We start from the raw sequence: 144,179 nt of genomic DNA, 5'->3' as shown, positions 1-144,179 counted from the left end.
TATCTAAGCCTAGATATAGGGGTTTTATACATCCATGAGAGTGGGCTCTCAATTACAGATGAAATTATGCCCTAAAGTGCTATAAATAGTAGTGATTGAGGTAAGTGGCTGCCATTGATGTTGATTAAAGATTTTGTTATTATTAGTTAGAGCTAATAAGAGTTAATAAACCTAATGTGGTGATCAAACTTAATAGTTGAGAGCTATGGTTATTAATGTGTTGAAATTTGAGAGTTAGAAATGAGTAAGTTGTGACATTGATGATGATTTTGGAAACTAGATGATGTATTAGTAATTATTTAAGTTATTGAGAGGTAAATGAAATTAATGGGAGTTAAGAAAACTTATTGGATATGAGGTTGATCTTATAGTTGAGAAATTTAGTTCTTAAAGTATGAAATTAGATGGAAGTAGTAATTTTAATTATTATTAGTGATAGTATTAATATAATTATAAACTAACCTCACAAAGTACCGATGAGCTTAAATTTAGCTTAGAAAGCAAGTAATGATTGAGGGATAATATTTGACCTCTTAAAGGTTTGAGGTAACTAGGAAAACTCAGTTTGTATAGTAGGATTAATACTTATTGATTAAAATTGTTGTTTTGAAAACATGATTGATATTTTAAACTCTTTGATGCGAATTTGGCATTTTTAAAAGTTGTGTTGAATGATTGTAAATAATATGCATGTTCTACGTGTGTGAAATGATTTTGGAAACATGAAGAACCCTATGCATGATGCATATATGGGATTAATGATTATGTTTGATGGCATGCATTGTGAAAATTGATGAAAATGGGGTAATTGACAGGTGGAATGTGATGAGTATGTGAGTGAGAATTTTGTGAATTCATATGAGATGAATTGTTAACTAGATTGCATAATATGTGTAAGTTATGCATAGCATGATTATTGGTAGGAGTTTGCCTAGAGAGAGGAGTAGATTTATAAACCTACGTGGTATTGGTGGCTTACTATTAAAATCAAAAGCTTTCCTTAGCATCGACTGTTGGAATCAAGAGGTAGCTATTAGATCAAGTATTTTGATCATTACCAAACTAAGAGAAGAGGTATTTATTATGTGTGCAGATATAAAGAATCATGAATGAAGGTACAACCTTAAGAGCATGAAGAATCAAGAGAAGTTGAAGATATTTTAGGATAAGTTATTTTAATTCCCTAGATTCAATGTGAAAACTTTGAAAGCTTAATCACTTTTCATAATCATTGAAATGAATGCATCATGTGTCTTATTTATATGCATTAAGACTCATCTAAGTATATTAAAGTTTGCAAACAATGTCCTTCTTACGTGTTGAAATTCATTGTAGTGTGAGGTACATAATCACGCTTAATTCTGTAGGTTACTCGTGAGAATCTGTAGGTTAGGCACACTGACTACTAAATCACGCAAGAGTTAGGAAGTGATTCACATATGATTTGTCACTAGTATTGTGTGATGCCTTGAGCCTTGCTTCTGTATGCAAAATCACACATGAGATTCATTATTGTCCATGCAAGTTTTAGTAACTATGCTTCATTACATTGTGTCAAAGTGCTATTTCATGTGTAAGTCTAATAGTAGCCACACATGATTTGCCACTTATTACATAATTACATTTTGCTTTGTTGAGTCTTAAGTCATCTCAAGCCAAGTTCAATTTTTTCACTTGTATGATCATTGACTCATAAATTCATATCTCTTGATTATGCAAAATCAAGCTTGAGTCATGTGTAGTTCCCGCATGAAAATGCACCTAGACTAGTTTATGCATTATTACCTACTATTTCATGTGTGAGTGAATATGTGATCCATGCATGATTTGTCATTCTATATAGACTAAGTCTGGATGTGGTTATTTCACACATGCTAGCCTTTTGGTTCCACGCAAGTTTTGTATACCAGTATTGGCTTTGGCATTCTACTACAGCCATTTCGCACGTGAGAGTAAAGAGGTTTAAAACTTCATTGAGTTTTGTGAAAAACAGGAATTAGTCATGAATTCTCAGCTCTTAGAAGATCTCAACAAAATGGAGTTGTGGAGAGAAAGAATAGAACATTGGAAGAAATGGCAAGGACCATGTTGAATGAGAAGAACTCCTATAGTATTTTTAGGCAGATGCTATGAGCACAGTATGTTATATCACAAACAAAGCACACATTTGACCTATTCTGAACAAAACTCCATGTGAGCTCTACAAGGAAAGAAAGTATAACATCTCTCATATGCATGTTTTTTGCCATAAGTTTTATATACTCAATAATGGTAAGGATAATCTAGATAAGTTTGATTTTGAAAGTGATTAAGCTATATTTCTTAGTTATTCCAATAGAAGTAAAGCTTTTAAAGTCTATAACAAAAAACCTCATCTGTTGAAGAGTCAATTCATGTTAAATTTGATGAATCCTTATCAGATGAAAACAAAGAAGAAGAAACTATAAATCTTCCTCTTGATGATCTCTCACTAAAAAAAAGGAAAAAAATCAAACCAATAATGACACCATGACTAATAATCAAAATGGACAGATAAATGATCTTTCAAAAGGTTGGAGATATAGTAAATCACATCCTATTAATCAAGTCATTAGAGAAGTTGGTAATAAAAGTTAGAACAAGAGGTTCACTTAGAGAAGTTTGCCATTTTAGTGCATTTCTTCTAATATTGAACCTTCTAACATCAAAGAAGCCTTATCTGATGAATATTGACTCATAGCAATGTAAGAAGAGTTAACCAGTTTGAAGGAAATTAAATTTGGGACTTAGTGCCTAGACTAAGTAATCATCCTATAATTGGGACGAAATGGTTCTTTAGAAACAAACTTGATGAAATTGGTATGGTAGTGTGTAAGAAGAGATAGGCTAGTAGCTAAAGGTTATAATCAAGAAGAGGGTATTGATTATGATGAAACCTTGACTCGTGCTGCTAGACTTAAGGCTATTAGATTTTTACTTGCTTTTACTTGCATTAAAGATTTTAAGCTTTATCAAATGGATGTCAAACTCTTTCTTAAATGGACTAATCATGAAGTTTTTTGTAGAACAACCTTCAGGATTTGAGGATGCATCAATGCCAAATCATGTCTACAAATTGAAAAAAGTATTGTATAGAGTTAAACAAGCACCAAGAGTTTGGTATGGTAGGTTAAGTACTTTTCTGTTAAATAATAACTTCCAAAGAGGAATGGTGGATAAAAGTTTAATCTATGAAACTGAAGGTAGTGATATCCTTGTAGTTTAAATTTATATTTGATGATATTGTTTTTGGAACTACTAATGAGGTTCTTTATGAGAAATTTTGCTAAAATTATGCAAGGTGAATTTGAGATGTCTATGATGAGAGAGCTGAATTCTTTCTCAGATTGCAAATCAAGCAAGTAAGGGATGGGATCTTCATAAGCCAAACCAAGTATACTCATGAACTACTAAAGAAGTTTGGATTTGAAAATCCAAATCTAAGCAACATACCTATGAGTGCATCAATCAAGATAGATAAAGATGAAAAGGGAATAACAAAGATCAATCAAAATTCAAGTAGATGATTGGATCACTGCTCTACTTAATTACCAACAGACTTGATATCATATTTGGTGTTTGTATGTGTGTAAAATTTCAAGCTAATCCAAAAGAATCTCATTTAAAGGATATGAAAAGATCTTCAAATATTTGAATGGAAACTCTACAGTTAGGACTTTGGTTTCCTAAAGGAGGAAAGCTTGAATTGATCACTTATTCAGATGCTGATCATGGAGGATACAAAATAGATAGGAAAAGGCACAAGTGAAACTTGTCAATTCTATGGTGGCTTACTAATATCAGGTTCAGCAAGAAATAAAATAGCTTATCCTTATCATATTTTGAAGCTAAATACTTGATGGCTGGAAGTTGTTGTACATAAATTCTATGGTTAAAACAGCAATTGAAAGATTTGAGAGTTCATCTCAAAGAGATTCTAATTAGATATGACAATACTAGCACTATAAACTTGGCCAAGAATCTTATCCAACACTCAAGAACCAAGCATATTGATATAAGGCATTATTTCTTAGAGATCATGTGTAAAAGAGGGATATCATATTGGAATTTGTGCCCACTACTAAGCAATTAGTAGATATTTTTACCAAACCTCTGGCTGAAGAGTAATTCACATTCATTAGAAGGGAATTAGGAATGGTAAATCCTAATAAGTTGTAAGATTCTTAAACTTAATTGTATTACTTTTTAAATCTTTTACTAACTTAAGCTTTGAAGTTGTTTTAAGTTATTTTTGTAGGGCTTAATCTATGAATCTTAACTTCTTTCGAATGAATCAAATTGAATCTTATAGAAAGAGGTCAAAAGATCAGGTAGAATTTTACTTGAGAGAATAGTTATTTATTGTTTTAGAGCAATTCTTGCAAGTTCACATGTTATATCTTGTGTGAAAATGCTTTATTCTATGATATTTTCTATAATGGTTGCATTTTGACGCGTGAGACATGCTTGGTCACTTGTATGAAATAGCACTCAAGATACCATCATTACTGAATTATGCTAAGTCACATGTGAAAAAGATAGATCTGCTTGCATGAAAGCACAGTGTTTCATCCTTCCTAAGCTATACTAAATCACACGTGAAGAAGGAAGTCTCACTTACATGAAATCGTCTCCTAAGAACATTGTATTCTAACCTAGTCATTTCCCGCGTGAAGACCACTTGTGACCATGTGTGATTCTGCCTGTACTGAATGTGTAAAATATAAACGTTAACCATATGGCTAAATCACACGTAAAACTATTACAAAATTTTCAAATAGAATTGAAGGCAAACTTGATCAAGTAGTGGTGCATCTTTTAACATCCCAAAAATTTCAAGACTCAAATTTATTTTAAAAAATAAAATAAAATATCTATAATTAAATTAAAAATTTAAAATAATTTGATAGAGGTCCAGAGTTAGAATTTTTATCAGCAAAAGTTTAGTTTTTATGTGATTTTTAATTATGAAAAAATTACCAAAGTTGACTCGGGCTTTTTGTGCTATAATAAAAAAAATGTTGGGTCCTTTCTTGTAATTTTTTTTCAAACTTTTAGATCAGCATTTAAAGAGCAAATAGAACGCAGAAACGAAAAGAAAGAAATAAAGGAAAGAAACGAACCTGAGAGAGTAAGAAGAGAAGAAAAAGAGAGGGAGTTAGGCTTGGATCTAGGAGGCTTTGCGACTATATCGAGCTCGGCTACACGATAGGTAATCCCTACTTTAATCATCTTCCCTTTCTTTTGATTTTCTTCATTTTTTGGAAGAGGAAATTTTTGAATTTCGATCCCAAAGGCTTTATTTTTGTAAGCTTTTGTTTCTTTAGATCCTAGAGAGGATGTTTTGAGTTTGTATATAGTGATCTAATATTTTGAGTGGATAATTGGATGAAAAGAGGTGTTTTGGGCACAAATTAAACCCTGAGAGATTGGGGTTTTTGCTCCTCAATGGTTTAGCTTATTGATTTAGTTATAATTTTGCTATTTGAGCCCAATAAGATTTAAATTAAAGTATGATTTTCATTATAAGGGCTAATGGTGAAAGTTGGTAACACTAAGTGAAGGTTTTTATTGATTAAAAAATATATAAATTGGAAATTATCCTAGTGATGGCTAATAAATGGTTTTTGGTAGTTAGGTGATACTATGTGAATGGTTAGTAATATATGGACCATTAGGATGGATTATGACTCTTGACCCAAGTTGTGTGGTATGAGTTATAGTCTTCATTAATATTTGTCATGATAAGTGATGTGGATCACTTATATGTTGTAGGGATTGTTGGTGGAATTTATTCGAAAGTTAAAAGATAAGCCGAGTCCTATTTTGTATAAGAGGAACCCTTTTGGTATCAAAGGGTTGAGGTAACAGGGGAATTTATATTTTCTTATTACTTATTTTTAGCTATTTTTGAATAAATATTACTAGCTATCATGCTTACATGTTTGAAAAGATTAAATGTACTTTATAAGGGGTTATGGGGTACTACTTTTGATTATAATACAAATATGTTTTTCTAATTATTTAACAACAATGTTTTTATGGAAACGAGATTTGTTGCATGTATTGTAATCATAAGAATAGAAGTTACACTTAGGAAGTGTAACTAAGTAAGGTACCTTAGATAGGCTAAGGAACCGTTTAAGGGAGATTTATAAATGTTATACTACCTTAAAGTGTTGAAGTGGTCAATACTCGGGAAAGATAGACACGAATAAAAGGCATGATCTCGGTGAGAGTTCACCAATGAGAAGTGTGGACTTTTGATATTCTATGGCACACTGCCAGTACTCAGTGTTGCTTTACGTTTGTGAGCTCAGTGCACTAAAGTAGTTAGTTTATTGAGTGTTGACACCTCTCAGTGGGAGAGGGAATCCGACATATAAAGTGTGAGGTTAAGTGTCTAGGCCAAGTTAGCCTTTACATGGAGAGTAAGTCGGGCTGGCTTTGGGAAGGAGTTAGCTTTGATTGCTCAGGATTCATGTCGAAGGGGCATAGGCGATTCGGTGGATTAGATCATGCCTTAGATTATGTTTTGTGCCTATGGAGGTATAAGTAGGTATAAGGTTTACCTGTGAGTTAAAGAGTGCCAGGGGGCATTCTGTTAGTCATAAAAGGCCATACCGGCCTAGGTCATGCATTCATGCATTTTAAATGGCTAAATTATATACTATATTGAATTTATTATTCGTTTATTCGGTTATGGATTACTTTGTAATAATCAATGTAGATTTCTCTGTTACTGAGACTGTGGTTGTCTCACCCCTTTCTTTTCAATATTTCTAGGTCTAAGCGAAGGAACCAGTGGAGGATGGGGAAAGGAGCAGAGCTAGGGGTTGTTTGTGAATTGTAAAGAACTGCAACCCCTTTCTTTTGAGCAAATCTATTGTAATGTATTTAGAATTAAGGTGCCAGTAGGATATGATTATGTATATGTGTGAGTATGTGTGGATTGTATGGCTTGTGTATGAATTTTTGTTGCTTGTAAACTTATGGCTAGGAAACTTGGCTATGGTATGGGGTTTTAATGGATTTATTTAGTAGACTAAGTTTTCACTACAAGCAAATATTTATTTTGTATATATGTGATTCCACAAGCAAATGCAAAGTGGTTGCACTGTAAATTGTGTGCTGTGGGCAAACATATACCTTGAATAGAAGAGTGGGTACGTGGGCCCCATAAAGATCTCTGAGCCAAGTGAAAATGTTTAGCGTGTGTATTTATATGTGTATATGATATTTGGAATAGTTTTTGGCCACTCTTGTGTGATTTGTGCATTTTTGGGGTTTAGGATCCATTTTGGGAAATGGCATCCAAGTGGTCAAATTTTAGTATAAGGGTTTTTCTATCATTTAAATGTTCTATCAGGTATTTTTAATCCTATTTGACATGTCCAAAGTGTTCCCACAAGTTTATGACCATTAAGATGAGATTTGGACAATTTTGAAAATAGTTTTTTACCAAAAACCTGCACTTTTGCATCCCGGTGTCCAAATCTTAATCCAACCGTTGGATTTCTCTAAAATTTAGGTCACAAGTAAAACCTTTTATAAGCTTCATGTGGCCTTTGTAATCACATCAATCGAATATCAAACGAAGAAAGGCGTACTCTGAAATTTGGTCCGGAGGAGCTGTCATGACAGCAAAAGTGTTGCCGTGACAGTACCCATTCTAACTAACCTCACTCAACTTTCTATATACCTTCCCTTGTTGACCCCTTCTCTCAAGAGTAAGAAAGAAAACTTCTCTTTCAAAAAGACCAAAGTCATCCGTCCACCTTCACACCCAAAAACTCAGCCTCAAATTCAGCTCAACACACTAATTCCCAAATTGAATTAAAGCCATCAAACAGCCAAAAATCCTATCCCTCCCTTTGATAGCATGCTACTCCCTCATATTCCCTCCCTACTAAAATCCTTTGACATGGGTAAAACTACTAAAATGTCATCCTTTAAAGAGCTCTATGAAGATATTGTGATATGAGTATTACTAAATTGATTAGTAAACTTACTTAAAATGTTAGAGAGCCTACTACACCCTCATACATGCCAATGTCTATGACTTCACTTGCTATCTCCTCTACTTAATTAGTAATTAAACCTTTTAGAGGAAGAAATCCATCCCCAAACACAAACAAACCAAACCTTCTCTTCGCCAACTAGTTAAGGAACCAATCATTGAAGAACCTGAGGACTAAGGACCTAAAGATCAACCCCAGTCAAGTTAAGTCCCTCTAACCTCCTGAAAGACAAGTTGAAGATGTTGATCCAAAATCACCTCAACATTCTCCTTGTTATTGATAGCTTAGCTAATGCATTAGATCCCATTCCACCTGTGGATCTAAATGATTCTTCCACCTGGGCAATGGTTCTGTCAACTTTAGCCTTCAATCCATAATCTCTGTCTAATAAAGAAATTTTAGAAGCCCATCTCAAATATTGTGTTTCCTCTCTCTTAGGAAGGCCTGTATCTTTTTGATGATGTAAAAAGGATAGAAGATATAGTAGAGAGATAGGCTAGACTTAAGGGAGAGCTGTAGGAATTAGCCTTATAGGAAAGAAATCTTTTGTATAGCTCTTTTTCATTGATAATTTGTTTATGCTATGACTTGTTATACATTTGTTATCAATGAAATATTCATATTTTTCATTCATGTGTTCAATTTCCTAATTGCTACTACACCCTCATACATGCCAATGTCTATGACTTCACTTGCTATCCTCCTCTACTTAATTAGTAATTAAAACCTTTTAGAGGAAGAAATCCATCCCCAAACACAAACAACCAAACCTTCTCTTCGCCAACTAGTTAAGGAACCAATCATTGAAGAACCTGAGGACTAAGGACCTAAAGATCAACCCCCAGTCAAGTTAAGTCCCTCTAACCTCCTGAAAGACAAGTTGAAGATGTTGATCCAAAAATCACCTCAACATTCTCCTTGAGTTTTGATAGCTTAGCTAATGCATTAGATCCCATTCCACCTGTGGATCTAAAGGATTCTTCCACCTGGGCAATGGTTCTGTCAACTTTAGCCTTCAATCCATAATCTCTGTCTGATAGAGAAATTTTAGAAGCCCATCTCAAATATTGTGTTTCCTCTCTCTTAGGAAGGCCTGTATCTTTTTGATGATGTAAAAGGGATAGAAGATATAGTAGAGAGATAGGCTAGACTTAAGGGAGAGCTGTAGAAATCTTTTTGTATAGCTCTTTTTCATTGATAATTTGTTATGCTATGACTTGTTATACATTTGTTATCAATGAAATATTCATATTTTTATTCATGTGTTCAATTTCCTAATTGCAAGTTTAATATTCTATCTTTTAAATTTTAAGTCTTCCATAATCAGTTTAAGGGGGAGTTTTGTATTAAACAAAACTAAGAATCTTAATCTTAAGGTTTTGTCGTCACAAAAAAGGGGAGATTAATTGGATTAATGTATTTTTGATGATTACAAAACTAAGAGAAAAAGTATTTGTTATGTGTGCAGATATAAAGAATAATAAATGAAGACAAAACATCAAGAGCATAAAGAATCAAATGAAGTTGAAGATGTTTAGAATATTAGATTCATGTGAAAACTTTGAAAGCTTAATCACTTTTCATAATCATTGAAATGAATGTATCATGTGTCTCATTTATGCATTAAGACTCATCTAAGTGTATTAAAACTTGCAAACAATGTCCTTCGTGTTTGAAATTCATTATAAATGTGAGGTGTAAAATCATGCATGATTCTGCAGGTTACTCATGAGAATCTGCAGGTTAGGCACACTAACTACTGAATCACGTGAGAGTCAGGAAGTGATGCACACATAAGTTGTCACTTGTGTTATAAAGATACCTTAAGCCTTGCTTCTGTATGAAAAATCACGTGTAAGAGTCATTGTATCCACACAAGTTTTAGCACTATGCTTCATTACATGTGTCAAAGTGTTGTTTCACGTGTGAGTCTGATGGTAGCCGTACATATTGGTCAGTTGTTACACTATCACTTTGCTTTGTTAAGTCGTAAGTCATCTCAAGTAAAGTTCAATTTGTTTCACTTGTATGATCATTGATTCACAAATCTATATCTCTTGATCATGTAAAATCTTGCTTGAGTTATATGCAATTCCATTCGTGAAAATGCACCCAAACTAGTTTGTGCATTATTACCTACTGTTCACGTATGAGTAAAATGTGATCTATACATGATTTGGTCATTCCGTATAGACCAAGTGTGGATATGGTTATTTCACACATGCTAGCCTTTTAGTTTCCATGCAAGCTTTGTACACCAGTATTGGCCTTGGCATTCTGCCAGCCATTTCACATGTGAGAGCACAAAGTTTCCATGCATGATTTATCACACAAAACTAGAGTTGGTTTCTCATATGCAACACCAAGGGTGAGAGCTGAAAGTTCACTCACAAGTTTTAGCATATAGAAATAAATTCATAAGTATAAAACCACATATGAGAATTCATGGGGTTCACACTGATTTATCACATTTACATATCTAGAACAATCCAAGTGCAATTTTACATGTGATTTTTACTAGTCACTCACAAGAAATTGCACCAGCGAATAGAATCACTATTCTAACTGTCTATCAACTATTAAAACTATATATGTGTTTCATTTTAATCTAGAATGAGAACTAATGATCCTTGAGCAAACTGGTTTTCATTTGAGCATTTAAAAGACTTTAATTATGCTTTAACTCTTGCATTCATTCATTATTCTTGAATATAATTATAAAAAAGCTCTTATAAATTCATAAGCTTGCATTGTAATTTCATCTACTCTTTAAAAGAGTTTTCTGTGAAAGTTTAATTTTATAACTCAAAAATCTTGAAAAGATATTTTTTCAAGTGTTGGTATAACTTTTTAGGTTGTAGCATGGTTTGTTAAGTGATTCAAGACAAGTTAAGTCTTGAGAGTTATATTATCATGGCAAACACCGATTAAAATTTGTGTGAATTTAGTTAAAAAATCTCAAGTATGATCTTGAAGACTAGATGTAGGCCAAGTTTAAGGTAAAACCAGTATAAATCTTATGTGTCTCATCTTCTTCCTTCATACGAAAGTTCTTCTCTCTTTCAAGTTTTCAAAAGTTTTTTAATTGTCACCCCACCCAATCACCCCCTTCTTGGGTACTAGCCTATCCTAATAGTAGCCTTTTCACATGGTTGATTCGAGACTATCTAACTTATTTTATGAGGGACTCGAACCTAACTAGTCCTTAACAGCTTATAAGGAGGCTAGCTTAGGATACGACACCTCATGGTTGTTAGTATTAGGGGAAACTGTGGTATACAAGTGAGTGAGTTAACCCTAGCTCGGTAGCTCCTCACAAGTGAAAGGTTAGGTTAATCCGTGTTATGGACATAGCCACCAGTTTCATGTTAGAGATAATAGAAGGGTATAAGGTTAGCATTGACCATGTATTTAGATTTAACCACATGGTTGTTATATTGTGGTCAGATGTGTTTTTTTTTAGGGGGCGCATGGTTGTTATAATTGTCCCTAAGATATGCATTTTTGAAATACATAGGACAATATGCATTAGTACTCGGTCATTTGTATCTATAATTAATTGATATGCAACTGTACAGCTAGATTAACCTTTGTTACTGAGTGGTTATACTCACTCCTCTACTTAATATTTTATAGGGCACTAGCTCTAATCAAGACAAGGGAAAGGCATATGATGTTTAGGAATTAAATTTCTAATTGTAAGGCCTTAATTACTTTTGATTTGTGTAATATTATGATATTGCCAACTAGAATGTTCATATTTTGTTACACTTACACCATTGAATATTGAGTATTGAAATTTGTATTTTAGGCCCTAATACACGGGGTATCTTTTTTAGTTGAGATATTTTCACAAGGCTAAAATATTGGTGTAATTAAAGAGTAAGTATATTTGTGAATGATGGTGATTTAAATGTGAAATTACATGATTGTCTCCCCCTTTTATTTTGGTAATCAAGTGGTTGAGTGGTCAAAATATGATATGTGTGTTGTTTGATTGTTGTGGTATATTGCACGAGTATGTTATAGTCCATTGAATGTTTCTAAGGGTTAGTGTGGGCTTTGACACCTGGATTGAGTTTTAGACCCCTAGGTGTGTTTTGAAAGCATAAATGAGTAAGTTTGCATTTTAGTATCCACCTTTTAATTGAGAAATTATTTGAATGTGAAATTAGTACATTAGTTAGAGCTTGGAGAAAGCTTTCTATAGACACCTAGATCACCTCAATCGGATATCGACGAAGATTTGGTGCGCATTAAAAGTTCGACCAAAAATCTGCCATGCCAGCTTTTTGCTATCATGGGTTCTGTCTGTAATTTATACTCAGCGTAATTGAGCCAGAATCAATTTTTTGCTATTTTGACCTTAATTTGATGTTATCTTACCTTGTATGTTGTTCATGCTTCGACATATATGTTGTTTTGCTTTGATTTTGGTTTCCTTTAAATGATTTATAACATTTTAAGTTTTAAAAACTTGGGATCTCATTTATGAAAATTTTACAAACTTGATAATTCATTTGGGGTATTCATGTGATTACCGCTATAGTAAGGCTTAATTATGGAGTAGTAAGGACCTTACAACTATGTTAGATATATTGCTGTGATGTATTATTTCAAGTTATCTTAAGTTCTTTAGACTCAATTTTTAGGTTGTGGTTTGTGTTATTGGCACTTGGTTAGTGTGGATACTCTGATAGTTTTAAATGTGAAAATGATATAATTTTGTAATTGAGTGTCCAATATTGTGAATTGTTGTATTGTCAAAGGTAGAACTAGTGCCAATATCGTGTTTGCTGTTTGAGTTCTTATAAGTGCCTAGACCTCTCTTTTAGACGTCGGATGTTGCTTTGAGATGTGAGGGATGTTCACTCCTGAGAGTTTTTTTATATGATAATCCCATGTGTCAACTCTGGCTTACTTAAACACCTTCATTATCAACTTGAGGTAATAAAGGGTCTAAAGCCCAGAGGAATTATCAAGTTTTCAATATTTAAAATACTCAACACTTCCAAAGGACTCAAATTAGAGTTTTAAACGTTGCAAAAGTATGGGAAATGAAAAAATCAAAGCATTTGTATAAAATCACCAAAAAAGTGAAAACTGCAAAAAATGGCACATGCGCCGTGGCTAACTACCAATGTGTTGTGGATCGTAAGCCTTGCACTATGCACCATAGCGCATTGCATGATTTTGACAGCAAAATTTCTACTATCAAATGACAGCACAAGGATGAACTTCCAACATGTGCTAAATCTCTGTCTGACGTTCGATTAAGATGATTTTGGTGTCTATAAAGAAATTTCTCCTAGCTCTAGCTACATCACAAGTTCCACACTTAAATTCATTTGTTATAAAGAGTTGGACACCTAAATCTATTTTTACTCTTTTTTTGCAATAACTCCCAACACGAGTGTCCAAATTTACACATAAGTGTCAAAAGCCTACACCGACCATCTGACCACACTCAATAGACCATATAGGACTCATGTAATACACCGTAGCCGTACAAATATACACATACACCAATTCACCGCTCAACCTCAAACTTTACAAAAACACAATGGGAAGGAAAAATTGCACAATCATCAATTTCTTTCTAAATTATCTCAAAATATACTTTACATTACTTGCATAAGTATTTTGACTCTATACAAGGTTTACAACCACAACTTACTGACCCAGGGCACAAAATATATAAGATTTACATAATGGTAATGCAAGTAGCATAAAAATTAATGAATGAATCCTAGTTGGCAATTCAACAACATAAATACACATAAACAAAGCAAAGAGGCATACAATAGGATTTACATCGAATAATAAACCTCAATACGCTTTCCTTAATTTGGACCTGATAAGCTAGGTCCTAAAAATATTGAAGATTGAGGGGTGAGTATAACCACTCAATAACCAAATTTCATATAATTTCTATAGTTGCATATCAATTAAAAACATATGTAATTGGTAATAAACACACATATAATGCACGTATAACAAATATAGCAACGGCCACAATAATAACAACCATGTGACTATACATAAAACACATATCACATGTCATATCAATTATGCACAACATGGGGTCACAAAACTAACAACCATGCAACCTAATACACATCAAACCATAATAATAACAACCATGTGGTCGATTCTAAATGTATGATCAATGCCAACCTTATACCCTCCTATCTCCCAGATAAAACTAATGGCTATTAAATGGCTACATTCATGACATAGACTAACACAGCCTTTCACTTGTGAGGAGCTACTGGGTCAAGGTTAATTCACTCACTTATGTACTACGGTTTCCCACAATACTAACAACCATATGGTGTCGTACCCCTAATATAGCTTCTCATGAACTGGTGAAGACTAGTTAGGTTTAAGTCCCTCATAGAACAAGTGGACAGTCTTGAATCAATCATGAGATAATGGCTACCTCCTAACTTCAACAATTGATGCCAAGGAAACCTTCAAATTCCAACAATAAGCTACCAGTACCACGTGGATTTATTAATCTACTCCTTCCCTAAGCAAACTCTTGCCAATGATCATGCTATGCATAACTTGACACTTAATGTCATTTTAACACAATTATGTATATCTTGACACTCAATGTCATTTCAACACAATTTATACACATATTCTCACTTACTTAATTATCACACTTGACACATTCAATAGCACATTATTCTCAATTTCACAATAACATGTCATCAATCATAATCATTAACCTTAAATATGCAACATACATGAAGTTTTCCATTTTCAAAACCCTTTTTGTACAAACTCATCACATTTCCAAATTACATTAATAGTTTTCACATATCAAACAAGTTTCAAATCATTAATTTTAACAAATAACTAATTATAATACAACTATATAAATTAGGTTTTTCCCAGTTACTTTAAACCTTTCAGAAGTCAAAGGTTTATCCCTCATAATACTAACTTCTAAAACTTCTTTCCAAACTCAAATGGTGCCAAATGGACGGTCTACAATCAATTTCATAAGGATAACATTATTATCCCATCTTTGGTAATTACCAATATCAAACTCCACATATCCCTTTTCGTCAAAATTATAAACTCATATCCAATCATACCAATGGATTTACTAGGTTTTATTGACCTACATTATTACTAATGAGTCATTAAACTACCATTAATGAGCATCAAATACTCCCAACAACCTCATTTAATACTAAATTCGGATATTAATGGCTTCCAACTATTAACCACTCACAAAATCATAAGGTTTAAATACTTTAAACAACTCCTATTATATCTATTTTAACCATTGGGTTCAGACCATAGCTCATATGGATTGAAAATTACCATTAACAATTAAACCCTAACTTAGCTTTTCTCAAAAATGGAAGTAGAGTGAAGAAGGGAGCATATTACACTAACCTTAGATGTTAGAGGGTTTCAAATTATCACCAGTGGTCTTCAATGTCATGCCTTAACAGGGCAATGGGCATGCCTTTCATTTTCTATCTATCTTCTCTTCTGATTTTGCACACAGACATGAACTAATAAATGTAAATTTTTTGCCATATGTCACGGCGCACGTAGTATCCCCCCATGGCACGTGGCATAGAGAACTCCAGTTCATGCTGATTGCCTCTATGCACCGTAGCGAATGTTGCTCTCATGGCAGCATGTGGCATAAAGGACTTTTCTTCACTTTTTCTCTACTTTTGATGCTCGGGCGGCTCGACCATACTTTAGACCTGCATTTAGGGTTGAAATCAAAATCAAATATACTTATTATACCCCCTGGCCACATACCTCATCAATTCACTAATAACCCTCATTAAGCTTAATTAATTGGGTTTAGATTTCTAGCATGTTACACCATGCTGTCCTAGTACCTGTGTTATATGCTACTGTGTAAGGTACTTGTGCCGTGGCACGCAACACAAAGGAGGTCATGGCATGACAGGATATGTGTAAGCCACAACAGATGCTCCTACTATTGTAAAATTCCATTTTTATCTTTCTTTTAAATTAAATTTTCAAACAGATCAGTATCCTATGCTTCTAAGGCTTGCAACTCTAATTTTTGTTTGTTTAGGTGTATGTTTTGTAATGGTTTGAGTTGACATTTTTGGGTTTCAATAAATTTTTATTTGTACTATTTTATCACAGGTTTTGTGTTTATTTATAATAACCATAGTAGATCTTAAACTGGAGTCTTTTCTTTTCTACTATGGTTAGTTTTACCTAACTATACTCATTTTCTTTTTATCATGGTAAAGTGACCAGGATGATTAATTCAAAATTACTATGGTAATCAGTGATTTTATGGTTAAGTCTTTTGGTAAAGTAGTTGATTTTACAAAACACCACTTAAACTAGTTAAAAGAGAGGATTAAAAGGTAGGAATGAGTTTAGACAAGCTTACTATAGTGATTTGAACCTAAAAAATGTGCATAAATAATGTGGCACACTAAACCCTAGCAAGGGAGTAAATATTCACACCTCACCCAACTATTTTCCTCTTCCTTTCTTTTTGTTTTGATCAGGAAATTCGTGACAAAAAGCATGCTATATGCCCTGGTGAACTAGTCACAATGTGTGGATCATTACTTAAACCCAAAAATTTAGGCCAAAATTTGGCCCAATACCTATTTTTGGATCTTAAACAAATCTCCTACAAGATTATAGGCTTAATTTTAATCATAATTAAGTGCCTAAATATTTAACTAACCTCCAATAATTTCAATCACAAAATAATTCCTCTATTAAAAACCTCAATTCCATATTTACTCTTATTTAAATTCTCCAATTATCTTCAATGTCCACAATTATATTCTTAAATTAATATTAGGATGTTATAGGAGTAATGCTAGAAAAAATATAGTTAATATTTCATCAAATGTCTTATATTAAGGATCATTAATCTCTTCTAAATATTCCCTACGGTCCCTATCATAGGGCACTTGGATTCTTTGATCTTTTATATAATACTCTTCCAATTTATAAGCCGTTTTTAATATGTTTCATTGAAATAAAGAAAAACCTTAAAACTCATTAATTCTGTCTAAAAATTTAATAAATCCTCAACTTTGCCCTTATTAAATATATGTATACTTTAACAACCTCTTCCCCCTCCAATATTAAATGGAGGATAAAAGAAAATTTTTGTGATAAAAATTTAATGATATGACTAATAAATATGATCAAAATAATCTTTTTTCTCTGCCTTATAAATATAATGGGAGGGAATAAGGTGCATGGAGGATTTATTATCATTTTTCAATTCTACCCCTATTATAAAGTTTAATTTTATGCCTTATTGTATATGATGTACCTCCATCTTTTTATTTTTTTTGGTTAACATCTTTTTCTACTTTTAATTGGGGCAAAAATGAAAAAATTATCATTTTCAAATGTATTTAATGAGTTAATTGTCATTTTTTAATTTCAATAAAGTAATTAAAATTTTTTTTATAATAAAGATTAGAGAAAGGATGTTTTATAATAGATATAGGGTGAAGTGATAGAGATTATATGGAAGAGAAATTCTTAGGTAGATCAAGTACACTATGTCATTTATGGTCTGTCCAATAAAAATATAACATTTAGATATCACTAAATATAAATTAATATTGACATTAATAGTAGTAGAAAGAGAAAAAGATAAGAAATCAAATATACATTCCGTTAGAAGAATAAAATCAATTAAAATGAGGGTAAGACTTATGTACTTAATCTTATAAACTTAATATGCTTATATCAGATCAAATCATAACATATAGACCTTAATGTATTAATTTGATTAATAACAAGAATTTATTAAAGAAAAAATAATCTATAAAAGATACATATGTCATAATTTAATTGAATACAAGCACTTTAATATATAAGTATAAGTATACAATTTTTTCCTTAAAATAATGTCATATTAGATTCTATTTGAATCACTTGGAGCATTTTAATTAGATAGAGTGATAGACAACAAATAACATGATGTACTCAATTTATTTAAAAATTTCTTATAGTACAATATTTTTCCATTAATAGAATCAAGTGACAATACACATGCTCTTAAAACTCAATTAGTATTGGCTTAAAAAACAAAAATCCTAATAATTATTATTGAATTTTCATTGAATTGGTCCTTCATACTTTAAATATTTTGCTTTATATATTTAAAGTTGTTCATTAGGAACAACAAATTACCATGCATGCTAGACACGCTGAGTCTCAAGCGATGACAAAAGGTTCCTGGGCTCCCTTACCACAGTTTACCAGGATGTAAAAGATACGCAAGATTTGATAGAATAAGTGTTTGATCACAACTAAAAGGTTACAAAGCATAAATGGTTGCAAGTTTGGAATGAAAATAAAAATTAACTCATAAACCTAAGACTTATAGGTGCAAAGTGCAAGTTTTTGAGTGATGATCCCATCCTTCTGTAATTTGGTGCTCTATTTATAGTGACAGAGTGATGGTAATTTTTTTCTTAAAATTTAGAATGTTCTTATGAATAATCAGGGATTCTACAACATTCATGTCATGATCTTTTATCATTATGTTCCATTTTTGAATAACCAGCCTGTTTCTCCGAGATACTTGGGCATAATGATTCTGTTCCCGTGAGATCCAGGATCATTTGAGATTGTGACTTTATGTACTAACAGTCTATAGAGTTGGTTTGCAACTAGCAGGATTTCGACGTGCTTATCTGGGTAAGGCTTTCCACTGAGATTGGGGCTAGCCCTTTTGTTTAAATTGTTGATTGGGCTTGACTTTTCAGTTACTTAGCCCATATGACTTTATGGCCTACTCAAATGCTTTGACAAGTAACATTTCATATTTAGCCCAAACGATGCTCCCATGTGCTAGTGGCTGATAAACATAAGCCACGCAACACGTTTGAAAAAGATTGAAATGTTGCTTTATCTCTAAGCACCCCTTTATCAATATAAATTCTTGTTTCTTTTCCTGATTGTTCCCCTTATATAGACTTTTTATGAATACATTAATTCCTTGCTACAATTACTATTTGTTTTATCCTAAGGCCATTATAGGCCTTAGGTCTTTATACCTGCTTATTTTCTTGCTTCTAACCCTATGTATGTTCTATTATGATGGCCAATATTTCTTTAAGTATTTCTTGTTTATGGCCTATCTGTGTAGAACCTTGTCAAGACTAGATAACTAATACGCGTTTCCTATAAATGTTTTGCCAACTTTGAATGGTCCTTCCCAATTAGGTGAAAATTTACTAAACATTTGGTCCTTAGCACCAGGTGGTAAAATGAGTTTCCATATAAGCTCGCCCGTCCGAAATTGCTTCTTTTTTATTCTTTTATTATATAGTTTTGAAATCTCCATCTTTTGGGCAATCAGATGATTCAATGCTTGTAAACGTATCTCATCTAATTGAATTAATTCGTTCATTATGGATTCATTATATTCTTCTGAGGATCTTCCAAAGTTGTTCGCAACATGTAATGAAGGGACCACTATTTCCATAAGTAACAACACCTCGTGTCCATATGTCAATACATATGGGCTCGTGCTTGTGGCTTCCCTTTTTAATATTCTATAAGCCCATAATGCTTCATGAAGTCGTGCGTGCCATTCCCTAAGGTTTTCCTCAATTGTCTTCTTAAGAATTTCAAGGATTATTTTATTAAAAGCTTTAGCCTGTCTGTTTGCCTGAGGACAATATGGTGAGGATGTTAACAATCTGATCCTACTTTCCTCGACAAAGGTTTTGAAGTTGCTTCCAATGAACATAGTCCCTTGATTCATTGTAATCGTTTGAGGAATCATAAAATAGAATACAATTTACTCACGTATAAAATTAACAATGTCATCTTGCTTGACTTTCTTCATTAGGACAACCTCTACGCATTTTGTGAAATAGTTTATGGCTACTAAAATGAACGAGTGGCCCTTAGATGAGGCTAGATAAATTATTCCTATTATATCTATGGCCCACCCTCTAAAAGGCCATGGCTTAATGATAGGATGCATGTCTAACGCCAATATTTGCTGTGTTGGCCCGTGAGTCTGGCATTTCCTGCACCTTTTAGCGTATTCAATGCAGTCTTTTATGATTAAAGGCCAGTAATATCCGTGTTTGCACACCATCCATTGCATCTTTAGTCCTGATTGTTGGGCTTCGTGTAATGTCCACCTTGATATTATCAAAATTCTCCACACAATCATAATAAATAATCATAATTAGAAGCAAGGATTGCTCCTAAACTCATATTATATATATATAAGGATTAAAACTAATGATCTTTTAGAAATAATTTTAGAATACTTGAGATCTCATAAAAATCCTTTAAATTTATAGTTTGAGCTAAAATTTAATGATTTATAAAGGTATTGGAAGCATGGAAAAGTTTTGGGAAGCAAAACACTTAAAAAGAGGGCCAAAAATGTTATTTTTGAGTATTTTGGTACATGCGTCGTGATCCATGCAGCATGACATATGGCGCTAGAGAGGTAAATTTGACCTCTATACCGTGCACCACGGCTTACGTGCAATGCGCTGCAGCACACATGTCTATGACAGCAAAATGTTGCCATGACAGCTTTTCAGGACAAATTTCAAATGCGTGCCATTTTTGCATCTAATATCCGATTAGAGTGATTCAAGGCCCACACGAAGCTTATTCAATAAGCTAATTAATAATATAAGTTTTGTTATGATTTGACACCGTATCAAAATTTTAGACACTCGGATGCAAAAGTTAGTTTTTAAAGTTATTTTCAAGCATCCAAGTACCCAAAACTCATAACTTATGCCATTAACCCATTTTGAGGCTTAAACCAAGTCCAATGAACCAAAATACACATGATTAAGCATTTAAACATACAAAAATATATCAAACACAAAATTTGACCACTTAATGCTCATTTCACCTAATATGGCCAAAACACAAAATCAATACCACATACACCATTTGGCCTCTATTACCACATAATACACCACATATATATTATTATCATGTGTATACAATATTCCTTGTACTTGTATTAGTATTTTAGCCCATCACCACATATTTACATTATTTATGATATTGGGCTAAAATACAAAATAATATAGTATAATACAAGTGCAACCAATCAAAATGATATGTATTCCTAGTTGGCAACTCATGTTATCATCCATATAAGTTTACATACACAACTCAAAATAAAATCAGGCTTTACAATGGTAATGTAGCAAGTATGCTACCCTTGCCCGATTCCTTCCCTTACTTAGACTCAACCAACAAAACTTGTAAAATGATAATCATGGGGTGAGATAAAAATCTCAGTAACTAAGATAATCTAGATTATCAATGAACATGCCAAGTTATAAACAAGCTTTAAAATAAGCATAATAAATACACGATATAAAATCACCACAAGTTACATGCATGATCACTAATCATCCGGTCCTTCAATACTCTCGATCGAATTGGTAGGCTATTTCATGAAACCAAACTACATGTATGGTCTCCAAGCTCACCATCCATAGTAGGACTATCCAGTCAAGGTGTCTTAAACCACTTTTGGACTACAAGTTTCCTTTATTACAGTAATTGGGGTGTCGTTACTCTAACAGCACATCCTACGGATGCTAAGGAGTATAGTCTCTAACACCACACCCTTTTTTGAGCACCAAGGAGAAATATGAGCTACACCTGGTGTCCCGAGATGCCAATAGTGCCATATGAACTTAATCTCCATTAATTTTGCTAGGGTGACCTCCCACCCTCTAGTATGCCACATTTCATTACATATCTCTACTTGACCATGCATAAACCACTTTCTAGACAAATATAACAAATTTTACCACTTACTTTAAAAATATGAAATTTCACAAATCAATACTTCACTCATTTTCTAAAATAGTTAACTTTTACAAAATTTATACATATATACATAACAAATCATAGAAAAACAACTTGAGAATAACTTATACAAGGTAATAAATGATGCAAATTATCTAGCTACCTCAACCTTTTTGTTACTAAAAGGGTTATCCGTGATACTAAATCTCTTCTTGTGTCAAGGCAACTTTTTCCACACCACAATCTACAACAACAAGTACTATATATTAATTTTCAATTAACACAAATACTATTAATTATCAATAACAACACAATTCTCCTACTTCTTACTCATATTCTCAACAAAAGAGGCTTGTCAAGATTACAATTTGCTCACACAATCCCCTTAAGCCTCCCTTTCACTCTATCACAACATATCACAACTTGTCTCACTTTAAAACCATAATCAAGTTAGGGCTTGATCCAACTTTCACCAACAATAAAGTAGCTTCATATTACCACTTATCCAAAGTTAAGAAACTAAAATTAAATCTTTAGAGTCAATAAAAACCTTTAAAACATAGACTCATAGCTTAATCCATTCAAAGAAAATTCACCCACTTTCAAATTCCATGGAAAATAAGATGAAAAGGTAGAGGAGAAGGGTGGGAAGCTTCCTTAAGAGTTTAAAGTCCTAATTTAGATTTAAAATCCTCCTAAAATGGAGCCCTAGCAGTGCCCAAATTTTCCTCCTTCAAGTTCCAAGCTTTCTCCTACCCAAAATGACTTTTTTAGATCATTTTCACGTTTTATGCCTATGCTGTACCATACACTATAGGTCACGATGCAGAGAGCAAAAGCTCACTTTTGCTCTCCCTGATGTCGCCCGATTTAATCCAACTTCCATCCCAACTCAATTTAGAGCCAAATATGACACAAAAAGTCAATTAGCAACCCAAAAATATAATTAAATTAATTAATAATATTTTTAACTAATTTATCCCTTAATTAGTCAATTTATTCCAAATTTAAAGTTTTCAAATGTTACACTTTGCACACTCCTTCATGTATATGTCTTAAAACCTCTACGTACTAAGTGAATGCTAAACATTTAAGTAATAACCCATCGATGCCCTTCCTATACAACTCATCTCCAATCAGAGTGAAGTATTGGGCATGTATCCTTATTCTATAAAGGTATTGTTGGCTGGGATTTTATAAATAACTTTTGACATCATCATGCCAATCTTAAGCTAATTTTGGTGAGATCGCACCATACTATACTGTCAAACCTTGTTGAGATATGAAGGATGTTCTTCTCATTCCACCACGATTATTTTTCTAGTGAGTTTTAGAGAAAGATTTAGCCCTAATGTTATTTCTGCTAATTTATTAGCTTCCTAATTTTGAGCATGACGAATGTATATTAGGTTACTATATCAAAATCTTCCAAGATTTAAGAAACCCCTACATAATAAATCACTAGCTTCAAGCTTGAATACTTATATTCACTAGTTAATTGTTTAATAACCAATTGAGAGTTCCCTTCTATGACTACCTCACGGGCTTTCAATTCCTAAAGGATTTTAAGCCCTGTGAGTAGTGCTTCATATTCATCTTGATTGTTAGTACATTTAAAATCTAATTGAAGAGATAATATAGTTTTTACACTAGTAGGAGAAGTTATTACTACTCCAGCTTTAAATGCTTGTTCTGTGCTAGACCTATCGAACTTAAGCACCTAGGACCTGGATTTACTGAGAACATGGGTAATTCTTTTTTGTCTTTAGGAAGCCTGACTGAGGAATAATAAGCCAGGAAATCTACTAATGCTTGGCCTTTTACTGACTTTTAGGGCAGGAATAATAATGAAAATTTTACCAGGGCTAAGCTCTACTTCCCTATATGGCTTATCATGACTAGCTGATTAAGCATGTACTTAATTAAATCAGAATCTAAAAGCACATACATAACTGTGTTTATTATATAACACCTTAATTTGGTACAAGCATAGTACAGTGCTAGACATGCTATTTCTACAGGTGAGTATCAGGTCTCTGTGGGAGTCAAACACTTACTTAAATAATAAATCGCTTACTCACATCTCCCATCAACTATAACATCCTAAGTTTTCAATCTGGGAATTATCAGTGCTTTTAAGGATATTTTATTCAAATTAGATAAATTATTGCTTGATAGTATTTTTAGGAGACTAATATAGTTTTTGGATTCTTAAACAGCCTTAGAAGAAGGCTAGGTCAAAGTTTGAGTGGGCCATGGCACAGAGGAAGTTTAAATTATGGTGAGGCTCTTTGTGCCATGCGTCACAGTGGACGTGTCAATGTGCTATGGTGCACATGCAAAATTTATGGTTTATCAGTCACAAATCAGACCTGAAATCAGAAAGGAGAAAGAGAGAAATTGAAGGGAGCGACTGAGGAGGAGTTTGTGGCTACTAGGGCTCAACTTTAGGAGAGAGTTGGAGGCATTTAGAGCTTGAATCATGACAGGGTAAGCTTCCCTTTCTTCCTCCTCTCCTTTTATGCAAATTTTGATGCTTTTGGGTATGGTTAAGGCTTGATCTCAGTTTTTTAGTGTAATGGACAAACCCATTAACTTATTTAAGGTCTTGGAGAGTTAAATCAAGCCTTTAACCCTAGGTTTATGAGTTTTATAGTGATTTGGGATTTTTGGTTAAGGTTTGAACTAACCTTATGTTAGAAATTGAAGGTTTTAAGATAATGTGGGTAATTGAATGATGATTTTGATATATTGGAATGCTAAATAGGATTGTTAGAGTGGTTTAGAAGGATTGATATTGTTATATAAGGAATTTGAGAATTTTAGGTACTTAGAGCCTAGTGAATTCAAGGTTATTCAAAGTGATAATTGATAATTATCACTTAATTGTATAGATTGAATGTTGCTCGAGCTTTATCATGCGTATAGAACATGTGGAGCAAATGTTGAACCATAGTAACCCTTTTGTGATAAAAGGTTGAGGTAATAAAATAATTTATACTAATTGATTATATTGCTTAACTATTTGTAAGTAGATAAACATCTTTGTTTACATGTGTTTCAAAAGCTTGGCATATTGCGAAAGATGATTTTCCTTGTGCATTAGAAACTATTTTCAAATGATAAAGATTTTTTAAGGCCTTACATGAAAAAGATCATGATTTTTCATAAGAGTATGAAATGTATAAAAAGTATGAGCATGATCATGTTAAGGGGTGAGAGTTCACCCATAAGAAGGAGTAGTAGAAGTCCATATAGCATGTATCTCCTTAGCGTCTAGTAAGGCATAGTGTTGGAGATTTTCTTCTTAGTATTTATGCAGGATACGGTGTTGGAGAGTGACGCTCCTTAGCATCAGTAATGCAGTATTGGAGTAACGACACCTCGATTCTTGTGTGATAGGGGGAGGCCATAGTTCAAAAGTAAGATAAGACATATTTAGCTAAGTGATCCTACTATTAAAGGTGAGCTCGGGTCATTATGAATGTGCACTTGGCTTAAGAGCCTATAGTTTCAGTTATGGTGATATAGAGGCTTGTATGGTAGAACGATCATGCTAATGGTAAATGACTTTTGTTTATGAAAAGTTGAATAAGCTAAAGTGGAAATAAATATTTACTATGGATGCTATATGCTAAAAGTTTATTTTAGTGCTTAATAGCTTTACTCCCATATGGTTGTGTATGTGAATTAATAGTAATGAATTATTCCGTTATTGAGATGTTATTTCACCCCGTGGTTATATTTTACAGGTCAGGGCTCCAATAGGGGCAAGGGGAAGGAAGGGGCAACTAAAAAGTAAAGAGCATTGTTGTATAACTCTTCTCTTTCATTTTTTTATTGAATTCTTGTATTACTTATTTAAAGGCATTCTTCTTTTCCTGATCCAATAATAAGCTAATGAAAGTGATCCTTGGTACAGGGTCTAGTTTGTGCAATTATGTTATTTTCTAGGTTTTGTCTTTGTAAATGAACTTAGTCCTTAGAGTTTTAAGCCTGTAGCTTTCTAATCGCTCTTGCATGGTTTGCAACCATAGTTTTTGGATGGTCACGGCTACTATGGCCTTTTTGTGGTCTGACTTAATCATCCATCAATCCTACGGTGGGTTCACTCCTCTGTGACGTTAGAGGTATGGTAGCATATGTTGTTGATTTGTATAAAGGAACTTTGTTTGAGGTTTCTTGCTAAATTACCCTTCGAAATGTAAAAAGGTTTACATCAGCATCGTAATACCTTGTATTTATAAAGTCTATTATCGTTGTAAAGGGTTTATCTTTAGCCCAGATTACTTCAACTTCGTCCCTTTTCCACATAAGAAGCATTTGGTGTAGTGAGGAGGGGACACATTTGTTAGCATGAATCCATTCTCGACCTAACAAGGCCTAATATTGTGTTGTAGTGTTGATCATAAAGAAAGTCGTCAGAGAGGATTTAGATCCAATATCAACTTGCAATGGCAACACCTTGAGAACTTTCGAAGCAAACCAAGTGAATCCCACTACGAATACCTCCGTTGGCATCAAGTCTTGTTCTTCCCTTCCCATTTTGAGCATTACACAAGATAGAAGTATATTTACTACTAAGCTAATGTCCACTAGTACTTTAGTCGTAGGTTTCCCATCGAAATGCAACTTAATATATAAGGGCATTAAATGTTGAGTCATTTTAATGCTTGGTTTTTATAGGACAGACCGTTTTGGCTTTCTTTCTATGACCTGTAGGGTGACTTGGCACATGAGGTCTGCTTTAGCCTTCCTTGCTTGTATTTACATATTTTCTAGTTTAGGCTCCTTGACCTCCGTAGGTTCCATCAGGCAATATTGATATGAACTTGTATGTGTTGCCCCTAGGTTGTTTTGTTCAGATTGGTCATGAGTCTTATTAGTGGTAGACCTAAATTGGGAAGGAAGCATTCATGAAACCACACAACAGAGATTGAGAGGTATCTCCCCGATGTGAATGGTCCCGTTCTATTGGTTTTCGTTCACACTCTTCTCATCCTAATCTTTTATTGACCTTTTCTTGAACTTACTTGATTCCTATTCGTTAGTATTTTCCTGGGCTTTAGCCTTTTGTTGCTTAAAGTACCTTTATGCAGCCCATTTACACTGAAGAGGTCGTTTCTGAGTTTTGGTTAAGATACTTGGGAATTTTTGCTACCTTACAACTCTCAACTTTAAAGGTGGCATATTACCAGGCAGAGTAACAAACATGCCTGAACTTTTAACAACCTTTAGTATCGAAGGAAGTTTTGCAGTGTTCTCTAAAGTTGTCAAGGGTAGTCTGTTAGGGCCCACATCCTATCCTAAAGATGTCCTTATTAAAGGTTCCCCTGCTCTTAGTGGTGCTGAATATTTAACAAAATAATTGAACTTGCCAGATGGTTCTCCCAAATGGTCCCAAACCAGCTTAGACTTGTCCGGGCCTTTTATAAGTAACCCCTCTAGACCAATGTCCCATCCTGAAGGTTGATTGTTGTCCTGCTTTGTTGTTTGTTGGTTTTCAAAATTTGAATTGCACATAGGTTCTCCTAAGCAATCCCAAGCTGCATTAGATTTATCTGGGCTTTTCATATTTTGCCCCTTTAGACCAACGTCCCATCACGAGGGTTATCTTTGTCTTGCTTTGTTGTTTTGAAGTTTGACCATCTCGTAGTTTCTTTCAAGCAGTCCTATATTGTTTTTGTGCTTCCTTGTTTTGCATCCTCCCAGTCCAAACATTCCAAGTCTGTCCATCTCTTCATCTACCATTGTTTTTCCTGGTTTGCCATCTGTTAGAGTTTATTTCTACCATATTGACTGTGGCAAATGACGGAAATGGGTCCTCGTCCATAACCATGGACTCCTCTTTTGAAAACTTCAAGATACCTTTATTAATCCTATATAGGATGACATTCTTAAAGCCTTAACAAGCATTAGTATTGTGACTCCAAGAGTGATGGTCTTTGCAATATTCCTTCCCTCTCTGTTCTTCTTTTGAAGGAATCTTATGATCAGAGGGTAGTGAGATGAACTTCTCCTTGAGCAAGAAATCAAAGGTTTCCTCTATTTTGGAAGTCTCGAAGGTATATTGTACTGAGTTAGGCCTTTTAGGGGTCTCTCTAGCCTTTCTTATTAGGGCGGACACATGTAGTTGCCTGTATTTTTAATTATCCAATTGCTACGTCAAGGTCACCAAAGTACGTGCCTACCATAGTTCATCGATGATGGTCTTCCTCTTTCAGCAATTCCTCATACCTACAGAACTTGGCCGCGAGCTCGTAAAAGTCCCTAAATTCCATCCCTTGAAACTTTTTACGTAGCTCTATATTGAGGCCTGCTTGAGCTACTTTAACAAATTTAGCCTCTTGAAGCGATACATGGCACTTGCTCCTCAGCCTTTTGAACCTCACTAAATACTGATCCACTGCTTCCCTAGCCTGTTGGGTGAGCTTACAGAGTTCTGCTATATTGACCTCTAGTTCTGCCTTAAAAAATTGCATATGGAATTTCTGCTCCATTTCCATCCAACTAAGTATTGAATTAAGGGGTAGTGAGGTGTACCATGTCAATGCCCGGCTTTGTGAGAGTATTTAGGAATAATCTCAGCTTTAAGTTGGCAAAGTTGTCATAGTTGGCAATCTCTCCACATTGGATAGTAAATCTTCCAACATGCTCTAACGTGGACTACATACCATTTCCTAAGAATAAGGTGAAATCAAGAATTTTGTAGCCTCAAAGGTATGGGTTATCTCGGTCTATGTATTCAGGGTAAGGGTAGGATGGCCAATCGGCCTTAGTTTCGGTCTGTATATATCTTGAATGGCATCCCTCAAAGCTTCCATATTTACTAATTGATTCAGCTGTTTGTTCTAACATTCTGAGACTATTCCCATGCCCCCCAGGCTGCTCGTGCACGGGCTCCTATAAATAATACAAGGGATTACTTAAAGGGTTAGTGTTAGAAAAAATATGGGGATTAGGATAGCCCCTTACAGCCATGCGGCCCTGAGGGCTTGTGCTTGCATTCATTCTGCCTGTTGTCCCCCAGGAGGCCCCAAGTTTGAGCCTGCTTCTAAAGGAGTCCCTCTTAAAGATGTGGCTAAATTCCTCATTCCATCATGTAAAGCCTTCATCATGAGTTGCTGTCTCTTCCTTTCCCTGTGTTTTGACGTTTTCAAGGAGATGGCAAGGAACTTTTGATTTTCCTCTAGCTATCTATCCATGCGGTCTTGAATTCCTCGTAGCACTTTTGCTACTTGACCGTTAGATATAATCAATTGATTTACTTGTTCACTTCCTGGTTTTGGCCCGGGCTCGTGCTGCTGCTACTTGTTGACATTGGTACTACGTGCTCACAATGTTCAGTTGTCTTAGCTTTAGGTATCAATGGTTCTAACCTTACGAGTGCAGAGTTTCCTTCTGGTTTGTGAGAATCAACACCTATTTCATCAGTCCTTTTATCCTTTCTTGTCCTTAGCATCTTGTTAAGTAGGTCTTATTGGGCGTGCCAAAAATTGTTCATCAGGAACAATAAATTACTAGGCATGCCAGAGACGTTGAGTCTCAATCTATGACAAAGGGTTCCTGCGCTCCTTTATCACAGTTTACCGAATGTAAAAGATATACAAGACTTGGTAAAACAAGTGTTTGATTACTACTAAAAAGTTACAAAGCGTAAATGGTTACAAGTCTGGAATGAAAATAAAAACTAACTAATAAACCTAAGACTTACGGGTGCAAAGTGCAAGTTTTTGAGTAGTGATCCAATCCTTCTACAATTTGGTACTCTATTTTGTGATAGTAGTTTCTTCCTTGAATTTAGAACGTTCTTATGAATAATCAGGAATTCTGCAAAATTCATGGCACAATCTTTTATCATTGTGTTCCATTTTTGAATAATTAGCCCGTTTCTCCAAGAAACTTAGGCATGATTATTTTGTTCCCTCAAAATTTGAGATCGTTTGATATTGTGACTTTATATACCAACGGTCTACGGAGTGAGTTTGCAACTGGCGGGTTTTTAACGTACTTATCTAGTCGAGGCTTTTCATTGAGATCGAGGCTGGCTCTTTTGTTTAGATTGTTGATTGGGCCTGACTTTTCAATTATTTAGCCCATATGACCTTATGGCCTACTCAAACACTTTGGTAAACGACGTTTTATATTTAACCTGAACAAAAGTATTATTGTTTAATTAAATCGAAATATATATTATTTATATATTTGTTTTATAATAAATTTTTATTATTAATATTGTTAACATATTAAAATTTACTTATTTTAATTTAATTAAATAAAAAAATATTAAATATATAAAATTAAGTATCCAAATCTTGGTTCGGATCTACTGGTCACGTGGTTTCACTTTCACACGAACCGGATAGGGGCGATTCTGTCAGTTCATGACTCCATTATTCCATAAAACGGTGATTTAAATTTTAATTTTAAAAATTTGAAATTTGGTGGCGATGCAAAAGCCCGCAATTGGGATGTTCCGAGAATCACATAAAAAATTCAAACTGCAGGGAACTGAAAAAAGTTTAAAAGTTTTAATTAATTTTTTAAATTTATGTTTTTTTTTGTTGAGCGCAGAGAAAAGCAGCTCCTTCTTCTCCACACGCCTTGGATGGACGGCTTTGTATTTTCATCTCTTTCCTCAGTTTTCTCAGAAACCAAACATCCTTGTTATTTGATAGACGAGACTCTTCCTGAACAGCTTTTGATTTTTTCTGAATGCTCGCCATGCCCAGCCTTCGTTCTGCAAGATCTTGCTCCGTGAAATCTTTGTTCTTACTTGATAATCCTCTTGGCTATGGTTTGTGAGCTGCTCTTGCCGCCTCATCAATTTTCTTCCAGAAATTGATAAGTTCTTAGTCTGCTTTGTGGTGGAAATCTGAACTCTTTCCGGCCTTTTCTGCGGTCAGTAGATCGGTTTTAAGGGTGGTCGGAGATATTAGGTGCATTTCTGTTTATTTCTCTGTTTCCTTTTGCGTGTCTCGTCTTTGTCCTTGCTCCCAAGTATTTGTAGCTGCTGATAGAAAAATGGAGGATAATTGAAGAGACTGAGAACTTGTATTTGAAGGTTATTTTGTTTACGGTTGCAAAGCGAAGCATTTCAACTTAATTGAAGTCATGTTTTTCTGGTTTCCTGGAGGGAAAAATATTCGAAAAATCGCAAAATTTCTATTTGTAGCTTTATCAGCAGCCGATTTTCCAGTGAAGTAAAATATCTGTTGGTGCAATACTTCCTGCATTTCCAAAATAACAAAAAGGGGCTTAAAGATGGAAAACTTCTTAACTTTCAGATCGGGAAATTTTAGTTTTAGGTTATGTTTACTGGAAGGTCGTATTGCTTGGGTCCTTGAATTAGGCTAGCGGGGTGTGGCTGTGTCATATTGATGATTTTGAATTTTTCAGCTTAAAAAGAGGCGGAACGTGTCCATGAAGGCTGAGTCAGGAGCACTGAGGAGTAAGGTCTGTATCTTGGGCTTTGGTCCCGTCCATTATCTATTTGTGTTCATCTGATCAAGCCATTGAGTAGGACCTTATTAAAATTTGAATGGACCTTTTCGTTGAAAACTGAATTTTTAAAAAACCTCTCTTTTTCCCATTGAAGTTGGCGCCGGTAACCATTCTTGGCGGTGGTAAAACTCTTGAGGAAAAAGTCTCAGACATCCAGGGTCCCACCTGCCATCCAATCTATCAAATCAATGCCGTCTGAGTTCAAGTTAACAGGTAATCCAACCTCTCATCTTCTGGGAAAAAGTCCAAATGTTAAAATGGGAAGCACTGACGTAATAGCATCGCATAGTCCTGAAAATGGTGCTATAGATAGGAAGGTTTCTGAGGAACTTCAGGATTGTGCCGGTGACATGGATTTCATCAACGAGGACTCGCCATATGGTGAAAAGAATACATCACTAGAAAGTAGGCACTCTAGTGGTGATGAAGAAGTCGATCCTATACCTCTGCCCCTTTCTTCAATCTCAAAATCTTTCTGGGAACGCAGGTGGAGTGATACAACACCTTATGCTTCAAAAATGGTACTTTTAGCTCCGAATTCCAATTTTTGAATTTGGTTCATGACACTCACAATGTGATTTCTCAGCTTGATAAATAGCTTCATCATTGTTGAAGAATGCTAAGTCTACAAATTTTTGCAATCTCAATATTTTAATTGGAAGTTTCAGCCTTAAAATTATGTTTGCATCTTTTTTGCATATTGGCAATCAATAATCAGTAATTACTTTATACCTGTTGCTGATTTAAGGATTAATTTATACACATAGACAGAGCCACAAAAAATTGTGTGTTGTTTATCGTGTTATTGATATTGATTGTTGATGATTTTTATTGCTTGTGAGTGCTCTCAAAAAAGTCTTTGAACTTAGACTAATCATATGATTTAAGCTATTTTTCTAAATATTTTTTGGGGAGGGGGTGCACTTCCGAAGTCATTAGTGGCTGGACTATCAGTTGAAGAACATCTAAGATACTGAAGTTGAATAGTTGATGTGAGGATGTGAAAAGGGAGATGCTTAAACTAGGGTCTATTTGCTTTTTTGACTAAAATCTTATTTTGGTCTTTGAACAATGGTATCATTATCAATTTAATACTTTAGAACATGACAGAAATTGGTTGAAAAACAAAGCTACATCTAGGTATTAGGTTTTAGGATACAACGGTTTACAAAATAATTGACAATATTTTAGTTCCTCTGACATATGCTTTGGCATCTTAGTCCTAATGTTCAATTGGATTGGTGTTTTGCAGAATGCTAAAAGTGAAAATGAGCTGATGGGAAACTATGTAGTGTTAAGTTCCTTGCCTTCAACAGTAGGAACAGGATTTAGTAAAACCAACGTAGGAAACATTTCTTCTTTTTATTGACTTGATTTCTTTTATGTTTCATCTGCATGGAAATTATTGGAAAAGATTAATACTTGCAAATTTGGACATTCGATATTACATGCTTCTAGTCATATTGTGGTGTCAATTAAAAGCATCCGTAACTTTCTTCTCTCTATTTTCACTAGCATGGCTGTCGATTGAATGTATTATATTTTATACTGGATGATGGGCATATATTCATGAAAGCCTTAGGTGTTTTCTTCATAAGATTATTGTAAATTGTAATTCTAATTGTAACTATTGTGGTTGAAGACAAGCCAGAGGAAGGAACTGAATGAATATTATTCAGTAATATGGTCAGAATATATACACGTACCATAACCTTCTATAAAAGGAAAAAAAACAAAAAAGGAAATAAAATCAAATATTACTCCTAATGACCCAATCCTATCAAATCTCTATTTTTATGGGATGTACCCAATCCTATCAAATCTCTATTTTTATGGGACATATCCCTCTAATTCTTGTAATTATTCTCACACTCCCCCTCAAGTTGGATCATAGATGCTAATCATGTCCAACTTGCTTATACAATTATCAAAAGCGGGTTTGTGTAACCCCTTTGTCAACACATCTGCTGCTTGGAGATTTGTCGGTAGGAAGGCTAGGCATACAATTCCATCTTCCACCTTTTCTCTAATAAAGTGCCTGTCTATCTCCACATGCTTGGACCTCTCATGTTGGATAGGATTCAATGCCATACTTATGGCAGCCTTATTATCACAATATAGCTTGAGAGGCAGATCAAGTTGGACATGTATTTCTTTCAGAACCCTTTTTAGCCACAACTCTTCCATTATGCCTTGAGCAAGAGCTCTCAACTCAGATTCAGCACTGCTTTTAGATACAACTCTCTGCTTTTGACTCTTCCAAGAAACCAGATTTCCCCATACAAATGAGCAATACCCAGAAGTAGATCTCCTGTCTTGGTGATGTCCACCCCAATCTGCATCTGTATACACCTCTATGTTCCTTTGTTCATGTTTTTGAAACAGTAAACCTCGCCCAGGATTTCCCTTTAGGTATCTTAGGATTCTGTATGCAGCTTCCATATGTTTTTCCTTCGGTTCACACATATACTGACTAGCAACACTCACAGCAAATGCTATGTCAGGTCGTGTGTGAGATAGATAAATAAGTTTCCCAACAAGCCTTTGGTATCTCTCTTTATCCGTTGGCCTCTCTTTCTCTTTATCTTCTTCTTTACCCTCTTCATCTAAATTGCCCTCTTCTTTCTTGGATTCTTGCCTCTTCTTTGGAACAACAATAGGGGTTTCAACAAGTTTACACCCTAGCATACCCGTCTCCTTTAAGAGATCAAGTACATACTTCCTTTGAGACACATAAATACCTTGCTTTGATCTTGCAACCTCCATTCCCAAGAAGTATTTCAGACAACCCAAGTCCTTGACCTTGAATTCTTTTCCAAGAACAGCCTTTATTCTTGCCGCTTCCTCATTATGATCACCAGTGATGATTATATCATCAACGTATACAATAAGGACACACCTCTTGCCCCCTTCTACTTTAACGAATATAGTATGATCCGATAGTGCTTGATTGTAGCCTTGTAGCTTTAGAACTTTTGAGAATCTATCAAACCATGCTCTTGGAGACTGTTTCAACCCATATAATGATTTCTTCAATTTACATACCTGATTCTCCCTTCCTTTATCAAAGCCAGGAGGTAGAGTCATATAAACTTCTTCTTTCAATTCTCCATTTAGGAAGGCATTTTTGACGTCTAGTTGGTGTAACGGCCATTCAAGATTGCTTGCTACGGATAACAATACTCTGATGGTGTTCAATTTTGCCACTGGTGCGAATGTTTCCTGGTAGTCAATGCCATAGGTCTGTGTAAACCCTCTTGCCACCAGTCTAGCCTTCAATTTATCAAGATTTCCATCAGCCTTATATTTAGGGGTAAATACCCACTTGCAACTAACCAGCTTCTTATTTCTTGGTTTCTGCACAACCTCCCAAGTCTCATTTTCTTCCAAGGCTTTCATTTCTTCCAAGACAGCTTCTCTCCATTCAGACGTTTTCAGGGCCTCATGAATGTCCTTAGGGATACAAACACCATCCACATTTGCAATAAAAACCCGATATCCTGGGGATAAGGCTTTATAAGATAGGAACGTCTGAATAGGATGTTGTGTACATGATCTTGGCTTCTTCCTGAGAGCAATAGGCACCTCCAAGTCATCTTCTGAACTTTTTGAACCGTCTTCCTCATCAGGATTATCATTCTCATCTTCCTTAGGACTATCTCCCATAGGATCTGTCATCGGTTCTGATTCCGGTACTGCTTCAGGTATGAGAGCTTTTGTACCATGCTTCTTCTTCCGCGTGTAAACTTTGATCTCTTTACCTTCTGCACCTGTGTTCTTATCTCCCCCTGAACTTGCATTTTCTTTTGATTCTGGAATAAAAGAGACAGGCTCAAGTAAAGTGGGATGGTCAAGAGGGTCAAGAGAATCAATAGGTTCAATGGGAGAATATTCTTGAAATTCACTCCAACTCTCCCCCTGAATTGAAGGTGATGAATAGAAAGGTTCAGATTCAGAAAAAGTAACATCATGACTGATGAGTAGGCGTTTAGAGGATGGATCAAAGCATTTATATCCCTTTTGGTGTGAGGAGTAACCAAGAAACACACACTTGACAGCTTGTGGGTCAAGCTTGGAAGAGGAATGGAGATGCACAAACACAGAACACCCAAATAACTTTAATGGAAGAACGGTTTCAAGATGGGTGAGAGAGTGGGTCTGCCGGAGACACTCGAGGGGTGTGGTGTAGGATAGAGTTTTTGTGGGCATGCGGTTAATGAGATAGGTGGCGGTAAGAATGGCATCTCCCCAGAAATATGTTGGCACATTTGTGGTAAACATAAGGGCACGGGCAACATCCAACAGGTGTCTATTTTTGCGTTCGGCTACCCCATTTTGTTGGGGTGTATTTGTACAGGAGGTCTTATGGATAATGCCCCGAGCCTTAAGGAAGTCACTTAGGGACTTGTTGACATATTCAGTGCCATTATCTGTTTGGAGAATTTTGATGGACGTGTTAAACTGATTAAGAACCATGGTATAGAATTCGATAAAAATAGAAGGTACCTCAGATTTATCTTTCATTAAATATACCCAACATACACGGGTATGGTCATCAATAAAGGTAACGAACCACTTGGCTCTAGTTCGATTAGAGACACGAGATGGACCCCAAACATCACTATGGATAAGAGAGAAAGGCTTAGAAGGTTTATATTTAGACCGTGGAAAAGAAGAGCGATGGTGTTTGGCTAATTCACAAATATCGCAATGAAAATTAGAAATTTTATTAGATGAAAAATTTGGAAACAAATGACTCAAATATTGGACATTGGGATGACCCATTCTTTTATGCCATAACAAAAGATTAGCTTGTTCAGAAGTAGTCACAAGGTTGCAGTAGATTCGGGACCATAGATTACTCACAGTTGATTCATCAAGGTAGTAGAGCCCATCACACTCCTCAGCACTGCCAATCATCCTCCCCGATGAGAGATCCTGAAAATACAGTGAGTAGAGAAGAAGTGAGCACTACATTTGGCTTGTTTAGTTAACTTGCTAATGGATAGTAAATTGCACGCAAGATAGGGAACATGAAGGACAGACTCAAGATGCAGAAATTTAGAAACAATGATACTACCCTTTCCTGCAATGGGAGAGGATGTACCGTTTGCTGTGTCAATCTTTTCATGGCCACTATAGGGAAAGTATGAGGTAAACAAGGTAGAGTCTGCAGTCATGTGATCTGAGGCTCCGGAGTCAACAATCCACTTTGATTTAGTGGAACATACATTAAATGCAAAATGCGAATTACCTTGCTTAGCAACGGAAGCATTATGAGATGGAGGCGACTGGTTGGATTGTAAACTATGGAGCATCTCTAGAAGCTTATTTAACTGATCCTTGTCGATGATAGGCAAGGTACCCGATTTGTCTGGAGCAGAACCAGATTTGTCTGAAGTAGAATCAGAAGTAGTTTGATAGCCACGAGATTTACCTTTACGTGGTTTCCAATCAGGTGGTTTTCCATGGAGGTCCCAACATTTATCTTTTGAATGGCCTGTCTTTCTGCAATGCTCACAAACAACCTTTCCTCTTGATTCCTTTTGGTCTTGATCCGATTGTCGGCTCACTAAAGCAGACACCTCAGATGAAGGAAGGGTTGATGAAATTCCAGGTAACATCACCTTGCGTCTAGACGCCTCACGACGAACCTCAGCAAATGCATCCCAAGTAGATGGTAGAGGAGAGCGAGCCAGTATGCGACTACGAACATCATCTAATGATTGATGAAGACCAGCCAAAAATTGGAATACTCGCTCATCTTCAATAAGCCTCTTATACCGTGCTGCATCACTCGGACAAGGCCACTCGGTTTCTATGTTGAGATCAATCTCTTGCCACACTGAAACTAACTCCAACCAGAATTCCGTAAGATCACGCTCACCTTGTTTGATCTGCCAACTTCGAGTTTTGAGATCATAGATTCGAGCACCATCTTCCCCATCCGAGTAAGACTCCTTGACTGCGTCCCAGATATCCCGTGCTGTCGGGAGAAACATAAAGGACCGTCTGATTTGAGGGGTCATAGAGTTAACCAACCAAGAAGCCACCAGGGAATTGTCGGTCTCCCACTTCACCAAGGCAGCCGAGTCTGACGCGTCTGGTGGTTTGGATGTACCTGAGATAAGACCCAGCTTCCCGCGGCCTCCAACAGCCAGTCGAACACTCTGGGCCCACTCACGATAATTGGTTCCATTGAACTTTTCGGAAACCAGGACAAGGGACGCCCCCTCGGCAGAACTCAACCCGAGAGGAGTTCCGCCATTTGGAGTGATTTTCAAGTCAGCCTCAGCGCCGGAACCCATGAACGCAGAGGGTCGAGTGCGCGAGTCTGACTCTTGGTCGGCTCTGTCGTCTTCGTCTGAGTGATGGTGTTCAGCGTCTGCCTGCTCTGATACCATGTGGTCGAAGACAAGCCAGAGGAAGGAACCGAATGAATATTATTCAGTAATATGGTCAGAATATATACACGTAGCATAACCTTCTATAAAAGGAAAAAAAACAAAAAAGGAAATAAAATCAAATATTACTCCTAATGACCCAATCCTATCAAATCTCTATTTTTATGGGACATATCCCTCTAATTCCTGTAATTATTCTCACAATTATAAATGCTTTGAAAGCAGAAATGGCCACGTACATCATTTTCGCAACAGTTTGAAGAGTTGGTGCCAGTTGTCATCATTCATGGTTAATTCAAATTAATAAAATATATTAAATATCTCTCTTACTTCTTGAGTTCGCTATTTCAGAAGCTTCAGTCATGGTATCAACTTCCAAATGGAAATTGGGAGTTGGGGAAGATAATATCAACTTCCGGAGCTGAATCTGTTATTTCACTGCCTAATGGGAAGGTAAAATGGTTTGGACTCTACTGAATGGTTTTTCTTTTGAATGTCTGCTTAGCTATACTCTTCTCCTTATTATAGGTTTTAAAGGTGAAAGGTGAAAGTTTGGTCCCAGCAAATCCTGATATTCTTGATGGAGTGGATGATCTGATGCAGCTTAGTTATTTAAATGAACCTTCGGTTTTATACAATTTGCAACATAGATACAATCAAAATAGTATTTATGTAAGTCCTTTTATCTTTGAAGTTCTATCTTCACTGTGACCTTAATATAAGCTATTGTAACATCTTTATGTGTAAAATTGTGTGATCAGACGAAAGCTGGGCCAATTTTGGTTGCTGTAAATCCCTTTAAGAAAGTTCTTTTGTATGGAAATGATTATATTGAAGCATACAAGCGTAAAACAAGTGAAAGCCCTCATGTATATGCCATTACAGACACAGCTATTCAGGAAATGATACGAGGTCACATTTTCTTTTCTCATATATATACATAGATACATACGTGTATGCATACATCAATATAAGTTTAGTTGTTGGAAACCCTCATTTGCTTTAAGCATTTCTAACTCTTATTCATGCTTTGTTTTCCAGATGAAGTAAATCAATCCATTATTATAAGGTCAGTAAATATTTAATTAACAAAATTTTGGTAATTTTAAATTTGTTTTCTGAGATCCACCTATTATTATTTAATGAATTAAAAGCTTTATCATCATCTTGTGTCTGAAGTTTGTTTTCTATTATGTCAATCTTCCTCTTGGCTTTCCACTTTTCCTTAAAATTGTGAACCCTCCATATTACGCCATTTAATTGTTTATTGTATATTCTGTGTACATTGGGACTTAATTTATGACTTATGCTTACCATATTCAGTGGTGAAAGTGGAGCTGGAAAAACTGAGACAGCAAAGATAGCAATGCAGTACTTGGCTGCTCTGGGTGGTGGAAGTGGAATAGAGTATGAGATATTGAAGACTAATCCAATACTAGAAGCCTTTGGTAATGCAAAGACATTGAGAAATGACAACTCAAGTCGTTTTGTAAGATCCACACTTGTCATGTTAAATCTCTTAGTTGCTCTTTTCTCAAGTGTTTCGAGTAATGGTTCTATTCATGTTAAGTTTTGATCTAATTTTATTTATACTGAAAGTTCTGATAATTTGAATCAACATTTCACAGGGAAAGCTCATTGAGATACACTTTAGTGAGACTGGACAGATATCGGGTGCTATCATTCAAACATGTTAGTGTACTAATGAATTTTGTGATTGAAACCATGTGCTTTTGCTTCCCCAAGAAATTTTCAACTAACTATTTTGTTAAATATTTGTGTCCGCCTGTTGATTGTGATGTTCCCTGCATAACATAAACAGTTTTGTTGGAAAAGGTAACTGTTCATTCTTTTGAGCTGTATATTTACATTATTATTTGCATTCATCTCATCCTACATCACTGGGCACTGTTTTGATTTGGTGATTGAACAGTCTAGAGTAGTCCAATGCAATGAAGGAGAAAGGTCATATCATATATTTTATCAGCTATGTGCTGGAGCACCACCTTCTCTAAGGGGTAACTACTGGCTTTTAACCTTCCCTTTTGTTGTATTTATTGAATATTGTGAATAATGGTTGAGTTCTTGTAGTCTGGGCATATTATTTGAGCATGAACTTGAAGATGATAATGTGATTCCTTCAATATAAAGGATAGCTATCCCTTTTTGAATGTGCTACTATTTAATTGAAATATGAAAGATAAGAGAAAAATAGTCTAGGAATGCTAAAAACTGTCAAAGCTTAGTCTTTGATTTGTATGTTGTTGAAAGGTGTCATTGGGCTTGGGCCCAATTCGGAATCAGATCCTATCTGATTCTAATTTTATCTAATCAGATTTTATCTTATTTATTTTAAGTGTATCTTTTATTCTGAGTTTATATTAGGATCAGATCTGATATAATCAGATCTTAGATTTAATTCTCATTGATTCTCTTGTAACAAACCGTAGTCTGCTCCTGTTTGCATATGGCTGATGCTATGAATAAAATTGAAGCTTAGAAATCAATTACTCAGCCAATTTCTTCATGGTATCAAAGCCCATGGCTGATCCTCACACCAGGTTTGGCCAATATAGGGCATCCAATGCTGAAACAATTGACCCCAATGTACAATAGAATGCGACGATGTCTTCTGTTGGTTGCTAGCCTCCATACAACGTTCTAGACCTTTTGGTGTTCAACATTGCACATAAACTTGATGGCTAAAATTACCCCCAATGGTCTCAATCCTTCCTGATGTTCCTCCATGGTTGTGACAAAGAGGAATTCGTTGATGGGCGTGCTCCAATACAACTCTCTTGTTCAACTACGGCAACAAATTGACCTCTGAGGTCCATCTGTGGTCATGCAGTGAAGATGCCAGATACTATAAAAATTTGTTGAAACTGAATGAGTTTACAAATTCTTCTTTGGTTTGAACACAGAATTTGAAGAAGTCAGAAGCAAAATTCTTAGTCACTCCAGTCTACCCTCCATCTGTCAAGTCTTCTTGATGGTCAAGCAAGAAGAGAGTCATAAATGCATCATTAGTGGAATTCATCCTCTCCCTCCTTTGAAGTTTTGGCCATGGCAGCCCGAGGACCATCTACTGATGACAATAGAGGTAAAAAGGGGTCTCATCCTTCTACCCTCCATCCATGAAATCTTCTTAATAGTTAAGTAAGAAGAGAGTCATAAACACATCACTAGAGGAATTCATCCTTCTCTCTCTTTTGAAGTTCAGCCATGGCAGCCTGAGTACCATCTACTAATGACAATAAGGGAAAAAGGGGTCTTGTCCTTTTTGTGATCACTATACAAAGCTGGACATACTCGGGATATATGTTGGAATATTCAAGGACGTCTAGATATAAACCACAGGGAAGAAAAGAAAGAGAAGGTTGTGTAACTAGCACTAATAATGAACAAAAACTGGATCTAAATCAATTATGGGAACAAGTATATTAGTTGCAGAAATTGTTCAACACTCATGAAAGAGATAAGTCTCCTAAAGTGAGTACTGCTATTGGGTTAGTGGCCTCTAAATCATGTATTATCTCTATTGCCTATTGAAACATGGGAATTAGGGAAATTGGGGATATAAGGGTAGTTTGGATATTTAGTATATTCTCTATAAATAGGTCTTTAGGTTGTAATGGCTTGGGGAATTTACTTGTGCTGTGATGAAATATGGATATGATCAATGTCAAACTAACCATATGCATTTGTGAGACACAGCGAAGGAAAAATTTCAGTTTTAGTTGTCTATATTGATGACATAATCTTGACTGGCGATGACTATGAAGAGATTCATTAATTGAAGAAGGCTCTTGCAAGAGAATTTGAGGTGAAAGATCTTGGGCATTTGGAGTATTTTCTTGGAATGGAGGTGGCTCGGTCAAGTAAGGGAATAAATGTTTCACAAAGAAAGTATGTACTTAATCTTTTGAAAGAAACAGGGATGCTTGGTGCAAGACTGGCAGACGTTCCAACGGAGACTACTTGCAAGTTGAAAATGAGAGAAGATGGAATCTGTTGATATTGGAAGGTATCAAAGATTGGTTGGAAAACTAATTTACTTATCTCATACTAGGCTTGACATTTGTAATGTGTTGGTGTTGTAAGTTAGTTCATGAGTAAACTTCAAAAAGAGCATATGTAGGTAGCGTATATAATGTTGAGATATCTCAAGAAGACACCAGGTATGGGACTGTTTTCTCAAAAGAGGGAACTAAAGGTATTGAAGTTTATGTAGATGCTAATTGGGTTGGTTTCTGGTTACTGTACATTTGTCATGGGAAATTTAGCAACTCGGAGAAGTAAGAAGCAAACTGTTGTTGCAAGGGAGCAGTGCAGAAACTGAATTAAGGGCATTAGCACATGGAATTTGTGAAGGAATATGGATGCAGTTAGTTCTAAGAGAATTAAAGGTTAATGTCATAGCATCAACGTATATCTGGTGTGATAACATGGCTGCTATAAAGATGTCAAAGAATCCTATTCATCATGATAGAACAAACCATGTGGAAATTGATAGGAATTTCATAAAAGAAAAAATTGAAAGTGGCATGATCAGTCTTGATTATATTCCCTCAAGGATTCAAATAGCAGATTTGTTGACTAAAGCCTTGTCAAGAACCAAGTTTGAAGAACTAAGAAGCAAGTTGGGAATGATCAACATCTATTCTTTTGCTTGAGGGAGTGTTAGAAGTATCTTGGGCCAGTTGTTTAGAATTTCTTATTTCTTATTGTTTCCAATGTATTTTTTTTCTGTCTTATTTATTATCTTTGACTTTTGGGGTTTGAATCATTTATTGCTAGCTGTCTAATTTATTTTCTGTGACTTTTGGGGAGTGAATCATTTATTGCTAGCTGTCTTATTTATTATCTATGACTTTTGGGGAGTGAATCATTTTACTGCCTGCAGTTATGATCCTCCCTATATGTGTCCATCTCTCTAAATTCTGGCATATACAGAAAAATATAGAAATTTTTCCCCCTCATTTTCCATTGTTTTTTCTTGGTTCTACAACAGAGAAGTTGAATCTACAGAGTGCAGAAGACTATAAATATCTCAGGCAGAGCAATTGCTATATGATATTTGGTGTTAATGATGCAGAGGAATTTAGCATAGTCATGGTACATTTTACTTTCCGACAGTTACAGATGATTTGTCTTCATTAAAGATCGTTTGATTGATTCTCTTTCTTTTCTTTGGTTGATGGTTTGTTTTGAAACAGTAGTGTGACATGCATGTGAACTTATGTTAGTGTCAACAATTTCCAGGAAGCTTTGGATGTTGTCCACATCAGCAAAGAAGACCAGGAGGATGTATTTGCAATGCTTGCTGCAGTGCTATGGCTGGGAAACATATCTTTTACTGTAATTGATAATGAAAACCATGTTCAACCTGTAGAAGATGAGGGTAGGAATCGTCCGAAACATCCACTTAAAGCATCTATACTATAGTGTTTTTGCAGCATAATTGTGTTAATTACCAAAACATCTATTTTGCATTAGAAACTGTGATAGATCATGAAAGAATTCATCAGAAACTGTGTCTTATGTGCAGGTGAAAAGCATAATTATTTACTAAAAAAAGCTTAATTATATAATTATATGAACAGATAAAGAGAATATTTAATTTTCAGTCTTATATGTCAATAAGAAGTGGATAATTATTATTAATGTTAATAATGTCTGTTATAACGTGACTCTTGTAATAACACTGTTAACTTAGCTTTTACACAGAAAAAGTGTTGGCAAGATAGGAAGATTGCCTTAACTTATGAGGCAATCATTAGTTCCTTAATCAAATCGTGTCTTTTAGGAATTTTTTTAAAATTTATATCTTTTTTGTGGCCTTCAGCTTCATTGAACCAAAATAAACTGTTTTAAAGGAGTCATATAGCTGATCACTTTTTTCTGCTTTCATTTTCTATCTTATATCATTTTGAAGGGCAATGGGGGAGTCCCTCTAAAGGGTGATTTAAGGCTTTGTAAGCTGATTTTTTTTTTTTTTTTTCGCTATTGAAGCTTGCATCACCTCACTTATAGGCGCATTTTGTTTCTGTTGTATCTTCAGCTCTGTTCAACGTTGCCAAATTGATAGGCTGTGACATTGGAAATCTTAAGTTGACTTTATCAACTCGCAACATGAAAGTTGGTAATGATAACATTGTTCAAAAGTTGAAGCTATCACAGGTAAAATGGATACTGTGAAAAATATGGCTTTTGTCTGAAATTATGCCTCTTTGAAAATATTAACTTGGAGGAGGGAAGTTCTTGGGATTGGCAACTTGAAAGTGCGTTGCATTCTTCAGGCATTGTCAATATGAAAGTATATTATATTAACCAAAAAAAAAAATGAAAGTGTATCATGGCATTATTGATCTGCCCAAGAAATCTTTGTAAAATTATCAGGAGGGGGAAGTTATTCTTGCCTTTCATGTTTTGATACATTTATAAGTGCATTGCAGTAGGGTTTGGCATGATGAGGCTTGTGTGTTTAATTTTAGAAAAAATAAGTTGAAAATGCTATTTCTCATAAATAGATAGTGGGCTTGTTTTCTATGAAGTTTGACGAGTCACACTGTTCATGACTTACTAATAGTATAGGTTTCTATAGACTGTATATTTTATATTATATATGAATATATAGATGTATCTTACTTCTCAGGAGTCTCGGCTGCATTGAATGTTTCCTTCATTTCACTTTTTGTTTTTTTCCATTTCAAAATGCTTTCTTTGAACGCCATGATCTATACTTAGAAAAGAACCAGTAGAAAAAAATTTCTGAGGGTGAATCACATGCCATGAATTCAAAATTTTGGAGGTATCTTGCAAAATGTATAAATAGGACGGATCCCCATTGTTTCTGCAATATGTATGGTAACTAGATATCTTAATACAGATTTTGTCCCCCATTAACTTACATTCTACATTTTGTCTTGTAGGCCATTGATGCTAGAGATGCTTTGGCAAAGTCAATATATGCTTGCCTGTTTGATTGGTTGGTGGAGCAAATAAACAAATCACTTGCTGTTGGCAAAAGGCGTACAGGCAGATCTATCAGTATTCTAGATATATATGGGTTTGAATCATTTGATGTACGTTTTATTACCCTTACCTCCTTTTTCTTCAAATCTGTCTGATCATTCTCTTGTTTGAATATTGAGATATAATGTCTTTCTTGATGTTACTCATTAACCAGTCTATATCTGCAGAGGAATAGTTTTGAGCAGTTCTGTATCAATTATGCAAACGAGAGATTGCAGCAACATTTCAATCGTCATTTATTCAAGTTAGAACAGGAGGTATGTGTGACGTGTTTCCTTTGCGTATATAATGTGAAATACTAAGTTATATTTTATTTTCTTCTTTGAGTTTATTGTAAAAAACCTTGTTCATGGGGATACTATTGTTCATTCGATAATTTAATCATCATTTGTTCAATGTAGAACAAGTTGTGCGTGTCATGTTTCCTTTCTGTATGTACTGTGGAATTACTGATTCTATTCGGGGCACACGCGTGTGGGCTTGAGTTTATCATCAATAACTCCTAGGATACTCTTGTACATTCACCTTAGCTCTAGGGATGCTATTGTAATTTTCCGTTAGCTCAAGGTCTATAAATAGAGGTGCCCATTAATTGTGAAGCCATGAAGTATTCATTCAAAAGCTGAGTACATTCTCTTTGCCTTTACTCTGGTCATTTTCTCCAACACTACAAGGAAACTAGCTGCTTGAACGAAAGCACAATGGAATGTAATATTTGTATAGGATTCTCTCATGCTGACAGAATTCTTATTGGTGATCCCTGTTTCTTCAAAATCATTCTTCGATCCTGTCATTGAAAATCTTCTCTCTTCTCAACTTGCACTGTGCCAAGCCATATCAAGCCTTTTAAAGATACACCTGCCTAGTAGCCAATACTAATTTAGACCAGAAGGGTGCTTTGAATAAAAAACAAAGGGAAAATCACAATCAAGGACCCCTGGAGACAATTAATTACACTACAGGACCAAATGGTTTTAATATTACTTTGCAGGACCAATGTACCTACCTTTGTTGTGAAAAGACAAAAATACGCTTCATATGTATACTATATACTCTTTTAACAACTCATTTGAAAAAAAAAATCTCATTCACATTTTAACAATAATCAATTTCCTTATTAACAATTTTAAAAAATTAATTTGGTGGTGGAGAGGAACAAATGTTGTGAATTGGGGAACAACAATCAATCTCCCCATTACAACAAAAATTCATTAGGAGTAGTTTTGTCTTTTCACGAAAAATTTTAATTACATTTAGGTCCTTTGGTCTTGCAAAGTACTATCAGAATCTTTTGGTCCTATAGTGTAATTAATTGTCTCCAGGGGTCCTTGATTGTGATTTTCCCAAAAAAAAATGACAAACAACAAATCATGCTACAAGGAATTGAGATAATTCCAAAGTATTCTTTTTACTTTGATATTCTTGTTATTTACCTATTTACATGAAGCACAGACTTTCATGCATTGATATAAATTCCTTGTTTCGATCTAACAAAGTTGATAAGCAGACTATTTAAATTGGCCAAGATCTTTAATCTCAAAATTTCGAGACACTTTCTTTAAAATAATGTCATTCACATTGATGTTTAAAACGTTCTTATCATTTGATTGCTTTAATATGGGATGGTCTGCCTGACTTTATTCGTTCCCAATGCTTTTAAGCACAACCCCAGCAGCTGCTCAAGAAGTTACTATACTGGGTTTTGATTGCTAAACGCTCCAGCTGGAAAAAGGGGGCCCATTCCCAAAGAGCATGTCTGAGATGCTGTGATTATATTCTCTAATATATGGTTTAATACTTATTAACTGCCTCCAAAATGGCAATTGAATTATAGAACTAACTCTTCTAAAAGCTTGTGTAAAACGAAGATCTATCTTTCTTTGACAATGCGTAATGCTTACCTCTTAAAGCTACACATTTGAATATACTTGTGAACTATTACATTCTTCCAGGAATACATACAAGATGGCATTGATTGGGCAAAAGTTGAATTTGAAGATAACCAAGACTGCCTCAATCTTTTTGAAAAGGTATATACAGAGCTTCCCCCTCCCTCTTTGGTGCTATCTGTAATGTTCTTTTTAAGTGGAATTTGGATGAAGAAACTAGCCAATCCAACTCATTTTATGGGCCTGTGTAATTTTTTTTTTTTGTGCCTCATGTATAGAGAGATGCACATGCATGATAAATGGCTAAACTTCATTATGGAAAGAAGCAATAATATGTTTGCTTTCCAGGGAACTTCTGTCATTCGTGGTTGTGGTTGATACTTAAAAATTTGAATTTCTTTTTTCTTAAACTTTAACTTCTGATATGTGCAGAAACCACTGGGATTACTATCTCTGTTAGATGAAGAGTCCACTTTCCCTAATGGCACAGATCTGACATTTGCTAACAAGCTTAAGCAGCATTTGAATTCTAATTCATGTTTCAGAGGAGAGCGAGGCAAGGCTTTTACTGTGTGCCACTATGCTGGGGAGGTATTAATCTTTTTAGGCTCATAATACTATATGGGTTCTGTTTGTCTGTCAAAGGAGCATATAAATATCCATAAGATATCAAAATATGATTTTCATTATAGTGACATTACATTTGACTTGGTTTAGCTTCTAAAATATGACACTGCTGGGTTTTTGGAGTATGTATGTAAGTAAATTACACACTTTCGTTGAATAATTTTAATTAGCATATTTTCTATTAAATCAATTTAGGTTAATAGAGTATTTTAGTTAAAAAAATTTAAATTCAACTAAAGTATAGAACCACTTTTTGGTTTCAGGGAGGTCCCTTTGTGGAATTTTTAGAGAGGAAAAAATTGTATTGTCTCATTGCAATTCTAATGTACACATTGGTCCTATATATATACATCAAGAGAGATAAAAGCTAATAAATACTAATAAAGCCTAATTAATGAGATCCTAATAAATGCTAATAATTCTCAATAATAACATAAGCTAATAAATACTAATAAAGCCTAATTAATGAGATCCTAATAAATGCTAATAATTCTCAATAATAACATAATATTCCCACACTCCCCCTCAAGTTGGATCATAGATGCTAATTATGTCCAACTTGCTTATACAACTCTCAAATGCAGGCTTGGGTAGTCCCTTGGTTAGTACATCCGCAGCTTGTAACTTTGTAGGTAGGTATGTCAGACATACAATACCTCCTTCTACTTTCTCTCTGATAAAATGTCTATCCACTTCAACATGTTTAGATCTCTCATGCTGTACAGGATTCAATGCCATGCTTATAGCAGCCTTATTATCACAATACAATTTCATTGGTGGATCAACTCTGACTTCTATTTCTTCCATGACCCTTCTTATCCATAGTTCTTCTGTAATTCCTTGAGCTAATGCTCTCAATTCTGATTCAGCACTGCTTCTGGATACAACTCTTTGCTTTTGACTTTTCCAGGTTACTAAGTTTCCCCACACAAATGAACAATAGCCAGAGGTGGATCTCCTGTCTCCATAAGTCCCCCCCCAGTCTGCATCGGTGTAAATCTCAATTGTCCTTTGATCATGCTTCTTGAATAACAATCCCTTACCAGGTGTACCCTTAAGGTATCTGAGAATCCTATATACAGCTTCCAGGTGTCTCTTCCTTGGATCACACATGTATTGACTTACTACACTGACAGCAAAAGCAATATCTGGCCTCGTATGGGATAAATAAATCAGCTTCCCAACCAGTCTTTGATATCTGTCTTTATCAATGGTTTCTTCTTTCTCCTTGTCTTCTTCTTCAACTTCATTATCAGAGTTGTCTTCTCCTTCTAACTCCTCAGTGCCGCTTTTCTTAGGTGGCCTCTTCTTTTTCGAGATCACAATAGGAGTTTCCTTAGGTTTACAACCCAACATGCCAGTTTCCTTGAGAAGATCAAGTATATACTTCCTCTGAGATACATATATTCCTCGTTTTGACCTAGCAACTTCCATCCCAAGAAAATATTTCAAGTTCCCAAGATCCTTAACTTCAAATTCCTTACTAAGGATAGTTTTTATCCTTGCTATTTCATCAACATGATCTCCTGTAAGGATTATATCATCAACGTACACAATGAGGAGGCACTTCTTAGCTCCCTCAGCCTTAACAAACATCGTATGATCTGACAATCCTTGCTTGTAGCCTTCTAACTTCAGGACCTTTGAGAATCTGTCAAACCATGCCCTAGGTGACTGTTTCAAGCCATACAGTGATTTTTTCAGCCGACATACTTTGTCATTTCTGCCTCTATCAAACCCAGGAGGTAAAGTCATGTAGACTTCTTCCTTCAATTCTCCATTTAAAAAAGCATTTTTGATATCTAGTTGATGAAGACGCCATTCAAGGTTGGCTGCCACTGACAATAAGATTCTTATAGTGTTCAGTTTTGCCACTGGCGCAAACGTCTCTTTGTAGTCTATGCCATAAGTCTGGGTGAAACCTCTTGCTACTAACCGTGCTTTCAACTTGTCAAGTGTGCTATCAGCCTTATACTTTGGGGTAAAGACCCACTTGCAACTAACTAGTTTCTTACCTCTAGGTCTTTCAACAATCTCCCATGTTTCATTTTTCTCCAAAGCTTTCATTTCCTCCATAACTGCATTTCTCCATTCTGGTATTTCCAATGCTTCTTGGATGTTGTTTGGAATAACAACTTTATCCAAATTAGTGATGAAGGCTCGGTAACCAGGAGAGAGAGCCTTGTAGGACACATGCTTCTGAATCGGATGCAAAGTACAAGACCGAGGTTGTTTCCGAAGGGCAATAGGTAGATCAAGATCAGTAGATTCACATCTTTGTTCTGAGTCATCTGGCTTACTAGATGGATCAATCTTTGGTATGTCAGCTTCAGGGACTACCTCTGGTTTTGACTCTCTTGATGCCTCAGGTACAAGTTGCTCACTATCTTTTGTTTTCTTCTTTCGAGTGTAAACTAACAACTCCCCCTTTTGTGGTCTTTCCACATCTTTCTCTGTTTTCTTGTTTTCCTCAAACTTTGGCATAAGAGAAGAGGTTGGTGAAGGTGGGATGTTGGACAAAGGTAAGGGTGATGGTTCTAGTAAAGGAGACACGGACTCAAGAAGTATATATTCAGCGTTAGGTTCTAGTTCCCAAGTCTGAGATTCACCTATATTCTCCCCCTGAATTGAGGAATTGGAATAAAAAGGAGTTTCTTCATGGAAAGTAACATCAAGGCTTACAAGGATGCGTTTAGAAACAGGATCAAAGCACTTATATCCTCTTTGAGTAGGAGAATAGCCAAGGAAGATACACTTGATAACTCGAGGTTCAAGTTTACTGCTTTGGTGGATATGAACAAAGGTTGTGCACCCAAACACACGAAGCGGAAGTTTGGTTTCAATGTGGGATGTAGGAAAAACACTCTGCAATTTTTGGAAAGGAGTTTCGAAGGCTAATATTCGACTGGGCATCCGGTTGATGAGATAGGTTGCGGTTAAAATGGCTTCTCCCAAATAAAACTTTGGCACGTTGCAAGTGAACATGAGTGCTCTTGCAACTTCAAGGATATGTCTATTTTTTCTTTCTGCGACCCCATTTTGTTGGGGTGTATGGGCACACGTACTGGTATGGATAATCCCATGCATTTGGAGAAAATTACTCAAAGATTGGTTGAAGTATTCAGTGCCATTATCGGTGTGTAAAACTTGAATGCTAGTGTTGAATTGGTTTTTGATCATGGTGAAAAAACTCATGAATGTGGATGCAGCCTCGGACTTGTTTTTCAAAAGGTAAACCCAACAAACACGAGTGTGGTCATCAATGAAGGAGATGAACCATTTTGTTTGAGTACGGTTTGAAGTGCGAGATGGTCCCCACAAATCACTGTGGATGGTTGTGAAAGGTTTGGTAGGTGTGTATTTGGCTCTAGGAAAGGAAGTTCGATGGTGTTTGGCAAGTTCACATACCTCACACTGGATTTCACTATGATTCAAGGTCGGGCATAAGTTTGGAAACAACCGCTGAAGGTAATGAAAATTGGGATGACCCATTCTCTTATGCCATAACATAAAATCATGAACTTTAGAGGTAGATGCAGAATTACCAACAATAGGTGGGTTATCTACTCGAGTGACGACCTCTAAATAGTAGAGCCCCTCATATTCTTTGGCATTGCCGATTGTCGCACCAGATGATAGATCCTGAAACACACAACGTGACGGGAGAAATTTAGCAAAACAATTTGAGTGCCTGGTCAGTTGACTGATTGAAAGTAAATTACAGTCAAGTTTTGGCACGTGAAGGACAGATTCCAAAGTAATAGAATCTGATATACGGATACTCCCTTTTCCTGCCACTGGTGCTAAGGAGCCGTCTGCAATTTTCACTTTAATATTTCCAGCACATGGGGTGTAAGTGGTGAACAATTGATGACAATTAGTCATATGATCAGATGCCCCGGAATCCACGATCCAGACCACTGCACTTCGAGTCGTCTTTAAAGCCTGAAGGAAAGACCCTCTTTTTGCCACAAATGCCATGGGTGCAGATCTGGAATTATGCACAACACTACATAAAAGTAGCCACAGCACCACCCCTAGCACTTCAAATGAGGGAAAAGCTTTTTGGTAGACTGAAAACAGAAGCCACAACCCAATATAACTCCAAATCCAGCAAAACAGGGCACTAACAACACCATACGACCTGATATGGTTCGAAAACGATGTGCCCATACACCGGATTGTGCTGGATCTTGCCGGAGAGAGTGCGTCGTTGCCGTCCGAGAAGATCGTGTCCTGAACGGAGCCTCCACGCGCCTCCACGCGCCGCCGAAAGTTTACTGACGCAGTGAGCAGGGGTGGCGCGTGTGGTCTACACGCGCCGCCGTTCGCCGCCGCCGCCTTGGGTTTCGCCATTCGGAGCCTCCTGAGTACGTCTAGGGTGGTGGTGAGATTCAAAACTCGCTCCACCATTGTCCACACAAACACCGTCACGTACTGTTCAGGCAGCCCATTCTAGCCATTCCAGAACTAATTTAATTTGAAATTTTGAGCCTGATGCTCTGATACCATGTGGAATTTTTAGAGAGGAAAAAATTGTATTGTCTCATTGCAATTCTAATGTACACATTGGTCCTATATATATACATCAAGAGAGATAAAAGCTAATAAATACTAATAAAGCCTAATTAATGAGATCCTAATAAATGCTAATAATTCTCAATAATAACATAAGCTAATAAATACTAATAAAGCCTAATTAATGAGATCCTAATAAATGCTAATAATTCTCAATAATAACATAATATTCCCACACCCTTATATTTTGAAATTAGGGAGAAATTCCGCGTAATTTTAGTAAATTTTTTTTCTAATTCACTCTATATAAATTGTAAGAGACTAAATCATGCTAGAAGCTTATAATTGAATCAAATGTTGAATAACCAGAATTTTGATTTGACTTCGCATCAAGTCCAAGGCTATATCTTAAAACTAATGGGGCTACTTATGAGATTGCTTATCTCACCTGAATGTTTAATAGCTCCATTTGTTCCTTTCCTCAGGTCATGTACGACACAACTGGATTTCTGGAAAAAAACAGGGACCTATTGCACTTGGATTCCATTCAACTTCTATCGTCATGCAGGTGTCATCTTCCTCAGATATTTGCATCCTTTATGCTTACCCAGTCTGAGAAGCCTGTTGTTGGTCCCTTACACAAGTTAGGTGGAGCTGATTCTCAAAAGCTAAGTGTTGCAACAAAGTTCAAGGTACATCATCAAAACTGAAATTCTAAATAGCTTCAGCTTTCATGACATGTTCTGAAACTTAGGCAAACCATTGTTCTAGTTTTTGTTGTCTTTAAATTAATACATTTGTTGGAATATCTGGTATTCTATTTGAAGAATTTCAGAAAATAATGACTATGACATTTCTTATTTTATTTCAAAACAGATGTTACAATTTATGGAGGAAGTTGGTCACAGAAAATGAGCAATCAATCCTTAACATAAACCAAAATAAAGGCCAAAGAATTTTAGCGAACGTGAAAGGGAATAATGGGTGAAGAATATTGGCCTATCAACTTTCACTTAAAAAGCAATAAACATGCAACATAAAGCCTCATAAACCATGAACAAAAAAGGGAATGAAATATTTGAAAAATAGAGCACCGTGTTTCTGTCCAAGAATCATGGGATTCCATGCTATTCTGCTTGCTCAAACCATGCAATATACTTCAATTACTGCTGTAAAAGGGAGAGGGGAACAATGACTGGGCCACCAAAATATCAATGAATCTAATGATGCTGATTAATGGTTATCTGTAAGAAGTGAAACTTGTGACCTATCAACCAAGATGCTACATAGTTTAATTCTTACGATTAATCAGTTCACGTTGCTTTGTCAATTTGTTTTACATGTTTTATTGCAAGAACAGCGCACATGAGTTAGTTTAGGTGTTTAGAGTTGGGTGGGGCACACATACATAAATGCTAATGGAAGTAAAGAGGCTGAGAGGGAGGAGTGATAAGTGGTGAAGTCAGATGCTGCATCATGCCTAGATCTGTTAACACATTTTACTCCTTTGCCCATTCCGTTTCCAATTTTGCCCTTGTGCACCCTTTATAGTCATAGGGAGTTCTTAGAAGTAGATGTTATCTGTTTTTGGTATTATGTTTATGTTGTTTTTGTTAACATCCAGGGTCAACTGTTCCAATTGATGCAAAGGTTGGAGGGCACTACCCCACATTTTATTCGCTGTATTAAGCCCAATAACCTCCAGTCTCCAGGATTATATGAACAAGGTCTTGTGCTACAGCAGCTAAAATGTTGTGGAGTGCTAGAAGTGGTTCGAATATCAAGATCAGGCTTCCCTACTAGAATGTCTCACCAAAAGTTTGCCAGAAGGTATAAAAGAGAGATTGAGTGATATAATAGTTTTTGTCTTTACTATTTTTCCCCCTTTTCATTTGTGTCTAATTTTTTGTCTTGGGACTGGTGAATCAGATACGGTTTTCTTCTCCTTGAGAATGTTGCATCTCAGGATCCACTTGGTGTTTCAGTTGCAATTCTTCATCAGTTTAATATTTTGCCTGATATGTATCAAGTTGGCTACACAAAATTATTTTTCCGAACAGGCCAGGTATATGGATCCTATTGATTGAATTTATGCAAATCATTTTCAATTGATGTGGTTTTGAGGTCTATCAAATTAATTGCAGCAGCAGTCTTCCTGGCTGGTTAAATTCTTTTGGTTTGCATGATCAACGAAAAATGGAATTTATTGCATTTAATGTTGAGAATCTGGGTACCTTCATGCATTTTTAATTTCTAAGCATTTAGAATCTTAGATGAGTATAGGCAAATCAGAACGAATGAGCTTCCCTTATTTTTAGCCATTTGAAATGTTGAGATTCAGTGATTGGGATGTGGATGCATTAAGTTTTCTGGACCTAGTAGAGTCAGACGCCTTTGTTTAAGGGAGAATATCAATGAAAGATTTGTGAAAGAATTTAATATCTGACAAGGACCTTATCTAAATCGGATCCTTGTTAAAACAATAACTTCATTTGTTATTTTGATATTTACTCGTTAGAAATCCTTTTTAGATATTAGATTTCTTCCCGGGTCCTTTATTGATATTCTCCCTTTTTTATTAAAAAATGTTTTTGTAAACCTCAGTCTAGTCACTTCTTGTTTCAGCCATAGGCTGGGTAAATCAAATGCATTTTATGTAACTTTTTCTTTTCTTCATGATTTGCATTCTCCTTTCCTCTTTCTCTCTGTTTTAGTCAGATCCGAACATTAAATTGTTGCTTTACTTTGTAGTCATCATGTATAAATTTGTGGTTGGCATAACTTAGGGGTTGAATTTCTTTTATTTGTAAATATAGGAAAGTAGAGATTAAGTACAAGATAAACTCCTTGGGATAAGTTATAAAGCACTGTAAAGATTTATAACTCGTATTTTCAGAATGCAATTAGATAAAGTTATAATCATTAGGGGTTGTTTGATTGGCAAAAGTATTTTGGGTTCCTCGGCATGTCGCATTTCCGCATTTCGTGTAGGAAACTAGACGCATTTCTTGTGCATTACATCGAATGAGAAATGAGCTGCATTGTTCACAGCTTTTTATAGATTTTATATTTAATATTTATGATTATAAAAAATAATCCTATTAGAATTGAGATTCCCATCTACACTATCAAAAATATTTTTATAAATAATATGTAAATTAGTTATAATAATAAAATAGTAGAATATAAGTATATAGTGACAGAAAAAATAATATGGAATAAATAACAAGCTAAAAGCTTCAAATTATATAATGAATCAGTATTGCCTTTTTTAAGTTTTTTAAAATGATGAAATTAAATACTTTTTTCTTATTTCTTATCTCTGTTGTTGTAACAAAATATATAATGTTACAATTAACTCATTTTGTTTCCATGACTTGGTCCCCCATGGGTAAATGAGAATGGCAAAGGCGCAGGGTAGGGAATGTTTTGTAGTTTGTCCCCATCTCGTTCTTTCATGTGTTACCCACACTTGTCCATAACTCTATTCCCCCCCCCCCCAAAAAAAAAAAAAAAAAAATCTTTTCCATGCTCGACTCTGCTGGTATTTTATTATCCCTCTAGTAAAACATGTTCAAATTAATCTTAGGTCAGGAAATTCATGTAATATAACATAATATAGAACTCAATAATTTGATAGGTCAATCTTTTTATCTCAGGTTTGAGTCTTGGCAATGATTGCATTGTAATCTGTACATATATATATAGGCATGGGTGGGTTCAGAGTAGGGCTCATGTTGAGACTATTTAGCTCAGACCTTGCCCTACATTTGAGCCATAAAGATAGGGCTTTTTTCCAAACCCCTGCCAAAAGTTGACTGATCTAATCCAAAAGGCACAAGATAGGTTGGATGCTTGTGTATCAGGTCTAAATTCTTATCCCTACTAAAGGACATCTCATGAACTGAAATTGTGCTTAAAGCCTCTTGAACTAAGCAAATGATGGGCCACATTTTTGGGGCCAATGAGATGGGGAAGGAAGATACCTGCCTTGAGCCTAACATGTCATCCAGCTTGGATACATGTATGATTTAATAGCAACTTGATCATGCTTATTACTACAGACGAAAATGAGACAGAAGGATCTAATTGCATTGTATTATATAAAACTTGAAGGGTAGCTTTGCATTATTTTTTCTCCTTAAAAGGAGGAAACAATTGAGACTTTCTTGATGTTAGGGGGACTGAAAGTGTGTTCTTAAGCTGAGCCCAAAAGTTTCTTACATCGGGCTTTGCGTTTTCGATAGAGTTTTGAACCTTAGGCTTCCTGAGGATTTTAGGATCGCAATATTCTATTATAAACGAAGATCCACTCTACCATTCATCATGCTTGGGAGGATTTACTCTTTCAGTCAGTCTTTGGTGATATATTTCTTGAAGGGTAAGAACAATTTGGTCAGAAATAGACGTGCTACCAGTTGCACAGAGGATTGCATTTGATGAGCTTTTGATTTGATGTTGGTTATGTCCATAACAAATTTTAATGCTATATATTTTTTCTTGAAAAAATGGTGGTCTTTTTCGTACTCTACCATGCAAGTGACTGGAAAATAAGAAATGCCTGCATTGCATTTAATTTGGATCTTGTTCCTTCAGAATCTGCATTGGTAGCTCTGTATTTCTTTCTATAAACTTACAGTTATAATATGGATTACGAAACAAAAAGAACTATGTTGAGAGTAAATTACACTAACCTCCTGTTCTATGACTGCAGATTGGAATACTTGAAGATACCAGAAATCGTACCCTTCATGGCATTTTACGTGTCCAAAGTTTCTTCAGGGGTCACCAAACTCGGTGTTACCTGAAGGAACTTCGCAGAGGAATCATTACTCTTCAGTCTTGTATTTCCCTTTTCACCACTTTTGTTATCTCATATTCTTTTTAGATTTATATAAAGAGATGGAAACCGTAATTTGGTAACTATTAATGCAGTTATTAGGGGGGAGAACATCAGAAACGAATTTGCAGCTTCACTTCGGAGACATAGAGCTGCTGTCCTTATACAAAAGCGGATGAAAGCAATATTTGTAAGAAACAGAACGAAGAATACTAATGAAGCTGCAATTGTTATACAATCGAGTAAGAGTTCTAGATTCTTTCAATGCCAATATTTATGCTACCATTTTGTTGGTCGGATTTATGAAGTGCTCATAAAACTGAGCACCGTGATTTATTTTTTAAATTCTCCTGTCGTGAAAATCCAGCTTAGGGGGCACAGCAGGAGATCCTGATCAGTGGCTATTGCCTGTTAACATCTGTAAATATTTTATTACGTTATTAATTTGAGCTATATTTGCAGTCATTCGTGGCTGGTTAGTCAGAAGATGCTCAGGAGATTTAGGATCATTGAAATCTGAAGGCGTGAAGGTATTCTCTTTCCCAAAGTTGAGAAACTTCAATAAGCTGATGCAAGTTGGCTTTGCATTTTCCCCCCTCAAATAATTGTTCTTAGGATTCTATATAAAAAATTCATATTCGTGTTAACTTAAATTTCTGAGCTCTAAAACAGACAAATGAATCGGATGAGGTACTGGTCAAGTCTTCTTTCTTAGCTGAATTACAGCGTCGGGTGCTCAAGGCAGAAGCTGCACTGAGGGACAAAGAAGAGGAGAATGACATCCTCCACCAACGTCTCCAACAGTATGAAAGCCGTTGGTCTGAGTATGAATTGAAGATGAAGTCCATGGAAGAAGTGTGGCAAAAACAAATGAGATCCCTACAGTCCAGCCTCTCCATTGCAAAGAAGAGCCTTGCAATTGATGATTCAGAAAGGAACTCAGATGCATCCGTCAATGCAAGTGATGAAAGAGATTACAGCTGGGATATAGGAAATAACCATGGACGCCAAGAAAGCAATGGAACAAGGTCAATGAGCGCAGGCTTGAGTGTTATAAGTCGGTTGGCTGAAGAATTTGAGCAGCGGAGTCAAGTATTTGGTGATGATGCCAAGTTCTTGGTGGAGGTAAAATCTGGTCAAGTTGAAGCAAGTTTAAATCCAGACCAGGAGCTCAGAAGGTTGAAGCAGATGTTTGAAGCTTGGAAAAAGGATTATGGTGCAAGACTACGTGAAACCAAGGTCATTTTACATAAGCTTGGAACTGAAGAAGGTGCACTTGACAAAGTGAAGAGGAAATGGTGGGGAAGAAGGAACAGTTCAAGGATAAATTGACTTTTTTTTTTTTTGGTGTCCTTTTCTTTTTCCTTTGGCGGACAGATTCTCATTTTTGGGTGGGAAATCACAATCGTTTAGGGCGTCGTCAGCGACTATATGTAACATAGGAAAAGAATACAATAGGAAAAGTAAAATAGGAGCCATAGGAGATTAGGAGTAATGAACTTATATCTGAAAATGGGTTAGCTGCTGCTAGACCCTCTTATTTATGAGATTTTTCTTCCAGGCATCATAATCATAGAAGATATTTGTGCTAGAGTGGCAGTAAATTGAGACGTCAGTCCAAGCCTTTCCTTTCTTGGGTGGAACTGTCATTTCATTCCAAAGCAACCCAAATAAATACATACAAATGGAGGGGAAAAGAACATGATGACAAGTGTTATCTCATTATATGGGTTAGTTACCTAGATTGCATTATGCTATCATGTTATAGCAATAGCTAAGTTTTTGAAAATATTATTAATGAAAAGTTCTCGTTCAGTAATTTTTAAAAAAGAAAAAAACAATTAAGCCATTTTTTAAAAAGGGTTTCCAATTGTTAATTTCAAAACCTCCACTACAACGAAAACATATACAATAATAATAAAACCAAGGATAGAGGTTGCTATCCATTAATGGGCATTCTTGTCCATAGCAATTAAGTTGTCAAAAACATTATAAAAGTAGGGGGTTCAATACACATAACAATCCAGTGTATAAATTTTTGCAAGGAACTTTAGTTCACCAACTCATTGTTTGGTTCAGCAGAGGGGAGGGGAGAGAAAATAATAATACCTAAACTATAACATCCTTACTATTGTATTTGGTTTTTATTTTTATTTTTTAATAAATATATTAATCATATTGCAATTAAATTTTATTTTTTAAGAAATCTTTTCACTTATGTAAGTAAACAAATATGATATATTATTCATAAAAAATGTTGAAATGATATCACGTACTAACAACAACAAAAAAGGACTCAAATGTAGAGTTTTTTTTTTTAAATTGAAAATGTAAAATGCATTGTATTATTGTTTGGCTTAGAAGGACGTAACAATAAAGAGACAAAATTTTAAGCTTGTAACTTTTACGGACCATTAAAAACACCTGATCCATAATTACCGCCTTGCACATTTGAGGAGGACACTGGATAATTATTGTCAACTTGTCACCGTTATTCATGAAAAAGTTGAATATCTTGAACATTTTTTCAATTTCACATCCACATTCTTCAATCAAAGCCATGACTTTTTCCCGAGGGTTGTAACAGCTTGGAACTAAACCCTTCTAGTATAGCATAGCATTGCCTTATAACATTTGCCATCTCAAACATTCTTTCTCTTTAGTTGAGAGCATTTTTCTTGTCTTGTTGCAAGAACTAGTTGCTCCACGTAAATTATTTGTTGGAAAGACATTAGGGCTATCATCATCATTAACACAACAATCGACATTCCCCAAGTGAACTTCATTTTGAGAGATCATGCTATCAATGTCATAAATAATTTCATGGAATAACACTTCAATGGTTGAATGTTTACGTTTCCTCATCTAAGATAGTGTCTCTTGCTCTTCTCCGATGCACTATCATTGCCATAAAGTATAATAATCTTTTCATAATTTAGAATAAAGACTTTCCTCCAAACTGCCGCTTTTTGGTTAGTGAATCATTTGCATTGAAAGGAATTAAAAAATATAAAATATGATGTATAAGATATCAATATTATAATTTGTTATGAATTTTATATTTTCTTTTGATATAATTTAGTAAGTTAATAATTCGTAAATATGATAATGATGAATTTGATTTTGATTTACAAAATTTAATTCATCATATCAAATCATGCAAAATCTTAATATCATTCTTTAATCATGTGTTTTATAGTAGCCATAAAATATATCATCTTTTCATAATAGGAAGAAACGAGATCACAATAGCGACAACAAGCTTTATAATCAATCTCAATAGCTATGGCATGGACGATGTCGATTCCTATAAAAAAATTTGGGAGGTTGTGTGATAGTAATTTAGCAAGAATTTTTCGCACCTTCTTTACATAGATTGTTTTAAGGGCAATGTTGAAATAACAAAAAAATATAAAGTTATTTTACTCATATTAAAATATATTTGTAGCATCCCCACCAAATTTCCCTTCCCTTTCTCTCCATTTTTTTTTTTTGGAACCAAACAATGGGAGGGTAGCAAAACCCCTCCTGTCCCTTCCCCTTTAAATCCCAAAAGGAGTAAGTAAATCGTTAACAAAACCCTATTTAATGGAATTATGTTTTTTTGAAGATCATTCTTAATGAGACATCTTGGACGAAGAATTCTTATGAACAATCCAATAAAATATTGACCAATCAGCACATTATGAACAATAGATCTATTATGAATAAAAGCTCCTTTATTCTCATTTTCTAAGTCATGCAAAGCAAGTTTCAATCTTTCACACATATTAGAAATACATTTATACAAGGTAATACAATTAGTAGAATTCGGCTTATCAATCTTGGGAACCGAGTTTCAATCTTGTCAAGAGCCTCTACGATCGCCTCAGACATTTCATCTTCAACGATGTCCCAAGTTTCCTGGAAAAACTTGTTAGCCATCTTTTACTACCTTCTTAGAGAAAAAGCTTGACTAGTTGACATTGATGCACAACATTGACAAGTGGTCCTTCGTTAAGTGGGTTTCCTATTATATGGAACTCCCAAAAGGCCTTAGAAGTAATCAACAAGGTGTTTGTTCCATTCCACCTCTTCTGGCTTGTACATCCACCAGACCCTTGCTCTAGATTTCAGTAATTCATGAAAATATGTTGTATTGAGGTGCCCCGGCCAACCTCAACCGATCTGCCTTGGTTTTTTATTTTTATTTATTGAAAGTTTAAACATTAAGATATTCCAAATAAGCTTCCCTTCCTCCTCTTGTAATCCCGTATTGGATAGATCATTTTGTAGTGCTTCCTGGACACCAGTCAACTAACTTTCAATGGTTTCAACTTGCTGATGGATATTAGGAAATTAAGTTGCCCCTATGGATCATCTCGTAATTGGATTTTGAGTGGAAAGCCAGATTTAAGCCGGGAATCGAAGGTAATTAGGCAACAAGGAAGAAGAAGAAAGAATGGGAAAAAGAAAGGAGAGAACAGTACCAAGATTTTTTTATGGTTGGAAAGCCTAGTTACTGTAGCTTGGGGAACAAGTTCTGGGGAAGTGGCTGTGTAACTATGAAGTATGAAGAGAGGGAGTCCAGGAGAGAAGTGACTTTTTCTTCTTCTCTCAGCCACATGGTACAAAGCAACAAGATAATGAATGAATTTTTTTAAAGGCTAAAGAAACCACTCGGTAGCGTACACAGTGGTTAGGACTTGCCAGTAATTTTAAATTGAACTCAAGATCCCCATATATATATATATATATATTTGGAAATATGAAAATTAAAAATTCCATAAAAATATTAATAACAATTATAAATTCTGAATTATTGAAATAACAGATCGTGATCATTACTAAATACATTTGGGATAATTTATAATGTAAGTTGAAAATTTACGAGAGTTAATTTTGAATAACAATCTTTTACTATCAATGTACAAATAAACCATTTGAAAATCAAGTAAATACATTTAAGATTATTTGTAACATCAATTGAAAATATATAAGAATCAGTTGTGAATCGTACGAGAATCACTTATGATTTTTTTTTTTGCTGTCAAATATATAGATAAATGCTTGAAAAATCTACTAAATATATTTAAAATTATTTATAATATTAGTTGGGAATTTATAAAAGTTAGTTGTGAATCGTAAGTCAATCTCTTATAATTTTTTGCTATCGCTTGAAAAATCAATAAAAGATAATTAAAAATTTTTGTAATGATAATTAAAAATATACTAAAGTTCATTGCGAATCTCAAGCCAATCAACAAAAAATAATTTATCACAAATAAGGACCATAATCTATTATTAAAATTTTAATAATTCAAAATTTATAATTATTATTAATATTTTTATGGGATCTCTAATTGTCATTTTTTTTTTTGAACGTTTCTTTCTCTCTCTTTTTCCCCTTCATTGCACGGGATGATTTCTTGAAACATCCTACAGGAATCAGTCACTCGTATTTAAATAAAAAATAAATAGATAATATTTTGTCTCCTTTTAGCCTGTATTACCCCAGGGGGTCCCATGTAGTTAAACTACTGCCTCTAAAAACTTGAAATTCAGTCAATGATCTGAAAAGTTAAATTAAAACAAGCATTCTATTTTTTTAAAAAAAATTAAAGATAAGCCCAGAATCAAGGATAAAATCTGTAAACTGCAATCTCACTGCTTATGAGCCAAATGTTCAAGTGTTCTAAATAGTTAAGCCTGAACACCCCCCCCCACCCCAAAAAAAAAAAAAAAAAACACAAATCATACAATGTCCTTATTGTATATCAATATTTTCAAAACCAAGCTAAATACTAAATCAAAAAAGTTAACAGTTCACAATTTGTATAATTCAATTAAGTTAAATCAATGGACAAACTGTTGACATAATAATTAAATTAAAAAATATATATATCATAATCAAAATATAAAAAATAAATATAAAATGGTTATTTAACTTAAAAAAATTAAATATTTAAATTTATCCTTACTTAACAAACCATATGATACAATATAATATTAAATTATTAAAAAAATTGGTTATTTTTTAAAAAAATTTGATAAATTTTTTTTTTGAACAATCTAGTTTTTAAAAACCGAATCCAATTTTCAGCTAAATTCTAGTGATCAGTTGACTATCGGTTTGAAACCATTCAATCTGACTCAACTCTCAAACAGTTTTTACATATTAACTGAATCAAAATTCAGACCAATCGCGAATCAATCTAACCGTCTAATTCAATTTGATTTTTAAATTAATAATATATATGCTAAAGCAATCAAAAGTAAAGGAAATATAGAAAAGAAAACTAATACTTCCCTTTGACCGGTGGTGTTGCCTAGTGAGGGTGGTTGTCAACTTGTCATAGCTGTCAGTGAATCTTTGAAAATTGCACTGAATGGAGAATGGACGTATGAGATTTGCAAAAACTCGGCCAAATATGGAAACAAAACCAAGTTATTCAGAAATTTGCAACAATTATGTAATCACTAATCGGAGATCACATAATAAGTTACTTAAAATGAACACGTGCAAAAATAAAAGATGGGAACATATGATGTAAAGTCAATAAAAAATAACAAATACGCATGGATGACATGGACTGTTAATAATTAGGCTCAATAGAATCCAAATAAGCAAAGTCAAGAAGAGTTAATCAACTCAAAATATTCATCAAATCTAAGAGAGCATAGTCTGCTAAATAGGATCAATTTAGAGCAAAATCAAGGAATATTCTTTTTCAAAGTAAAGAAAAAATGCAAGAAATACTAAATGAAAATTAAGATGAGAATGCAAGAAATAAAACTTCCCAATATTGTTGGATTGCTTCCCAATAATCATGATGGATTCCATTCACTCCCATTAGGCACCAATGTACTTAAAAATTCTTCACCATAAGAGTGGTTATCTACTTGTGCATTTTCCTTCTTTACTTGCTTGTTATTGCTTCCATTTTCCTTTTTAAGCACCTTGAGTTTGATTTCTTCTCCAATTACTCTTATGGTTATTTCTCCTTTAAGACATCAATAATAGTTCTTGTCGTGATTAAAGCAGGTGTAATAATCCAGAAATTTAAGTAAAAAAAAAAACAAAACTAATGATAAGGTATTTTGATTATAACTTATATATTGTTGGGGTAGTTTTAACAAAATGAATTAGTGGCTCAATGGCATTTTCCTTGGTCCTTAATTATTAAGCCTTCAGTTCAAACCTTCTTGTCTTCTTGAAGCACCAAGTGGGATTTTATTTTATTTTTCCAGCCTAAAAAAATTACAGATCTGCCCTTAACATCGTTAGATTTTTTTTTTTTTTTTCCTTCCATGATTTACTTTCAGCAATCTGCACGAGAGAGAGACCTTCGAATGGAAAAACCCTTGCCAGCCTCCAACTTTTCTCTCCTTCCTTCATTGTTCTGATGGTCACTGGTGAGCGTTTGGCTGAATCCCATCGCTACTAGGGTGTTTATATCAAAACCATGACTTCTCGTTTTTTTTCCTTTGCTTGGTGATCGCATGGTTCTGCCATTGCAGAGGTTCGAATTGCAAGTTCTTGATTCCCTTGTCATTGTACGTTCACTGTCAATTAGAAGATTTTAAATAGAACACTGTTGCTAATGGCAATTCTGTTAGCCTTTGGCATACCATGGTCAATAACTACTAGTTTGATTTTTGTAAATTTTGTTTTCACATTTGTTTATTTAGGGGTCTTGTACCTGCATTTGATTTTGTGGCTTCAAACTGCGTTTGGTTAGTATTACTCTCATAGACTGTGTGTTTATATTTGTTTCATAACTTATGTTACGTTTAATTATTTACCCTTGTGGACGTATATCCACATTTGTTTTTATGACTTTAGCCGCATTTGGTTATTTATCCTCATTAACTGTGTATCCACGTTTGTTTTCATGGCTTTAGCCGCGTTTATTTACTTACCTTCATGGACGTACATGGGGAAATACACTTTAACTCATAAAAGAAATAAAATGGTTTTTCTATATCCTTATAATTGGTTTTTTCTTTAAAAAATTCATACCCCTCAACAACTGCTAGTGGTAGCATTTTCTTTACTAGCCTGGAGATATGAAATCATTAAAGGAATCATTTTGGAAAATCATTTGGGCATTCTCGATTGAACCAAATAAACCAAGAATGTTCATAATTTCTATTAGAGTGTTATACTAGGCTTCATTGTAATCCAAATAATTGTATATCTGGCCATAATAATATATTGGAAAACTTTTGGCTGTATAAGGAGAAAAACTCCAATTAGTTGCAGTTAATACCTCGTGTATTTTTCTTTGGCTATAAAAATTTTCATCATTTTCTTTATAATTTATCTTGACGGATTTTATAGCCACCAAGATTAACTCATAATAGTTTCAGTCTTTCTATTGAAATAAAATTTCATATTTCTTCTTCTTCATGGCGGTGGAAAAATGACCTTTATTGTCTCAATGATGTTTTCCTTTTGGAACTCTGGTTTTAAAAGATAAACTGTCATGATATATTCTTTCGGAATGTATTGATTTATTTCTAGTTTTGTGGTTTTTGACTGGATGATAACTTGTTGATGCGTCTGAGTTTTACTAGCGTTGATTTTATTGGAAACATAGTCCACTACCTTATCTTATATGATTAGATAAGATTTTGTTTAATTTGCATTTGGACAATCCAAAAATCAAAGTCTGCCACTTGTCTCCCCTTATGTCCGCGTGCAGTCATACTGCTCTTTTCCATGTCCACATCAGTCAAATTTCATAAATTGTGTGTCCGCATCTTTTTTCATGCATGGTAGAACGTTGTGCCTCACCATCTTCGCGCACGATGGACTTTTCTTCATGTAATCTCCACGCTCAATCGAGTTTCCAAAGGGTGGCTTTCTTCATGTTGATTGTTGGCTATGTTCGTAGGATGAGAGACTTGCTTCGTTACTTGTCCTCGAGCGGACAACTCTTTTTGGACTTATTCCTTGGCTTCGATTTGGTACTTCGCATTTTTTACCTTTTTATATATTATTTCCACTCATCCTAAAAATGTCCCAAAATTACTAAGTGAGGTACATTATTTAAATTTCTATCAATTTGCACATTAATTAGCAAATAAAAGACCAGAAAATATATATTAATTTAGGTAAAATACCCCCTTAATTATCACAAAGTCTTATAACCTCTTTTTGAATATTTTGAAACTCCACAATCCATTAACTATACACATTTCTCAACCCTGTATCTCTCCTGAACCCATTCATTATATTGAAAGGGGATATGCCCCTAAAGACATCTCTCCAGAATTCAATGTCTGGTTTCACGTTTCTCAACCCAATTACAGAATGTGAAGTAGATTGGTGTGCCTTTTCATGCTTTTGATGTTCCCGTTCCTCTCCCCAATCAACCTTGGATTATTTGGAACCGCTGCTCTAGTTTCTGCTGAATGGAATCAAGCGCAGCATATTCCCCAGCCAATTCATAATTCCCATAATCTCTTCCATTTTTCCTTCCATAAAATCACTCAACAAATCAAATTTTTGGCCTTCAGGAGTGTTAAATTGAAACGTATAAAAATATAATACTAAAAGGATGTAGAATATAAAATAGCATTTAGAAGATTATATAACACAAAGATTTTGACTAATTAATTTTTATGAAAATATTTATTATTTAATATTTTTTAGTGACGTAACCATATATCGAACATAGATATGAGATTTGGATTTTTTTTCTTTTTTCTTTTTGAGATATTGGAGCATACACCACCAAAAATGAAAACTAATATTTCATAGGATGTTAACGCAAAGGGTGGGACTTTTAAAAAAAAAAAAAAATTATGTTTTCTTACTCACCAAGCTCAGACAATTTCTTACTTAACAAGTAAACTATTTAATCCATACTCAGTATCTTTAATTCTTTAGGATTATCATGCTATTACTTGCACAAATACACCAATTGCCTGCCTAGTTATACAATATAACAATTAGCAAATTGGATGGCGTGGCAATTGCTGATTGGCCAAGAAATGTTGGAACAGCTGAAGAGATTGCTGAGGAGCAAAAGAAGGGACCTGGTGGCCCGCACCTCTGACGGTCACGAAAGTGAGCCCGTCGTATAAAACCGTCCACCCCCCCTACCTGCAACTCTTAATTAACATGTCTAAATCGAATATTTCATCCTCAAAAGTTTTGCATTAATAAATAAAGATTTACATAAAAGAATATATATGTATTGCTAAATATATGGTCGCATTAGATTACCTGCTTGCCAGCGTACCAAGGAGTCCAATCCTGAACGATGGGGAGGCCGAGCTTTTTGAGGGTGTATCTGGTTGCGGTTACCGGAATTCTTCCGTCCGTATCGCCACTGAAAAAGTGAGTGAGTGAAAAGTAAGGGATTCTGATGGCACACTGTATGATGAAATCAAATGTACCTGTAAAGCCAGATGCGGAGACCCGCGGCAATGAGGCTGTTGAGGAGAGGAAGCATGGAGGAAGGCGCGTCGTTCCAAAAGGTGATACTATTGCTGAACACAAACCCAATGGGGTTACGAGTCAGTTGGAGAAGAGCGATTTGCTGGAGAAGAGAAGCAAGGGAGAGAGAACCTGCAATGGGTCCAGGGATAAGGAATGCGGGAGTTGTTGGCGTGCAGGGCCTTCTGGACTTGAGCAAGGTTCATGTACTTGTCTGTGTAGTCTGATGCGCACGGATCGTATCCGTATCCGTATCCCCTGCGCGCGGGTCTTGTTGATGATGTGCAGGTGGGAGCGTAGAGGCTATACATGTCAATGATCTTGTACACATCAAAGTACTTATCCAGCTCCACTCTGCACTCCTCGGATTGATTGCGCCGCCTGAAATCGCACTTGGTGCTTATGTTCCGGTACAGGCCATCTGATATGACGCCGTGATCCCACGCATAATCTATCATCCCCTTTTGGTCTGTCTCGTCGTCCAGTAATGCGTTCCCCATCTGCACCCACAGCACCACATTTTCCCAATACTCAGCTCTCTCACTTCACTCACCCCACCAAATTAAAACCATCCCACCATCAATCCTTTCAAGTTTATGTACTCCTCTTTGCTCCCATCTCTGTTCTTCTTCACAATCAGCTCGCACATTTGGGAAACGTAGTGCCCTGACAACACCACCATCTCATCACGGCTCAACTCATCCTACTCTCGTAATTTATTATCACATCATGTATACCTACCTGCATAGCTTTCCCCTGCGATGTAGAATTCGTGCGATCTGAATCGTGGAAACCGCCGAAACCACTTCACCATGAACGTGTCTGAATCCTTGGCTTCATTCACGCCCGTCAAAACCATAATCAACCAACCTCGTATGTGTCAATTCTTGACTCGTGGAATATTGTACGGGTAATTAATTGATTCTCAAAACAAATTCAAATATACCGGTGATTGTGTCGCCGAGTTGCTGAATGTCAGTGCTGGTATTGGTGTAGGAAAATCCGACTCCGACGGGGGATTCCAAGAACAGAAGATTTGCAGCTACGACAAGAAATACGAGCACGAAATTAATAGGCGTAGTAGTATAGCCTTTTTTTTTTTTTCTTGAATGATTCTACATTATCTATTGACTATTGTAAGAAAGGAAGAGTTATCTATCTATGCAGATTTATGATCGATGTAAACCTTTGTTCCAAGAATAAGGGTTCAGCTTGAGCTTCGGTTTGGTGCTATTCTGGGGAAAAAAGGGTCCTAGCTCCTCTGCTTCTCCATACCCAATTGACGAACATCCTGGACCTGAATAATTCATTCATTCATATAAATTTCATCGCTTCTCTACATACTGTTGGTTCTCACAAGGATTTTGCCTTAAATCTTTATTTATTTATTTTTATCATACGATATTAAGAATCTGAAGCATCAACCACCATTAATTAGACGGAGAATTTGGATTGGTTCATTGCCGGTGCATTGCTGCATGCAATTGCAAGTTTGCAACAGTGTCTTTGCTCTGTCTAACTGCGCTTCGAACTTCAGATACAATTTGTTTTCAAACTAGTGTCGTATATTGTTTTCTTCATCCAATATTTGTCTATGAATAATTATTTAAACGATATTTCGTTAAAAAGAAAAAGTCATTTTACCACTGGCTTAGTAACAGAACATAATATAATTCGTAAATTTGGACATAAAATAGCAAGCTAACGAAAATACCTCCACTAAGTTATAGGATAATTAAGTTTGACATAAAATATGAATAATTAATGAATGGGAACGAGTAATTAGCCCAAAAAAAAAAAAACCTCATTCAATACATCACCACCCCTAATAAAAGCTATGTCTCAGTCAAAATAACGTGGTCCTATTGTGTGGTCCAACCTCTGAATTATGATTAGGTTACAAAGTTTGATTATATTAAATAACATTTTTTGCTGGCCAGGCAAAGATGTTTTGATGCAATAGCGGTCCTGTGGGCGAAGCCGTTAGTAAAGTTCTATTTAATTGTTCGTGGTTCTAATATTTTCTTAATATAATAATATTTACATTTACATTATTATATTAAGATATTGCTCATAAATATAATGGTGAATTTATAAGTGATACAATAATAATAGGGAGAATTTCATTATAGAATTAAGAATGTGACATAATTTCAAATCAGTCTCAAGAAATTCTAAAATTACATTATAAGATCAAGGGATCAACTTGAAATTACCAAAACAATTAAGACTAAAAATATAATTTGCTCAAAAATATATCACAATTTTTGTGGACAATGTTGCTATCAGTATGAATAGCCTGAAAAAGTGGGTTCGCTTGAATGTCAAGCAAAATTCATTACTCCGCTTCCATCAACGTTCTCATTATGGCTGTTTCTGCTCCAACTTGAAGGTATTGACTCGAGAATTTAATCTGGTCAAATATTCAATACCCACATGCATGTTTGACGAATATTTTTTATATTTTACTATTTATTTTATTCAAAATAAAAAATTATTTTTAATTTCAGGTAATTAATTCGATGCTTTTTTAAGTTGGATTGTAAAATTTTATGAATTTTCAGCTTGCATGCGACTCTTGTAACTTCACTGAACTTTTAAATTTGCAAAACACTTTTGTTACAAAAACCTCTTAAATTTCAGTTACCTATAGATAATCACTCTAAATTTTCAGTCACTTCATATAATTAGATGAGTCTCATGCGTTCAAGAAAGACTGAAATAAGTCACACTATTTAAAATTTATTAATATATTACATTTTATTAGGGGAAGAAAAAGAAAAACTAATTAGGGAAAGTCATATGCTTAAACAATTAGGGGATTAATTAGAGTAAGAAAGTCACCTACAAATCACTCGAGATTTGTAAAAGATATACACTTTAATGCTAACAATTACAAAATCCTAACCAACAGTATATATAGTAGGAGTTGTATGGCATATGTCTAAAAAAACATTAGTCCCTAAATGTTAATAATAACTTGGATCAACATTTTAAATAAGTAAAAAAATAATAGATATTGAATTTCAAAAGTTAAAATTTAAAGATTGAGTTGCACAGATTCAAAATTCAATGTTTGAGTCAAAAATATGGGAACAAAATTAAATGATTAAGTTTCTCGATAATATTTTGATGGTCATAAGTTTTGTTAATTTTCTTTTTTGGGGGATGATGGGGAGGTTGTGATGATTTTATGAGTTTTTTACTTGGGTGTATGTGATGATTTTTTATATACTTTTCAGAGTGATAAAATTAATAAATTTTTGTGATGACACATGAATACATATAGTGGAACTATGTGCATATATAAGAAAATGAGTACAAAATAGAATTTCCATGCTGCTAAGACGCGTGTTAATTAAACCCCATTTGCGGTGCCTGTCTCTTGATGCGCAAGAGTATAGAGACACTTGCTATCAATCATTAATGTGGCAAGGTCCACACATTAAATATGATAATGTGACTGAATGAGAACACACACATGAGCACAAACATGCATTTGAAGACTGAGTGATGAAGAGGCATATATGAGAAATAATGATGTGAATATATATATATATATACATACCTCCATTGAGCCAGAGGAGAAGAGGTTTTTGGTGAGGTTGATGAGAGGACTCGAAGAACCAATAGAAGAGCGCTCTTCCATGAGACTGATTGACAGTGATATAACCTGCATATTGCTTGAACTTCACTGCAGGCTGGCCTGGTAATCTCTCTACTATGTCTGCTTCCTGCTCTTCCCACCTCCATATCTCCTTCTTTGACTCGCTTATACTGCTTATATTACACATCAGCCCTAGCATCACACCCAATTTAAGCTTCCAACACCACACGCCCATCTCTCTCTCTCTCTCTCTCTGTGATGTATCAGAGGCACTTCTAACCTCTCTCTCTCTCCCCTTTTCAGTTCAACACATTCAGGCCAGGCGTGCACGCTGCTTTAAATAATGAGTGCGTCCATCCCAGGTAACTCTCACGTGTTTTGTTTTCATTTTCTTTTTTAATTATAGGTCAATATCTTTCCCCATTTCTAGTTCTCTCACTGGTCCCTCTGAACATGAGCTTCATTCAGGTGGGGTCATCCCTTCATTAATAATATCACCCACACTGATTAATTAACATAAACTTTCTCATTCATTCAATTCGTTCTTCTCACACCAGCCTGCCTGGACTAGTTATTTTTAAAACAATAAACATATTAGTGTCACTATATATATTAATACTCCCTCAACCTCCCATGTCAACAAGTCAATCCACTTAACTTCTTGATTATTCTACATGTTCATGTAATGCGCGCCAATGTTCATAGTGATCAGTCAGATTCATGCTTTCAATTTATGTGTCTAAGGATCATGAATCCTTTGCCCACTGATTATATATGATGGAAAATTTTAGAGAAATTTATAAGAAACTTGCGTTGGTTTTCAAAAAATGACACGACCCTGTGTAATTTCAGTAAATTTAATTCATTCAAGAAAAATCCGCATACTTTGTTACAAATACTAAGAAAAACAAGGTAGGATGTAAATATCCATGTCCCGTTGCACATCATGATTATAAAGAAGCAAGACGGAGAGAGTAAGCAATGATAAATAGGCGTGAGATATGATGTTGCTTGCGATGTAAATAAATTAAAGGCCAAAAAGTGGAATTGTTCAGAGCTTTGTGAATGATCAGTGCATGGCATACTATATTTTGATTTCGTATGATCCGAGTAGGTGATGAAGAGCCATGATTTGCGTTGCGCTCTCGTCAATTGTTTTGCCTTCAAATCTTTGGATCTATAAGCATCTCGCATTAATGACCACCACATAAGATTTATTAAAAATTGTACAGGCCTTCTCTCCATTTACAATTTTGTACACAATTCTCTAATGAAATAAAATTTCAATATAATTCTACACATTCTGATTTTTTTTTATGAAATTGCGTTGATTTCCTTTTACATAATTTAAGAAATTAAGTTTCGATAAAATTTTGTATGAGTTATTCTTTATTTTCAGAAAAAATATATATGTAAGTTTTGGAACTAGCTAGAAGTTTGTGTTATTAATTTAAACAAAAATGAAGGGAAGTCTCTCTGTGTGTGCGTGTAATTTACTCAATAGAGGAGGAGAGAGATTTGTACTAACTAGAATAAAAGTTAAGAGAGATGTGTATAATTTACTTATAATTTGAAGAAGGCGAAAGAGATAAAAATACCCATGAAGTTATTGTTCAGGAGAATCTATCCTAAAGTGAATAAAAAAGAGCAAAAATACAAACAATGTTACCTAAGTTAATGCAAAAGTGACTAATCCACTAAATTTCTTAAATGTTAACCGCTTAATTGACACTTAAACAGTCATTGATCATTGTTGTCATGGCATAGACTACAAAGGGGGCAAAAATACCCACAAAATCATTGCATAGGGGTATCCAATAATTTAAAGTGAGAAAAAAGGATAAGAATACCCATAACGTTACTTTAATAGGTACAATACTGACCAATCTATCAAAATTCATGCCATGTGATTTCTTTCCATCCAACGATACCCTTAACAAAGATTTCAAACATTTCTCGACAAAGGCTTCTTAGAGAAATTTATGATGATTAAGTATGATCTTATCAAACCCTCTCAACTAGGCATTGAACTTGAGCCACCAAATTGGCCAAAAAGAGATGCAATATTGCAAATGAAGTTAGAAGGGAAATTGAGCTGCAATTATCAATTCAGATCATGAAAAAGAAGCTTTAATAGTACAAGAATTTTAAAGAAGCTAGTAATTTAACTTGTTGTTTGATTAACATGACATTTTTCCCACATGTTATTCATGTTCCATACATTTGAAAAAGAGGAAGTAGTAGAAAAATGGTGGTTTGAGAAGAAGAGGAAGTAGCAAAAGAAGTGGTAGTGGGCATAGTAGAAGTGGAACTAAGGATATGATAAAAGAAGAAGAGGCAGATCACTTCCTATGTTACTTATGCTGTTAAAACCAAAGCCTCAAGTGGAGAGCTCATGATCATATGATGACCGATCGACCTTTACAAAATTCCACTTACGAATATTTTTTAGTTCACATCAGTAAAAGAAATGGTCAATTTCTGGCTTGATGTCAGTTAAATAGTCAACATTTGAGAAATTTGATAGATTGAATACTGTTGCCCTATTAAAGTAATATTATAGGTATTCCTGTCTTTTTTTCTTACTTTAGGCTATTGAATACCCTTAATCAAAAACTTCATGATTATTTTTTCCTTTTTTAGTCCACTTTAGCAAAAAAATTGTCAACATTTTTGCGATATTTAACGGATTGGTTACTCTTGTACTAATTTAAATAACATTATAAATATTTTGCCATGTTTCTCACTTTAGGTTACTGAATACTCCTAAATGACGATTTTATTAGTATTTTTCCCCTTTGTCCCTTAAAGAAATTGTTAACATGTGATGAAAACAATATTCATGATAAAATAATGTAATCTTAAAGTTATAGTATTTTATCATGGATATTTTGTATAATATAATATTAATTTTGAATAAATGATAACAAATCTCCTATATGTTTTAATTTAATCATAACTTTTATTGTTAACTCGGTGGTCTGGCCTGATGAAAGGTAGCCAAAAGGAAAGATGATAGCATGGGTTAGAAAAAAAGAAGACTTGGCGTTAAATAAGATGTCAAAATGTCGATGTGTGGCCAGGAGACTTCCCTGGAAGAGGATACATATATAATAAGCACAGGTGCGGGTGTGAAAGAAAAACAGATGAAATACATACATATATATATATATATATATATATAAGCACACATGTTGTTACCAAAGATACGAAGCTTGAGAAGATTAAAACGAAAGATTGAAACAAGTTCGAGGTCCTTTATTTACATGACTTGAAAATTACTTATGACCCTGTTTGAAAAACAGATAAGTAAACGGTTAATTTTGCCCTTAAATTTTAGATAAGGGAGCATTTAAAATCCTAAACTTTTCAATATAATGTTGCCCCTTAATGCTTAAAAACATTACATGCAAGAGATTATAACTCAATTGGCATGATCCATACCCCTTGTTGCCCAGGGTCCCGGATCAAATCTCCAAGTGATCCAGGGAAATATTAGTAGATGTGCGTGTGGGGGCGGGGGGTGTTGTGTTTATATGTGTAAACCCCTTTCCTATGGGAAAGGGTTAGTTTAGGATAGTTAAAAAAAAAAAAACAAAGAAAGAAAGGAAGAAAGAAACTTAAAAACATTACAACGGGAAGCCTCCCATTAATTACAAGGGTATGGGTGAATGATGATGAAGTGATATGAAAGAAAATGGAAGCGCCACAACACTAAACTAACACGGAGCTGGGTGTGCGTACGTATTTGGTGGTTGAGAATGATGAAAGTACAAGGCAGAAAGAGGTGGGTAGGGAAGGGCATGCATATAGTATACATTAAGAAAATGAAAAAGTCTTGCATGAGAAGGAGTAGCGGGAAATAAAAGCAGAAGAGTATATATATGAATTAAAATAGAAAAGAAAGACGCGGTCAAGGGTGGTGAATGGTGGAGGGCTGGGCGAGCTGGAGATAGGGATGGAGAAGAGGAGCCTCGTTGTAAAATGCCAGCTGCTCCACCATCTGCTGTCCTCCGCTTTCATTCTGCCACTGCGACAGATAACTGTTCTCTTCTTCCATCATTCTTTCCTGTTCAACATGCATGCATTGTACTTTCATCTATCATTCTCCATCTTTTTATCATATCATATCATCTGCTTTAACCTAAAATATCCCTCACCTTTCTTCGCAGATTATCCACCTGCTGTTGCAACAGATCATTCTGCATCCATCCCACCAGTTTAACTATATTATTAAGCTATATAAATTCATAATTAATTAATTGAAAACCACCATAAATATATTCTTAATCCTGCGTCCGTACCTTGCGATTTCGGACCTTGGTGACAGATATCTCCAGCTCTTGTTCCAGTTTAGTCAGTTCCTCGTACTGTAAACTGCCCATGCTGTCTCCGATATACCTCTGAATTCCCAGCTCCAGACGCAGAGTCTCCTGCCTCAGCATTGCCATTTCGCTGAATAAATCTTCCTGCACAAGCACACCCCGCTGCTCAAAGCTAAGCATGCTCATCAAGACCCTTTATTTCCAGTCATGCAGTGCACGTAAATAACATTTTAAATAGGTCTTGTATATATTTATACCCGATTATCATGTTCCGGTATGCGTACTCCTGTAGCTTTCTGGTATCTTTCAATGACCTGCTCCATCCTGGGAAATTAAGTTTCAAGTTAATGATTTCTCATCAAGCCAAAAAAATAAATTTACTTTGCCACATTAATATGTGCAAGTCCATAATTATAAATTTAATCTTCAATTAATTACAGCGGTATATTCGGTGAATCCAACTATACAAATACTGAAATTATTTTATAGATAGTGTAATGATGTTTAAATGGCATACAAACAACTGAGAAATTAAAAGAGGAGGCATATTTCATTTTCATATATATAACCAAATTAAAAAAAATAAGTAATTGGAGGGGAAAAAATCACAAGCTATCAGTCCTCGTCACTGATATTGGTTCAGACACGAAGAATATATGAAACGGCCTTACTCATCTGTGTGTGTGTGTGTGTGTGTGAGAGAGAGAGAGAGAGAGAGAGAGAGAGAGAGAGGGAGAGAGGGAGGGAGGGAGTGTTCTTAGGGTGCGATCTACAGAAATGATAGAAAGTGAAAGATATCGGCCATATGTTTCCTGAAGAAAGAAATAACCAAGAGATGATGAAATCAACTCATGCGATGCATACTGTGATCTCTGTGTCAGAACCACAAACTGAAAAGTCCAATCTACTCAAGTAGGTCAACCTTTCGTTTCAGAATATGGCAGCCATAGCCCTAAAACTCATGAATATCACCCCCTCACTCCCTCCCTCTCTCTCTCTCTCTCTCTCTCTCTCTCACATCGCTAGTGCTGGCTTTGGAGAGAAATTCGTCGTTCCACATTCAGAGTAATGCACAAGATTATATTATTGTATTTATTCTCAATCACAGATCATCAACTTGCACAAAAGAAAAAACAAGGATATATTTAAATTTCGAAATAATAATAAGTATCGTTCTTTTTGTCACACACAAACCCTAGCCAGTAATTCAGTTATAATTTGGAAAGAAAAATGAACAAATAACAATGACGAAAAATTGTACCATTTAATTTATTTCAACTCACAGATCAATTTGGAAAAAGCAAACTACAAGTTAAAGGCACGCTCACACGCCATCGTAAGACGTAGTTGTAAGACAAATTAGGGCAGTATAATAGAGAGCTCGAGCGAGCTCTCACCGTGAGATCTTCTTGTGATCTGTGATGTATAATATTTACATTATACATATAGTGCGCACAGTTAGAGATTTACATATATATATATATATATATAAACAGGAGAAATTAAGAGACCTGAAAGGTTCGCTGCAGTACTGAAACATCTTGCCGGTGCTAGAGAAGATGATGAGGCCAATTTGGGCGTCACAGAGAACAGAAAGCTCATGAGTCTTCTTCACAAGTCCAGCTCTGCGTTTTGAGAAGGTCACCTGTCTGGTGGTGGTGTTCTGAATCCTCTTGATCTCGATCTTCCCTCGACCCATCTCACAAACCTTAACTTGGTCCACCATTTATAAGTGATTTCTTGTTGCCAGTTAAAGAAATTAAAGATCAAAAGCACAACAAAATTAATCATACCTTTGTTTTCCGCCTTCTGAGTCTGCTCAGCAAAAATGGTGATGCGCACTGCAATATAGATATTATTAATAATTGGTAATTTAGTATAAGCAATTAATCTGGCTTCATTAGATTAGGTTCAGAATAGAGTAATTTTGGCATCATGAAAACACAGAAGCTTTCTTAAAATAAGGGAATGAAGTAAAGAGACACCATTAAAGATGTGATGAAGAATTAAGTGGGAGCTTGCGTGCTGGCATTTTAGGAGAGTGAGTATTCATAAGAAGAAGAGAGGGGAGAGAGAGAGGAAGAAGGCGTAAGTTCAAACCTCAACTTATCTTCCTTTTCCTTTCCTTGGTCAGAATGACTTGAAACTCCAACTATTTAAAACCTAAACAAAATTTCTGCAACTCGTTGAAATTCCAAAGCTGCCACAGACAAAGACATGGCCCCAATTTCATAAAACAAAATAATGGTGTTAGTTTTGAATTGAGAAAACGACTACAAAGTTTTAGCACACACAAAAATTGTAGTGATTAATATATATATATATATATATATTAACAGTTCATTGCATGGATCAGTATTATAAATAGAAAAAATATATAATAAGGCGAAAAAAGAAAAAAAAATTAAAAGACTATATATATGGACTTTCATGAAAAATTTAACCTAGAGTCTTTTATTTTGATGGGCTATATATATACATTTTGCACAGAAAAATCATATATAAGAAAATCAAAGAAATAATTAAAAAATTAGACTTTCATGAAAAATTTAACCTACAGTCATTTATTTTGAAGGGCCATATATATACATTTTGCACAGAAAAATCATACCTGAGAAAATAAAAGAAATAATTAAAAAATTAGGCTTTCTCAATTTATGAGTATCATCCTAAGACAGGGACCATACGAATATTCTCTATAGGGCCAATTTATAGGATGTACCCAAAAGGGAAAAAAATAGACTTTTAACATAGCTATTTGATCTGTAAAAATTAGCTAAAAAGAGTGATTTTTTTAATGAGAGCAATTTTTAATTTTCCATCGGGAAAAGCTAATGAGGGGTGTGATGGTCATTTCATTCTTGATGTGGTTTACATCTCACCTCCTGCAGGACGCAGGTCCGAGGTGAAGCGTTTTGTTCATGAATCTGACAGCGTGGGCCCCGTTTCATCAACTAGGGTAGATGAACTTTGCCGTTTTTGGTAATGACAGGGTGACAGTCCTAACATACCCTCCGTAGAAAAAATAAATATAGAAACAAAAGAGGGAATATTATATTTTTGTTTCTATTTGTTTTCAATTTTTAAGTTAAATTTATATTTTTCAAAATCTTGTAAGTAGGTCCCTGCAATTTAATTTTTTTTTAGTGCTTATTTTGTACTTTTCATATGTCTAAAATGCATACGTCTTCAATAGAAGATAAAGAGAACCAAATATAAACTCTTCTCAATTAAATTTATGTTATACATAAAAATGGAAAGTAAAATTCCAACTTTGTTTAAGAGATAGAGCATCTATAACTCATATACTATAAGTTAGTATTACTTATTAATCTATTGTGAAATTAAATATGCATTTTATTATAAAAATATATTTAAAAATAATAATATATAAATTTTATTTGATTAAATTAGTGAAATTTTATTAGGTGAATCATGAATAACGTGGTATGCTGAATCCATTTAAAAAGTTCTCCATTTTGTAATATACATGAGTGAGAGAGAGTTATAATAGTACTTCTCTTTTATGCAATATATATACTTGACTATATCTGCGCGTTTTTAGAGAAGCACTTACAAAATTTTAGGAATAGAGATTACGTTAAAAAAATTTATTTATAATGACCAAATAAAAAATGGAATAAACTTTTTAAAACGAATTGAATGAAATTTATAGGCACTAAAGATATAATTTTCTTGAAAACTAAAATATACAATTATGTTCTGAATTATTGGTGCCATTCCGTGTCATAAAGTGCAGAGTGGAGGAACCAAACCGCTTTGATTCTTTAGTTCAGAGGGCATTATGAACTTTACCATATTTAGAAAAGTGTTAAGAATATTGAAAACCCAAAAGGGGGAACTCAAACTGACAAATTTGGCAACGTGAAATAGCGACGTCGTCTTTGGGATGCACAGATAAAGGATGAATTGGCAGACTTGCATGTGGTTTACTCATAGTCACGGATGACCGGCGACTAACAAGCAACGCGTAAACTTCAGATTCTGAAAACTCCACTTTTCACACTTTGTATGACCAATTTATAGCAAATGCGTGAACAATCTTAATACCAAAATATTCTTGTAGTTTATGTTTCAATATATATTTTTTAGAGCTGTAACCCACTCAAAAAAAGTTAGAGTCGAGCTTAATTATATAAGCTTTTTAAATAGAGTATGATATTACAAGCTCAATCCGAATAAGTTAGCCTGAATTAAGCCTATAACCATTAGAATTTTTAACTTTATATATGTATAGAGTTAATAATTTTGGTCAAGTCTGAACTCGGCTAAAAAAAATTAGAGTCAAGTTTGGTTATATAGACTTTTTAATATAATAGGATGTTTTAAGCTCGACTCAAATTGAGCCTGGTTAGCTCCAATTACCAATTCTAATATTTTTTATATCAAAAAAATTCTAATTTCAAAGGCTATTTTTTGCAAATATCATGTTTTTCCTTGCCAAAAAGAAAAGCTTGTGTTTTTAATGTGAATAATCATCAATTATCTGATATTATGAGTTAATCACAATTCAAGTCATGTTTGGCTCCAGATAAACGAAAGAGAGAATGACATTTGGATACCTTGTAAGAAATCATTAGCACCTTGGCACTTCGAAGTTTGAACACATCTATCTACAAGATGGTTTTTGAAATTATTGGCAGCTACTATGTCATACCATATCAATAATAACCAAAGTGTCAAAAGTTTTTCCACAAGGTATCCAAATGTAATTTTCCATAGAATTGAACAAGTAGGCCTTCCAGTATTTTTTTGACTTTGTGATATATAGTGTCTAATTATATCAGCCTCCAATTTATCTTTCTAGCTCTAACTATATATATCGCCTGTGTTCCTTAGGTGCAAAAAAATGAAAAAAAAAAATTACAGTGACAGTGAAGTTAATTTGTGTCATAGCCTTAAAAACATATATATATATATATATATACTTATTTAATTAACATATAATAACTTGTTAAGAATATATTTTACTTATGTTTGGGATAATTATAACAATATGAAGTATTGGTAGAATAGAAGTATGTATGCCAAGCTATCTGAAGGTTCCAAGTTTGAATCCCTGATGCAGTAAAAGGGGATTTTATTTTATTCAACTTCTCTAAAATTACATAAATACCCCTCCCTCATCAGATTTATTTTTCTTCTTCTCTCCCTTATTTGAGTCGGCTATAGAGTACAAGAGAGAGCTAAAGAGATTTGGAATTTTGGGGTAACTCATCTCCTTGTCCCTTTGTATCTTCATTCCTCTCCTCAATCTCAAGGCTCACCGATGAGAATAGAGAGGTGCCATAGCTTGGAAACTTCTAAGAGGTTCAGTCTCGCATCTCTCGTCTCTGTTTCTCTTTTTCTGGTTGCCGTTCAGTTTTTGTCATCTGTGTTTGGGTTGTTCCTGGCGTGAGACCCAATCGTTGGAGCTGGAAGTTTTACTCATAAGTCTTTCCTTTTCCAACTCAATTGTGAGCTTTGTGCTCTACTTTACTGGTCTGTGCTCCCTGTTTCTGCGTCTTCTCTGTTTGTTGTCTGTCCATGTTGTTCTGGGCTAAGAAGTCACAAAGTATCAAGTGCTGGAGGGCTATTACTGTAAGCTCATGTTGGTGTAGGTAAATCATTCCTCTTCTGTTGTTGGGTGTAGTGATAACGTTCAGCTTATATCTCCCCTGTTTAGCATTCAAGAGCACATTCGTTTCTTCTTTCTCTTGGTTCACCACTGTTCAGGCCGGCTAAGTTAAGGTGACGGAATTTAGACCTCCTATTTATTAGCATGCTATATGTGTGAGAAAGAGTGTATGCTGTTGCTGCCTTATGTATGAAGTTACAAAATTTTTGGCTTTGTTCTGCTGCTGCTCGTACGTGTGTCAAGAAGATGAGTAAAATTGAGCTAGAAATTTTGAGATAGAAACCTATTTTAAAGAAGCCTAATAACACACACACACACACACACACATGTACGTAAATGGGGTAGAATAATGGGGTAGAATTATAGCTTTGATATATTACTTGAATCTAGGCTTCATTGAGATGCCTACTAAAATGTTTGAAAAAATTTTAAACCATGAATTTTGGTTTCAAATTTTAAATGATAATGGTTGATATATAAGAAGTAGAACGAAGTTTTTCTAAATTAAAGATGATTTGTTAAATTTTGTTTAATAATATCCTTATAGGACGTGCGGAAGAAGAGGATCCTGATAAAAATTAAAGAAAAAACATTTTGAGAATTTGAAACTTCAACAAGTAAGTGAATAGCATTCCTTTTAATTTATTTTTAATTTTATTTTTATTTTTAATAGACTTTCATTGAGATATTTCACTCTTATGAATTACATTAGTTTTGAGACTTTGAAATATCAATACTGGATAGTTAAAGGATGATATATGCATTTATTTCCTTAAGGAATTCATTTCAAAGATTTATGAAATTATTTAGTTTATTAAACTCTTGAAATCCTTAATTATTTAGATAACGCAAGCTTATACATTATTTATGAAAGACTATTTTCAACAAGTCTTAAATTAAAATTTAAAATGATTCATGCGAGCTTGGTATTAAAAATGCAGATTATATTTCAGAAATAATTATTCTTCTCACATGTTTGAAACGCAATTTTTGAGAAGACTCTAAACAAAACACTGCTGATAACGGCAGTTCCGTTAGCCCATAGCGCGCTATGGTTAAACACTAGCTAATTTGGTTCATGAGTTTTGTTCTCATGTTTGGTATTCATGGGCTTTGTACCTGCATTTGATTCCATGCCTTGAGCCTGTTTGGTCATTTACCTTCGTGGACTGTGTGTCCACATTTGTTTCGTAGCTTCGACTGTGTTTGGTTACTTATCCTCGTAGACTGTATGTCCACGTTTGTTTTCATGGTACAAGCCACATTTGGTTAATTACTCTCGTGGATTGTATGTCCATATTTATAACATGTTATGTTAAGTTCTCAAAATTTTAAATATTGACTAATATGTGTTTTTGAAATTTACATGATTTCAGCTAGCAATTATATCACTCTAAGTTATATATGAGTAAATTATTTTCTTTAATCATGATAATATAAATTGCTTTCAATTTATTTTCATTTTACAATTATGGTTATGACTTACAAGCTTATAAATTTATTTTGTAAATTACTTTTAATTAGTTTACACCATTCTTAGAGTTGTTGGTTTAAATTTTTAAAATTTTACTTTGGGAATGCTATTTATGGAAAAAAATTATTTTGGTCTCAGATTTGTTAACTGATGATGATCACACCATCAACCTCTAAAAGGCAAAATAGCTACAGTGGGTGGAAATTGTCACGCCCTAAAAATAGAGGGTGACTGGCACAGGTGTGAACCACTCTTACATTCCCGTAAGCCTCCAAGTGAATATTTATTCCATGTTACAAAAGAACAGAATAAAGCTTAATCAAATCATATGAGAATTAAAATAACTTTCTTAAACTCAATATCATAAGAGAGTGTTGATATTTTTGTAGAAATTTTGGCAAAACCTCCCCTGTAACTAGGATCTCCCGAAAACTCTACAACAAAATTTTTTTTATAGATAACAGTATAAATCAGGAGCGTAGCTCCTTCGAGCCATCAACCAATATACAGACCAAAATAAGGTTTATCAACAACCTATGTGAAGCATCTACTCTTTCTTTTAAATCAAAAAGACATACAAATTATATATTTACATTAAAGCAACAATACCAATCAAAATGTCCACACACTGTAGCTAGTTACCTTTTAAAGGTCGATGGTGGGTTCAGCGTCAGATAACAAATCTGAGACAAATAATTTTTTCAGTGAATAGCATTCCCATGGTAAAATTCTTAAAATTTAAATCAATAAACTCTAATAATGGTGTCAACTAATTAGAAATGATTCCACAAAGATTTGTAAACCTAAAAGTTATATCCATAATTGTAAAATAAGAGTAAATTGAAAACAATTTATGTTGTCATGTTTAAAGAAAACAATTTACTCACATATTCCTCAATGTGGTAAAATGGTTAGCCAAAATCATGTAAATTTTAAAAAAAATTTAATCAACATTTAAAATTTTGAGAACTCAACAAAACAAGTTACAAACGTGAATACACAACCCACGAGGGTAAATAACTAAACGCGGCTTATGCCACAAAAACAAACGTGGACAGATCAGTCCACGAGGGTAAGTAACCAAACGTAACTGAAGCTACGAAACAAACGTAGACACAAAGTCCACAAGGATAAATAACCAAACGTGGCTCAAGGTTACGGAATCAAATGTGGGTACAAAGCCCACGAATACCAAACATGAGAATAAAACTCACAAAAAAAACTAGCTAGTGTTTAAACACAGCGCGCTACGGGCTAATGAAACTGTCATTAGCAGCAGTGTTCTATTTTGAGTTCTCTTAAAATCATGCTTCAAACATGCGAGAAAAACAATTATTATTGAAGTAAATTATCATTCTTACTACCAAACTCACATGAACTGTTTCAAATCTTTAATATTTGTCAAAATCATAAACTTGCATTAATTAAGTATCCAATAAATTTCAACGTTTAACAACCATACATAAATGCTTTCATTCATCTTAGAAATATATTTTCAAGAATCAATAAATGCACATATCATAACTCATTTGTCCTTCATTGGTAATTCATAATTTTCAAAATTAATGTAATTCATAAGAATAAAATATTTCAAGAAAAAGACTATTAAAAATAAAATTAAATTAAATTAAATGGAATGCTATTCACTTACTTATTAGAGCTTCAAATTCTCAAAAGTATCCTTCTTTTAATTTTAGTCAGGATCCCGTTCTTCCACACACCTTATAAGGATATAATTAAATAAAAATTTTCCAACACAATTTAAAATCAACCATCATCATTGAAAATTACAAAACCAATATCATTCTATTCATAATCCAATAGCTCCCATACCAACATATTTCTCCCACTAGGCATGTTATTAAATACTTTATGGGCATAATTATCAAGCTAAGATTAGTCTTTATTTCTAGATTCCAACATCCCTTCCCTTACAATATTAATAATATACTTATCTTCAAATAAAACTCTAAGCTATAACATCATCTCCTTCCTTCTATACTTGTAATTTCTATTTAAATTAAAATTCTATTTCCTCCTCATGCACGCGTAACCACAGTAGTAGGGGAGCCAAATTTTTCCCACTTCAATGATCAAATCACACGTATATTCATCAAGAGAAAGCAAGTCCTGAAGCTTCCTTACTTCCAGCAACTAGCAACGTACATATAAGGAAGAGAAAAGTGAGACTTACACTGAACAGGGGAGATACAAACTGATCACTAGCACTACACCCCACGATGGAAGAAGGCTGGTTTAGCCATACCACACAAGCTTACAGTAATAGCCTTCCAGCACTCGACACTTTAAGATTTCTTAGCCCAAAACAGCCCGGACAGACAGCAAGCAGAGAGGACGCAGAAACAGGGAGCACAAACCAATTAAACAGAACACAATGCTCATGGTTGAGCTGGGAAGGAAAGGATCGTGAGTCCAGCTCCAATAATTTAGTCTCATGCCAGCAGCAACCCGAATAAATGACAGAAATTGAACAGTGATCGAACCCAACAAAGGCAGCCAAAAATAGGACAGAAAACGACGATAGAGATAGAGAATATAGGGAAAATGAACCAGAGAAAGTTATAGCTTCTACTTCACCAATCACCACCGCGAACAAAAAGGGAGATGAGTCGGCGATCACTAAAACAAAAAAGGTCAGAGGTATAGGAAGGTTAAGTTGGTCATATTCTCATACTCTCGCTCTCTCTATGTTTTTTTTGGAATAGTCGAGGAAGAGAAGGAGCTTTTATCATATTTGAAAAAGGGTAATTTCATAATTTCAGAGAAGCTGAACAAAATAAAATTCTCTTTTATTGCATCAGGGATTCGAACCAAAAACCTTCAGGTTGCTTGGCATACGCACTTCCATTCTACCAATACTCCTTATTGTTATAATTATTCCAAGCATAACTAAAATATATTCATATAGTTAATTAAATAAGTGTGTGTGTGTGTGTGTGTGTGTGTATTATTTAAGGCTATTACAGAAATTTTTTGGATTGGTACTGTTACTTTTAATATAAATATATAATTCGTATGTCTTTTGATTTAAAAAAAATTAAATGCTTCACATAGATTGTTGATAGACCTTATTTTTTATTTGTATATTGATTGCTAACTAGAAAAAGCTACGCTCCTAATTTATACTGTTATCTGTAAAAAATTTTATTGTAAAATTTTTGAGAGATCCTAATTACAGGAGAAGGTTCTGCCAAAATTTCTTCAAAAACATTGAAATTTTCTTGTGACAAGTAATATTAAAAGTGTTATAAATTATATATAATTTGATTATTTTTAATAATAATAATAATAATAATAATAATAATAATGAAAAAATGAATTGAATTTTCATGTTAAGGCTTACGGAAATGCACAATATAATTTGTACCCATGTTGATCACACTCTATTTTCGGAGCATGATAATTTGCAAACTCCTTATATATACATTTAAGGGTTCATTTAGCATTCAAATACGATAAGGTGAAATAGCAAATTTGTTCATATCCATTGTATGTTGATAATATATGAGAACAAATATAAGAGGGGATATAAATTGACCTCGTTTTCAAATATGACCGATGCGATTTTACGACTTACATTGCTAATATTCTCATCTAGTTTCTCAATTAAGGTTCGTGATCTTATAGACATGAATGAAAAATTATTGACAAAATAAAGAACAGAGGGAAAAGAAAATAAGTTGCCACTGTTGTTTGCTCTGGACAAAGAAACTACAATCATCACAATCAGACTCAACATACTCAAGAAATAGGCCAAAAAAAAAAGTGTAATTACATTGAACCCCTCAAAATGGATATGATATAATAACGTTAATTTCAATGGTGCTAAGAATAAACAGAATTATTAGGGCAATTTACTAAACAAAGAGCAAGCCATAGGGGATTGTACGGACACCTTTCTCTACAGCGGCTAGATGGATAGTACTGAACTGGAGTTTTTCTTTTCTTTTCTTTTCTTTTCTTTTTTTTTTTTAGGGTTTGCCATCATGCTCTCCCATAAAACCACAGCACCGCAGGAATTCGTCGGAAACCCCATTTATATAGTGCTCAGCTGATTCATATTAATTTATTGAAAAATTGGATGACAAACACTTAATAGTTGTACCTTTCTCCTTCTACCCAATGGTCTTCACTTGAATTGACCGGAGAGAAAATGGAGCTATACGTAGAGCTGGTAAAGGCCGGGCCAGCCCTTGAAGGGCTCGGGCCTAAAGGGCCAGCCCTTTTAAGTTCGAATTCCCTTTAGGACCTTGATATTTGAAGTCCAGCCCTTGACATAGCAGGCTCAGGGCCGGCCCTGCGGGCTTTAGGCCCTTTTAACTATTTTTATTTTTTTTTAAATTTTTTAATCAAATAAAAAATTACTTCATTCTAATATAATATTCAATCAAAAAAGGTACAAAAAAAACTAACTAAATAACATCTAAATGAACTAAAAATACAAATAAAATAATGGTAATACAATAAGCAATAGATCGGCTAAGCCGACAAACACCCAATCAAAATTAGAAGAGTAAATGTTGAACTGAATGAATCATTATCATGGATCTAGATGAATTAAGGGATTTAAGGTTGTATTTTTTAAAAAAATAGTAGCCAAGGATTTCTGTATAAAATTTATATCAATTAAGAATCAATTATTGTCAAAACCTGAAAGAAAAACAAGCTACAATGAATTATTGTTAATTTAAAATAAGTTTTTATTAAAACCTAAATGAATACTTATTGATAAAGGCTAACTCGAATCCACAAGTATCTACTCAAATTTTGACAACAAGTGATCATTGACTGATATAATTTTTTATCAGTGATTCTTCATTGCTATTTTTCCTTCTTTTTTTTTTGCCTTCCATCCTCAGTAAATATAGGCTAATATGTGATGTGGAGTAAGATTTATTTTTTTTTCAAATCTAAAAAGAGTAAAAATTATGAGAATTAATTAAAAAAAATGTATATGCGGGCTTAAACGGGCTGGCCCTCGGTCCTGCAGGGCCGGCCCTTTTAAGCCCTAAATTAAACGGGCTTAAACGAACCAGCCCGTTTAAGCCCGATTTATCATTTTGGAATCTCATTTTTAAGCCCGGCCCTACTCTTATACGGGCTTAAACGGGTTAGCCCGACGGGCTCAGCCCGTTTTCCCGACTCTAGCTGTAGGTGTTGGAATGACATCGGAGACCACCAGAACAATATCTCCTTGCCTGATCAATCCTATGGATTTCATGAGCCCAATGGATTTTGAGAAGTTAGTTTCTGCATCATTTGATAAATCAACAAGGAGGGGAACAATACCCCATTGCACATTCAAAGCCATACGAGTATCGTTATCGCTGGTGAAAGCAAAGATGGGAGGATTTGGACGGTTGCGTGACAAGAGAGATGCCATGTGTCCATGCTTTGTGAACACAAAAATTGCATCAACTCCAAGGTTGTTGGCTGCAAACACGAAGGAACAAATGAGTAAGATATCAATACTATTTTTCTTTTTCTTCTCAATGGGAACAAGCCACTTAGCAGTACTCTAAGCTGCAGAACTATTAAATTAGACGTTGTGGGAGCAATTGGACATTACCCATTTCAACTGCACAAATGTAAATCTGCTCTGCAATGCGATCTGGTGATGATAGTCCGAGTTGATGGGTATCTAGATGAGTCTGTCTGTTCTCCGCCCGACTCCATGATTCCATTCTGCCACTAGTCATATCCAGGACTGCTAGAGCCTTCTGTCCATACAAACCAATAGCTGACTCACCAGATAACATCAAGGCATCAGCATACTGCCTGACTGCTTCAGAAACATCTGCAACCTTTTCTAATGAAAGCAGATATATTATCGCATGCAATTCAATATTCAGGATCAGGTTGGACAAACTTATTATCATGGAAGAAAAGGAGAATTTGTTCCACAAAAATCTTTTCTTCAACTTAAGATGCTGTCTAGACAACAAATTGATATTACCTCAGCACGTGTTGGTGTTGGATATTCAACCATAGACTCAAGAAGTTGAGAAGCTACAATTACTGGCTTGTTAAGTTGTCTGCTAATGTAAGTTATTTTCTCTTGGACTATAGGAATCTGCTCAAGCGGTATCTCCACACCAAGGTCACCACGAGCAACCATGATTCCATCCGAAGCTTGCACTATATCCTCTAGATTATAAAGGGATCCTAAGCTCTCAATCTTTGCTAATACCTTGATAGGTCTGCAACAACCGTATTCCAATTTAGAAAATACTAGAAAATTTGCATCATGTGACTTGAATTTTCTTAACAAAGAAATTACCAGGCCACCAATACTGATAATCCAATATATGCAAGTGATAAAATAACCATTAGAGCAAATTTAACATCAGACATAATACACGACAATTTCAAATACGTCCTTGGAATATTAAAAAACATTAAATGAGATTTCTAGCAGTCGAAAATCCATATGATGTCAAGAGATTACACCACTATTTGGTCTAAATAATACTCCCTTTGTTTAAAAATGTAAGGCATTTTTTGAAGAATTAAATATTAAAAAATGTAAAGCATTTTTAGTCTTTCGAGGTGTAATTATTGCTTTTTTTTTGAAAGTGCTCCTAATGATGAATGACTTATTTATTGTAGGCTATTTAATAGGGATAAATATGAAAAGATATAATTAGTTTAAAAATAAGTAACTATTTTATTAGGGAATAAAATTCGATTAAAATGTGCTACATTTTTTAACAGAGGGAGTAGGTGATAGGCAAAAAATGCTATTTGTTGATTCTGTTAATTTGTGCTTCCTTACTTGGCAGTTTTGGTAGTTAGGTATTTCTTCAGGTACTTTATAGAATACGCGTCATTGACAAAGGACAGGGCAAAATAATCAACTTCCGCAGAGATCCCAAAATTTGGTCAGCCCAATCCTGTGGATTGAAACAGTGAATTGTCTGAGAAGATCAACAAAAATGAAAAATACTCTATCTAGTAAAAAACAGTTCACACAAGCGAACTCTTTATTAATGACAATTATCAAGAAAACGTAAGTCTTATAACATAGCATCCCTTTGTACAATGTTCTATTGCCATGCATAGTCACTTCTGTGAATACAGGGTATTAAACAGAAAACAACTTCCAACATAGGTTAAACTTTCAAGCAACACCACCAACAACAACAAGAAGAGTTATTCTACAAAGTGAGATCAACTACATGGATCACAGTAATTTATCAATAACCCACTCTCAAATATGTCATTTCAATCCCATTCGAAAACTTCCATCATGGAAACTCCTTTGAGGCATGGAAAATTATCATGTGAAGAATAATCAGTTAAATAGTTCATGCTTTTCTTCTGAAGGCTCTACAAGGACTGGAAAAATATCTTAACAAACGAAGAACAGCATGCATGGGTTCTTGTCCACCAACGAAAACATCAAATACTGATTGGGACAACCATTTGACGGTAGACCAGGAATGCTTCAAGAGATTCAGTGCCGCAAGGATAAAGAAATACCATTTGTCATAGGTGAATTTGTTCATAAATCATGATAAAAAATTAATCCTCCACGATCTTCATTTAATAAGTGAAAGATGTAATCTGCCACATGCCTTTGTTGATAGAGTTGAGAGCATATAATTCCTCCTCACAAGCTTTCCATTCCTCCAGAAGCTAAATTTGGCTCCCGGTGGAAAAAGACCAAGATTTGTGCACTTACAACGTAAATCACTTCCAGTCTTTTCCACGACTACAAAGCATGCCATTCCACCATCAATAACAAGCTCATCACCCAATTCAATACCTTACCAAAATTTACGATTTGAGTTCAGTACAAGCCAATGATGAAATTAAATGGAAGGTTAAGGGGAAAAAGTATGGAAGGTTTGACTACCTTCAGAAAAACCTTCGAAGTTTGCTTGAACGGTAAATGGATGATAATTCTTAGACTGTTCAGCAGTAAAAAGCCAAACTGAACCATCCTAAAATTAAAAGGAGAAATAGACATTTGTCGAGTCAAGGATCAGAGTGAATTCTTCAATATTAAAATCGGCAATATCTAAAACTAAGGTCGAACTTTCTCCACATCATACGGATACAAATCGAGCAGGATGCATTCCATGTTTTAGGAACCAGTACTCAACAGCAAACAGCAAATGCCAATACGAAATTTACCTCTACTTTAACGGAGGAAGGAGCCCCATGATCGACAACATGAATTTGACTACCCTCAGTGTCAATCATCACAGAAATTGAAAAATTTCTTTCCCGATTTAACTTCTTGATCTTCATAACGACATCCAAGTGCTACTCCCTAGTCCCGTGGCACATGTTGAGCCTAGCAACGTTCATTCCTCCCAAAGCCAATTTCTCCAAATCCTCCAATGCGCAACATGCGGGCCCAATTGTGCATACTAACTTGGTCTTCCTCAATCCCATAAACCCCTTCTCCCTCAACTCCCCTTCCGAAACCACGTCCATCCCAGGAGGATAAGCATTACTCCTCTTCGATGTCTCAAGATTCTCTTGCACAACTGCACGTGCCTTGATTCCCAGCCTTCTCTTCAATGTCTTTCTATCAGTGCTAAACCCTCGATTTACAGCTCTGGCGCCGAAATCCCGAGTTTTGAAATGGACTCTCCAGTTTTCATCACCAACAAAGTCACGAAAGAGACATGGATCGTTGATTGTTGCGGCCATTGACCTCAAAACTATGGCCATAGTAGAGGCCATAATAGCAAGAATCAAGGTCAAAAACTAGAATGCAGGCACGGTTGATAAGCAGAAAACAGAAAATAGAGATAGAGCAAGAGGAGATGTAACAGACGAGAGAGAGAAAAGAAGTGAGCAGGAAAAATTCTCATTCACAATTTTCATAACTGATACGTGCAGCGACGTGACCTATAAAACAGAAAAGCTCACGTGCCAATCATTGGGTAAAGGTCCCCACAAACTAAAACGGATAGGACAAAAGTAATTGCAAAATATTCAGTATTTATTTAATATCCTATCAATGCTTCCCTCTTATGAACATCCTTGTCCTCAAGGATGAAGTGCACGACTGAACTCAGGAAAACGACGTTCAATATCAGCCCATGCAAGCCACGTGGCTTCCTCTGGCAAACTATCCTTCCCATGGATTAGAACTTGAGTAATAGCTCGATTATTATGCCTAACAACGCGACGATCCAATGGCATGGGGAACTCGTGGTGTGGATGGATCATCCATTTGTGGAAGATTGATCAGTGGGATCGAGGGGTCAGGACAAGGCTTCAACAGAGAAACATGAAAGGTGGTATGGACCTTGGCCGAAGGAGGAAGAGCCAGAGTGTACGCCACACTACCAACCTTAGCTTCTACTTGAAAAGGACCATAATAGCAAGGGTCCAACTTGTCTGAAATGCGAGAAGCAATTGAGGTCTGGCGATATGGAGGAAGCTTCAGAAAAACCCAATCTCCAACCTGAAAATGCCGTTCCGAGCGTCGACGGTCGGCATACTGCTTCATGCGATTCACAGCTGTGGCGAGGTGGTCCCGAAGTCGAGATAACAGAGACTCCCGGGCTGTAAATGATCTATCAATGGATTCCATAGTAGACTCATGTGGCAAGTAGGGGAGATGTAATGGTGGGGGCTGACCATACATGATCTCAAATGGAGTGGTGTTAGTTGAAGTGTGATACGATGTATTGTACCACCACTCTGTCATGGGAAGCCAAATAACCCAGTCCCGAGGCTGTTGCCATGAAAAACTTCTAAGATAATGCTCCAAACACCTATTCAACACCTCACTCTGACCATCACTTTGAGGATGGTATGCAGTAGACAGGAGCTGATCAATACCCAAACGTAGCAAAAACTCGCGCCAAAAATTGCTGGTAAACAAAGGATCTCTATCACTAACAATATCAGCAGGGGCGCCATGAAGTTTATAGATGTTATCAATAAAGGTTTGGGCAAGGGACGCAGCTGTGAAAGGGTGGGCCAACGCAGTGAAATGAGCATATTTACTTAGGCGATCAATAATCACCCAAATGGTGTCTTTGCCGTGAGACAGAGGCAATTTTTCAACAAAATCCATAGAAACACTTTGCCAAACTCCTTGTGGAATCGGTAGAGGTTGAAGCAAACCAGGATATGCCATCGTCTCATATTTGCAACGGAGACATGTCTCACACTGATGTATGAATCTCTTCACGTCTGTCAACATTCCCTTCCAATAAAAGAGAGCCTTGATTCTATGGCATGTAGCTCTTGCACCTGAATGGCCCCCTTGTGGGCTGCTATGTAACCAGTGGATAATTAAATCTTTCAACTCACGTTGGTCAGAACCTACGACCAGTCGCTGCTTTCGATATAACTTATTTTGGTGCCAACTATATTTGGGATGAGATGAAGGGTCCACCTGAAGGTCAACAATTACCTGTTGTAAAACAGGATCAGATTGCCATTGTGCTTGGATCTTGTCCCAGAGTTCAGTAGAGACTGACGAGACAGATAAGTGTAGGAGTTCACCATGAGATGCACGGGACAGAGCATCGGCCGCACCATTCTCTTGGCCACTTCTGTACTTAATCACATATTGAAGTCCCATTAGCTTTGTTATCCAAGTATACTGAGATGGAGTGGAGAGGCGTTGCTCCAAGAGAAATTTCAAGCTCCTTTGGTCTGTAAGAATGGTGAATGGTTGAACAGTTAAATACTGGTGCCACTTTGAAACAGCGTGGACTATCGCCAATAACTCTTTATCGTATACTGATAACAGCTGGTTACGAGGGGATAATACTTTGCTAACGAAGGCAATAGGATGCCCATGTTGAATGAGTACAGCGCCAATTCCCATATTAGATGCATCGGTCTCAATCATAAACGGGTGGCTAAGATCTGGTAAAGCTAAAACTGGGGCATTAACCAAAGCTGACTTTAAAGTTTGAAAAGCAGTCTCAGCTCCATCTGACCACATAAAACCATCTTTTTAAGTAACTCATTTAAGGGACGAGCAATCACACCGTACCAACGAATAAAGCGCCGATAGTAACCAGACAGACCAAGGAACCCTCGAAGTTCTTTAGTAGTACGTGGAGTTGGCCAAGCACTGACAGCCTTCAACTTAGAATCATCTGCTGCCACTTTCCCTTCAAAAATCACATGCCCCAAGTATTCAATTCGGGTAGTGGCAAAGGCACATTTTGACTGCTTCACAAAAAACTGGTGCTTGCTTAGAATGTCAAAAACAGAGCGAAGGTGTCGCACATGGGTCTCAATATCTGGACTGTAGACTAGAATATCATCAAAGAACACTAATACATATTTACGCAACAGTCCCTCAAATATTGTATTCATAATAGCCTAAAAAGTAGATGGAGCATTGGTAAGACCAAAAAGCATCACCAAGTATTCATAATGCCCCGCATGTGTTTGAAATGCTGTCTTGTGAATATCCTCATCCTTCATTCGAATCTGATGGTAACCTGAACGTAAATCAAGCTTTGAAAAAACACGAGCTGCAGCCAACTCGTCTAAAAGATCTTCAATAAGCGGAATGGGAAAGCTATCCCTCACTGTAGCCTGATTTAATGCTCGATAGTCCACGCACATACGCCAACTACCATCTTTTTTCTTTACTAAGACAACGGGAGATGCAAATGGTGACGTAGAATGCTGTATGATAACTTGGTCGAGCATATCTTTGACCATCTTTTCAATTACATCCTTCTGGGTAGTTGGATAACGGTAGGGACACAGTTTAATGGGTGTAGTTCCAGCCTTTAAAGGAATGCAATGGTCATGACCATTGCGTTTGGGTGGTAATGATATAGGCTCATGAAACAGAGCATCATAAGAGCTCAATAATTGATTGATGAGCTCAGGCATTGGAACTGATGATGATACAGCAATGGAGTGGCAACTTCCTTGAGCAGCACAAGGAATGACTTGGACCCTAAAAACATCAGGATCTAAGTGTAGGAGTTTTGACATTTTTTTCTCAGTTACCACTCTGTTTTTTGGTGTTTTTGTGGTTGTCAACGTGACCAACCTCCCCTACCACTGAAACGCCATACTAAGTTGCTTGCAATCAAGATGAATAAGGCCCAACTCACGTAACCATTGCATACCAAGCACCATATCAGACCCCGCAAGAGGTAGCAAAATCACATCAACAGCAAATGTAACACCATGGGTGACCCATAGCAATGCACGACAACATGCAGACCCAAGTAAACTTGACCCACCAGCAACCGAAATGTTGAGTGGTGGAATTAACTCTATTTCTGCTCCAACCTCTCGAGCAATATGTGAGTGAAGGAAATTATGGGTACTACCTGTGTCAATCAGTACATGAACGACACGTTTCCCAATACGGCCTACCACCCGCATGGTGCTATAATCTAAGGAACCATACATTACATTCAGAGAAATGACAGGGATAGAGGAAGACCCCTCACCCTCAATGCTAGTAGTACCTTCCGACTCATTATCAAGCGACTGTACCCCAACAGACTGGTCATCAAGAGCATCTTCCACTAATTCCATAAGGAAAATCTGTGAACCACGCTTTTGTACACAATCATGACCAGGTGAATATTTCTCCTTACAGTAATAACAAAGATTCTTAGCACGACATTCTTCAAGTTCCTTTGGCGTTAGCTTTTGTTTAAAAGAGAAATTTGAATGACCCATGTTCTTACTATTATTCAAGTTGCTCGACACATTAGAAGTGGATGAGAAACCCCGTCTTGGATCTGTAGCTGCATACTTATCCTTGGAGGGATATGTTAGTGCCTTAATGGGGGGCGGGGACGGCAGTAAACCCTTCGATGAATTTGGAGGTGGGAGAGACTTACCCGATAATTTAAGTGGGTACTGCTGTAAAGAATCCAAGTGTGACTCTTAAAGACGAGCCAACTTTGAAGCTTCCAGCAAAGATTGTGGACGTAGCAATTTCACCCCCGAAGCTATCTCAGGATGAAGGCCGCTGATGAAACATCCAATCTTACGAACCTCCGGCAAGTCAAGTTTGCACATCAGATTGTCAAACTCTAGTTGATATTCAGACAGCCGTCCATGCTGGCGAAGATGCATCAGCTCTTCCATTGGGTCTTCATTCAGAGGTCCATAGCGAATCTTAATGGCCTCAACAAATGTCAGCCATGGAACTATTCCATTCAGACTTTTCTCAAAGTGCTGGTACCACTTGTAGGCAGCATCATCTAGTGCTATGCTTGCCATGACCGTCCGTCGAGCATCCGGAGTGCCGTCAAGCAAGGAAAAACGCTCACACTTAGCCAACCAAGCCTCCACATCTATGGAAGAAAAACTGGGAAAATCAAGCTTGGTATATCGTGTGGGTACCTGATAGTCCCCATCTCATGATCGTGCCGTCCACGATCTCGAGGAACTTGAATATACGCAAACTGTATGGACAAACGTCGGACCACATCTTGGAGACCCAGCATTTGCGTACGTAACTCCTGCACACCTTCTAATTGCCCTTCAATCCGAGACAAACGGACATCCATTTCAGTGTATAACCTGTCTTCAAGCTCTTTCAGTGCAGTTACCGAGCGAGTACCGTCAGCCATGGGATCGACTGCTCTGATACCAGTGATAAGCAGAAAACAGAAAATAGAGATAGAGCAAGAGGAGATGTAACAGACGAGAGAGAGAAAAGAAGTGAGCAGGGAAAATTCTCATTCACAATTTTCATAACTGATACGTGCAGCGACGTGACCTATAAAACAGAAAAGCTCACGTGCCAATCATTGGGTAAAGGTCCCCACAAACTAAAACGATAGGACAAAAGTAATTGCAAAATATTCAGTATTTATTTAATATCCTATCAACGGTGGCACTGAAAATACTAAATTTTGCGGCGATTTCAAGGTGGGTTTGTAGGGATTTATGCCACAAACTCCGTCAGATTCAGATTATGCTTAATGGGAGCAATGATGCCCCTAGTGGAGCTTCCAAACGAAGACAGAAAGCATGGGTTTGCCTTTGTCAGGGCGAACAATTATTTTTTTGGCCAAAAAAAGAAAAGGAAGTGAAAAATGTTAAATGAGGATAAATTTAGGCCTCATTTGGACATTTAGTTTCCTATTCTTTACATAATATCAGGCTTGAAAATATAGTCATAAAGAATGGAAGAGTAAGATTTTGATAAAATCTGGTGATGTATGGCACAACCACACTAGATAGAATGGAAATATATTTAAAATGTTATCAACTTATCAGAGTAACAATATTTAGTAGTAGGTTCTTCTCTTTCTAACACGAAGCGCAGCCTTTCAATTTTTTGAGCTTATCTTAATTTTAGCTATTAGCATTTTCCATTTCTAAATTACCTTTCAATTTTTATAATTAAGTACAACTCTGAAGTCAACTTTGTTCCAATTTATCTTTGTTATGAAAATCAAATTTTGGTTGCTTTATGGTCGCATTTGAGGTGCAACAAACACAAGTCAAAAAGCTATTTTGCCGAACCCTTTGTACACAGTTACCTCTTGCTGAAGGTATAAAAATAAAGACTACTCTATGACTCTATCTACTGATTCCAATAGTTTCTTAACTGTGACATATGCAACAGAAGCTCATCCCTGCCGAGTCCTGTGACACTGCTGGTCATAATCCACGGAGGATGTTGCCGGTAATTTTGTCTGATCAGCTCTTGAAAAACTCTTATGTTTTCATCAGGCCTTTTTCCCTTTCCCGCCTTCATTTTGTCACATTTTGTGAAGACAAAAGTAATGGGAATCTGAAATCAACAAAAGTGGCAGGTAATGAACCATTTATGTAAGATAACAAAGATATGCTCTGAAACATGACATCATAAAGAACCCTACATTATTGCGTCCAAGCCAATTGGCACAATCAAAGTCAATCTTTTGAGGTGGAACACTTGCATCAATGAGAAGCAAGACGGCAACCAGAGTATCCCTGTTCAAAAAGTAGCCTTTTGTGAATGAGGACCAATCCATTCTGGCAGCTTCTGATGCTTTAGCAAAGCTGCATGAAATTTAACACATTAAATAAGCAGCTGTTTTTCCTTTGATTAGTAATTCATCCGTTGGATAGTATGATTTGACACATCTAACTTTAGGGGTACAATGCAAAAGATGAATATGAAAGAATATACCAGAAAAGAACTTAGGCCAACTCATAGTGCGGGTTTATAATCACACATGCAATGTTGTCAACTAGCATTTATTGACATTTCATCTCAAAGAGGTTCAAGGACACTTGTGCATAGACTGAATAGGCCACAAGCAACAGGCGATGCTTGACCCTATTCAACACAGCGTAATATTATTGTCAACTCAGAATCAATATTTTCCTTCTTTAAAACCACAGTTTTTTCTACAGAAATTATCATTTAGAAATCGTGAATGTTACCCTTCGCATAATACTTTTAACTCCCATCAATTCACAATAAATTAACGATTCATACTGCTACTCCACATGCATAAATGAAGGGGCTGACAACCATGTGAACCTACTAGTCATGCATTCTTTTTCCTTTTGCCATGACCGTGAATTACAAATTCAATGTCGTGTGGGAGATAATAACTCACCCATAACCAGGCAAATCCACGATATACCAACTTCTGTTCACCAAGAAATGATTGATAAGCCGGGTTTTTCCTACAAGCAACACCCAAGTCAGTTCATTTAAGCAACTATGAAAGCTCGAAATACCTAAAGTAGCAAAGAAGGCCAATTAAAATAAAAAATTAAAAATGAATTAAACCTGGCTTCTTAGATGTGAGAGCAACTTCTTTCTTGCGAACCAGAGAATTTATGAGGGAAGACTTTCCAACATTGGAGCGACCTAAAATAGCGAACTCCGGTCGGTCATCCTTTGGGCAATCTTTAGCCCGACTGCTGCTCTTCACAAACTCAACCTCCTTTATCCGAGCATCACCAGCGCAGGGTCCAACAACTACGTTGGACCCAGGAAGAACCATATCCTCGTTGACCTTGTTGAGTTCAACTCCCGGAGGAACAAATAGTAAAGTTTTGATGAACTCGTCTGTACCTGAGGATGAAGGGTTTTGAGTCTTCGAGGAAGCTGAAACATGCTGCTTCGAGTTTCCAAGGGTTGAATGTGAAAGAGGGAATTGGAAAGAGATAGAAGAAGCATTAATTCCCACAAATTTAGAAGAAATCCAAGCGAGATGAGAATTATGGAGGCTCATTACTCGACTCCTAAGCATCATTTTCTAGTTTGAGACCTGGAATTTGGAGATTCAAAAGTTAAGTTATCAAATGGAGCCAGGGGGAGGATGAAATAAACGAGCAGGAGCAGGGTTTATGCAACGACGTCGTTTTAAAAAGCAGAATATAAAACCAAGAAACAAGTAACAAAATTGATTATGAAGTTTTTCATGCAGCCAACTTCAGAGCATTTGTCCTGATTTATTTTTGGGTAGTATCTTTCGTAATGTGTTTAAGAATAGCAGCCTGCGGCCAAAGGGTGAGTCTGTGTATCAGTGTATGCGTATGGGCGACTGCCATGTTAATGTCCAAAAAAACAGCTGAATAATTTGAGAAAAGAATAACATTGAAAGATGTATAATTGCAATTTCAAAACTGGAATTTGAAATACGGCGCCCTTGGTATGATCTGACATAGTACTTAATAGTAGCATGTTCCTTTATATTAACGCTACACAGACGAGATCAATGGACAGGGCTTTTCCAATATAAATGATAGGAGTAATCGTATTTCAGTTAGTTAGATTGCCAGTCGAACCAATGATATGATAATTAGATAAAAAATATATTATATGCATATATAATAATATAGGTAAGAAATAAAACTTTTTTTGAGAAAAAAAATATTAATTTATCAAAAAAATCATGATAAAAATATCCTGATAGAAATGAAAAGTAAAGATAAGGTCTACCTCAAAAGATGTGGGCTATTCATCAACATAGGAGACTCCATCTCCATGTATGTAAAAGAGTCTATATATAATTCATCAAACAAATATCCTGAAGTTTCATAAATCTATCAGTGGAACACCAAACCAGCAAATTCCTAAGGAAAGCAGCACCGCTTGAACTGAAGCCATAATATTTTCAAGGCAAAATAGCATATAAGGATTAGTGTGTAAAATTTATATCTTAAAAGGATCAAATGATTTGATAATAGCACTGTAGTCCTCTGATCCTCCTGACATATTGATTCCATAGATAAAAAAATTGAAATGCCCCTCAATTAAAAAAAAAAACAAAGAAAGAAACCCCATTGTCATCGTCGCTGTCAGACCACTATTGCCAACGGCTGATCGCCAGAGCTTCGGCGTTTGTGACATTTTATTTGAGAAATGAGGTTTTTAGGTTGCCAAGGGTGGGTTTGATCCCATAACCCTTGACCACCTAAAAAGCTTGGTAGCAACCCTTTAATAATATATGACAAAAAAATATAAGTAGTGAATCAAGCACAAAATCACTTCCATGTAATAGCCTAATAGTGTTTTGTTAATTTTTAAATCGAACTTGTTATTTTACAAATGTCACTTGTTAATCTAACATGGATAATTACAAATTGGAGGCTTCAAAACTTCACTCATTTTACTTGTTAAACATCCTAATGTATTGTTGTCAATCACGAATAGGTTGTTGTCAAAACCAAACGGGTAATTGTCAGTGAATGACTAATACGTACAACTAAATCCTTTCTATCAATTTCTCTAACTTATTAAAGCCATAATAAATTCTTGGTAATTTCAAATGATTGTTGTTATTTTATAAATGTCACTTGTTAATTTGGCATGGACAATTACAAATTAAAGGTTTTAAAACTTCAATCATTTTACTTATTTAACGTTCAGTCCCAATGTATTGTTGTCAATCACGAATAAGTTGTTGTCAAAACCAAACAGGTACTTGTCAGTGAGTGACTAACACGTACTGACCCTTTCAATCAATTTTTCTAACAAATATCCGTTTGGTTTTAACAACAACCTACTTGTGATTAATAACAACAAATTGGACATTTAACAAGTAAAATGAGTGAAGTTTTAAAGCTTCCAATTTGTAATTATCCATGTCAAATTAACAAGTAACATTTGTAAAATAACAATTCATTTAAAATTAGCAAGAATTTATGGTTTTAACAAGTTAAAAAAATGATAGAAGGGATTTAGTTATACGTGTTAATCATTCACTACCAAATACCCATTTGATTTTAATAATAACCTATTCGTGATTAACAACAATACATTACGACATTTAATAAGTAAAATGAGTGAAATTTTGAAACTTTCAATTTGTAATTGTCAATGTCAAATTAACAAATAACATTTGTAAAATAATAACAATTCATTTGAAATTATCAAGAATTTATTATGGTTTTAACAAGCTTGAGAAATTGAAAAGAAGGGTTTAGTTGTACGTGTCAATCATTCACTGATAAGCATCCATTTGGTTTTGACAATAATTTATTCGTGATTGACAACAATATATAAGACGTTTAACAAGTAAAATGAGTGAAATTTTGAAACCCCAAATTATAATTGTCCATGTTAGACTAACAAGTAATAGCTATAAAATAACAAGTTCTGTTCAAAAATTAACAATACACCATTAGGTTATTACATGGAAGTCATTTTGTACTTACTTTACTACTCTTTTTTTTTTGCCATATACTATTAAAGAACTTGGTGGCCTAGTGGCCAAGAAGGTCATAAAATCAAATCCACCCTTGACCACCTAAAAACTTCATTTGTCAAATAAAATGTCACCAGAGCTCCAACGACCCCACTGGCAGTAGGGCCTCTGGCGATCTCACCGCCAATGGTGGGGGGTTTTTTTTTTAAACTATAAGGGACATTTCAGTCTTTTCGCTTATGGAATCAATATGTCAGAAGGACTAGAGGACTGCAATACTATTATCAAATCATTTGGTCTTTATATCATATAAATATCACACAATGGCCCTTGGATGTTATTTTTTAACCCTATATTCATCAAGTTCTGCTGCAAAGACAAGCTGAACAGTGACTCTCTAGTCTCTACCCAGGATTACAATAACTTCAATATATAATCTTGCAGATTTGGAAAAGGAAAAAGAATATAATCTCTGGATAAATAATGACAATGATGTGAATTTGAAGTGACTTGAAATATTTAAGTAACCTGTTTAATTCCATTAGATTTAAAGATTCGCAAAGTTTAATAATGAGAAGGAAGAGATGAATTTTTCTTATTAGTAACAAAAATTAATCAATATAAAAAGGAAGAGCTGAGAGGCGTGAGAGCAGATAATTAATCGATATATAGAACAGAAAAATTATTTAATATATAGAACAGAAAAAATAATCAATATATATATAGAACAGAAAAATTAAACTCAATATTACAGCACCAAACTAACTAATAAGTCCTCCCAATGCAAGCCTTAGACACCAAAGAAGATTATTGAGTCTTTTTTTTTTTTAATTTAAAACTGACAAGGGAGAAAACTTACTGTAAGTCTGCAAGGGAGGAAGACAACAAGCTCAATGAAATCGTGACTTGAAGTCTAAGCAACCGAGAAAGTGAGGAACCCAGATGCTAACGATGCAAACGGAGGTGAGCACAGTAGCAAACTCTAGACTAGAGTCGACGAAGAGCAGAGAAGAACAGAGGCCGAGACTAATGTCTTAAGAAGAACAAAGCAGTCGATGGTGATGGCTTGGATTCTGTAGCTTGAACCTCGAAGCCGAAGTAGATGCGGAGATGGTGATTGGGGAATGGGGAGGCAAACGACAGAAAGGAGGACGGAGTTACAAACTCGCGTCCAAGATCTCGAATCGTGAAGTCTGAAGAAGTGAGTGAGTGAAAGAAGAGACTGGAAATCTGGAATCGCAGGTGGCGGAAAGAGGTCTGATAAGAGGAAGGATTTTTTTGGGGTTAGAACTTATGATCCATGGTTATTGGTAGTCTCGTATATACATTATAAAATACAATAAATTTAGAGAAGGAAAAAAAAAATTCCCATGCAATCAAAAAAGTTGATCTCTGCATGAAGCGTCAGTATTGATCAAACCTCCAAAATGCAATTTATTTCTATTCAGATTTCTAATCCTCTACTATGAAGTTCTTGATGGGAATATCATCCATCATATCCAATTTTTTTTAACCGAGTTGAAATTATAAGAAATTACTTATTATTTGTTTGGAATTTCGATATATATCCATAAATGTATAAGTCCGTTCTTCTTTGCGTAACTAATTCCATTATGTTGATTTTACAGCTCTACAGTACCCATTCCCATCCATAGCAATTAGCCAAATATGATATCTACAGCAAGTGGCAAGACCAAACTTCGAATTCAAGCCAAGAAAGCTAAGCCTTAAAAAGTTAAAATCGTCAAGCTCATTAAGAAGACTTGCTGGTAAAATACATAGTTTTGTCAGATTTCAAGCAGTGAACCCAAGCACAACTCACAGTAAGCTTCGCAGGCAATACACAACATATACAGAGGAAGACGAAGAAGGACTCACCGTCGTCACCCCTCACAGGGTCAAGGATTCACAACGAAGTTGGCAAATTGCAGTTGCAGATGGAACTTCGATTTGACAGAGCCACGAGGACAAAGGGATTCAAGGGAACAAATCACAAAATCACATGGAAGAACTTGTCGAGTGTGCGAGTATGATTGTGGAACTAGATAAGGCCTCTGAAGGAAGATGAACATGGACTCGCTGGCGCTGCTGAGGTCGCCGAGTTCAGGGCAGAGAAGTGAATAGAACGGAGCGTGGAGGCCGAGGAAGCGGATTGAAAGGCGTCTGAGCAGAAAGGAAAGCATCGAATGGTTTTTAAACGGGTCCGTCTTCGGTGCTCAGCAACGTGGTGCTCATCCATAAAAATGAATCTGGGCCGTTTAAATTAAATTTCGATGGTCCAGATTTTTTAATTTTAATTTTAATTTTAATTTATATTTATTAAAATAAAAATTTATAAATTTTTTATAAATAGATACATCATTGATATTAATAATATTAATTTAATTTAAATGGTCTAATTTAATATTATAATTTTTTAAATTGATTATTTACATGTATTTTGGATAGTCCATATTCGATATTAAATATTTATTTATAAGGTTCAAATTTAAAGTTTTTATTTTTTATTTTGAAGAATATAATATTAAAAAATAAAATGTATAATATTTTAATTATAAATTTTAAAAAATATTTTTAAAAAAATTACAAGTTAAAAATTTTAAATCTAAACTGTATAGAATATATATCAATAGTCAATATATAAAAATATAAAATTTTTAATATTAAATTAGACACTTTAAATTAAATTAAACTAGATTAGTCAAAAAAATATTTATTAAAAATTTTTATAATTTTTATAAATTTTTATTTTTAAAAATATAAAATAAAAATATTAAATTATTTCTTTAAATCTGGACTATCCAGATTAACAAGATGGTTCCTTTTTAAACACAACATGGATTTTCTTGAAATTTTTATTTTATCTTCAAAGCAAGCACATGCTTTGAACATAAAGATTTTATATATAATATCAAAAAAAATAATATATATTATATACACATTTTTTAATTTAAGGGATATTTGTTTTTTTTTTTTGACAATTTAAAAACTCTGCATAAAAAAACTGTGTATATAATATATAAAAGACATACTTGTATATCTTACTTTCATATCCAATTCCATTATCACATTTATTTTCACATTTACTTCCATCAAAAATACTTTCCTACGTCAAACTGGGCATAACTTTTTTGCAAAGGCATTGATCGTTCACTTGAATCATTTTTTTCCAAAATCTGCACAAATGAATCAAGCAGAATGCACTGCCTAAAGTGACCCCCATTTATGAACGAAAGGCATGTCTGTCTTCTATGAATTATACTGCATACAGGCAAGAGCATGTCTGTCAATATATATGAAGTAGAGACCTATGAATATGATATACATCCTCATAGAGGCGCTCAAACTCAAGAATACGAATGTGCAGGAAATATAGGTGAACGCTCCAACTATAGCCAAAAGGCAGTCAAGACATTCAGCAACGAAGCAAACAATTTCTAGGATAAAGCTGGCATCACATATATGATTAACGAAATTAATTGGTGGACTCTCTAAGCTTTTTTTTTTTTTTTTTTTTTGCCTTGCCTCTTCGCTCAACTAAATGGTGGCAGTTAGGAAAATTAAGAAGAGAGGAATATTAACAACAAAGATAATAATGTAAATCGTTCATTAATCAACTCAACAAATAATAATGAAGATGATAAACCCTTGTTGAGTGATTTACAAAGAAACTACATAACCCTCTCTTGAAAGGGGTTAAACCAATCCCAAACATTGAGTTGAAACAATGAAGTGAGGATCATGTTAACCTCTCCCTTGAGGTAGGATGCAACCTTCCTAAACTCTAATAGAATATAATGCTCTTTACATAGACTTTAGGGTCATCAATAATTGAGTGAGTAATGCTTACTAATCCAAGAGTGGCTAATACTGGGTTAACCTGATAAAGAGACCAGAATTATTTTGACAAATAACCGTAAATTAATCAAGAGCATCCTTTTTTGGTCGGCCTGACATCGTCATGGGCAAGCTATCAAAGATGGGTTTGGAAATAGCTGCAGTTGATAAGGCTTGTAGGTCTGGCTTCAAACTCCACATCGAGGTTGGCCAGATTGATGAGGAGAAGCTGTTATCCTGATCATTTAAACATGATGTGCTTGATGATTTCCTCACACCAGAGAGCACGTCTCCCAAATAAGCATCCTTCAAACCTGCTGGCACAGAAGTCAAGCCGCTTCCGTCAGAATCATTTGTCAGGGCAGGCCGGCTTGCTGCTTTCTGCCTCTGAGCCAAACACTTTCCTGTTCTTGATGAAAATCCACCAATGCTAATGTTTCTGTCCTCCCTCAAAAGCAACTCTTGTGTATGGGTAAAATCACCAACTGATTTTTGATGCCTCAAGAATAACTTATCACCATTCCAATTACTGAAGCCACCTTTCCCCGCTTCTGTAGCAGGTACATTATCAGACTGTTCGGCAATCTCGTTTAAAATCACATCAACCAAACTTTTGGATTTCCGGTGACGACCAAGAGATCGATTGGCCACGGCTGAGTTCCTGGAAAATGAACCATTTTCTGAAGAACCAAAACCTCCTTTTCTATACTCTGCCATCTCTAAACCTTCACACATGCTTTTCTTGTCTGTAGGTTTAAGTCCACAGAAACCTTGTAAAGAGCACATAGCTAGCGAGACCTGCTGCTGAGGAGAGGTTACTTTCAGGGACTTGAATGATTCAAACAGTTCACAATGTGCATGATTAGATGGACCGGATCTGAAGTGACGGCATTTAGGATCATCAGTGAATCACAAGCTGTTAGAAAAGATAGTACTAAACCATATGACATTATAAAAATTACAATTGAGCAGTCAATCAAAATAGAATTTTGATTATAATTTCACCACCACAAGTTAAATATTATCTAAGAAATTAAAGAATTTGTGAGCACATAATTGGGGTAATTAAGAGCAAGGCTTCAGTTAGAAGCTATCAATAAATGCCGTTTGAATCTGGGATCATAGTAATTTTGATAGGATTGTGAATTTCTATTTTAGTTGCATTGCATCAGTAACTCCAACTGTTGATAAATTAACTTAATATTGATTTTGAGAAATTGAAATTTTTCTTTTAATTTTCTGTTCTATCCCACATCTATTATTACATGGCCCAGACCGTATGATATAACTGCAGCATCTCTTCGGCATAAAATTCATGTGAAAGCATTGCCTTTGCCATGTAAGGCTCTTCAAAAGCAGCATCTAGAAAAACAGGAATCTAGTGGAGATCATTGAGCAGGCAATACCCAGTACTTCACCCCGTCTCCACAATGCAACTCCCCAAGTTCCACAACATTTACCATTGCTGAATTGTCCGCCATACACAATCAGCACCCATTTCATTCTGAAGCATCCTCATGACACTTCCTGCTCCTACTTCCAATGTTATGCTTGCTAACAAATGGCGCACCCACGATTGTATTGCATTATAAACATTAGACTCCACCAGAAACATAGAGCAGATTGTTTCATCATAGTTTTTCGAAGTCAAGAACATCAATTCCGATATTCAGAACAGCAATACATGAGTTGACAATCTTATTGTTTGATATGGAGGAGGTGAAATTCTGATTTGTCATTCCTTCAAATCTTATGAGAATTTTGTTGCCACCAAAGGTGTAGATAGCTACAAGAAGCCTAAGAGTGAATGGTAGTGAAGGTTGGATCAAGGAAAATGCTCTCTGCTGCTCAAAAACACTTAAATGGGTTGCTTCCCTTTTTATCTCTAGCACATGCTGCAAATGTGGAAACGTACAACTTATAGCATCATTGTAGCTACACTATATAAACTTGCAAAATATACTTGGTGACATAGCATAGCCCATATAACATCAGTAATAAATATGACCAGTGCTGCTCATGCAAGCCCCTGGAAGTTCTTCTCCTGGGCATATCATTTGTTTGTTCTCCGCTCACTTCTTGGGCAAGCACTGGTTTCCCATTATGATTTTGGAACAATCGATTTGGTAACTTACCACTTTCAGAACTTTTCCTCCTTTGGCAATGTGCCATTTAAGCAGGCTTGGGATGGAGAAAAAACACAATGATTTGATATTTAAAATTTTTTCCTCTAACCTTGTAGCGTTTAGATTAATGAATTTGGATTTAAATTTTTAAATTTCACATTTAAAATTTATATATTTAAAATCCTTTATCTTGATAGTTTAAAAATTTTTAAATGAAGAATAAAGATAAACTAAAATTTAAAACGAAAATAAAAAATTAAAAATAACAAGTTTATTTTTATTTTTAATCAATAAAAGATAAGAAAAGACATGAAAGTTATAAAAATATCAACAATAAAAATGTGAAAAGAATAAAATATTTAAAATGATTAAAATTTTAAAAAATTAGGATATAGAGGGAATTTAAAATTATAAAAGAAGTATAATTTGAAATGGATTTAGATTTGAACCTCATTTGAATACACAAATGAATTTAAATTTAGTTCAAATCAAAATCTCCATCAATCCAAACAAATTATTAAATTATTTTTTTATTTTGGCTTTTATTTGGGGCATCGGATTGCACATATTTAATTTAGAGCGATGTCCTAATGACTTACAAAAGGATTAGCTCTTTTGACTTCGAGCTAATGTCTTCATTTATTTATTGTTTTTTTTTTTTTACAGGAGAATTCCTTATACTCCAAAGCTTTACTGCTTTTCTTTCTCTTAGATTTTTTGCTATCCACAAAAAAGAAGTACTACTCAGGGGGGGGGAAAACACCAAAAAAAAAAAAAATAGAGCAACTGAATTCTATATCCACGCAAGAAGTTTGCTGATTGATTACAATATTGTACCCCTTTTAGTTCTAAATGTAGAAGCTAGATAACTAATTTGCATAGATTAATGCGACTAATTATAAGTTAGTTGCTTGTGAAAAATACATCTTAGTTTTCCTAAAATACCCCTCTTTTAACCATTTATATCAACGCACACTACGCATTAATTTATGCAATAGGGATAATTGGAAAAAAATAGTAATTGTGGGAAACAAAGAAAAATGAGATCTTACATTTAGAACAAGAACAAATTCTTTAACTAGCTCTTACATTTAAGATGGGTTGAGAATATAACATATTAGCTGGAAAATAAAAAGGGGCGTTGGTCACTTGCGTCTAATTTTTTTATTCCACCACAATAAAAAAAATAAAATAAATTATCATCTCTCGTTCCTTAGTGCTGTTGACGACACCTGATTGGTTGCTTGAGTCGTGCCCGAAAAGACACTGTCCTTAAGAACTATTCCGGCACACCGTCAGACGGCCGGCAGTTCCCCAGGATTAAACAAGCACCTCCTCGGTGGAACGAGGGAACAGAACAACGGAGACCAAACGTAATCACAGATTCACAGAGGGAGGAAGAGAGAACCGCGAGGACTCAAGAGACTTTCTGTATTTTGCTCTGGCTGAACCCATGGCTATATATAGCCCGAAGGTGGACATGAACGTTGGGGGGTTACCACCGGTTTAAAAGCTCGGTTACAGTCTCATAAAAATTATTTAAAAGCTTGTCTGGAAACGTTGGAGTTACACAAAACGCATTCAACCTCCTGTCTGGAAACGTTGGGAACGTTGGGAAGACAAACGTTTAATTTGTTTAAAAAAAAACGTTCTTGGTTTGACTTCAAACTCCAAACAGCCGAAATTTGAGTTTCTCCGGCAAGCCAAAATAATTATTTATTTGTAAAAATAATTCAATAAAAAAAACCCACTACCTCTTGAACTCACGCGCAAGGGGAGGCAAATCAATTGATTTCAACTACAATTGCCTGAGTTGGCCTGTTTTATGTGCTTGAAGCCACTTCTCTTCCAAACCCATTTTATTAGCCTACTTCATTCCTTGGTATATATACACTAGGAGAGTCTTTCTTTAATCAATGTGGGACTTTAACACACACACTTTTGACACACATACAACAAGTACTACCATGTATAATTTCACTTCTTGTTTGAAAATCGTACCTTAACATCTGACATTCAAATTTTAAAACTTTGCACCAATATGGTCCGAACTCAAAAAGTCAAGCTCCCTAAGCCTAAGTCCAATTTAGGAAGATAAATAAATCTTGCCCCTGTCCAACAGAAGATACTCTTTCCAAGTCCCTCGATATATAGCAGGAAAAAAAGATGAGGCTTCTCTTGTTAATTTCAGTAATGTTTGTCAATTAAATGAAAAGTGCATACACTGTATTATCGACACCATTTGAAAAAGAAGGAAATGGAGGATGCCTTCCAGGAAGTGGAATATGGAGAAACTTGAGAGCAAACATCTGCTGATCAGTAACAAGGCCATTCATCTCTTTGACGTCAGCAACCTAAAATTTTCCACAGCAAAAGAGTTGAAGAAGATATAAACAAGCGAAGTGAAAGATTTAGGACGGTTTTTCTCTTCCAACGATGGTGAAGAGGATATGATGCACGGACACTTTGTAAAAGAAGCCATCTATTGGATATGCGTGCATGTGTGTCCATACGCGCGTGTGTGTGTGTGTGTGAAGACAGTATGACTTTATCACACGATTCCAACTTCAAGAATAAGGGCAGTTAAGAATTCAGGACCGTTTTCCTCCTCCTAACATGGCAAACCAAAGATATTCTGTGGAGCCATGAGTCGAAAATTCAAATTAGACATGAAACGACAATGCGCTACCCTTATGCATGGGCATTTTAAATTTTGTTATATATAGGACTGTCTCCTTTACATGTCCATATCCATGCTTCATAAAGAGGGGGAAAGCAAAATTTATTTTATAATACAGAATCCACAACTACTTTGGCAGACTCTAAGAAAGAATGCACTGATTTTGCAAACACTTTTCCAAATTCAAAAGCGTGGAGAACATTTCACGCATGAGGTTCAATGGCTTTCCCCCATGCATTTGCTTTAATTTTCCCTCCGAATTGCCCATTGGCTGTTAGTGAATTTGTCCATGTAATGAAGATTGTTGCCGAAGCGAAAACTTAGCTTGTAACTTGTAACCACAGGAAATGCATGTTGTTGATTCACACAATCAGCTCCAAAAATCAATCCACAGCAGACAAATGAGGAAGAAAGGAAGGGGAAATATTACAACACATTCAGGAAACATATAACATTAATCGATCAAAAGCGCACCTCAACGCCGTACTTGATGGCAATGCCAGCAAGAGTGTCCAAATTGGAAACAGGATGCTGGATGTAGCCTTCCATGTGAGAAGGCGAAGAAACTGGCGATGATGACATGTGCAGAATCGACGCGGAAGAGGACATCGCTGGGCTACACTCACTCTTGGGTCTGTCTAGATGGACAGTGCCATAAAAGACCGAAACTGATCGAAATTGTCATTAATTATGCAATTTCTACCTCTCCATTCCAATCAGCCAAATCCATTTGAAATCATCTTCTTCAATATGTAATCAATAGGGTATCATCCGTAAAATGGTGTCAAAATGGGAAGCAAAAGCTGGAGGCTGAAAGGAGTATGTAGAATTAAATTAATTCTCACGAAACAAAGAATTTGGTGGATTGTATTGTTTGAAAATGGATAGTGGAATTCAAAATCTAATATGGTTATTCTGGAATTATGGTTTTCCCCAGACATCTCTCTTCCTCAACTCCGATCACCGTGTCTTCCATTTTCTCCGGATAAACGATTGGATAATGGAGAGTGGAGACGCTCTTTTCCTTTATTAATTCCACCCAAACAATGAAACGAGATAAAAGGCTAATGGCAATATCATACAAATATATATGTCGATTTGCATGCATGAGTTTGCCAGTCGTCTAGGGCGCACGTGATACAATTATTAACAATCCCTGGCTGCTATATTTTGTTTCTTTTTTCCATATCTCTACGTCATTTTTTTAAAAAAATGAGTCCAGTAAGAGAATATGGAAGAGATGAAAAGAAATAACAACGACAAAAGAAATTGAGCCATATTATATACCGTTAGACGTTAAAATAATGTATGCATGATGATGTTTAATTTAATCAGATTTCCTAAAATACGGCCAGCCCAGACCATATTTGGATGATTTGATCATGCAAGGGAATTCCCCCCGCCGGGAGACGCAGTGTCTCATTTTATCGTTTTCCCCCTTTCTTTTTTTGATGTATTGCAAAGACTACATTTTATGTATATCTAGCAATATCAATTGCATATATTTATGATTGTCAATATGTGTGTATTTACATAAAAAAGAAGTTGATAAGTATATATACGCACAATAGTAGCATATCACTTAATTTGACATTTCTCAATTCTCAGCGGCGCATGATGACAATTTGACATGTGCATGAGTATGTTTGGCGTGGCGGGAATTGTGGATCTTCTATTTTGAGAGAATTTTAAATAAAGATCAAGATATGACTTAATTATTATTAGTAGGTCTCAAAAAACTCTAAAATTTTAGTTCAATCTAAGCGGATAAAGTGAAAATAATTTTAACTGTTAAAATATCAAAATACCTTTAACTTATTATGCAAAATTATTAGTTATTAATTTTCTTAATTCACTTATTAATTTACTATTATGAGTTATAAATTACATGAGTAGATATATCAATAATTGTATAAAACTTGACATCAGTTGTTCAATCATAAACAGCAACATCAATTGTTAAATTACTAACTTTATCCATTAATTTACTAATATCAGTTATAAATCACTAATAAGTCATGTAATTTACTAACATTAATTGTAAATTATTAACAAGTCTTGTAATTTATAATTGATACTAATAAATTAATAAGTAAAGTTAGCAAATTCACAATTAATGTTGCTACTTGTCTAAGACACAAATGTAATTTACAAGTGAATTAAAAAAGAATAATTTGATTTTTTTTACAATTGAAATTATTTTCACTTTTGCTCACATGGACTGAACTAAAATTTTAAAATTTTTTGGGACCCACTTTTAATTAAATCACATTCTCAATCCTTATTTAAAATTTTTCCTTTTATTTTTGGCTCCTCCATGTCCACTAGACCACTTATGCGAAGCTAATTTGATGATAGTTCCTACAAATAAATGTCATATATAGATTTGAACCAACAGAATGAGTCTAGCAAAAAATATTATCTATTTCCTTATAATATAATGGATAAAGTTTAAATTTTTATTAGGAGATATATTCACATTTAGTACTTGACCCTGTTTGGAACAAAATTGTCTATAGCTAATAAAAAATAATTGCAAACAATAAAAAAATTAAAAATGTTATAGACTTAAATTGTTATTTTTAAAAAAACTTAAATTATTAACTTCTACTTACATATCACTGTATCTTTTCATGCCGCTAGACTACTTGAGCAGCTAACCCTAGGCGGCAAGTTTCTAAATTTTTTACTTGCGCAACAAATAAATTAAACCATATTCAAAGTGTAGGATAGAATAATACTTGTTCTGTATTCAAACCTCATGTTTTGAATCAAATGTTAATTTTCTTATAGGGTTGTGATTTTTAAAAGTAATCAATCCATTTATATTTTTTCAAATATGTGTTATTTCATGTTACCATCAACTAATTTATGTTGATTTTAACCATAAAATTTCAACTTAAAATTTCATTTAAGCTGATTTTTCGGGATGAATTTAAGTTCATTTATATTTTAGTTTACATCCTGAATAACCAATTTTTAAAAATCAAACCCGCACCGCAAAAAATATATCAAGTGAAATGCTGCCGCCTGCAGGCGTACCTACCTTATCGATATTTTTTTAATTGAAAGTTATCTACCCGCATTCATGCACGGGAAGTTTAGGTATATATATGATTAGAGACTACATTTAGTACCCTTTTAAACCAAAAAAAGACTTAAAATTATCGTGTGTGTTTTAAAAAATATATAATCATGTGATATCAAAATATAATAAATAATTAAAGAGTGAAATATCTCCTGTTTTATCAATTTCTCAATTTGCCCACAGTGAAATATGATTATATCTCTGATAAAAAAAGAAATATATTTACATCAAAGAGTTCGGACTCTCCATCTGTACTCAAAATCATATAATTTTAACGTATATAATTTACTTTTTAAATTAATACTCCCTTCGTTCAAAAATATAAAGCATTTTTTGAGGAGTTGACTATTAAAAAATGTAAGGTATTTTTAATCTTTCTATTTTATTAAAGTGTGAAATTTAATTAAAAATACTTTATTTTTTTAAATAAGAGTATTCATTGCCTTTTTTTGCGGGAGCACAAAAACGCCCTACACATATAGATAATGAATTTATATTTATTATAGGATGTTTAATGCAGTGGATAAATATGAAAAGATAGTATTGATCATTATGGTGCGTCTATTAAAAAATAGATGACTGGAAAATTACCGCTTTTATTAAAGTGTGAAATGTTTCTTCCTTTAATTAAAAATACTTTATTTTTTCGACAGGTAGACCTAGTGGGAGGATACTATGATGCAGGCGACAATGTGAAATTTGGGCTGCCAATGGCATTCAGTGCGACAATGCTGGCCTGGGCAGCCATAGAGTTCAGGAAAGAGATCGCTGACTTGAATCAATTGGGTCCCACTCTTTTGGCCATTAGGTGGGCCACCGACTACTTTGTCAAAGCTCATCCTCATCCCAATGCTTTTTGGGGACAGGTATGGATGCAATGCACGGAACTTGTTTTGAAATGAAACTCAAACAAGAATTGAGGATGGGACGCTAACAACAATAACAGGTTGGGGATGGCAATTCGGATCATTACTGCTGGGAACGTCCAGAAGACATGAGCACATCAAGGACGGCCTACAAGATTGACGAACAACATCCAGGTTCTGATCTTGCTGCTGACACTGCTGCTGCCTTGGCTGCTTCTGCTATTGCTTTCGGTCCTTACAACTCTTCCTATTCTTCTCTCCTCCTCCTTCATGCAAAACAGGTTCCTCCTCTATACTTGCTTCCCAATCTCATTCTATTAAGTTAATTTGGCATCAGAATCTAATTCAATCTTTGTATCTGTCGTCGTTGTCTCAGCTGTTCGCATTCGCGGACACTTTCAGAGGTTCATACGATGACTCCATTACAGTTGCTCAACAGTTTTATGCCTCTTCCGGTTATTCAGTGAGTTCATTACCTCTTGACTTGTACGCTAGATGATAACGCATCAGCTGTTGTTGTAGGAGAGAATACAAAATACTGGGAACTGTTTAGGATGTCGTGACTAAATTCACGCGTGTGTAATGAAGGATGAATTGCTTTGGGCTGCTGCGTGGCTCCACAGAGCAACAGGGGATGAATACTATCTCAACTATGTAATGGACAATGCTCAATCTATGGGAGGAACCGGATGGGCTGTCACTGAATTCTCTTGGGACAACAAATATGCTGGTCTCCAGATCCTCCTCTCCCATGTAATTTAACTATATATACTAATATCCAAAACCTTGCATGAGTTGGACTAATAATAATAATAATAAAAAGATATGTGAATCCAAAATGCTCTTTGGGTAATTATATGTCTATACAAGAATTTGCAGGTTGTTCTGGAAGGACATGCTGGTTCTCATGCCCCCATTCTAAAGCAATACCAGGCCAAGGCAGATTACTTTGCCTGTGCTTGCCTGCAAAAGAATGATGGTTATAATGTCCGAAGAACTCCAGGTACTTCGTAATTACCCAAAATCACTTGTTCAATTCACTTCGTTTAATGAATTTGTCGCTGAAATGAAAATACTTGCACGTTTGGCATTCTTTAGGCGGATTGATATACGTTCGGGATTGGAACAATATGCAGTACGTATCATCTGCTTCATTTCTGCTGGCTGTTTACTCCACTTACCTCTCTTCCGCAAAAGCCACCCTTCGCTGTCCCCAAGCCCAGGTTCAGCCTTCAGACCTCATCAGTTTTGTCAAGTCTCAAGCTGACTATATGCTAGGTAAAAACCCCAAGAGCATGAGCTATGTGATTGGATATGGAGCAAAATACCCGGTTCATGTGCACCACAGAGGATCCTCCATTCCTTCCATCTTTGTCCTTCATTCAGCGGTTGGGTGCGTGCAAGGTTTCGACACTTGGTATCACCGGAGCGAAGCAAATCCCAATGTCTTGCATGGCGGCCTTGTGGGAGGACCTGATCAAAATGATGAGTTTTTAGACGATAGATCCAATTATGAACAAACCGAGCCCACTCTTTCTGCCTCTGCTCCACTTGTAGGCATCCTTGCTAAGCTTAACAGTTTGTATGCTAATGCTAATGCAGGTTAGGACATCAATTCCTCCTTTAAAACAAAATCTTTTCACCACGCAATAAATTTTTCATAACAAAATCCTTCATTATACTCATCACTTTTAACTTCTTGCGTTTGTGGCAGGTTCCCACCGTGATGGGTCACCACTGCACCAGAAAATAAAACCACCAAGTGAGTGTAAAAGCAAATAGGATATTAACAAACACAAAACTGGAATTAGTCTTGCCTTAAATATAATAGAAGCTGCTGTCCATTTAACCCTTGAAATAATTCTCTATCCGTTGGCTTCACAGGCACAAACCCACGAAAACCAGCAACACCTGCAGCATCTTCAGGTGATTAATGCAGACATCTTTTTGATTTGGGCATTATAGCTTTCCAATTTCATTTGTTTAATACTTGAGTCAACTTATATAAACTAACTATTTTCAGACAAGAAAATATGCTTAGACTCCTTTATACTAGTTTGTAGTTGTTATCCAGAAAAAGAAGCAATTTATTATTTTTGGAATAAATGTATGAATTTTTTTTTTTTTTGTGAGAATGTATGAATATTAAAAATAAAAAATATATATAATATTACTGATGCTGGATTAATTAGATTTGTATAAATTTACGCTTAACAACATATTACATACAAAAATTAACCGATGCAGGTGGGGCGATTGAACTGATTCACTCAATTACCAACTCATGGAATGAGGGAGCAACAACATATTACCGTCACCAAGTAATAATTAAGAACGCTTCCAAGAAGCCAATCTCTGATGTAAAGTTTGAGATTGAAAATCTGTCAGGCGCTCTGTGGGGTCTTTCTCCGACACAAGACAAGAATGTGTATGAACTTCCCCGGTGGCTTCAAGTCTTGAATCCTGGCTCTCAATGTACTGTTGTTTATGTCCAAGGTGGACCCCAGGCTAAATTCTCTGTCTTAAGCTTCCACTGATCATACTGTGAGAACCGTGGGAGTCAAAGGATATTTGATATTCCAAGTTTGGTAAATGAGATCTTGAGTTCTTAGAGTCTGAGTTTTCTATTGTTGCCATTTGGGAGAATCAGGAGAAAAAACTCGAATTATACAAAGAAAGTAGAATAACCCATCTTTTTCCATCTGTTCGTAGCATGCTCCAGGCTGAATTAGATTTGCTTGAAACATCGCTGATAGAATGATGTGAGTGGGAAAATGTGGGTCTCTGAGATGTTTTGCTGATTTTTGTAACATTGCCCACCCACCACGAAACCAACGGATGCTAAAAAGCGAAAAAATTATATTCAACATATAGATTCAGGCATTGTTGGAAAATAACTGCGCATGCCGATTGTGAGAACCAACGGATGTTTGAACGAAATAGTTCGCTGATTGGCTTATTTGGTTTCACGTTTGAACATGCACTTCATCCCTTTGACCTGTGATAGTGAGTTTTGAAGACTTTGTTCTGTTACCTCTGGAGAATAAATTTAACAGCTCTATTAGCCTGCTCGTTTCCACTTTCCACTTTCCACCGTCCTTCCTTATGCAATATTGAATTTGGCATGGTAAGTTTTGAAGGGGCTCTTTGGAAAAGCGGTAATATCTTATTTTTATAAAGTATAATATCCTTTCTTGTAAAGTTCATTTTACTATTATTCAAGGAATCAACTTATCCAATAACTTATATTTAAAAATTTTAAATTTGTACCATTCAAATTAGATTTGAAAGATTAAGAGGATTGTAAATTAAAGTCGTACCTTAATTAATGAAACCTTTTAAGGAGATATGGTACATAAATAAAATGGATTTCACCTTATAAAAAAAATAGATTTCACCAATTAGAATTAAGACAAGAGAAATAATTTAGAAAGAATTATAACCAGGTCCCATAGAAGAAAATTAATTATTACAAGTTTCATTGATAACTAAACTAAACTACATTAATAAGACAATTGAACTAAATTCAATAAACCTTACAGTAATTAATTTTTTTTGTGAGACTTTAATGTAATTATTTCAATAATTTAACAATTATGAGTGGGCATGCAGGAGGTCTTGACTCTTTCTTGTAAAATCCATGAATCCTAGGTTTAGGCGTAATTAATTATAGATGATTTAAATAAAAAAAAAGAAATATAATTTAAAAGGAAATGGGTATGTAAGCTTTTTTTCGGATAATTACTTTTAAATAATCATTCGCTTATAGATGATTTAAATAAAAAAAAAAGAAATATAATTAAAAGGAAATGGGTAGATTAGCTTTTTTCGGATGATTACGTTTAAATAATCATTCGCGTAAATGAGTTTGAGTGTAGTGTAAAATGAAATATTCTTAAGTAAATTAGGTACACCATATCATTGTGATGTGGCTAATTAAATGTCTCAGTAAATAAAATCTTATATAATATTATTTATTGAATTTATTCTAAGGATTAAAATGCCCCTAATCATTTAAATAAAATCTTATGTGATATTATTTTAATTAATTTTATTCTTATAATAAAATACATATTTAATTTCTTACACTTTTTTTCTCTACCATCATTAATATAAGAACAAATTTATATTTAATGCCACTTGAATATCACATTTTTATTAAGATTACAAATAATGCAACGCACCCAATTTGTTTAAGAATTTCTCAGTGTGAATGTCAACTTCTAGAGCCTAAAATGAGCTTGCTCCTTAACTTCATGTGGCAAAATAGATACTCTAAATTTATGTTTTAGAAGTGATACTCAACATCAAGATTTCAGAGAAAAAATAACTCACTAAGCCCCAACCTTATTGACTATATTTAAGTATGGATTTGGATTTGTATTTTAGAAGTGATACTCATCATTAAGATTTCAGATAAAAAATAACTCACTAAACCCCAACCCTAATGACTATATTTAAGTATGAATTTGGATTTGGACAAAATTTAAATCCATAAATTCTCATGAATCCAAATAATAAATTTAGCTCAAATCCAAATCATAATCCCAATTCATATGCATTCAAACATAACATTAACTTCTTGAAAAGTCAAGTCTCACATTTCCTTATACTTGGAAAAGTAATTTACTAAGCATAGTCCTAGTAAATTTTACCCCCATGATATTTATCCTATATTTGAAATTTATCCTTCAAACTTATAAAATAAATTTCAATTAAAATGATATTTCAGTCTTTAACATTAAAACATAATATATTTATTCAAAAATAGTCAAATTTTTAGAAATTTATACAAGAGAAGCAATCAATTAAACACCTCTAGAAAAGTTGATTTCTTGAAAGTAATATGCTTTATGAAAAATTAACTTTTATTTATTGTAGTATTAAAAATCCAAGTTACTAAATTCTCGACCAAGTAAATTAGTAAGCTGATGACCCAATTCTTGACTAGATCAAAATTTTACTCAAACCATGCTAACATGGTGCAACCTATCATGGTTATATTGAATGGGTCAAGAGAGTTGGCACTTATGCTATTTTTTTTCCCTCATAAACTAAACTATGAAATGACATTGTTTTGGTTGAGTTAATAACCTTTTTCTATGGTTTTGCAATGATATTTTGTGATAAATTTGTGAAAATATGCGGAAACATGAAATTACAAGGCATAGCATTTAAAAGGACAAAAAAGTAAAAACAAGCATTTACAGTAATCACTATACTTCTTCACTATGGCTAACTACTGTGTGACATGCTCGCCACGACGAATTACCCACTAGCTGTGGCTAGCTCCTAAGTGCTAACTCACCATGGCACAAGACGTCCTCACTGTTGTCAACTCACATTTACTCACTCATCATCACCAAACTCACCATTCGTTACGGTGAACCCTACATGAAAATACAAAAGATAACAAGCTTAGCTTTAGACCTTCCTAACTAATCGCTCAAACCTCCATTTAAGATGATCCAATCATTCTCGTGCTATTAATAAAACAACCTAACAATGGTACCATAACAATTCAACCCAGCACTAATTGAGGATCCTAGGACACCAAGGGACAATTTAGGTCTTTAAACTCTTTGCTCAAATACAAGTATCTCCCCTCATCTATCAAGCCAAGTCTTGCTATTTCAATCATGCATCAATACACAAATTATGCTTAAAGATTCAAAACATGAAATTCCTTACATTTGCACAAGGTTAACTAATTAATCATGAAAAACTAAGCATTCATATAGTCAGTCTCTCAACTAAAATATAAGATTAACAACCAACAAAATTGCCCAAGTTAACAATTGGGCTTATAAGCAATTTGAATTATAAATCCTCCCTTAAGGAGTATGCGCAACATGTCATAGAATTGGTAAAATAACATTTCATTACACAAAAGTTAACTGAAGACTTTACAAGTATATCTCTAGTTCTTTAGCATCAATGCCTCTCCCTCTCCTTTTGCCTTATTATCTCCTAGAAAAAACATTAAATAACGTGAGTGGGGTTAAACAATCTCATTAATCAAGAAACTTAAAGAAAGCATATTAAAGTATGACAGCTACATAATAAAGCCAATAATAACATAACAACCAAATCATCACATAAACTCAATTTCACATATATAAATGCTAATGAATAATGCAACCACCTGTCTTGAGAGCTCTCTCTCTCGCCTTGAAAGCTTCCTTTTTCAACTTTGAGATTCCATTATTATTACTCGGTCATATTCTAGTACCTCTTCTTTGTTAATTTTCTTTTAGCACAATTTTGTTGTTGCTGATTTTCTCCCTGCGAGTGGATTTCTCAAGTTTTTCAAGTGTGTGAAGGGAGTGCACAAGTTAGTCATGGAAATCGATAGTGAATCTGTGAGAAATAATAGTGAGTTTAGTAATTTGACTATCAAATGGCAAAAGTTAGATTTTGGGGAAGGAGAATGTAAAACTTTAATGGGTAAAGTATTCTCGCTAGCTCCAATCCTAAAAGTCTCGGTAGATAGAATGACTAAAGTTGCTTGGAGAGTTTTTGGTAAGATAGAGATGCAAGATGGCATTGATAATCACTTCACTTTCTCTTTTGAAAACAAGGATGAAATGTTAAGGATATTAGAGGAAGGACCTTGGCTTGTAAGAGGACATATGCTCTCCCTGTTGAAGCATCCTCCTTTCTCAATTAAGTGAATTAAAAGTTACTACTTGTGACTTTTGGGTTCAATTCCATAATTTGCTTGAGGAAGGTTTAGCTGTTGAGAATATTTTTCTTCAGATTTAAGAATTATGTTAGTTTTAGCTATTGAAGATCCTTTAAAAGGGATAGACTTGTTAAATTTTTAGTAGCACGAAGGTGGCTGTGAATCCCCTGAATCCACCTATAACAGTTCTTTAGGTCCAGCATCTAAATTTTCCTCCTACAAAGATCTTAGTTAAGTACGAAAGGCCACAAAATTTTGTTTTTATTGTGGAAGATTGGGTCATGACTTAAAAAGCTGTAGTCTAAATGATCAATAGGATGCTAGCCGAGAGTTTCCTAGAATTTTTAATTCTAGTATATGTGCAAATTTCTCCAAAGCTATCGAAAAAATTATCTGGATTAAGGGAGGTGTGTTTTCGATAACTTATGTAGAGAATGATGAAGAGACATCTCTTAACATTAATGAACAAAGTGATGAAGGGTGTGGGGATCAAGTTTTGCATGGGGAAGAGCCAAACAATAATTTGCATGGAGAAAATATGAGAAATATTTATATGTTAGAGGAAAGAGTTAATGTTTGTGTTTTCGAGGTTGAAGAAAATGGCTTATAGTTTAATGCCATAAATAGTGAACAATTAAATATGGTGGCTGATGAGAAGATGGTTGACTACTCTTTCTATGTGGGTCCTAGTTCTCCTAATGTGTTTCACGTGCAAATAGAAAATGGAGTTAGGGAGAATAATAATACTAGGCCTAATACCAATTCTTTTCAAGTGGAAGAACTGATAGGGCTTGATATTACTTTTAGATCCATGATTAGAATATATGGGAATGAATGGAGACGAGTGGGCCCTAATGTAACTGGTGTTAGAATAATTAGAAAAGGCCCATATATAGTTGAATTTTTAGATGACAATATTTCCCAATTAGAGGATTCAAATGCCCTGTTTACAAACTCAAGCCTTTGTGATGATCTATTTAGGTGGCTTAAATTACTTGGTTTTAAACGTGATGCTGAAAATCTTTACAACACGCCTAATGCAAAAAGATCATAACAAGATGAGGATGATTCTCCAGGCAAAGCTGATAAAAGACGTCGTTTTGATTTTTGAGATGAACTGATTTTTATGGAAGGTTGAATTGCTATTCATAAATCAAGCTTGTGACGTAGTAAGAGCTGTGTTGCTTGAAAGCTCCATATTAGTGATTCTTCAGTGGCAAAGCCAATTTACAATCTAAATATGGAGGTTTGGAATTCTTACTCTTCTTTTAATTCATCTATAGATGGATCTTCTGAGTTTTCTATGAGAGGGCGTGATGACTGGCTGTCTACAGCCACCAAGTCACCATGATTTGCATAGCTTGGAATTGTCAAGGGTTAGGGGTTACCTTGACAGTTCACAATTTGCGTTTCCTTTGTAGGAAGATTAAACCCTCTATGGTATTTTTATCAGAAACTAAAATGAAAGAATGGAAAATTGACAAATTAAGAAGAAAAATGGGTTTTGATTTTGGGATTTTTATTGATCCTATTAGTCGTTCGGGGGACTAACTTTATGGTAGAAAAACTTTGTGATTTTAAATGTTATTTTGACCACTAAGAATGTTATTCATGTTAGGGATGTTTGTTGAGAAGGGCTATCTTTTGATGATATATCCTTTGTTTATAGTCCCAATTCTATTAGTGCAAAATTCCATTGGTAGAGGTAGCTTTCTAGGCTTTCTCCTAGGAAAGATTCATCATGGTCATAGTTGGGAGACTTTAATGATATTCTTTACAACTTGAAAAAGGAAGGGGATCATCCTAGAACTTATAATGAGCTAGATCGCTTTAGAAAATTTATTATTGACTGTGATCTAGTTGACTTGGAGTTAAAGGGGGTAAATTCACTAGGACAAATAACACAAATGATCATGATTTCATTCGAGAAAAGCTTCATCGAATGTTAGTTAATACTCATGTAAGGGAGTTGTTTACTAATGTTATAAGGGTCTTCTTGAAGCTATAGGTTTGATCATTGCCCAATTTTTATAGATTTTGAATTCAAAGATTTAAAGGTTGAAAATCTTTTTTAGATTTGATGAGAGGTGGCTTTGTCAACCTGACTTTATTAAAGTTATCAAGGATAACTAGAGAGGAGCTGATAATGAACATATCATTGTTGAATTTGTAGATAATATTAAATATCTTTCTAACAAATTGTTAGTTTGAAGCAAGAAAGAATTTTGGAATTCTTCAAGATTGATCAATAGGTTGATGGGCAAATTAAATGATCCGTTGTAAGGGAAATAGAATAAGGAGATGGCAAGAAAAATTACAGATTTGAAATCTAAGATTAATTATCTTTGGCAATAAGAAGAACTTTATTAGGCTCAGAAGTCGTGCATCCAATGGCTTAAGTATAGGGACAAAAATACTAAAATTTTTCATTTAATCACTATTATAAGGAAAAACAAAAATAAGATATCTAGAATAAAAAATGATGATAGGTCATGGCTGGAGAAAGAAGAAGAAATAGCCAACAAATTTTCTAAGTTCTATAGTAATCTATTTTCTTACTTTGGTAATAGAAGTTTTAGTGATATTCTGAATTCAGTTAATAATGTTGTGTCAGATGAGATTAATGAGATTTTAATAAGTAATTTTATAGCTGAAAAAGTAAAATTAGCTACTTTTGATCTTAAGGGATCTAAGGCCCCGGACCTGGATGGCTTCACTAGTGGTTTCTACTAAAAGAACTGGGATATTATTGGTGATTAGGTATATCATCTTGTTAAAAATTCCTTTACCAAGGATTTGATTTAAATCTTATTAATCATACAAATCTGGTTTTGATCCTAAAAATTGAATGCCCAACTTCAATCAATGAATTTCATCCTATTAGTTTGTGTAATTTCTCTTACAAAGTGATTTTGAAAGTAATTACTAATAGACTTAAACCCTCTTTAGACCAATTTATTTCTGAGAGCCAAAGAGCTTTTGTACCTAGAAGAGTGATACAAGATAATATTGTGATTGTCCATAAAGCTTTACATTACCTTAGAAGGAAATGATTAGGGAAGTATGAGTTGGCTGTTAAGCTTGATATGAATAAAGCCTATGATAGAATTGAGTAGGATTTTCTATACCATGTTTTAATTAAAATGGGCTTTTCCAAAAGATGGGTGGATCGCATTCTCTGATGTGTTTCTTCGATTCAATTTACTAATATGATAGTTGGGAAAAGGATGGCTTATATCTATCAGAATAGGGGTCTTAGACAGGGGGATCCTTTATCCCCCTATTTTTGCATTCTTGTGAGTAATGTCTTGTCCAAAATGATCAAGAAAGCTAAAGCCAGAGGAGAACTTTGGGGTATCAAATTTGCTAGGTCTTATCTTTCCATCACTCATAGCCTATTTGCTAATGGTTTAGTTTTCTTTTTGCAAGCTAATTTTGATAGTTATTGAAGTCTGAAACATATCCTAGGTACTCATTATCTTGCATCTGGCTAAAAAATAAATGTAAATAAATCTTGCCTTTTTTTCTCAAAAAATACACCTAATTTACTTAAGGAAGAAATTGGTCAAATTTTTTAGATTTCTTTAGTGGATGTTCTTGGGAGTTATTTGGGTCTGCCCATTATTTGGGGCAAATCCAAAGTTCAAGCCTTGAACTTTGTTTTGGATAGAGTTAAAAAGAAAACTCAAAGTTAGTAGAGAAACTTCTTATTTGAAGCTAGAAGAGAGATACTTATTAAATCTGTCATTAATTCTATTCCAGTTTATTCTATGTCTTGTTTCTTGTACCCAAAATCTATTTACAAGGAGCTAGACCATATTATATCTGGTTTTTGGTGGAAAGATAGTGAGAATTGCAAGAAAATTCACTAGACTGCAATGAAAAAAAATTGAAGAAAGTAAATGTGAAGGTGGTCTGGGACTTAAAGAGTTTCAAGCTTTTAATATTGCTTTGTTGGCTAAACTTAGTTAGTATATCTTGCAAAATCCTAATCAACTTTGGGTGCGAATCATGAAAGGTTTATATTTTCCTAATTGTGGATTTTTAGAGGCAAAAAAAGGTGGAAGAGCTTCTTGAATATGGAACAGCATTCTTGAAAGAAGGAGGGTCTTAAAGGAATGTGTCTTTTCTTGTATTAGAAATGGTTGAAGCACCGGATTATGGATTGATACATGGGTTCCATCACTTCTAGGTATGAAAATCTCTTTTCCATGTCCTTTTGAAGCTTGAAAGGAAATGAAAGTTGAGATTATTATTTGTGGTAATCAATGGAATTTAAGCTTTATTGCAAATTGGTCATCTATTAAGGAAATAGATGCTATCATTAAGACCAGAAAGGCTCTTTCAAATTGTGAAGATTGATAGATTTGGGTTGGGGGCAAAGGATATAACTATTCTGTCAAGGATGGTTATAAGGTTGTGAAAGATTTTGAGCCTTGTCAGATGAATCCCAAAGCTTCCTCTTCGTTCTTAATTCTTAAGGAACTTTAGAATGCTATTTGAAATATGAAAATCCCCAACAAAGTTAAGTTTTTCTTATGGCAGTTAGTGTCTAATACACTTCTAAATTTTGAGAGTCTACTTGAGCATGGATGTAATATTTCTGATTTTTGTTTCATCTATTCATCAAAGCCTGAATCCATTGAACATCTTTTTTTGCTTTGCAGTTAGGTGAAAGCTACTTGGTTTGTGAGTCCTTTGTCTTTGATTTTGAATTATATGAATATCTCTTCTATGAATCATTGACTGACTAATTGGTTTTTAAATAATAACCTTGATCAAAGGCATAAAGCACTATTAGCTCGTACTTTATGGTATATTTAGATAGGTAGATGTTCCTTTATATATGAAAAAACTGATGTGGATCCTATGTTTGTTAATAAGCATGTTGCTAAAATGAGAAATGATTTTTGGCATGTTAATGGTTGGATTTATGAGGATGTTGTTTTTGAAATTCTGTCTAAATCAATTCATCTTCATTTTTTGATAGCATCTGTTGGAAATGAACTTAAAATTAATGTTGATAGTGCTTTGTGTAGTGACAAAAATGATGCCTCTATTGATTGTGTTATTAGGGATTCTAATGGATCGCTTCTTGATGGTTCACACCCTACTTATGAAGCCCATTCTGTATTAGAGGCTGAATTCCTTACTTTGGATCTAGCTGTGGAGTTTGCCATCTCTAATAATCTTGATGATGTCTATTTTGAATTGGATTCAAAAGTTATGATTGATAACTTAAATGCTAACTAAGCTCCTAAAAATTAGAAGTGTCTTCCTATTTTTGAGAACACCCTATTCAAAAGGAATTTTTTTGAGGAACTGCATTTTCTATTGGGTTCCCAAATAAGCTAATTTAGTTGTTGATAGGATTGCTAAAGCTTTGTTAAAGGAATTGTGTCATCCTGATTGGGTCACTAGACCACCAATTCCTTTTAGATCACTTTTGGATGCACTTTTAGATGCCGATTGGGAGAAATTTAAGAAATCTAGTTGATTTTCTTATCTTGTTTTTTTCCCTTTATTTCTTGACTTTGTTTATCTATTAGACTTTTTCCTTTTTTTAACGGAGTTATCTTTGTTTGCCAAAAAAAAATAACACAACCACCTTATATCCCTCCTTATATGCGACTAAAAGTAGCTTTACTTTCTAATTGTGAGGGGTTACCTGGCTAAAGGTTTTCACACTCACTCTCAAACTATGGGCTCCCCTTACTCAAATTTCAAGTGTCATATATTGCCTATCCTACACCTACTATTCTAGGATTAGTGATGTTGAGCATCGTACATGACCCATCGTACATGACACATATGTTATTGGCAATACTAAACACATAAATAGTTAGAAATGGCAACCATTGTGGGCAAACTTAATGGAGGCTATACCACGTGGATTTTTTATACAGGTCTTCGACTAATCTACAGTAAACCCCACCCGTCATGCTCATGCTCATTCAATTACTCATATGCAATATAATTGCAAAAGCCATTAAGTATATAGCATCAATACTTACATACTATCCAAATTATGTGACCATAATCACACAATTTGTCATGATCTCATCCAATTCATATAACTACAATAATCATGCATTTTAGCATGTAAACCACATAACTAAATCATAGCTAGTCCAGGCCCACAGTTCACACTTCACATTATATAACGTCTTAATCAAATTGTTTATCCAACGACCATTTTTATAGACATACTATCATTTAGCAACGATAACATATTCATAGTTTCATAGTAAATCCATACTACACATTTAATGGCACAAATCCACATAACAATCTAAATGAGGTTGCAGACATAATTATATGTAATTATAAGGTTCTCGGTTTTCTCAACTCTTTGGTTTACCACACTAATAGTGTAAATTTGGATTTCAAAGCGAGCTTTCGACTAACTCAAGCTTCGGCATACTAGGCTCTATGCATAAAGTCAAAGAAACATTATTAATAACTAATCATTATTAATTATTTCTCAATTAAGGCATGATTTTCTACTAAGCATAATTAAGTCTATCTAACCCTAAAACTAATCTATATTAGTTTATTTAAGTCCCAATTAGCTTAATCATCATTGTCATTAGTTCCTAATAGCCTTAACTTAATTATTTAACATTACGGTTAACTTTAAAATTCTCATTTATGGCATTAATGGATATCAACCACTAAAACTTAGATATAAAAGCATTAATTATCAATCATAACCTCCATTAATACCCTAGAAGTTGATGCAACTCAACCCTGGGTTTGGATTTTCACTCCTATAGAAACAAAAAAGTTAGAAACGCATATAAAAAGGTAGAAGAAGAGTATCTAGGACTTACCCAATGCTAAGAATACTCCAAAACGCTTCAGAAACATCCCCAAGGGCAAACCTTAACTGAGCACACCACCTCTTTTCTCGATTTCTTTCTTGAAAATCTTCTCAAAATGCTATTAGATTGCATTTATGTGATTTTAAAATTCCAACGTGCTCACTGCGCCAAACAACCTAAAACAAGCAATTTAACTTAAGCTAAATTTTTGGATCCAATTCACCCTAGAGGCCTCTAAAGCCTTAACCTAAGTCCAATAGGCCTAAATGGCCATCTTAACCCAATTAATTAATTAAATCTCTAATTAATTAATTAATTAATTTAAATCCTTAAAAAAATTCTTGGATGTTACATAGATTAACCTCATGAAGCACTATAGAACTCGAATTTAGCTAGGAAGCAAGTGGTACTAGGGGATAATCTTTGAGTTCTCAAAAGTTTGAAGTAATTGAGAGAATCTATTTCGTGTTATTTGTTGTTAAAGTAATTATAGGTGTTTGTAAACTTGAATTTATATTTTTCTTTATATATAACTCTATGAATATATATTGTTTTCATTTTGAAAATATGCAAGTGTGACTTGTATATTGATAAAATATCAAACTTTGAAAGGACAAATAGTTGATAATTGATTATTTGAACTTCTTGAATTTTTGGAAAGAGCTTGATAACTATGAGTATGATGATATTATGATGTGCCATGTGATAATTAGTATGTGATATACTGGCATGATTATATTGATAGCAGGAGTTCGCCTTAATGGATAATAGTGAATTGTGTCCATGTGGATCATACTAACACTACAAGGCCTCTGTGTTTAATTCTTTACTTTACCTTTAAACCCCATCTAGTGAAGGTGGTAATTGGTGTAATAATACCCTTATGATCCTAACACTTAGCCAAAACTACCAAAGTAATCGTGGGACTAGCTTAAACAGATTATCCAAAATCTCCTTTTGTAAAACAAGTTATCTATAATTAATATGAATAACCGTAAAAGTTATGAAAATGGGATCTCAAGTTTTTAATCCTTAAAAACATGGTTAAACCAAATAGAACAATTACAAATCATATTTTAAATATTTGCAAAAGCATGGGCTATTAATTTATACTTAAATAATTAAAAATAGGTTAAAAATACCAAGAAAGGAAAAATAAAGGAGTAGTTTGTAGCATACTAAAACATATCATGGTTTATCTTTGCTGTGCCATACACTGTGGCCCATTGTATAGAATTTGATAATAGAGAGTTGTCATTAGATAGCACAAGAGCCAACTTTCAACATATTCCATTTCTATGTTTGACATCTAATTGAGGTAGTCAAGGTGTTTATAGAAAATTCTTTATACAAACTATCTAATGGCATAGCTTTCAATTTCAAATGATTTCACATCAAAAAGTTAGATATCCAAGTATATTTTAATCACTTTTTTACACTTTATCATATCAAGGGTGTCCAAAACAAAACTTATGTGCCAAAAGCCACATCTAACACTTATACCACATTCAATGAACTTATGATTTCTTGTGCAACATACCATAATAATAACAAAACGCATAATTCCCATTTTAAATCCTCAACACATGGCAACATCACTATTTTCATATTTTCATAACACATTGATGAGAGACTTTTACTTTTAACATATTATAAACCAAAACATGCATTGACACACTTTCTTTTCTTGTCAATTAATAATTATATTAATCCATTCAATTTTTTATTCTACATAGCTATCATTTTCTATAAAACCAAAACATGGAGATTTGGTGAATTTACAATTAAACATCTTATATTAATAAGACAATCTCATGTTTTCATAATACATAATCAAATTTTTCTCATAGTAACTTTTACTTATAACATATTTAAAACTAAAAGTTCATTGTTTTATGAATTTACAATTATAATTTAAACTTTTATAACATTACAAAATTCATCTCTACTCATTGGGTAGATTAAAGTCTCAAGAGTGTGTCGTCTACTTGTGTAGAACATAGAATTTATGTGTAACCAAGATCTTTCTTAAAATTCTATCAAAATCTATATATCTATACATTCACCTGCAAGATTATAACTATTTAATTTTCTCACAAATGGGTTTGTCGATGATGAGGATAATGGAATGGATTGTACCAACACTGGAATGGGTTATATTACTTCAATTTTCTTCACTTTACTTCAATTAATCAATAGGATAATAACTTACATGTCTGAATGTTAGAAAAAATGTCTTAAACTTATTACAGGGTGAGGTTTGACCATGTTAAAGGGATGAAACACAGTTTCTGCACACAAAGGTTTTCATTTTTCAAATCAAGGGTATTTTCATCATTTGAGGTTCAAAGTTAATTTCAATTTAATCTTGGAGACTTCAGATAAAATTAAAAATGTATTATCAACTGCAAATTTACTTCTTCCAATGCGGGTTTTTTTGGCACAAATTCCTATGCGGTTCGCACTAACACTTGGGGCCCACTCAATCGGCCACAAAACGCATAGCATAGGCGTGCGCTGCTGGTGCCGACTACCGAGTGCCAAAACCCTAACCCCAAACAAAGCAGCCGCTGATGCGTGACTATAAAAACGGACCAGCTGAGCGCCTTCGTTCAACCGCTTGCTTCCCAAAACCCTAAAACTCAACGAGCGTTGGGTTTTTCTTTTCAAGCTTCTCTGCACCGTCTTTGTTTCTGAAACTCCGTTGGTTTCTTCTTTTGCGTTACTAAGATGGGCAAATCCAGCAAGAAATCAGCTCCCAAGGTATGGTTCTGGCTCATTGTTTTGGACCTTGTGGCATTAATTTTTTCATTCGCGTACATGTATAAGATATTAGTTTCTTTGTTTTTCAGGTTGACCCTGCTCCGGCTGTTGTTCCGCCTTTGAAGTCTGCAAAGAAAGGTACGAGTTTTTAGTTTGTTCTGCTGTCATGATTCGACTTTCGTTTACCGTGTTATATATTTGTACGTAAGATTTGTTGTTTGCCGCTGGGTTCTCGTGACTCGGGTATTCCCCCAATTCTAGTCCTGGTTTGTTGTCTAATATACTCTTTGTCTTCCATTGGGTAGACAAAGTTGCTTCTGCTTTTGCTGTTATGGTCATTGTGGATTTTGCTGGTGATAATATAACATATTACTTGATTGTTTGTACGCGCCGCAGAGAGGTTTACTGGCGTAGAATTTAACCTAATGATTGCTTTGGTTATTATAAATTCAATGTGACTTCTCCTGGTAGAGACTTTATGGTTGCGTTTTGGGTATTCAATTTTTGGGTTGTTTTATTTCACCGTTATTGAAGGCAAGAGGGAAGCTGAGGATGAACTTGAGAAGCACGTGAGTGCAAAGAAGCAGAAGAGAGATGAAGTTGCTGAGAAGAAGAATGCCAAGGTGCAGAAAAACAAGAAGGAAAGTAGTTCAGATGATTCCTCTTCATCAGATTCTGAGGAAGACAAGGTATCTGCTTTGATTATTCTATTTCTTTTTTTTGGGCTATTTTTGGCCTTTGCCTCTATTGTTTTATGTTATTTTTTTCTTGGGGTCCAGAAAACAGCCCCAAAAGCTGTTCTTCCATCGAAGACACAACTTTCTAAGAATGGTGCTCTAAGTGGCCGGGTGAACAAAGGCAAGCCAGCTAGTAGTTCCAGTTCTTCTGAATCCTCTGACGATGAGTCCGACAGTGATGATGTGAGTAAAAGTTACAGGGGAAGATTCAAATAGTGAATAATTCATCATTATTGGTGGATGATTTGAAGCTAGTAGGAATATCTGAAAGTTCTCAACTTATAGAGTTTTTTGGACATTGTTTTAGGCTGGAAAAACCAAGGTAGCCTCTGCTGCTGGCAAGAATGGAGCTCTGACAAAGAAGAAAGTTGAGTCTAGTGACAGCTCTGATACTGATAGCAGCTCAGATGAAGAAAATGTAAATTTACTATTTTGTCATTTAGTCTCACTGATTTTTGTCAGATGCCTTATTTTATCAATGTTTGGGTGATGAATTTCAGGATGTGAGAACTAAAGTTGCCCCGCTATCCAAAAAGGTACCTGTTTCTGCCACTAAGAAAGTTGAATCAGACTCGGAATCTGACAGCAGCTCTGATGAGGATGATGTAAATGCTGAACTACTAACTTCCCTACAATATCATTCTATTCTGAATGCAACTCTTTAATATCTTAGCTTGCTGTTAAAATTCCAGGTCCCTACTAAATCATCCAAGAAGTTGTTGGCTGCTCCTGCTGCAGGTAAAAGTATGCCTGCCAAAAAAATTGGGTCAAGTGATGACACAGCCTCAGATAGTAGCTCAGATGATGATGTAGGCCCTATTTTTGATATTGTCTGATGGTCTTAGTTATTTTGATTTCCCCATAATGAAATATTGGTATGGTCTATAGGATCTAACGACAAGGGTACCTGCTGCATCAAAGAAGTTGCCTGCTACAGCAGTTCCTTCAAAGAAAAAAGTTGAGAGCAGTGAAAGCACCGATGATGAATCAAGTGAGAGCTCTGATGAAGATAATGTAATATTTGGGTTCACTGCTGTAAACTTTTTTCTTTGTGAATTTTGGATGTACTTTTGAACCGATCATATATGAAATGCTTAATGTTTAATTGAAGGGTATGAAGTCTTCTGTCAAAGCAGTTCCCAAGCCTTCCAATACTCGAAAGAAGGCTGAATCAAGTGAGAGCTCAGATTCTGATAGCAGTAGCTCTGAGGAAGACACCAAAAATGTAAATTTTTTATCGTCTATTTTCATATTAAATTATGTCATAATTTTCACCTCACTTTGGTGATGGCATGTAAGTTATTTAATAGTTCTGTCACAAACTTTCTTTGGTTGGATTAGAAAAAAGGATCCAACATTGCTTCCAATAAGAAGCCAGAAAGGGCTTCTGAGAAGATTTCCAAGTTAAAGGAAAGTTCTGATGAGACTGATTCTGATGACGAGGAGGTAAGTACTTCATTATTTCTATATTTCCCGTTGCATCTTTAAGCTTCAAAGTGTTACAAATTTGATTTGTTCATGTTTGTGCATCTACAGGAGTCCTCTGACAGTGATTCTGAGGATGAGAAGGTTTGTCTAATCTTTTTGTTGGAATAATGTTATGTTATAGTTGACATGTTACTCTTTGTTTGAGCATTTTATTTATTAGGGAAATTTAAACGAACTGTCTCAACCTGATCCATGTTTATGTTGTAGAAAACTGTTCCTAAGGCTAGTGCTAAAGCAGCTGCTGCAGTGAAGACAGCTAAAGGGGAACCTAGTGAAAGTTCATCTGAAGATGACTCTTCAGAAGATGAGGTATAGAAGAGCATATAAAAATTTGGAGTTTTCCGCTTCAGCCCAAATTGTTGAATATACTTGAATGCCATGCTTTAGAGTTACTCACTTTTCCGAGTTTTCCCTGAGGGAAATTGCTGTTACAAGTTTCAACATTTGTCAATTTTTAATAATATTAATTAATAATTAATTAATTGGTTCATTATTTATTTATTTTTGGCAGAAAACTGCGCCCCAGGCTCATATCAAAGCATCTGCTGGTGTGAAGACAGTTAAAAAGGAGTCTAGTGATAGCTCATCTGAAGATGACTCTTCTGAAGATGAGGTATGGAACAGCGTACATGCATGGTTGGGGTTTTGAACATATGTGATGCTGTGTTTTATAGTTGTCCCTAATGTAACTTTCTATTTATAAGGTTGCACATTTGATAATCAGTAATAGCACTGTCTGATTCTTTATATTGCGAGTTAACAAATTATGAAAAATGCTAATTTTTAGGATAAGATGGATGTTGATGAAGAAAGCGAGGAGGAGCCACCAAAGAAAAAGGTAAGGGCTTTGTTTTGTAGATCTTTTGCTGCAGAACTATCCCTCATGTTTTTATTTTCTTTTTTCATTTTTTTTAATTCTGAATCTTATGTTTCCTCAAAGCTCTAAAACTGTTGAAAAGGATGGTTCTAGTCTGTCATGCGTATCATGGTTTATTTGCTGTGAAGTTTTAATTTCTCAAGTTTATTTTTCTAGTCTCAAAAAGTTTCAAAGGAAAGCAATGAAAATTCAGAGAGCTCAGATGATAGCGAAGATGATGATGATGAGACACCTTCCAAGACTCGGAAATATGTTAGCACATACCACTCACTTGGTTATTCTTTATTCCATTTAAACTGTAATTCCCTTGAGTACTTGCTTACCGGTTGTAAAACAGGCTAAGGATTTGGAGATGGTTGATGCTGCATCGGCAAAGTCAAATGGAAAGAAAACTGTGTGCTCTTTATACCTTTTCATTTGCTTTTCTGCAACAATAATGTTTTATCAGTTATGTGATTTTTTGTTTTGTAAAATTTTGCAGCCTAGCACCCCTGCTACTCCAAAAGTACAGAATGTGGCATCAAAGTCACTATTTGTTGGAAATTTGTCATTTAAAGTATCACGGGCTGATGTGTACGTATTTTTACTGTACCTGTCCTAGGCGGGAATTTTCTGTATGTTTTTTGATCTCACAATTCAAAATTATTCAGGGAAGACTTCTTTAAAGATTGTGGAGAAGTGGTTGATGTCCGTTTGGCCTCAGATGAAAATGGGAGATTTAAAGGTTTTGGGCATGTCGAATTTGCCACAGAAGAAGCCGCACAAAATGTAAGCATTTACTGGCTGACTGACAAATCACTTCAGAACTTGTCACATAGCTTTGAATCTGTGACAGTTGTGCGCTTGTTAGTTACCATTGACAAAGGCAATATGCATTGAACCCAAACTCTGTATTTGGCTTTATTGATGTTCTCTGACCTTTGAGTCAGATATTTTGAGGATGATATCTTTATTTGTTATAAATAATTTGTCGAGTCTAGAAATAGAAATGCTCTTAGAAATTAATGTTGGTCGTGTAAACTAATCTTCTTGTTACTATTTACACTGTACTTTAAATTCATATTCCCAGATGTGCTTCTATTTCTCTGGGAATTTTTTTAATAAAAAGCTATCATGTTTTGTTCGTTAATTGGTTTCTATATTTTCACTGACCTAGAATGTGTTGGTTCCCTTGGGTATGGAAATATTTTTCAATATTTTCAACTTTTAAGGTGTCGAAAATGTATCATTGATGTGGCTTGTTTTCTTAAGATGGATTTGTAGGTAGGTTTGTGATCCTATGGTATATTCGTGGATGTCACATTTGGATGCTATCCTAGAAACACCAGTAGGGGTGTATTTGTAGAATCTTAATTTTCATTAATAAGAAATGGTGGTGTGGACTGATAATATTCAATCAATGTGGTAGATTGTTTTATGTGTGCCTGTTTGGCTGACTTGCTATGCCTCTATCTTGCATCGTCTGATGTTCATTCATGTGTGCAAAAGTCTGCCTTTTTATTTGTTTATAACTTCTGTTCGACTGAATAATCCATTTCTCTGTTCGTAGGCCCTTGAGTTGAATGGGGAAGAATTGCTTCAGCGTCCTGTCAGACTTGATTTGGCTCGTGAAAGGGGAGCCTATACCCCTTCTAGCGGGTATTCAAGTGTTATTTGTGCTTGATTCAACCCCCACCTTAAGTTTCTTTTCCTGACCATGAGGTATTTTGGTGTCATTCTTGTCTATGAATGTAGCAACTTTAGCAATGCATTCCAGAAAGGAGGACAAGCTCAAGTGCATACAATATTTATCAAGGGTTTTGATGCATCCCAAGGGGAAGATGTGGTACATTTACTTTATTATTCATTTATTCTGCATACTGACTTGTGCTTCAGTTCCCACGCCAGAATTGCTTTAAACCCTTTATTTGCATAATTCAATGGTGTGAATTTTTTTATTAGCTGTTGATTTCATCAACTCTGTACTTTCAGATTAAAACAAACCTCAAAGAGCATTTCAGTTGTGGAGAGATTACAAGGATATCAATTCCTAAAGATTATGATAGTGGAGCTGTCAAGGGGTAATTTGCTTTGTCATTTACAATTACCATTGGATATTTTTTTTATTCCAATTCACTATACAAGTATTCATTAAGCATTTGCTTATTTTGAAGTTATAAGCTATAGAAAACTGTCTTTCCTTTCATGTTTTGTACCCTCTTAAAAGTAAATTCAAACAGATGAAAGGTATATCTTATCCAGTGTGGCCTTTTTTTAAGTGCTTATTTTTATCTTGCTTTTATTTCAAGTAATCGGCATTTGGCAATTGAAGGACCCCTTTTGAGATTGTGTATATAGCCTTTCATTACAATGTGATTTTCATCTATTGGTCCTTGAAATGTACTAACTTGCATTGGTTCTTTGATGCATGGGTGAATCCTAGATTTTAAGAAAAACGAGTTGTACTTGATACATGTCAAATCTTTTTGCCCAGTCTTTAATTGTGTGAATTGTAGGTATGCCTACATTGATTTCAAGGATGTTGATGCCTTCAACAAAGCGCTAGAATTGAATGGTAGTGAGCTTGGAGGTGGTTATTATTTGACAGTTGATGAGGCAAAACCTCGAGTTGATAATCAAGGTGCAAGTGGTGGTAGAGGTGGTGGAAGGAGTGGTGGTAGAGGCGGAAGAGGTGGCGGCGGGCAATTTGGTGGAAGAGGTGGTGGCGGTCAATTTGGTGGAAGAGGTGGCAGAGGTGGTCGCGGAAGAGGTGGTGGTGGCAGGGGGCGTGGTACGCCCAATAGACCAAGTCTTGCTGCTGCAGGCACAGGTAAGATGCATGTCATCTATTTCTTGATCAAATTACCTTCAAGCTCTTCCTATTGGTATTTAGAAGTTCGTGTGCCCATCTTCGTACATTGAAGAGTTACGTCGTTTTGTCCATTTATGCATTGTCATGCTGCAGTTTTTTTCGATTTATACCCAGATCAACGAATTGTTTATCAACATGATCAGCACTAGTTGTGTTGATGTGAAAACTAATTTTCACGTTCATTTTCTGCTTGAATCAGGGACAAAGACCACATTCGAGGACGATGATTAAAGGAACGGTTACTGAGAATTTTCTGTTCTATATTTATTACGTTCCTTGCTCCAGTTTTGGTAATTGGTTGTACTTTCATACTTTGTTTGACTACCGTATTCTTGAAGCTCCCGAGCCCTGCAGTTTTGTTCCTGAGGAATAGATACTCAATCTAATGTTTTCAAGGATATAATGAGTATATATCATTATTATTATTATTATTCAGGGGATTAAGATTGCTATATTTGTCTATTCTCGTACTTTTGACACTCAAACCGGAAAAAGAAATCTTGAGTAGAACTTGCATGAAATGTTTCTTAAATAAGCTTAATTTAATATTAAATTAAATATTAAAATTTTTATAAAATTATAAATATAAATTTAAAAATTTAATCTGTGCAGAGTACTTTGATAGAGAATTAGATTGAAGTTTAATATAAAAAAATTAATTATTACAAGATTTAATGATAATTAAAATAAAATTTATAGTTTAATTGGTAATAAATTTTATAGTAATTGTTTTTACGTGAGATCAGATGTAATTCTTCCGTTTTAATAGTAAATTGAATCTTTTAAATTAAATTTAAATTATATTAAAAATAAAAAGTTTGTTAAAATTATTTCATAATTTTTATGAATTTTTATTTAATAAATATAATAAAAAATATATAATAATATTTTAAATTTGAACTTTTTATTTTAAAATTTAGATGGTTTAGATGTGAAATGAGTAGGAAAATTGATAACGGACGGTGACACTTTCATACGTACACTTCATTGCATGGAATATAAAATTCACAACCTCTATTTGAAGTGGATGTCAGGTGCTGTTAAGTCGAGAGGAACGAGGAATCTCATCAAATATTGTTTACCTGTCGAGTAGGAATCGCATCAAATGTGGCAACGCCACCCAACCCAGCACCATATATCAAACAATCGTCACCATTGAAAGGAGCAGCAGATGTATGCGGCCAGGCTTTATTATTATTGTCAGCATAGAAAAGAAGGGATGAATAAAAAATTGTTGAGGTTCTCGCTGGGGCAGCGTTTCCACTACACCACCAAACCTTCCCATTCATGATATTAGGTCTTTGTGCTTTGCTGCCATTATTTTTTAATGCAAGGTCACACAGATATTCCGTGCAATAAAAATATAAAAATCAAGTCATGCCAAATGCCATAAATCTTAAAGATGGATGTTAAAATATAACAAGATCTAGATCATTTGATCGAAGGTTATGATTTAGTTTTTCATGATAAAATTTTTAACTTTTTTAATAGTTTTTGAAAAAGGGTGACTATTAGAGAAATTATGTTGAATGAGAGAGAGAAAAATCAAAATAAATATTGATTTTAGTGAATCATGTATTCTAATGAAGATGAAACCCTTCTAAAAATACTCAAAAGTTCAACTGTAATACTAGGTTAGTAACCAAACTAGTTTGAGAATCTCTTAATCTAATTCTTTTTGTTGTGTCCCATGTAAGTTGTAATTTCACTGGATTTGACAAAAACATTAATGTCAAGTTGAACCCAACCTGATTGTCATTATGCATTTGTACTAACCAATCTCTTGACTATTTTCTTATTAGCTATGAATGTGTCTTCCTATCCAAAAAAAAAAAAAAATCATGTTTGGGGTACCATCATCACAAATTGCATGTTCAGTACATGAAAAAATATTTTTAGAAACAAAATGAGATTATTTTTTTTCATTTTTTTTAGAAAATACTTTTTTAGTTACGAAACATTGCATTAATAAGAGCACTTTCTTAATGAAAATTTAAATCTTAATTCATTACATTATGATGAACCAGGCTCTTATACTAGATTAAACTCTCTTAATTGTCTTTCCACTACTATAATTTTTTGTGTTAAGTTGTTCGTGTCAAAATTGTAAGCTTTATTTATTGGAAATTGAAAATCTCAACTATTTTCACATTAGTCTAATCTATATGTCATATAATTTTTTTTTGTGAGGCAGAATATAATTTTCAATGTAAATAATTAAAGGAATGTTAAAAAAAACTAACTCACATTTTTGGATGTAGTTATCTAGCTCTTATGTCTAGAACCGAAGGGAGTGTTTATTTTATATAAATAGTCAATTATGATTTGTTTCATCCGAAGTTTGAATTCTTTTGGTTAATATCATCAATCATCAATTCACAAAATATAAAAATGTAAGCTTATTTCACACTCTTAATTATTTAATAAAAAGGCACTCTTAATTATAACTTATTAACAATTCCATTCCACTTATTTATTAAACTGTGTGGGAGATTTACTTCCTTTTTTTTTTTTATAAATACTACCACTATACAAAATATTGAAGATCTGTCATATTAAATGATTCTCACATATTTCTTTTCACTAAAAAAAGTCGATAGTCAGCAAATAAGTTTTGGTCGCCAGAAAAATAAGTTTGATACGTTTAATTATATCCATAAAATATTTTATTTTTAAACCCAACCAATGCATCTATAATGATTTGGTCATAGATAAGTGAAATGATACATGCTAATACTTTTCTTGTTGTACTTATATACTTTTCTTATGGCTACGGATACAGTTGAACATTAACTTTTTATTACTGTCGTTAGAATCAAAAGTTTCTAAATGGTAAATATAGATTTTATTTGACAAAAAATCATTGGAACAGCCGCTTGAGCAACCTGACCCGTTGAAGTCAATGTCCCCGTTTCTACCCATCTCCAGGAGTGCATGCGTCAAAACTCTATCGCAGAGACTGAGCGGGGAGACGAAAACATCGGAGGAAGAAGAAGAAGAGAGCATATAACTAATCATGTCAGAGTCCAATGCAATGGCCAATGGGCTGGCCGGTGCAGGCGGTGGCATCATTGCTCAAATCATAACTTATCCTCTTCAAACGGTACCCTACCCCTTTGCTTCTCCTTCCCTCCCTCTCCCCCTTATCAAATTCAATTTCCATTGCAGGTAAATACTCGCCAGCAAACCGAGAGAACGCTCAAGGGCAAGAAGCTGGGCCTTCCTCATTCCCCTAACACGCTTCTTCAGATCCTCCAGGTACAAATTTTGTTCTTTCTCTTTCATGTCTTGCTTCTTTTTCACTTATTCGGTGTTTACTGATTATATTATGATTATGAATCGTTATTAGGTTGTTAGAAGCGAGGGTTGGGGCGGGCTATACAGTGGCCTCAAGCCTTCTCTCCTTGGTACCGCTGCTTCTCAGGTCAGGTCCCTCAGCTTGTTACTCCTCTTTGTCCGTAAAATAGCTTGATGCAGTTTTTGCCGCGTATTGAACTGATGTAATGAATTTCTGCTATCAGTTAATGCTTCCTCAATCTAACAACATGAACCCACTCAATGTGTCATTTCTCTGGGATTTCTAGCATCCTTAGCGTCAATTTTAACTACGTCTCCATCTATTCAGCTATGACGGGCATAATAGAATAGTATTCAGGCTCTTATGTATGCTTTTTATTGGCCTTTTGGCTATGATCTAAATAATCTTTTTTGAATTGCTACCAGGGCATTTACTACTATTTTTATCAAATTTTTAAAAATAAGGCTGTGGCCATTGCTGCTGCCCGTAAAGTCAAAGGACGTGGAGATGGTACTGTTGGCATGCTTGGTTGGCTTGTTGTGGCTGCTATTGCTGGGTGACTATCCATATGCCACATCCATTTAAATGTTGCATTTCTCAAAAAATGCTCTCTCTCTCTCTCTACATGCGCGCGCGCGCGCGCCCCTTTTATATGTGACAGTTAACCTGACTCAGGAGGACAGTCAGTTCATTTACCTTTACTCTTAGCCTACAGTAAACAGTTCACAATTGATTGATTTTGTTTTCCAATTGTTTGGTTGTGCAGGTCCTTGAATGTTTTGTTTACAAACCCACTATGGGTTATAGTGACTCGCATGCAGGTGCTTTTTTATGCCACCTAGTTCTGAGACTAATTTGTTTTTTTTTTATTGCTGGTAAAATGACATCCTTGTTACTTTGTACCTGCATTTATCTATCGATTTTTGGTCTTTTACAAGCAAATAAGCTAATATACTTTCACTCTTACGAAGGGTATAAAATGCTGCACATGCCTTAGAGAGTGAAGTTTTATGGTTTGGATCCTGTTGATTTTTCAAAACATTTTTAAAATTGGATCTTGATTGGATGGATGCACAAGTTTTCAAGCCACTCTGAGCATGGACAGGATTTTTTCCTGCGGAACGTTAATATATTTATTATGGAAGTTATAACAAAGGAGAAGAAGCCAAAAGAGATGTTTAGATTGCTGTGGTTTCCTTTTAAGCATATTGTGCGTGACGTTTTTTTTGGTTTTAGACACATACTCAAGCAGAAAGAAAAATTATGGAGGGAAAGAAAGAAGCTTTGCGCAGAGAAGCATCAGAAAGCAGTTCTGCCGGTTCAACATTACAAGACAAATTAGCTGAACTGGAATCTATAAAACCTCAACCATATGGAACTCTACATGCAGTTAGTCCCTAGCTTCTTCTTCAACTTTATTCCGGGGTTTTAGTCTTCTATTGATTAAAGCATGGACTCTTTTTCTATCTTTCTTCTCCTTTTCTTTCAATCTCTCACCACTTTCATACATACTGTAATATAAATTGGCTCTCCATGTCTTGAAGAATGATTATTCTAGCTTTCCTGCTTGCAAGAACAACTTCAATGCTTAGAATTTTTTTTCCCTATGTTTTTCTTGATCTGGCACTAGTCAACTTTTTTCTTTTCGTCCCCCCCACCCCACATTTCCCTCACGGGTGCCTTTTCAATTTTGGATGCTCCATGATCTATGTTGCAAACAGAAAATAACTTTGATTTACCCCCTGACATACATAATTGCACTTCATTCTAATAAAAACACATTATTTTTAGGGCTGTGGTTCAATTTTGAAGGATAGTTCTTGTAGTTATAAAATCTAGTTATAAAATCATTGCCTTTCCAAACTCAAGCCATTTTTCTTCTGTTTATGCTGACACCAATTTTTGTTTTGGATGAAAGGCAAATGAAATCTATAGTGAAGCAAGTATCGCTGGATTTTGGAAGGGTGTCATCCCTTCTTTGATTATGGTGAGCCTCATCTTTATTTTGATGTGTTAAGTTCAATTGTGATGTTTGAAATCGCCTTATAAATAGGAAATCTCATTCTAGGTGTGCAATCCCTCAATCCAATTTATGATTTATGAGAGCTCGTTAAAGCATTTAAAGGCAAAACGCACGGCTAAGAATCAGGGGAATAAAAATGTAACTGCTTTTGAGGTATGTATCGGATATAGTAACTGCTTTAGTGCTCTGCATTTGGGGTTTTTTTATAGGAGTCACTATATCTGATTTGTAAACAAATGGGAGAGCTCTAGTGCTCTTAAATTTCATAAGGCTTTTGTATTTTGTCCCGTTTTGAGGTTTTCTTGTCATTTGTGGTTTGAGGACATCTTATCCTCTAATAAGTTGTGTTATTATCCCTAAAAAAATTTCTTCTAAACAAGTCAGAGTACTTTTAGATGACTGAAGTTTAAAGCAATGTTTACAACCACCTTTTAATTGATTGTCACTTGTTCTGTATATTTCGGCTTGTGCTTATTTGCAAACATCATCTTGTCTTTTATTAAGGTCTTTTTGCTGGGAGCCCTTGCAAAACTTGGAGCAACGGTCTCAACATATCCCTTGTTGGTTGTTAAGGTAAATTCACCCACTGTTCTTTTATTTTCCTTTTTAATTATAATTTTGTGTTAAAGATGCTGGATAAAGTGCAGCTCATCCTCATTAACATCTCCAAAGAAACTGTACCCTCTATGAATATTGGTCTATAGCTTATGAGTCTATTTCTAAAATGAACAATTCCTGAACTTGATAAACTTATCTTTAAACTAAGTGATTTTGGATGAATGCTCTAAACTCGTTCATTTGCAACTAGAGTTCATTCTCTTGCAATTTTGCTTTCAATAATCGTATTTTGTTGAGTATTCAACACAAGAACTTGTAGACAGGCATACGTAAATATCAACACATTTGACTAATGCTGTTCTCTACCAGTCAGCAAAGGCACAGGCGTAAGCACGTATGCACATTAGCCACTTTCTTATATATGTCTGATGTTTCTTATTGCTTCATATATTCTCACTTTCAGTCAAGGCTTCAAGCCAAACAAGAGATTGGTGGAAGTAGCTCGTTAAGATACTCAGGTTCGCGTTTAGAAAGATTCATGAATTGCTTGAATTTGTCTTTGAATTATTAAAATCTCGAGTATCCCTATTCTTATCTGACAGACGGCCATCACTTTGTTTCAATTATTTTATGGATGTGACATCATCATCCGTGCCACTTGAACTTTTGTCAGTTGCTGTTGTAAAGTTGTCAGAGTTCACTTGGCTGATGCTTGGTGCCACACGTTTTCAAAATTTGCTGTTACACTAAGACGATCGCGTATTCTGCTTGACTTGTTTTGTGAAGCTTCTGAACCTTTAAAACAGAATGATTTCATTGTGAAGAAGGATTAATTTGTCGCAGCTAATTAATTTTATTATCTGGTTAATTCTGGTATAGCCAGCCAAAACCTTTTCTGCTTTCCTTTCTGATGATATTGATGGACCTTTGGCATAAAGTGTAAACATACGCAGAGGAATAAGGGAAGGGTTGGTTGTGAGGAGGGTTTGTAAATTGAGAGCAAGCAGGGGACACATGTCATTATTAAAGTGGGTGTTATAAGGAAGACGACTTATAAGGAAGGATTGAAGGAAGAGTGGGCAGGGGTCAAGGGAAAGTTAAGGGTTGGATTTGGAAGATGGCTAGCATCTCAAACATGCATTGTTTTATCTACTCCGCATATTTTTTATGTTTCTGTACAAGTGTCTCGGCCATTGTTGCGATTTGCCTCTGCTTTTTGGTTAATGTTCTCATTGAAGAAATAAAATAATTGGCTGCCAGCCTGTGGGTGTTTCTTTTCCTTGGAATCATGTAGTAAAGTCATCTTCTTTGAACTTGTCTGAGTATTTGGTTGCCTAAATGTATTCCTTTCTTGTAATAATTCTGTAAACGTAGGTACTTTTGATGCAATACTTAAAATTATCCGTTACGAGGGATTACCTGGATTTTACAAGGGGATGAGCACAAAGATAGTACAGAGTGTTTTTGCTGCTTCTGTTCTATTCATGGTCAAGGAGGAACTTGTTAAGGCTTACATGGTGTTGGCAGATAAGAGCAAGACACTTGTCTTAAAAAGTTGAGTAACCGAGTTCATAACCCATATGGAAGGCAAATCTGTGCATTGTACAAATAATGGGACCACGCAGGCCTGGATGAGCCATCTTCTTGGCACTCAACTGTGGGCATGTGATCTGTAATTGTCCTAAAATTGTGAATACCAGGAGAAGGGGAAAAAAAAAAAAATCGAGAGTCAATTGGAGAACGTTACCTGCTTGGTAAAATTAGAATGAGAAGATAAGGATTTTAATTATTTGAACATGCTTTTATTGTTTGATGTAATTGTGAATTTATAATTATTTAATTTGAATAATTAATAAATTAGAGTTTGTTTTTTATTTTTAGTATTTAAATAATTATTATTTTTTATATTTTAATCATTTTGTCATCTAAATATGCTTTATTTTGGAGAATATGTGCAATTATTTAAATAGGATAATTGAGGAACTTAAAAAAAAAAATTCTCGGGAGTGATTATTTACTTTTAGAATTATTTGCTGGCCACTTTTATCTTGTTGATTCATGTCCTTAAATTTACAGAGCGACTTCAAATTATGGGCAAGCTAATTGGCATTGTAATAAAATTAAGGAAAAGATGGGCATCTTGCCCCGTATCATACCAAAAAATTAAGTGTCCTCGTGCGTCTTGGGTTGAAATATTTATTTGTTGATTTACATTAATTAATAAGCTCAGACAAATTAGTTTTTATAATTTTGTATAGATTGTGATAGGTGGATCACACAAATGAGCTCAATGGGCAGAGGTCCAACTTACAACCTTGTAACCGTAAGTTATTTCTTATTTTTTTAATTGATTAGGTCAAAGATAATGCAATATAATTAATTAATTAATTAAGTGGTTATTGATCTGGTCCATATAAGCCAATCAATCAATAACCACAAACACACGACTCTTTTCCATTCTTTCCATTATCTCTACACTCACTGAAAAAATATGAGGGTCCGATAAGTTGTGTGTTTACCTACACTCGAGGTAATCAAAGCATTACAATCAATCATGAAGTCTTCAAATACACAAATTACTTTGCTTAAATCTTATTTAATTTATATGAATTGAAATACTAATGCTAAAATCTTAGAGCTGCCTAGCATATTGGCTGGACTGGATTTCTTGAATAAGAAGTTGTGATAGATGGGTTTGGGGCTCCCTTAATGGTAGATTGTCATTTGAT

General features: G+C 34.8%; 8 protein-coding genes, 1 non-coding gene and 1 pseudogene across 23 annotated transcripts; 4 read left to right on the top strand and 6 right to left on the bottom strand.

The window, feature by feature from the left end:
* The first annotated feature begins 30,369 nt into the window (after window positions 1–30,369).
* Window positions 30,370–58,268, top strand: LOC129322739 (myosin-1-like). Of its 5 annotated transcripts, none has more exons than XM_054969102.1 (27): window positions 30,370–30,796; window positions 31,257–31,313; window positions 31,456–31,574; window positions 31,671–31,882; window positions 32,614–32,703; window positions 38,117–38,218; window positions 38,294–38,437; window positions 38,527–38,677; window positions 38,807–38,834; window positions 39,089–39,254; window positions 39,394–39,457; window positions 39,588–39,601; window positions 39,699–39,783; window positions 42,780–42,883; window positions 43,031–43,169; window positions 43,830–43,948; window positions 44,701–44,853; window positions 44,971–45,060; window positions 46,756–46,833; window positions 47,125–47,283; window positions 52,323–52,529; window positions 53,462–53,667; window positions 53,767–53,902; window positions 56,552–56,681; window positions 56,773–56,919; window positions 57,140–57,207; window positions 57,350–58,268. In XM_054969102.1, the coding sequence occupies exons 3-27, from the start codon at window positions 31,550–31,552 to the stop codon at window positions 58,007–58,009; spliced, it is 3,477 nt and encodes a 1,158-aa protein (XP_054825077.1). In that variant the 5' UTR covers window positions 30,370–30,796; window positions 31,257–31,313; window positions 31,456–31,549; the 3' UTR covers window positions 58,010–58,268. The 5 variants fall into 5 exon arrangements, with proteins under 5 accessions (XP_054825077.1, XP_054825075.1, XP_054825074.1 ...); XM_054969103.1 differs by having other exon boundaries at window positions 30,371–30,796; window positions 31,651–31,882; XM_054969100.1 differs by having other exon boundaries at window positions 30,370–30,758; window positions 31,456–31,882.
* An 8,222-nt stretch (window positions 58,269–66,490) lies between these two features.
* LOC129321845 (serine carboxypeptidase-like 34) lies at window positions 66,491–71,003 on the bottom strand. Its single transcript, XM_054967771.1, has 9 exons — window positions 70,675–71,003; window positions 68,293–68,403; window positions 68,053–68,148; window positions 67,848–67,940; window positions 67,684–67,772; window positions 67,239–67,606; window positions 67,067–67,159; window positions 66,891–66,999; window positions 66,491–66,766 (listed from the first exon to the last, which is right to left on the bottom strand). Exons 1-9 carry the CDS (start codon window positions 70,946–70,948, stop codon window positions 66,617–66,619), a joined length of 1,383 nt encoding a protein of 460 aa, XP_054823746.1. The 5' UTR covers window positions 70,949–71,003; the 3' UTR covers window positions 66,491–66,616.
* Window positions 71,004–74,513: 3,510 nt separating this feature from the next.
* On the bottom strand, window positions 74,514–76,875 carry LOC129321394 (MADS-box protein FBP24-like). Of its 3 annotated transcripts, XM_054967136.1 has the most exons (6): window positions 76,832–76,875; window positions 76,550–76,746; window positions 75,296–75,362; window positions 75,018–75,182; window positions 74,874–74,915; window positions 74,514–74,782 (listed from the first exon to the last, which is right to left on the bottom strand). In XM_054967136.1, the coding sequence occupies exons 2-6, from the start codon at window positions 76,735–76,737 to the stop codon at window positions 74,627–74,629; spliced, it is 618 nt and encodes a 205-aa protein (XP_054823111.1). In that variant the 5' UTR covers window positions 76,738–76,746; window positions 76,832–76,875; the 3' UTR covers window positions 74,514–74,626. The 3 variants fall into 3 exon arrangements, with proteins under 3 accessions (XP_054823111.1, XP_054823110.1, XP_054823112.1); XM_054967135.1 differs by having other exon boundaries at window positions 76,550–76,866; XM_054967137.1 differs by having other exon boundaries at window positions 74,586–74,777; window positions 76,550–76,866.
* A 797-nt stretch (window positions 76,876–77,672) lies between these two features.
* Window positions 77,673–77,772, bottom strand: LOC129284667 (U6 spliceosomal RNA). Its single transcript, XR_008586913.1, has one exon. It is a non-coding gene; the product is annotated as a U6 spliceosomal RNA (small nuclear RNA).
* An 8,514-nt stretch (window positions 77,773–86,286) lies between these two features.
* On the bottom strand, window positions 86,287–90,856 carry LOC129322632 (pyruvate kinase isozyme A, chloroplastic-like; annotated as a pseudogene).
* A 5,653-nt stretch (window positions 90,857–96,509) lies between these two features.
* Window positions 96,510–102,898, bottom strand: LOC129323009 (GTP-binding protein At2g22870). Of its 4 annotated transcripts, none has more exons than XM_054969509.1 (6): window positions 102,628–102,898; window positions 101,609–102,006; window positions 97,884–98,367; window positions 97,708–97,777; window positions 96,979–97,141; window positions 96,510–96,890 (listed from the first exon to the last, which is right to left on the bottom strand). In XM_054969509.1, the coding sequence occupies exons 3-6, from the start codon at window positions 98,350–98,352 to the stop codon at window positions 96,681–96,683; spliced, it is 912 nt and encodes a 303-aa protein (XP_054825484.1). In that variant the 5' UTR covers window positions 98,353–98,367; window positions 101,609–102,006; window positions 102,628–102,898; the 3' UTR covers window positions 96,510–96,680. The 4 variants fall into 4 exon arrangements, with proteins under 4 accessions (XP_054825484.1, XP_054825486.1, XP_054825483.1 ...); XM_054969511.1 differs by lacking the exon at window positions 101,609–102,006 and adding an exon at window positions 99,042–99,129; XM_054969508.1 differs by lacking the exon at window positions 101,609–102,006.
* Window positions 102,899–104,670: 1,772 nt separating this feature from the next.
* LOC129322631 (uncharacterized) lies at window positions 104,671–110,402 on the bottom strand. Its single transcript, XM_054968919.1, has 3 exons — window positions 109,867–110,402; window positions 108,936–109,066; window positions 104,671–105,463 (listed from the first exon to the last, which is right to left on the bottom strand). Exons 1-3 carry the CDS (start codon window positions 109,999–110,001, stop codon window positions 104,671–104,673), a joined length of 1,059 nt encoding a protein of 352 aa, XP_054824894.1. The 5' UTR covers window positions 110,002–110,402.
* Window positions 110,182–115,965, top strand: LOC129322630 (endoglucanase 5). Its single transcript, XM_054968918.1, has 10 exons — window positions 110,182–110,211; window positions 113,134–113,346; window positions 113,427–113,627; window positions 113,723–113,809; window positions 113,935–114,099; window positions 114,226–114,349; window positions 114,445–114,948; window positions 115,061–115,108; window positions 115,231–115,272; window positions 115,594–115,965. The coding sequence occupies exons 1-10, from the start codon at window positions 110,182–110,184 to the stop codon at window positions 115,881–115,883; spliced, it is 1,704 nt and encodes a 567-aa protein (XP_054824893.1). The 3' UTR covers window positions 115,884–115,965.
* Window positions 115,966–129,405: 13,440 nt separating this feature from the next.
* Window positions 129,406–136,837, top strand: LOC129321870 (nucleolin 2). 5 transcript variants are annotated; one of them, XR_008596131.1, is made up of 24 exons: window positions 129,406–129,618; window positions 129,708–129,756; window positions 130,153–130,307; window positions 130,398–130,538; window positions 130,663–130,773; window positions 130,856–130,960; window positions 131,048–131,164; window positions 131,244–131,369; window positions 131,467–131,580; window positions 131,697–131,801; window positions 131,892–131,924; window positions 132,051–132,152; window positions 132,355–132,456; window positions 132,631–132,681; window positions 132,877–132,972; window positions 133,058–133,114; window positions 133,202–133,293; window positions 133,371–133,488; window positions 134,270–134,358; window positions 134,455–134,545; window positions 134,692–134,780; window positions 135,216–135,529; window positions 135,771–135,861; window positions 136,665–136,837. XR_008596131.1 is itself a non-coding variant. In XM_054967801.1 (23 exons), exons 1-23 carry the CDS (start codon window positions 129,586–129,588, stop codon window positions 135,800–135,802), a joined length of 2,313 nt encoding a protein of 770 aa, XP_054823776.1. In that variant the 5' UTR covers window positions 129,406–129,585; the 3' UTR covers window positions 135,803–136,002. The 5 variants fall into 5 exon arrangements, 2 of the variants coding, with proteins under 2 accessions (XP_054823776.1, XP_054823775.1); XR_008596129.1 differs by having other exon boundaries at window positions 136,606–136,837; XR_008596130.1 differs by having other exon boundaries at window positions 136,596–136,837.
* Window positions 136,838–138,533: 1,696 nt separating this feature from the next.
* LOC129321872 (peroxisomal nicotinamide adenine dinucleotide carrier-like) lies at window positions 138,534–143,324 on the top strand. 2 transcript variants are annotated; one of them, XM_054967802.1, is made up of 11 exons: window positions 138,534–138,674; window positions 138,740–138,829; window positions 138,921–138,995; window positions 139,295–139,425; window positions 139,636–139,690; window positions 140,106–140,258; window positions 140,788–140,856; window positions 140,938–141,045; window positions 141,397–141,465; window positions 141,914–141,968; window positions 142,825–143,324. In XM_054967802.1, exons 1-11 carry the CDS (start codon window positions 138,588–138,590, stop codon window positions 143,007–143,009), a joined length of 1,077 nt encoding a protein of 358 aa, XP_054823777.1. In that variant the 5' UTR covers window positions 138,534–138,587; the 3' UTR covers window positions 143,010–143,324. The 2 variants fall into 2 exon arrangements, with proteins under 2 accessions (XP_054823777.1, XP_054823778.1); XM_054967803.1 differs by lacking the exon at window positions 140,938–141,045.
* The last annotated feature ends 855 nt before the right edge of the window (window positions 143,325–144,179 follow it).

Source organism: Prosopis cineraria, unplaced genomic scaffold (assembly GCF_029017545.1).
Source record: "Prosopis cineraria cultivar Desert tree isolate PC_DT_omini unplaced genomic scaffold, ASM2901754v1 PC10, whole genome shotgun sequence".
Lineage (NCBI taxonomy): Eukaryota > Viridiplantae > Streptophyta > Magnoliopsida > Fabales > Fabaceae > Prosopis > Prosopis cineraria.
The sequence above is the reverse complement of the archived record's forward strand: the minus strand, read 5'-3'. Positions and strand labels throughout refer to the sequence as shown.

What these genes read in the sequence shown, in the direction of transcription:
- LOC129322739 (XM_054969100.1), top strand. Translation starts at nt 31,550, where the DNA reads ATGCCGTCTGAGTTCAAGTTAACAGGTAATCCAACCTCTCATCTTCTG. An exon ending in AATCAATCCATTATTATAAG is followed by an intron (nt 38,835 to 39,088) that starts GTCAGTAAATAT and finishes TACCATATTCAG; the next exon opens with TGGTGAAAGTGGAGCTGGAA. An exon ending in GCCTCAATCTTTTTGAAAAG is followed by an intron (nt 46,834 to 47,124) that starts GTATATACAGAG and finishes TGATATGTGCAG; the next exon opens with AAACCACTGGGATTACTATC.
- LOC129321845 (XM_054967771.1), bottom strand. Translation starts at nt 70,948, where the DNA reads ATGGGCGTGTGGTGTTGGAAGCTTAAATTGGGTGTGATGCTAGGGCTG. An exon ending in TCTCCTCTGGCTCAATGGAG is followed by an intron (nt 68,404 to 70,674) that starts GTATGTATATAT and finishes TGAATTATTCAG; the next exon opens with GTCCAGGATGTTCGTCAATT. An exon ending in GGTACGCTGGCAAGCAGGTA is followed by an intron (nt 66,767 to 66,890) that starts ATCTAATGCGAC and finishes AGTTGCAGGTAG; the next exon opens with GGGGGGTGGACGGTTTTATA.
- LOC129321394 (XM_054967135.1), bottom strand. Translation starts at nt 76,764, where the DNA reads ATGGTGGACCAAGTTAAGGTTTGTGAGATGGGTCGAGGGAAGATCGAG. An exon ending in CCAAGGTCCGAAATCGCAAG is followed by an intron (nt 74,916 to 75,017) that starts GTACGGACGCAG and finishes GGATGGATGCAG; the next exon opens with AATGATCTGTTGCAACAGCA. An exon ending in TGGATAATCTGCGAAGAAAG is followed by an intron (nt 74,783 to 74,873) that starts GTGAGGGATATT and finishes CATGTTGAACAG; the next exon opens with GAAAGAATGATGGAAGAAGA.
- LOC129323009 (XM_054969509.1), bottom strand. Translation starts at nt 98,352, where the DNA reads ATGATGCTTAGGAGTCGAGTAATGAGCCTCCATAATTCTCATCTCGCT. An exon ending in TCTCACATCTAAGAAGCCAG is followed by an intron (nt 97,778 to 97,883) that starts GTTTAATTCATT and finishes TGTTGCTTGTAG; the next exon opens with GAAAAACCCGGCTTATCAAT. An exon ending in GTGGATTTGCCTGGTTATGG is followed by an intron (nt 97,142 to 97,707) that starts GTGAGTTATTAT and finishes AATTTCATGCAG; the next exon opens with CTTTGCTAAAGCATCAGAAG.
- LOC129322631 (XM_054968919.1), bottom strand. Translation starts at nt 110,001, where the DNA reads ATGTCCTCTTCCGCGTCGATTCTGCACATGTCATCATCGCCAGTTTCT. An exon ending in CCATCAAGTACGGCGTTGAG is followed by an intron (nt 109,067 to 109,866) that starts GTGCGCTTTTGA and finishes GGAAAATTTTAG; the next exon opens with GTTGCTGACGTCAAAGAGAT. An exon ending in AATGGTGTCGATAATACAGT is followed by an intron (nt 105,464 to 108,935) that starts GTATGCACTTTT and finishes CCGTCACTTCAG; the next exon opens with ATCCGGTCCATCTAATCATG.
- LOC129322630 (XM_054968918.1), top strand. Translation starts at nt 110,182, where the DNA reads ATGGGAAGCAAAAGCTGGAGGCTGAAAGGA. An exon ending in ATGCCTCTTCCGGTTATTCA is followed by an intron (nt 113,810 to 113,934) that starts GTGAGTTCATTA and finishes TGTGTAATGAAG; the next exon opens with GATGAATTGCTTTGGGCTGC. An exon ending in TCCAGATCCTCCTCTCCCAT is followed by an intron (nt 114,100 to 114,225) that starts GTAATTTAACTA and finishes AAGAATTTGCAG; the next exon opens with GTTGTTCTGGAAGGACATGC.
- LOC129321870 (XM_054967800.1), top strand. Translation starts at nt 129,586, where the DNA reads ATGGGCAAATCCAGCAAGAAATCAGCTCCCAAG. An exon ending in GCAAGAAATCAGCTCCCAAG is followed by an intron (nt 129,619 to 129,707) that starts GTATGGTTCTGG and finishes TTTGTTTTTCAG; the next exon opens with GTTGACCCTGCTCCGGCTGT. An exon ending in GCAGCTCAGATGAAGAAAAT is followed by an intron (nt 130,774 to 130,855) that starts GTAAATTTACTA and finishes GATGAATTTCAG; the next exon opens with GATGTGAGAACTAAAGTTGC.
- LOC129321872 (XM_054967802.1), top strand. Translation starts at nt 138,588, where the DNA reads ATGTCAGAGTCCAATGCAATGGCCAATGGGCTGGCCGGTGCAGGCGGT. An exon ending in CGCTTCTTCAGATCCTCCAG is followed by an intron (nt 138,830 to 138,920) that starts GTACAAATTTTG and finishes AATCGTTATTAG; the next exon opens with GTTGTTAGAAGCGAGGGTTG. An exon ending in TCATCCCTTCTTTGATTATG is followed by an intron (nt 140,857 to 140,937) that starts GTGAGCCTCATC and finishes ATCTCATTCTAG; the next exon opens with GTGTGCAATCCCTCAATCCA.